This window comes from Teleopsis dalmanni, chromosome 1, assembly GCF_002237135.1.
Source record: "Teleopsis dalmanni isolate 2A chromosome 1, ASM223713v2, whole genome shotgun sequence".
In the NCBI taxonomy this organism is placed as follows: domain Eukaryota; kingdom Metazoa; phylum Arthropoda; class Insecta; order Diptera; family Diopsidae; genus Teleopsis; species Teleopsis dalmanni.
The window spans coordinates 73,061,281-73,205,459 of NC_051846.1; the positions used below are offsets into that span (position 1 = coordinate 73,061,281).

At 28.9% G+C, this 144,179-nt stretch overlaps 2 protein-coding genes across 2 annotated transcripts; both read left to right on the top strand.

The window, feature by feature from the left end:
• Positions 1-20,343: 20,343 nt before the first annotated feature.
• Positions 20,344-105,558, top strand: LOC119666443 (uncharacterized protein DDB_G0271670). Its single transcript, XM_038075723.1, has 5 exons — positions 20,344-20,574; positions 91,145-91,243; positions 97,172-97,402; positions 97,648-97,710; positions 104,108-105,558. Exons 2-5 carry the CDS (start codon positions 91,238-91,240, stop codon positions 105,311-105,313), a joined length of 1,506 nt encoding a protein of 501 aa, XP_037931651.1. The 5' UTR covers positions 20,344-20,574; positions 91,145-91,237; the 3' UTR covers positions 105,314-105,558.
• Positions 105,559-128,843: 23,285 nt separating this feature from the next.
• Positions 128,844-131,770, top strand: LOC119666434. Its single transcript, XM_038075715.1, has 3 exons — positions 128,844-129,140; positions 129,212-129,367; positions 131,383-131,770. The coding sequence occupies exons 1-3, from the start codon at positions 128,955-128,957 to the stop codon at positions 131,581-131,583; spliced, it is 543 nt and encodes a 180-aa protein (XP_037931643.1). The 5' UTR covers positions 128,844-128,954; the 3' UTR covers positions 131,584-131,770.
• Positions 131,771-144,179: the final 12,409 nt, after the last annotated feature.

Here is a 144,179-nt window from a genome sequence, read left to right on the forward strand (position 1 = left end):
ATCTCATTTTCATTTTTTACTTTTGAAGATATTTTAAAAATAAAAATAAATATTTTCTTAATAAATTTTATGTTAAATTAGTGGAGACAAAGTCGTTTACACAGTGTGAACATTGTGTAATAATTAGATAAATGACATCAATCAGTCAGAAATTAATCACAGTTTAACGATAACAAATTATAAATATCAAATGTCACAGAAGCAACAAATTTCATATTACAATCACATTTATGTCATTGCTGCTGTTGTTGTAATTTATACGAATTAAAGGAAAAATGATATGGCTTAGATATAAAACTCATATACCTATATTGAAATGAATGCATGTGTGAGCTTGTCTATGGAAAAAGCTGACTACAAGGCACTGATTTGATGAAGTTTCAATTTACACATCAACACCTTCGCATCAGTCCTTGCCTATTATTTTAAGCCATTTCATTTCGTTTTTTTAACTTTTTCTTCTTTTGTTTATATTTTTTGTACTTTATGTGAACATATGATAAATGAACCAATGAATGAACATATGAATGAACGTGCCCTATACGCGACAACAACAAAGGATTCATACAAATTCGTTTAACATTTATCTTGTTTTTTCATATTTCACGATGAAGCAAGCAAACAATCCCTGTAAACAAAAATATTCTCTAAGCCGGCACTTGCAGTCCAAATTATATATGGACTATGAAATAATTGAAAAAAAAAAATACGAATGTTTTCTAAGACGACTTATAATGAATACTTGGCAATACTCGTTGTATGATAAGCCAAATTTCAATAAAATAACTAAAATTTTTGTTGTTGTCTTTTCACTTCAATTCGAACCCTTGTTATTTTTAAATAGTTCTTTTCATCATAAAACACGTCACTTTCGACAAAAAAATTAACATTGCAAAAAAAATATTTTAAATTCGTCATCATTTACGAAGTATCGTAGATGTTAATCGCGATCAAGATTAAATCGGCATTCACACGACATTTTGTAAATGTCGTGTAAATCTGGTAAATTTATATACTTATCTACTGAAGAGAAAATTACAGAAAGGGAAATATACATTTGCATTAAAATAAAGTCTTAAAAAGGATGTTAAATCAAAAGGAGCACAAGGAGAAATACGAAATTATCATTTTGAAACCAAATTCAGTTAATTGCTTTTGGCAATGTCAACAACTCAATCTAGGTCGACATTAATCACGATCATTTTTCTGATCATAGAATGTAATTAGCTTTATAAGAAAAACTTACGAGTAAAAGAAAATATAATTTCATAAAAACAAAGTGATGAAAATGCTGCCACAAGGAAGAAAAATAAAATATTATTTATAAAACTAATTGCATAAATTGCTTTTGTCATTATTAACAAATAAATCTGAATCAGTACTAATTATAGATTAAGCCAAGCCATATGAATGGAGTTTTTTGTTTGTTTTGAAAATAAGTACATAATAACTAATGGTTATGGATAATATAACTAGTTAAAAGTGAACTAACGAGTAATTTGATTTATTTTACTTTCGAGCATTGCTACAGTTTTCGTAAAAAGTTCGAAAAAAGCGATAGTTAATGGCATTTTCGATTGGTAAATCTGGATTCAATCTAGATTTACTCTTGGTATGTAAAACTTGATGCCCTATCGCGCATTTTTAGAGTGATCTAACCTTTTTATAGTTAAGTTAGTAGTCATTTATATATTTCACAAGCCGAGTCAAATCACACTTTGTCAAGTCATATAAAACAGCTGTTAATTTGAAGGTGATCTTGCTACTTTTACAAAATATCTAGATTGTTATAATTTAATCTCGAGTGTTATAAATTTCACTCGAGATTTAGCAATTGAAAGTAAAAATTGCACTAAGAGTGAATCTCGATTGAAAAAGTTGTCCCAAATTTACCAATCGAAAATGGCATAAGAAGTTGGTTTTGTGAACAGGGATGTCCTTTATATGTTTCATTGCAAGAATATATGTTAGTTGTTAGTTTCTGTGTGTGTATGTGTAAATTTCAAAATTGATATATTTTCGTTTTCTGTTCCTCAGGTTGATTTGTAGATTTCTGCATAAGTCACAACATTTCATTAGGAAGTTAGCTTCTTTTGCGATTTATTGTGCATTATTTTTTTTTTTTGTATTTTATTATTGTACGTTGTTCTGGTGTTTCATTTTCTGTATGTACTGTTTGTCCACTCTGTTTGTATATTTCATTATTATTATTTATACACAAATCTATTAGAATCTTTTAATTAATTCAAGACATTAATTAAATGTCTTGAAAGAAATTGCAGCAGCTTTTAGTACACTGAGCTCAGCAGTGATACAGCAAAAAAATTGAAATTATAGCTTAAAAATATATATATAAATATAAAAATATATAAATATTAAACTTATATACATAAAAAATATGTATGTTATACATAAATATATTTTTTAATAACTAAATAAAAACAAAAAATCAGTATGTTTACGAATTGAAACTCGTATTAGTAACAAAGTTAAAAATAATTTTTATTTTTATCAATTTCTTTTATAATAAATAAGTTTTATAAATGAAAACCACAAACAAAATATCAGCTGTTAATCGAAAGATATGTTTAATAGCACATCTTTCTTTTCGTCTTTTGAAAGATAAATACTTTCCGGATTTAATTCATATTTGATATTAGTCTTGACACTTAAGTTACGAAAGTGACTTCGCCCCATTATGCTGTCGATGATTGTTTTCAAGGACGGATATGTTGTTAACATCTTAAAATAAAGCAATGATTTCATAAATTTCCTCAAAAATGCTCCGTAGACAGTAAAGCAGACGATCTAGAAAGTTACGGCACAACTTTATTTCTAAAAATAAAATAGCCATCGACCTATCGTTGACATCTCTGACGATATAATATATCGTCATATAACCAAAAATCGTCCAGATCATGTTTAGTCATAAAAATAAATTGTTGTTAATGGCTTCGTTTCGGTCATCATTAATAATGATATTATTAATTTTTACATTTTTGATCAACTACCATTTAATTATCCCAACATTCCATTAACGGTATTAAATAGTGAATTTCTCAGGCTGCGTCGGTAACTGTTAGATTGAATCGCCTTTGAGCTTTATATATTTCTTACTAATGCAGTAGTAACCCTTATAACCCCACGGTGTAGTACTCTGTAAACATTTTTACTAAACATTTATTTTAGATACAATATGGTGTCATCGAATATGGTGTCAACAGTTTAGTCTAAATTCAGGAAACTAAACACTATATAAAATGCAGATCAATTAACCTGCAAAAACACTTTATTAGAAATCGTTTGGTCACAAAATACTAAATATTTAAGTTTACAAATGGGAACGAGAAAGGTGACAGTTTAGCCCTCTCTGGTGCTTCTCTGGATGTGTCTCTGGTGGCACTGGTTTATATAACCCTAAAGAACATTAAGAGAAGTACCTACTTCTCCTTTTTTTAACTTGCAGATAACAGATGGAAAACATTTAAGTCATGTGTAACTTCCACGTTAACATGACCCAGCTTTAATTAAATTAGATCCTTGGAACTCCTCAAAAGAGAGCAGGTGAACGCTGTAAGGCAAACTGCGCATTCCTCATAATCAGCATTGCAGAAGTTATGCAAACCCGCAGAAAAAAAACCACAACACATTTTCTCTATGAATGCCCGGCTTTGACATCCAGAAGAAATAGGTTATTAGGAAGATACTTCTTTGTCAGTTTATCGGACTGTTCATCGGTGAAGACGAGAAACCTATTAAATTATCTAAATTCGACGGGATGCGTTTAGTCTCTACTCTTCTATACTAGGGGTTCTTGCGAGAAATATGATAGCAAAACGGCGAAAAACCGCTAATTGAAGTACATGGAAGTTATCTTATGGCCTGCCACTGCAACCAACCAACCAAGTTTACACATTTAGTATAATCTGTCTCAGTGGCGTAATATTATAAAAAGTATCTTTGAAGAAGGATCACGCATAAATAAACTTTTATATGATATTCGAGCGCGTTAATTTTATAAAAATTATATTTTGAAAGTTGTCCCTCTGTAAATAAGCCTCTATCAACTATTTGAGTGCCATTATACGAGTATTGTAAAAAGTATTTTGTAAGAGAAGACTGTGTTTAAATAGGCCTTAATATTCATTTTTTTAAACAAAAGTTAAAATACGTACTAAAGATTTTTATCTAACCTTCCTGACATTGTTGTTGTTGTTGTTGTTGTTGTTTTTACCTTTGAAAAGCTCGATTCATAAAAATTATTCACTTTAATTAAAAGATATTTTATTTCTTTTCTAAACTATATATGAAATACAATAAGTTATCATGATTTAAAATGCACCCCATAATTTTGAAGGCAGTATTTTTGTTGCTGAGCTAATTTCTTATGCATGGCATAATTAGTTTATGGCAAAATCTTCCACACTAAAGACAAGCTTTGTGCAGAAATTAAAAATTGAAATTTACGTTGAAATGCTTTCAAAGAATTTATTATAGTAATTTTGTGCTTATTATTCAATTATCTGCACAAATAACATGCAAACCTAAATCCGAACCTGTCAAGGTTATGAATGTCCTTCGAATACGGCAGTGAGTAAGCAGTAAAGTGCGAGGAACAAGGAGCTCCGCAAAATAAAAACATAAAAAGCATTAAAAATGAAGGAAAAACAAATTATAACAAGCGAGAGAATACAGGAATGTGAACAAAGGCAGTATGAACTTACCGATACCAAACTAAGTTTGTGACCTTTATCACGTACTCCCCAAAATCCTCATGCACTTCTTAATAATCCTTAAACTCTTACTCTCCATAAACTCTTACCAACTTCCAGTTCAACTTCAAGTGCAAGGAAATGTTGTATTGTAATTTTCACTCAAGGACTTTGTGAGATGTAAAAAATATGAAAAACATTTTACTCATTTGTTTTACATATTTTTTGTTTATTTTAAATATTTTTTATAGAAAATAATAAAATTTGAAGGTACAGTTTTTATTACTTTTATTTTCTTACTGCATTTTTATATCCTCTATAAGAAAATTAATTTAATATTTAATTTTAAGATGATCCGACCGACCTCCCTGCTTAACTAGTGAATCGCAAATTATGTTACTTCATGATCGTAGCAGTAATTATTAATTACTTAAGATATATTTAATTAATATTTAATTTTAAAATAATCTGAATTTGATTGATATAAATGTTGAGATTATAGCAGTAATAATTAATTACTTAAAAAATAAAGACTTTATTACTGTGTATGCGTATTTCAAAAAAAATTATAATTCAAAATAATTAAATATTTTCATTAACTCAGAAAGAAATTTTTAAGTTTTGAATATATATCCGCTAGCTAGCCTAATCAACGGTATGTTATCGTAACGTGATATTTATTTTGTGCATAGACGAGGTTTAAAAATGCCTAACGCATCTTCACTATGTCGTCACAATAGTGGTATGCCTGATTCACAATCCCCTCCGTGTGCCAGACCGTTTCTACCACAGAACTTTACCCTGACAAGGCAGAGTACCTTTTTGGTTATCCATTAACAATTTTTTTTTGTTATTTGTTCCCTCGCTTTGCTTTTTCCCTTTATTTGATTTATTATTTGTTTCCTCCCTTTGACTTCTTAGAATTACGACATGAAAGTCATTATCCTTGGTTGTAATCTGATAGTACCATCTCTTTTTAAATCGTTTGTCACTTGATCCTTCTACCGAAAATGCAGGTGTCTGCAATCGCTAAATTTTAATATCATTAACTATATCAGTGTCACAGTATACCTATACACCTCTTCATCTCATCGTTTTTGGATACTTCTAACCAATTTTTTCTAACCAATAACCAATATTTCTTTTTTATGCTCCTAATGTCTTCACTTCACTTAATGTCTTCACTTCACTGTTAGTTATTGTACAAGTTTCTGCATGATACATCAGGGTAGGCACGAAAAGAAATTTAAAGAGATGTGATTTCATTTCTTCATCTCGATTTCTAGGCTGATGTTTTATTTAGTGTTTCCACTGGTAGATAAACACATAAACACAGTTTTCCACATCTTGAAACTTATTGTTTTTAAAAATGATATGAGCCATGACTTGACTTCATATGTATACATTAATTTAAAAGCTGTAAACGCTTAACTGGAGTTTTTATTAGGAGACAATTCCAGAGCATATCTATATGAGCTGTTTTTATAATTCTGTTATTTTTAACCCATAGAACATATTAATCTTTATTTTATATCTGCTAACAATAGTTTTGCTGTGCATTATTGTTAATATATTTGATTCTAAGGTGTTTCTATTGCAGTTAAGTAAGTAATCTAATTTAGCATAAATATTTCTACTCTAATCATTAATTTACTCTAATACTCTAATTTTTAACGGAAAATAGTTATTGCCCTATGAATACATAGTTTGCTATGGATTTGAAGGTACAGGTTTGCTAAAATGATCTTCTATATATGTTCTCTATTAATTTTAAAAACACTTAAATTAATTTTTCTACATTTTACAATGATTACTTTTATTGAGTTTTAAATGATACATTTAGTACTCAATAGCGAATACTTAAAATTTACTGTGCAATCGATTAACATAAGTAAAAATGTAAAAACTTTCAATTTAAAACAGCAAATAGCAATTCTTAATTTTAAATTAATAATCTCAATTTATATAATTCCCTTTATTTCCAAATTTTTCATAAATATAGTTTCCGCTTAAGGTTATGTATTGCCAACTCATCACTACTCAAGAGCTGGAAGAGCCCACACATACTAACCGGAAACTTTTATCAGTGTATTCTTAATAATTCTGTAACTTGGAGAAGCCACACTTTATTTCTGAATTAATTTTTTAACTTAATTGTTGTTTTATTAATTCAGATAAAATAGCTCCAAATAACAAAAATTTTGACAGAACATCAGCAAACTATGTATCTTATCGAAGGTTGTTGTTGTCAACAGATGGCTTCACTACATATACATTTCGTATAATTATTATTATTATTAAATAATAATAAATGATAATATATAATAATAAATAATAGGCTATTAAAGCACTCCGACTTAAAAGTTCCATTGTGTACCTAAAGGCCCAACTAGGACAATTTTAGATTATTTATAAATCTTGTGATTGCTGTGGGCTTAATTTTAGCTATTTGATTTGAGACTATGATCCCGCTTCCAATGAAGTCAAGTCTACGTCTTCCCGCCTACAGCCTACAGTGTCCTGTAAGAAGTTCAGTATTTTAATATCGTTTCTGCTGAGGCGAAGCATTAACTTTGACGTGTTCAGGATCAATGAATCTTTTTGACTGTTGCATGCCTGTTTGGACTCTCCAGTGTTCAAGAAGATGTTGTTTTTTCACATAATAAGCGTTCACATAATAAGCTATTTGTGAAGCTATTTGTTACCCCGCAGAAGGGCTTAGGACTAATGAAAGGAGTACATGCACCCTTCTTTGCTAAATTGTCTGCTATTTCATTGCCCTTATGCCCTTCGTGTCCCGGTACCCACATAAGGGTAACATAGTTCCTCGATGCTAGGGTATTGAGAAGTTGAAAGTATTCCCAGACCAACTTTGATTAGAATAAGGATTTTGCTAAAGATTTTAGAGCTGCTTGGCTGTCTGAAAGAATACATATTTTGGTACCTCGGGTGGTCCTACGTACATTCTACCTACATTCTCTTGCACGTAGCTCTAAGGCATGAACCTCTGCCTGAAAAATGGAAGCAATTTTTCCCATTCCGATTAATTTGCGGAATTTCGGTCTCATAACACCTGCCCTTGCACTGCCATCTTCCATTTTAGACCCATCAGTATACCATAATTGAGAGTCCTATTTTAAGTTAATTTCATTGTTTCTCCAAGTTCATCCCTCACTAATGACCACTTCGAATTGACCTTGAGAAAGCTAATTTTCTATTCATCTTATCAAAGACCTTAAGGCACGGAGAATTCCAGACTTCATTTCATATAATAGCTTATTCTTTTAAAACATTTACAGACTCTTTTTGGTAGTACGTAATACAACAGCTTTTATATACAATTGTAAATATTTTAACACAAGATATCCCTTCCTAGTCCTTTGTGTAAAGAATAGATAAATGGCAAGTAAGAATTTTCATACTTGAAGAGATAATTTCACTTTATTTCACATTTATTTTTTATTTTATATTTATTTATTTTGTACAATAATAAAGATCTTTGGAAAGTTGATTAAAAGTCAATAACACTTTTTAAACTTATTAGAGATTTTGTTACGTTTTATATAGTTTTTAAAACAGTTTGTTATTATTCGTTTATCTTATTAGCTTTAATGAACCTTTTGCACTACACAAATAACAAATCTAATAAATAAATTTGTATATGCTCTACACTGCAAAAAAAAAACGTTTAAAGTATTTAAGTTGCACTGAGAACATTCCACAACCCTACGAAGGTGAAGCACCTGAAACTGTTAGTTTGTTACTACTTACTCCTGTCGTTCCGAAATGAGTCAACATATTAGGGTAGGATGAAATAACGTGACTACGATAAGAAATGACATGGTAACATGAGAGCGTAGCACCAGAAGAAGGGAAGCGTTCAAACTGGATGAACGTGAAGTAATTCAAAAGTGCAACGTTGCTCTTTTTTCGCTTAACTTGCAATTAAAGTGTCAAGCTCAGGTGGGCACGTGCGTTTGCATTAATATGACTACACATCCAAACTCACAGGAGTTTGGGTGAAAATATGTCTCACCAGGTGTGCACATGGATATATAACACTTGAAGTTCACAAGTGTTCTCTAAACTTTCATTTTTATTTATGTTCGTAATAGATTTACATGCAAATCGTTTACTTGTTACGTATTTCACTCGCTAGTTATGGGTTTTCCCCAACTAACGTTAATTTTATTCTTCGCAATATTTTAAGCATTAAATTAAGTGAAAGCGCACACGACGTATGAGTAACATTAGAAAATGTCACGTGCATTAAATGAAATTCTAAAATTACTATTGAATTGAGTCTTAACTCAATAATTATGTATAGAATTTTATTAAATTTATTTTTATACCACAACTGTTCTATTATTCAAGCATTGAATATATTTGTAGATAAATTTGAAGCATAAAATTTTATCTCTTTTAAGATTATTATTGATACTACTATTCATTTCTATTTTTAACTTATTTAAAAATTGTCATATACAGTCTTTTAACAATCGAATTTCAAATTTGCTTCTGTACTCAACATATTGTAAAAAGAATATTTTTGCATTTAATTCCAGAAAAGTGATTTCATTGAAGGTATAAAGATGTAGCTTATCTAAGTACACGCTTCAACGAACTATAAATACGAGTACCAAATAATAGATAGCTTACAGAATTAATCTATAAATACTGTTAATATTATTAAACCTCAGTATTGAGTTTTTTTCTACAGTAAGTCATTTACTGACGAAAATTTATGCCTTAAAATAAATTATCTTACTAACTATATTAGATAATATTAATATTAACACTCTAGAAGTCTCTTACATGTCTGTCCTCCTGTATTGTACACATGCTTGAACAGTTACCAACATTGATTTGAATAATTTACGAGTATTTGAGACACCTATAAGTTCAAAGTTGTGAAACAGTTGTTTATTTGGGAATCAGTGTAAACACTTAATATGATGGCAACCTATAGATTCAACGAAGAATCACTCTACCTACAGATGTTACTTCGGACTACGTAGGCAATTAAGAAACAAGACCCACTCAGGTCAAACAAAAATCACGCTCTACAAGTCTCTGACATGCTTGTACTGCGGTATTGCGCACACACTTGAACAACAATAATAACGACAATGCTTTAGGAGCATTTGAAGGAAAAATTCTTTGGAAGAACTATAGTTTCTTGCGCTTTGGCAACGAGTATCGATTTACATGGAATGATGAACTGTACGAGCTATACCACGACTTAATAGTTAAATGCATAAATATTCAGCGGGTCTGTTCTTTTAGTTATGTTGTGTGTATGGAATAAAATGTTTTGTCTAGAAAGGAGTTTGCTTCGGTACTAGGTGATGAAAACCGCGGTAGAGAACATCCAGGTGACCAGGTGACTAACAATATTAAGGCAATCAGTAATACCAACTATTGACAGAAAGGCATTGATCGGATTGGTTAATAAAAACTACTTGACATGGCTAAAGATACTTCACACTTCAAATAACTAACAAAGTAAATAAGTATGTTAAAGTACAATTATTTTGAAAAGACTATCTTCTACTAGATAGTAATACTCTGCGGTGAAGGGTAAAGCCTCGGCTGTGCCGAACAGTTGAGGTTACCCAAACTTATGCATGAAGAATGATCAGCAAATGTCAGCAGAGTTTAGTAGGTACGCCGCGCATCATACCAAGGTGAAAGTTATATCTTCGACACATTTCTTCATTGGTATCGGCAGAAATTTCTAATGAAATTCCAATGGAGCGTTTGTTGACGCATTGTATTTATACACGTGTTTTTCAATATCGTAATATTACGCTATCATGACATAGAATATTACGTTAAATAACATAGGGATATTGACATATCTACTATCTGCATAATATAAATGTAGTTTGGTTTATTTTTAAAAATGTTTAGAAAGAATGTAATATTTGTATATTCTAATTCCTTTTAATTTTGGTTTTACATTAATAACATTTCACTTACTTGTAATTAAATCTATTTTAATAATAGTGTGGAAAATTTTATTATAAAAATGTTTTTAACTTCATCCAATGTCCACATAATTTGTAGAATATATATAATGCAATTTAAATAATTATCATGAGAAATGATATACCTTGTAAAACAAATGATTACGACAAAACACAATAAAAAAAGAACCAAAAAAATTATTAGTAAATATATATATATATATTATTATATATTTGTGGTCTGTCTTTTCTAACTTAGGAGTAAAAATTTGTGTTGAGGGAATGGCAAAAATCAAGAAAAATGGACGTTGTATGTTAATAAACACGTGAGTTGAGTTTTTGTTGTTGCTCAGGGTCATTCCAAGCATAAAAGAATATAATAGCAAAAAATGTAAACAAAACATATAAAATAAATATCATAGTAAAATAAAGACAACAAAAAAAAGGTAATAAAACATCACAATAACAAAAAGAAAGAAAGGAGAGAAGGGTTCTACATTACTTGTTACATTTTTGGAAAAGCGCATGACAGACTCAGTACGGTGAAAGCAGGAGAGAAAAAGAGAGAGTGGGAAAAGAAAATATAGGGAATTTTTTCAAATATTTAAAAACAAATTTATTAATAAAAATATAATAACAGCAACAATAAAAATATTTTAAATATTTTATATATATTTTGTTCATAATTATTATTATTTATTTCCAATTTTATTTATTTTAATTGTAATTTATTAAATTATTTTCCTCCCTACGTTCCACTAATGGCACACTTTCCTTATTATTTTCAAAAAGCTCTCAATGTTTGTTCCTAACCTTCCTTACGTGATATCCTGTAAAAGCTTTCGTTTGCGAGCCATGGCATTAAAACGTGCCGTACTCGTGCCCTGCAAGGCAAAGTACGAACGAATGCTTCAGCTACCGAAACGCTTGTACCGAACCAACCACAACAGTTTGTTGCTTAAGCTCGTGCATTGCGGTCCTCTTTTCGTTTCGTCTTCAGTGAATTTTATATGCGTGCCATCAACCAACAGTCAACAGTGTTGTCAAGTCTTTCAAAAGTGTGGAGTTGGTGAAGAAAACTCCATTACAAATTTTATTAGTTACAAGCAAAAACAAAACAGAACAACAACAACAACAAAAAATATCAAAAAATCGAAGTGAAGTCAAAGTGAAATTATTTAATTTTCTTTTGGTGTTTGACCATATTTCGGTTCCAAAAAATTTAATTTAAAACATAAATAATACATTTAAAAAAAATTGTGAAAATATAATACTACAAAAAAATATTTGTCAGTTTTAGTATAAATTTTATATATAATAAATATATATTATTTGTTGAGAACGATCAAGTACAAAAATATATCAATTACTTTTTAAAACTCCCAATTTTCTTTAAAATTAAAAATATAAAATTAAAAAAGATATAAATAAATACTTAATTTGGTCAGAGGAATTGTTATTTACTTTATAAATAAAATAGTTTTCAAAAATAGAATATAGACATGAATACAGTTTTTTTATAAATAAGTAATATCACAATTTTATAAATTCTTTGATAAAAATTAATTACATCACAAAAACAAAATAATTTTATTTGTTGATTCAATAAAATTTAAAATATATTCTACCTTACGACAGACGAAGGTATAGTTATTATTATTATTAAATAAATGAAGAAAAAAAATTCACAAATATATTTTCATATAATAGTTAATAAAAAAAAATTTTTATTAGGTACTGAATATAATAGATATTATTAACTATTATAATAATATATTTACTATTAAATAAATATATATATATATTAAATTATATATTAATATAAAATTACTATTTTACATTTAAAAAAAATTAAGTAAAATTCAATAATATAAAATAAAATAAAGTACAATAAAATTGAACAATATTCGATACAAAAAATTAAATAAAATATAGTTAAATAAAATAAAATAAAATAAAATAAAATAAAATAAAATAAAATAAAATAAAATAAAATAAAATATAGTTATATAAAATAAAATAAATTAAAATAAAATAAAATAATATAAAATACAATAAAATAAAATAATAAAATAAAATAAAATAAAATAAAATAAAATAAAATAAAATAAAATAAAATAAAATAAAATAGAATAAAATAAAATGTAATAAAAAAAACATAAAATTCAATAAAATTGAACTATATTTGAAAAATATTGAATAAAACTCAATAAAATTGAAAAAAATCAATAAAGGTGAAGAAAATTCAATAAAATTAAATAAAATTAAAGAAAATAAATAACATAAAATAAAATTAAATTAACTTAAAGAAATATTAATATAATCAAACCAAATAAAATACAATAAAATATATAAAAATATGATAAAATAAAATAAAATTAAATTTAATAAAGTAAATTAAACCAAAATTATATAAAATTAATTTAAATAAAATAAAAAAAAAACAAATGAAATAAAAAAAAACAAATGAAATAAAAAAAAACAAATGAAATAAAAAAAAAATAAATAAATAAATAAAGTCATGAACTTTGATCACTTTTATGTTATGATTCAAATAAGTAAAAATTAAAGAAATTAAAAGACATAAAAATTTTTGAACTTATTTACCGACCTGTTTATTAAAATAATTTGTTACATATTTTTTAATCTGGTTGTAGGTCTCTTCTTATTAAATATTTTAACGTTTAATATTTTTAATTATACTCTATATTTCGACTCACCTTGAGTCATCATCAGAATTATGATCTACTATAAATTAATATTATTAAAACTACATATACGTCATCCTCTTTGTTCTTTCGTCTATATTTCAATATAATGTACTTATTTAACAATAAGGGACCTACAGTCAGATTAAAAAATAATTTTAAAATAAAAAATATGTTAATTTTTTTTTAAAATTAAGTTTCTAAACAGTACTACATTTATTTGAAATAAAAATCAATATTTCACTGTTATGCATAGTATTTTAAATCTTTTGTATATATAATATATGTGCAACATTTTAATAAAACATTTTTTACATCAAAAATATTTATACAGATATTTTTGATTAATTACTTAATACGTTTCTCTGCTATGTTTATAATTTTTAAATTTTCTTGGTGGTCTTAGCTGGCACTTTTATACTTTTGTAACAGTGTGCAATCAATACTTAGTTTTACTTTATTTAATATATTTATTTAAGCTAAGTTAATCATTGCATAAGAGTAAAGAAAGTGAAGAAGTTGACTTCGATATGAATTAAATTTAGTAGGGTAGCTTCCATGCAGTGTGACAATATATGAGTTATTAAATCTAATTATTATTAATATTTATTTTAATAATATAATGAGTATTTACTGTTTTGTGAACAAATATTTAATTAAATATATAAAAATGTTAATAATGAATTTATGGAAATATTGGAAACCATGTGAACCCCTACTGATAATATGAATTGATTCAAAGCAGTCCCTTACCTGCTGTCAAAATATCAACTAATCAATCTCACAGTTACTGAGCTAATAGATAAAAAATAAGCATAGAAATTTTATTTTAATCAAAACAAATAAAGTCATAAAATAGTTGACACTGGTTGATTGCATCATCTAGCATCCATATGAGATAATCACAAAAAATGAGTTCATATTTATCAATACGCAATATACTGCATGGTAAAATCAAAATTTTAAATAATAAGTGTAAAAATTCAGTATATATATATTAAATGTATAGGGTTATCCATTTTGTAAAAAGAATTATTAATAAAATATACTTTTGATTACGATTTTAGTCAAATTTTCATTTCAATATATTATTCGAACCTTACTTTTAGGTGTGATATATAACGTTATCCAAATGTCCCACTCCTTTATAGAACTTCCTACAGTACTGGTTTTTTTAAATCGTAATTTTCATTGGTTTATCGGTTTATAGCTCGAGAATAATATCAGGGTTGTTCATTTTCAAACTTTTCAGAGTTTGAGGATTGTATGCAGCAATACGATCTTCTGTACAACCCTACAAATACAAATTTAATAATGACACATTGCCTCATTTTGGTGGATTTTCACTTCACCAAAATGTAAAGTTATACAACCAGAAAATTTCACGACTTGTGCCATATACCGATTAAAACCATATCATATCTCTAATTTCACGACACAAAAAATGATGGTTTATAGTACATCTTCTTTATTATCAAAAAAAAGTAGTTATTGTTCTAAATTCCACACCGTACAGTGATTTTTCGATAGGTACTTGTATATTTTCACTACCCCAGATGTTTGTTGATACTAAGCAAAAATTAAGTCTCATCAGTGAAAAAAATGATGCAAAAGTCGTTATCTTTTTTGTAGTATGTTTTCACAATTTAATCACATTTATACATTTGTTGGGTATCAAATAATATATATTGTAAAACATCGAAACTTCAACTAACCATAAAATATCTCTTAGATAACAATTTGACTTGACACTTACAACTGAAACAATAATACCAAATCGCAACCACTATTTGATAACCATGTATTATGCAAATAGGAAGAGTATTGAAAACAAAAGAGAAGAATAAAAGTTATTTAAATTTCCTTGAAAAATACTTTCGTCGACGGCACTTTTATTCCACAATTTTAACTCTTCTGCTAGCATTCTTATGATTGCAATTATTGATTATATTCTTTTTATATTCTTTTTTTACCGTTTTCACTTATTTGGCTGTTTATTACTTATACATTTTAGTTGAGTTGAGCAACACAAGTACATTGTTACATTTTGCAATCACACAAATTTAAAAAGGATGAACCAAAATAAAACCAAATTTTGAATCATCAACGATTTTACCTAGTGAAGTAACATATAGTCATTTGTTTGTATCTAAAATATTCATTAAGGTTTTTAGTGTGGAATTTTAAAGTATCCCTTGCAAAGAGATTATTGAAAATTGAAATTTCATAAGCTGATTATTAATTTATGTAAAGTGTATATCAATAAGCCTGTGAGCCTACTTGATACTAAGAACATTTTAAATTTCGAAACAATTGCTTTAGTAAATATTTGTTTTAATATTTTATTAGTATTAATAGTTCTATATTTATTCGATTAAAAAGTAATTCCAATTTATATCGAATATACTTTACACCCTTCTACCTTAAAATATTAGATGTTCTCGTAGCGCCACATCTGAATTAGTGAAATACTTTAGTTAATAAAATTAGAAGTAAATATGTTCTACTACAAATTAATTGCTGTATATGGCATTACATTTCCAATAGGCTCATTTGAAATTAATCAGCTTATCAAAGAACATCCTTGCATTATTGCTTGTAGGAAATAAATGGCTAATTAAAAGTCATAAACAAAGTAAATATTTAAAAATGAGTAGAGTATTATTTAATGAAAAGGTATTTAAATTAATTAAAAGCCGTTGAAGCAAACTGTACACATAAGTAATGAAATTTTTTAAGAATCATATATATTACATATTATTAACTTATATTCTGTAAAGAAACTAACTATAAATTTTCTAGCACAACAAAATTAATTCTTATGCATTTAAACGAGTTGATTTTGCAAACTTTTTTCTTTCAGTTAATATAACAGAATCATATGTTATATATGTTTTGAATATGAAACCTTGACGTCAACATTTTAAATTGAAATAAATTTTTTCTACTTCATTTCATTCAATAAACAAAACTATCTCTTTTTAAAACTTTCTATCCTGTTCCTCAAAAAGAACACAGAGTCGAAAAAAAGCGTTAAATCGTTTGGAATGACCTATGTTTGAAATCTTTAGTTATGTAGTCTATTAGAGTCCATTTCATTCTGATTGTAACGATATTGGATCTCTTGAAGTAGTTTAAATATTACTTCTTTTTTCAAGAGGAAATAAAAGTTGTTTAAAGTCAAATGCATTAAATTTGACATTATAGCTATTTAAGACAATATAGAGCTAATCATCTCAGTTGTACAAATATTTTATACTAATAAATAAAAGAAAAATAAAAAAATTTGTAGATAAGCTCACAGATTAATAAGCAAATATTCACATATCGCAGCCTGATTTGTTTTGAAAGAAGTTCGAGCTATAACCGAAAAATTTTCCAACGAAAATAAACGAATATTTTTGTTTCCTCCTTACATACTTCCGCAACATACTTTCCTTAATCGCAATTCCAGTTCTATAACATGTTTATAAAGTTCATTCCATTTCAGATTGAAAATAATTTAAATTTCAGACATAGTAGCTACGAAAGTATGAGTTGGTATATGGACTAAGTTAGGTTAGGTAGAAGTGGTGGCCTTGTACACCAACACCCACTTGAGCTCAAATAATGACCAGTTGTGATTCCATGGATTATAGCTCAAATAATATCTATTTTTAAATTATTAGAAGGTTTTTCGGTTATTAGGACACTCAATTTATCCAGTATTATTACATGTTATTGGTATTTTAAAAAATAGTTGTATTGGCTTTCCTGACTGAGAGCACAGTATTCTTATATTTCAACATTTTTGAAGCTTTCTCAGTTCCACTATTTTGATTATTCTTTGGAGTATTGTAGTAAATAATAAACAACGATAAATATCTGACTGACAAATACTTTAATAAATGTTAATTTTTAATAATTGATTTTATCGTTATATATTAAATTTTTATTTAAATTAAGATGTGTAATTGTGTGTTGATTTTTGTATTATATGCTTTATAAAACACTTTACGAACAAGTTTTGGTACTTCTACTATATATATTTGTACTGAATGGTAGTAATAGTAATAGAATTTAAATTTGAATTTATTTTAACATAAATTTTATACAATTTTGAACCACTTAATGTATGAAAAATATGTGCTGCTATAGAAAAATTTCTTCAGTTCTTAATAAATACAAACTAACTACAAATTGCTGAAGAAAGATGTGATACATATAAACCGATCCTTATTCACACGGTGTTGGCAACCCTTTTTTCATTGCAATGGATTTCCTATAAATTTAGTAAGTGATAATATCTAATCAGTCCATACATGGCTACAAAAATTAGTGTTAATAATAAGTGATAATATGTAACCAATCTATACGTGGCAAAAAAAAAATCTTCCTAATTAAACTCAAGTACTGGCAAAGTGCCCACATAAAATGAAAGATATATAAGAAAATAGATATGCGCTATAAATTTCCATTTCCATTTTATTATATTTAGATATTTATCCGATATTTTTCCGTAACCATTAGATGTGTCATTAACTAATTTAAATGTCATCTGGTATAGAATAAAGCAGGTTTCTTAATTTTTTTAGTTTATGTTTCACTATATATAATGATATATTTCATTATTATACTATCTTTATTATACTTGGGTTTAATTATGATTATACCAAAATTTTTATTATAAAAATACACTGTAATTATAGTCTGGAATAAAGTTTATAATTGTCTTCATCATCTTCAATTTCGATGAAATTTAGTTGATAGGCTCATTTTCTAAAATAAAAATGTCCGTATATTGGGAAAAAATGCTTGGGTTTTTCTCTGTACGATATAGAGATTAGTGGGGTTTTGAGAGTTGTTGTTTTGAACCGATTTTTAAATGACCAATTCTCAATTTTGTTGTTAATGGAGACTTTAAATTTATTACACCTTAAATATTAAATAATCAAATATTTTAGAAATGGTTCAAACACTTAAAATTGTTTATATTTGATTACTATTGTAAACTGTTAATTTGAAAAAAGAAATTTTTAAAATAATATAACGATAATTTTCTCTTATTTTCGATTAAGGTTCCTCGGAAAATTTTATTTTAAAACTTAAACTTTTTTAATGGCGGATTTAAATATGCTCAAATGCTATTTTTAAAATATTACACAAAAATGTAATATTTTTATAATATTTTATTTTATTTAATAATTTATTATTAAATTTTATTTAAAATTAAAATTTTTAGAATATGTTATTTATAGTTGTTACTTTGAGAAAGAAACAACTTAAAATATTTTTCCGCAATGCATCTATTTTCTCTTTTAAAAAAGTGTGCTCATAAAAAATTTCATCGAAATCGTAAGTGTTGAGGCGAAAAGCCGTTCCGTTTGTATAAGAATCATCAATATACAAGTACTATATATATTAAATAAATAAATTTTTAAAGCATATATTGTATTTTTAAATGCTTTAAATGCACTTTTCACATTTTGTAATTAGCACACTCCTAAAAAGTTAAATCAACGTTTTACATTTTTTGTTGTCTAATATAGTTTTTTATTAATTCGTATCCTTGTAATTATAAAAAACCTAAATAAAATAGATACTGTACAGTTCTGAAATTAGAAAAAAATATTATCTAGCATGCAAATTAAGAAAATAGTCGACATTAAATTGCAACAAGGAAAAAGTAAAATAGAAAAAAATACTTAAAATAACAAAAAACGAAAACAATTGATAAACAAAAAGATACTTCAGTGTCCAACTTAGCTCGACTTAAGTCAAGGCTGCATAAAAAGCACAACAAAAACAAGTAAAACATTAGCAACTAAAATGTAATCTAGGCAAATTTATAAAAGAGCTCATAGAACAAAAGGACCAAAACAATACATAACTAAAAAAAAGAGTAAAGAAGGTACTCAAATGACGTCACTAAACATATTAAATGAGACTGACTATGCAGCAACACAAAAGAGGTATAAAGTTAAAAATGCATAAAAACATTGCATAGTTTAGGGCTAGTGACACAGGAAATGCATTAACGAGCACTATACAGCACTTGACAGCAGCAAGCAGTGTAGATTGCAGCTAGAACGATTTAAGGCATGCACCAAAGGATGTCCTATTTAATTAGAATACCTTGATGATTTTGTATGACATTTCGTTTCGTTGCATGCCAGGCTTGAAACAAACGCTATGATGGCGAATATTTGTGACAAATTAAAAATGGGGAAATCACATGAATAAGTTTTAAAGAAAATAATAAGAAAAACAATTTTTTTAAAGGCTAACTTTTTCATAACGTGCAATTATGTAGATATACTTCTATATAAGTATATACTCATTTATAATTGTGTCTTATATAAAATGAAAGTTTTTACATAAAGCAGTATATATAATATAAAACACATACATATAAAAAAAAAGGGTTTCATTTTCTTTAGCTGTATTGGTGCTGATATTAAACGTATTTAAAATATTGTAGCCTTACTGTGCTGTTTGTATTACTGAATACTTTCTATCTTTCTTCAAGGATTTCAGTATGCACGAATATAGTAAGGTGAGGAAGTAAGGAAGCGTTAAGTGGCATGTAGATAGAAATTTTAAAACAAATATGTAAATATGTTAAAAGATACTTAAGCTAGAAGCAAACTAAACAGATAAAAAGAAACATGAAAGAGCAGTGCAATACAGTAAGTAAGCTGCTTTTGTTGCCTTAAATTTTATCTAAATTGCTTAAATAAGCTTATTATTTGTTAAGAGTGATAACACTTAAGGAGAAGTGTTGCTTTAAACAAAGCAAACATAAAATGTTAATAAATCGGTTATTTACATATTATTAAATAAATAAACAATATAAAAAATTAATAAAAATATATTTACTTTGAATCAATAATCAAAATATTATAATATATATATTATAAAAAAGAAACTTAACTATTTGATTTATAGTGCAATTTTTATGTAAGTTGGCGGCGTCGTGCTGGTTATACTGATGATGTACGCATCACTGCATAAATATTGAATAAAAACAATTTATCAGTAAGTAAAGCTACAAATCCAAATAATACGAAATAATACATAAATATATAAATAAACAATACTACAGAGAACAAAAAATTTAACTTGACAAGCGGATTAAGTTCACAAAGATAAGGCACACAAGTATTCAAATATCAAGGATACATTACAGGATAAAAATGATAAATGGTGAGTGAAACTATCACATTTAATTTTGTAAATTTTTTTGTTATTTTGGTAATTAATATTAAATGATTATAATAATTAAAGTTTTGAAAATGGGAAACAATTTAAAATGAAATAAATTGTAATTAAAATAAATCAATTATAATTAAAATAATGTTTGTTGAACATTCTTACTATTATATTCAATCATGTGTACGAAAGAGTACTGAAGTGTGTAGGTCACAGCTTAAAACATCCAGAAAGATTTAGAGAAAACGGCACTTAAATGAAACCCGCAAGGTATACGAAGATAATGTCACGCATCTATCGAGTGGTAGGTTTTTCGAAGTTCCAGAGTAGAGTAAACTTTTAGTGCAAAATCGTCACTGTCACTGCTTTTTGCTTCTCTAATTAAATCCTCTTGTTAAAAAACTTAATGGTACATTGAAAGCTATGATGTCTATTGGCATTATATTGTGAAGAAATGCCGCAGAAGAAGACGGGGAAGGTTTTTGTTTTGTATACTACGCAGTAGGATTTGGACACAACATTCCGGCGACAGTCAGTTTGACGGTGCATAAAGCATTCCACATTCGACCCAACAAAAAAAAAAAAAATTGTTCTATAAATGCTTTTAAAAGTAGTTTTCATATAGGTTTGCTTGATCATATTGCATAAAAATTGCATAAAAAATATCTTCAATGCAGACGAAGTCTATATTTTTTATTCATCAGTTAAAAATTTGTCTTGCCTTACCTTTGAATAGTAAAGATTGTAAATCTTTACTTACTGAAATCTGATAATGAAGTACTAGGTGTTATAAAAAGTATCCACTGTTTTCAGTACGTATTTGAACAAACATTTTTTTTAATTGTAAACTAATTTGAATAAACTTTATACTGGCCATTGTTATTTATGATCTTTTACCTTTTTTCAATGCTGATGGAAATTTTGTTCAGCGATTTGAATATTTCTCCGCAGTCACTTTTTAAGTGACTGGCCGACCAAAACGAAATGCATATTTGGCATCCAAATATCCGAAGCGGAATCGAGCAAACCACTTCCGAGTCCGGTGTTTACTCATAGCATCCTCGCCCTAAACCGCACAAACTTTTCGGCATGTTTTTGCAGATTTTTTTATCTTTTCTGTAGTAATAAAGCTTCACATAGCGTTTTTCTTTAAATATTTTACTTATTTTTTAATCAATAAAAATTGTTACACAACTGACGTTACAGAAAACGTAGCGCTAAATGTCAATTTTCAAACACATGTTTGTTTGATACAATCGGATTAGTGTTGGCAGATATATGGGTACCAACACCTTCAAGTGACAAAAAATAGCAGATACTTTTTGTATCATCTAAATCATTCAATCAGTGTATTATCTACATACATACATTACTCTCTGATTGAATTTTAATAACATATTTTTTTTTCCTAGAAGCTCTAGTGACAGCTCCTGTTAATTATAAGTACGGAAGACCATTTAATTGTTCACCATATCAAAGAAAAAAACTTATATTTAACAAGATGACTACATCATCTGCACTTTATAGAATTAGGACAATTTAAAGAAAAAGAGATTCAGTCTTCTTGTAGATAACGAATAAAATTACAAGTATATAACTTCTCTATTCAGTCTTCATTTCAGTTATTTATACTAATTAAAAATTTTCCATATGATGATTAGTATTCCATTTTTTTACTATCAAGCATTTGATGGTATCAAATGTGTATTATGATATTTTCGATTAATGAATAGCATTTACAAATTAGTATCTATAGATCTTTCTAATCTACATGAATATTGAACTCCATGCCATTAAAACCGCTTAAATTATAGTATTCTTTCACACTAACTTTTCATTTACTTAAAAACAAAATGATTGTACTGATAAATTAAAAAACCTGCGATCATGTTTAACCCAATATTCTAGTTTTGTTGTCCTAATACCACTTTAGTTTTCCATTAAATTATTTACATATAACAACATTACAAAATTTGAAAAGAAAAACCTACACTTGTCAATAAATTAATAAATACCATATTTATTTGATGTGATTATTTGATATAAATTAAAATATATATCATCTACATTTGATAAAAAAATAATACTAATTACTTGAGAAAAGTCTTATACTGCTTAAAGAGTATTTGAGTAAGAACAAATTATTATCGATTCTACCGTTTATTGTAAATTCTTTATTTGAAGAATATATTATCCCTATTACCGATCTATAATTACGGTAATAGTTTTGCTAGGACATATATAGTTTTGATTCCTATTTTCATTGACATTGAAGTTGAATTTGTTTGTCGCAAATTGAATTTTATTACGGGAACATTCAAGGATGTTAAAAACATCAGTGGTAATGACGTTTATATACTAAACAACATTTTTTTATTAAAAAAAGTACATTAGTATTCCTACTACATTATTATTGCTGCATTTTTTTTATTAAAATTGAATACAAATATTAAGATTATTGTCACATTTTCCTTTTTATCAAATTTTTTTTCTTACTATTAAATATGAGCCCATTACTATAGAGATATTTCTGAACCTCTAGTTCAGCAAAGTTTAATGACTAATTCTTCCAACTAGATGGCATTTTTCATAACAAACCGCTTTAGCTTTAATAAGGAAATCCACAGCTGTCTTCCACTTAATTATTATATTATTATGTTCAAAGTACAGAGTGCAGAATAAGATACGAGATAAGAATGCGATAATTATCTTAAGATAAAAGGATAATAATAATAAGATCAGAGTACAGAATAAGATAAGATATAAGAATAATATAATTATCTTAAAATAAAAGAATAATAAATATTAGATCAAAGTACATAAAAGAGCATATGTTTATTAGTTTCCTCTTCCATTTTTTCATCACCGTAGCTTCTACAGAAGTCTTTAAATATAATACCATTGATTCCTTACACATCCAGTTTATGTACAATAATACTAATTTTTAAGCCTTGTTGGCTTATTAAACATTTTTCAGTGATAGGGTTTTCTTTACTTCGTATTGAATAAATCCTCTTCTGATATTTTTATGTATCACTTTGTTCAAATAAGTTTTGTGTGTGGACAAGTTATTCCTCGAATCCAGTATTTATCTATATCATTTAGAAACATTTCTTTGATTATAGGTTTACAGATGGCTAAAGAACTACCAATTTGTGTTTTTTATGTTTAAGTTTTCTTTAAAAAAATTGAAGAGTCAATGGTTTTTTGACTTTTTCGTACCATATTGTTGTGTCACTCCCTGCTTCTAGATTATATATGTGTCGAATCTATTTCATACTATAGTAATCTGAGTTTAAAATCAATGAGTGTAACGCCTTCTTAGCTGCTTGATAGCCAGAGTAAATGTTTTCAATTATGGTTGTGACAATATAATGTATCCTGAATAGCAGGATCTATCGTTACAAGAACACTAAAGATATTGGAAAGCAGTTATTGCTATTTTTTTTTAATAAATTACACATACAATTCGGTTATTAAATTTTGAATTTTCTTAATGAGCATTTTATTTACGATATTATTAATAAAAAAGTTTATTTTAAATAAAAATAAATAATTCGTTTATAATTATTTAAATGTTTATAATAATATTTTTGTAACTAATTCAATGTTTTGGTTTAATTCCTTTTTTCAATTATGTATTATACAAATTTAACATATTTTTTTTAAATATATTCATATTGAACCGAAAATTGGTTAACAAAAATTAAAATTTAAAAGCTTCGGTAAACAATTTTGGTTTTACACAAACCTAATTATTATTCCTATCATATGCTCCAAAGTAATTAAAATTAAGTTTCAATTAATGGGATTATGGACAAATTGTACTGCAAAATTATCAATAAAATTACAATTTCGGTTATGAAAATTCCTAACACAAATGTTGGTTTAATTTAAAGTTCAGTAATTGAATTTATTGAATTTATTATTGAAAACTAAATGAAATGAAAGTGTACAGTGAAGTGTAAATGTGTTTTATATAAATTAAGTTTAAAATAATGAAAAACTTAAATATTTATTACTGTTTAATGAAACACTAAACTTTTTTGTTCAAAAATTGATTTTTAAATATTTATTCTTAGGTATTCTTAGATTTATTTAGATATTCTTATTCTTATATTTCCTAGATAGCAATGAAATGCCCGATCCTGTCAAATGACAGTTGCCCATATTTTTCACCTTTTGTTCCACTTATTAAAATATAAAATTTTTTATGGGATTTTATTAGCATAATTAATACATTTTTATATAGTTAGATTCCTTTTGTTCTTTTTCTTCTACCAAAGCAAATTGCATTCTATGGTCAGTCTTCTGATATTCTTATCCGACTCACCAAGTATTTGTTGATATAGAATTTTAATCTTAAATTAAAATATCTTTTTAGTTTTTTCCTATAATTTAGTTAATCTGTAAATATTCATTAATTACGTTTTTTAGTTCGCATTGTGTAACTTTATGGATTTGTGATCCTGACTTTGTGAGTTTCTGATCCGTAAACATATAGCTTTGACAAGTTTTTAATAAATTTTCAATTGTCATTTATCTGGAAAGAAATTTTCTGTTTCTAATCGTTTTTCGTTACCTTTTATTTGACTTTGTTGATTTCTAATTGGTTCACGAAGATTTGACTAGTTTTTGGTGTACTTCCACGTCATTTTATTGGATGAGGTGAAAGGGTGAAAAGCATGGTACAGATCCTCGAAAACGGTAGTAGCATATCTAGAACATATTATTACACTGACACTACAATTGTCTAAATTGAATAAAGTAATTACTGAAAATCGTTTCTATTGGCATATGAGACAAGTTTTGGTAATGACTATAGTCACCACGACTAATATATATAAATTATTATAAATTTACTGAACCTTATTCTTCAGACTGGCTTTCACTAAATATTTTTTATTTCTGAAGTTGTAAATTTCAAAATATTAAATGAATAAATAGATGCTGAAAGAAAAAAATGCCAAATTCTTATATGCGTCAGACACCTCATAGTTTCTACTAGGAATTAGGAATGCCTATTAAATTTTCGTTCTTCTAAAATAATCGAGGTTTAATAGAATATATACTACATCTCCTTCCTTTCATAATTAACATTTACAGCGGTCAGTGAATGCAAAGTATTATCACATAGTCAATAAATTTGTTAACTAAATATTGCCATTTTCTTAGCTATTGTCCTACCTCACATACAAGACAGACGTGTCTTTTGCTTATAATGTATATATGAAACTAATTAAAATATGTGAATATCAAATGAATAGATATCGAATTAGTGAATTTTTGAATCTAAGAGCAAGTACTGCAGCCTAAACGAAACTTTTGTGTGACTCCATTTTTCATATTTCTGCTGGAAGAAATAGTATAGTTTTTACAATGTTATATCATTTTCCTTATTTTATCTATTTTGAAAGACAAATTTTTTACTCCGGATACTAAGCGTTGCAAATGAATCAAATGATAAATTTTAACACGAAGATATAAACACCAATATGTGGCTACAGCAATTACAGTACATAATATGGTATACTTCATAATGCTATTTATATGAGTAAATATTAGACAAAGAGATAAAAACTCTTTTCATATTATTTCTATTAATTGAATTTTTGGCTGATCATACAGTTGTTTCGAGTATTGCTAAATACCCATCATCAGTGGTTTGGAGTATTAGACTAAATAGAGACAAAGATTTTTGTGAGTTTCTTTCCTTGCATTCATATCTTTAAATGTAACTATAATATGCAGTTGTTCTTTATTTTATAAAATTATGAATTACAAGCAAACGAATTAAAATCAAATGAGTGAATACTTGTGTTAAAAATCCTGTATTACGAGTGATCAACTGGATAAGTTGAGTTGAACTGAATAAGCAATTGAAATGAACAAGTAAAATGAATCGATAAAAAATTTTAATCTTGACATTTCTTATAAACTGATTAAATAAATTTTATTCTTTGCCAATGGTTACTTTAAGTACCCAAAATGGATCGTGCAATAGATTTTTTATTTACCGCTTTAAAATTAAATTTTAAAATTAAAATTTAATTTTAAATTTGTTTATTAACGATATATTGAATTATTAAAATAAATAGATAATAACAAACCAACAAAACCGACATAAACCTAAAAAAATTAACCAACAAGAAAATAAACACAACTGAAATAAATGTTCTTGATTAATTCACATTTATTTTACCTAACTAAAATGAACGCCGCATTTGAGGCCAAACCTAAAAATAAATGACCTCAATCCTAATTAAAAGTAAAATCCATTTTCATTAGGATTAGTATTTGCATTAAGTGTACGATTTTGTCCGCATATTCTTTGTTTATTTGGTTTTTATTTGTTTGTCAACTGGTTGGTGGGTTTCATTATTTGTGGTCTGCGTAGAAACGAATACCTACATATTTGTATTCAAAATGTAAATGAGTTCACTTTGCAAAGCTGCTAATTTGCGTTAAACTAAACTGTCATTTTAAAATAATGAAACGAAAATATGTGTAAGTGCGAGAATAGAAGCAAAAACGACTGTAAATCGACAAACAATAGAACAAAAGAAATTCATAACTACGGTAAAAAGGCGATATTTTAAAGTATGAAACATAAAACATTCAAAATTGTAAACCAACAGGATGAAGTAATTCAAGTGCAAAAAATGTTAAAATTTACATAAATTAAAAATAAAAATCTTAAGAAGCTTAGAAAATTTATTTAAAGACTTTAGTTCAAAACTCCGGCAATGTAACAGAAGCAGAAGCAATGTAATGGCTCACTTCCGCTGCCTAGTCATTGATTTGTGCTTTTTGCTATACAAATTTCCACTGAAATACTTAACGTTTTTTGTTAACTTCTTAACATTTCAGTTGAAATGCATTAATCTTTCAAAATTTTAGAGAAAAACAGTTTAAATACATTTTAAAATATTAAGAGAAGTCACTCATACGCCACGAGGTGCAACATTTCAAAAAGCTTTCTATATTTTTTTTTAAACATTTTTTATTGCAATTTCTTTTATATTTAAATATTTTATAATATTATGAACAATAAGCATAAAAACGGAACAAAAAATGAATAAATAAAAGTAAAGCATGTCAATCTTTTTTTGTATTTTGACACAGCACTTGAAGCAAAAGAATAATAGCAGGCAGCACTTCAAAATCATGTGCAGAGCAAAATATTTTTACAACTTCGTTGCCTGCTTTTAGGGTAAAAAGGAAAGCGAAGTACTTCAACGAACTAAGATGAAAGCAACACTATATGGGATTTTATTTCTTTGCCGATTTTATTTTTACATAAATTTTTATATTTATTCTTGTACTTATGAGCATATTTTTGTAGAAGTCATTTTTTCTTGATTTGAGTGCCACTAAAATATGCCACAGTTATTGTTTTTTTATTGGAGTTTTTGTTGTGCAAGTTATTGATTAAGATGTTAGCACATAAAGAAATCATTTACAGGTCTAAAGGCATGGAATGGACACAAGCATCTGACAAGAAAAGAAATTTATATAAAGAAATAAAAATTTTTTTTATATATTTTTTAGTCGTAAAACTAAAAAAAATTGAAATACATAAATCATCATGTTTCAGTTGAAATTTATGTTCTTCTTTTATTTCAGTAATTACTTTAAATATTTACAAAACGTAAAAAAATATTAAAAAAATTGTTTCAATTTGAAAAACAACATTTTATAACAGTTATGTTAAATAAATTTATATAACTTTGGTTTATGCAATAATTCTAAATTTAATATAGTAAAAGCAATTTTTGTTTACGAATAAACCAGAAAAACTAACAAAACTAGAAGTTTAAATAACGCGAATTAAATTTACTTTTGCCTCACTCGATTCCACTGTTCAAATATAACCTGATTCACTTGCTGGCACTTGGTATCAGACGGACTGTACAGACAATCAAGTCAGTAAATGTAACAAAAGCGTACAAATGCTGTGTATTTGACAGTAAATGTAAATATTATATGTTTGAGAGTTCAATTGATTTAAAATAAAATTTTGAATATAAAAATTTCTTTACTATTTCCTCCTATCCAATGGTAGGTTTCATTATGTACGTGTCACATATAAATTTTAGTTAAATAGAGTCATTTAATATACTTTTATACGTAATTCAAATTTTTCCTTTAATCAGATCTTAATAACTTGAATTCATAATAAACTAATATTTGTAGTCATAGTTTTTTTTTATAAAACTCTTATTAAAGCACCCTATATTATTTGGTCAGTTAAAAAGATTCGTCTATTCAATACAACATTCGGTTCAATAGATTTATTCACGGAGAATCAATCGGGTTACACATTTTCTCAATTAAAAAAATGTTAGAAATTAGTTAAATTGATCAAATTTACTTTTATTATTTGATATAGTTTAGTGATTCGTTTTAGTGATTCTATGGCTCTAAGTTTACAAGTTGGTTGAATATATAAATCGGACTTCACGTGAGGTATTCTTTTGTGGAATTTTACAACTCTTAAAGAGTAGTATAGATGTACAAATATAGAGGAATTTAGCCGCAAATCGTTTGTGAAGACTACACCATCAGAAGAATTTAAGAAAGAGATGGGAGAGCATTAATTGAAAGCTATTATTCAATTATTACAAAAATCAATTATAAGTATTAGTATTTGTATTTGATAGGTTCGAACATTAACTGTTCGTGATAGTGTATCTATTGTTGAACTATTGTATCCCGATGTATTCGTAATTAGTAAAGATTTTTTTTTCGCTTCAGTTGTATCAAGAATATTCTTAATATTTTTCAGATCGATGTTTAGACGGTCTGATTCACTGATCAATTTTTTTTTTGTAATTCTTCTCCTATAGTATATAAAAATATGACAATCTTCAATAATATGTAACAATATTTTTGTGTCTACCATACGTAGTCTGCATTCTTCGGCTGTTGAAAGTCTATACCGCACTTTATGTTTAAAAAACAGTGACCAGTTATCACTTCAGACATTGTTTGCAAATCCGAGCTATTCATATTTAGGAGATATTTGCACTTCTTTTCTAACTAGTTCGCTGTACTAACCTTTCCTTCCAACTCTCAGTTAGATGTCTTGTTTTCCTGTTAAAGTCAAATTTGATTAGAATAATGAAATAATTTTAGTTGACTTTAAATATTTGCTCTGGCCTATATGGATGCCTAAACGCAGCTGCCTTTTCAAATTGTTTAACACTTAATTGCTTTTAATGCCATTGTATGCAGGTATTCAATGTAAGATAACTTGATTTTTAACTATTGAGTTTTGTAAGATATTTAGTGACTCCCAAACCAGTACAGAATTTGTTAGATTGAGCCTACAACTTTAATTATTGCCTGACTGTTTAACGTGAGGAGTATTATCTTGCGTTTTAATTTTTGTGATAATATATATTTAATGCAGATATTTATGGCATAGATTTCGATTTGAATGCCTTAGCCATTATACCAAGGGTAACGGATATTTATTTCTCGAGGTTAAAGTGTTTCGAGCTCAATCTCTGTTAAGTTTTCGACCGATCTGTGTACTAGACTAGATCGTTAATAGTAGTAGTGATTTTGTATTTAACCACCATACTCTGTTTGGTATAATATAATCAATTAATACTATGATTATTGTTATTGATTATATATTATTAATTGTTATCAAATACTTTTCATCATTCGTTAGTCATAGAATTTCCGGGAGTTTTGCGTGAAACAATTATGGCAGGCTTTTTCTTATTAGGAAAAACCACATATATAGCTTTCTGGCTATCTTCTACGTTCATTCCAATAATATTCTTTAAAATTTATATCAATAAAAGTGATACTATTTGACCACAGTAAATTTATGATCACATACATTGAATTCTATTTTTAATACCGCGATTATGCAAATTTATTTTTCTTTAACAAGTGACTTAATCATTTTCTTAATAATAGTATGATAGAATAATAATGATAATACAGTCCAACAAAACTAATTCATAATAATCTGACATTTACTTAATTTCATAACTACTAATATTAGCTTAACCATCGCTTTTTATGGTACCTTGCTTTACTGTCCCTAAGATCTTTTTTCGGAACCACTTATTCCATTTTTTAGAATTCTTAAAAATGTTATAGTTTTCTAAAAGTTTGTTTGCATTTTTATTAAATCATTTTCAAGTTCGTATATTTTAACTCCCATTCTCAAATTAATATTTTATTTTTTTGCTACGAAGATAGGGTACCATTGTATAAGATGATAAATGCAGTGATATTAATTTAATTACTAAACTAAAAGCAAAAACATAGAAATAATGCATTACTCTAATTACTCTAAATACTCTAATTACTAAAAAAGTGCATTAAATTTCAAATAATTACAAAAAAAAAGTTGTCGCATTTAAGAACTTCGAAGCAAGGAATTTTTTTATTTACTGCAGTGCAATGTTAATAAATGAAGGCGGAAGCTAACGTCGTAAGACAGCAATAAAAAATAATGACGTGAACAACGGCAATGACAAGGACATTGAGTAGTGAACAACTAGAACCATTCACACAAATACAAACACACTCATACACCAGCACACAAACACATAAACACATACGCCACATATAAGTGGAATAAATTACCGAACTGTTGCTTTTGACAAATGAGATTTTGTCCTTTTTTGTTTAGTTTCATGGCAAAATACAATGAAAAACACGAAACACAATCCGGATGAGAATTTAAGGCAAATAAATTCAAAAAAATATTGTATAAAACGACAACAACAACAACGACAATAGCAACAGTAACAGTAACCAAAATACAATAATAAAATTCTGTAAATTTATCTGAAGGACCTACAAATGTGTTCGAATCAGAAAGCAAAATTGATTGCAGACAATCTTGGGAAAAGTATTTTAGAATATTTACAAAACAAAATGTTTTAAATTTCTCAGGAGATTTATTTGTTTAGCATTGAAATGGGGTTCTTTTCTCAGTTCCTTTGAAAAGGATATTTTTAGCACTTCTCCATATAGGCGTTAAGCAGGCAGGATATTTTTCTAAATTTTACAAATTTTTATTCAGATATTTGTAAACCTAAGTATTATTTGGTTTATTTTTAAATTGATATTTATAGATTAACATGGCTCAGTATTTGAAGAGGTGTATTTTATAATAAAATAAATAAAATAAAGGAAAATAAGATTCTGATATTTCAGCTAAACAAGGCACTTTTGAATTTGATTATAAATTATTGCAGTTTTTTGTTTACTCAACATAAACTAATAACCGTTTATTCCCACATTAAATTACATTTAAACCGCAATATGTTAAAATGATTCAATCGCACTAAAGATTGTGTTGTGTCGGAGAAAGATCTATATCTAGTATAAATACATTAAATACTATATCTAGGAATGCCTTATTTTTTACATTTGCTGCTTTAGGTTTGTCTCACAAATTTTTGACTACACTAATGAAATTGTACTCAAATACCAGCAGTCTCGTAAGTATCGGTAATATCATGTCTTCTTCGTTTAAAGTCACACAAGGTGTAAAAAAGGATGAATGCTCATATATCTCTATTTAAGTTATCTCTATACTTAAATGATCTGCATGACTGTTTAACGGGTGGAGTACCTATCAATTCAACACATAAAAAAGTGCTTTTGTATGCTGCTGATGTGTTTCTACTTGCGGACTCATCTGATGTATTGTTAAGTATGAAAAATGGTCTGTTTAACTATTGTTCACAAAGAGATCTTATCGCGAATCTATATAAATCTAATATAATGATTTTTAGAAAATATCCTAGATTAAGCAATACGTTGTCGTGGAAGTTCGCTGAAAGCTAGGTAAAAATAGTCAATGAGTATAAATATCTTGGGATATTAATTACTTATAATCTCTCCTACAACAAACATTTGACCACTAAGTTTTCATTACGTAAAATGACAATAATCTCTACGTAGTAAAGCACTTGCCTTATCATAAAATAACTTTCGAAAATAAATCAAAAATTGTCTATACAGCACTACGTTTAATCGTATTCTACGGTGCTAAACTTTGGTGTTGCAAACATAGAAAAACTCTAGATTTTCTATAAAAAAGATTATATTTCACTTCAGTGTAAACACATTTAGCATAGTAAGAAGTATTCTTAATCTTCCCTTCACAAGTCTTCCTCGAATACTAGTTGAATTTACGTTTGACAAAGACATATAATCGGCCAAAGATTGGGAAAATATGTGTTTAGAACTGTGTTTTTCAGTAACCACTATTCCGAGTTTGGATCTTAAATTATTACACAATAATATTATAACTTTATACAAACGAAATAAATAAAAATTCTTTGTCGCGAATGCAATTTTTTGTAAGTGCTGTACGAATTCCTTTGAATCAATAGTAAATAATATAATAATATAATAAATAAAATGAGTTTAGCTAGTTAATCCAATGGTCTGCGCTATTGCTGAACTACTCCAAACAGTGTTTATCCGATCGCATCACTCCTAACATAGAACATTTTTGGTTGTAAATTTTGTTGCTAACCACAAACATGCTATCATTAAAGCTTTAACGAAAAATGGGGTTATTTTATAGATTACAAAAACTGGAGAGATACTGCTTTCAAATGTGATGTACACAGTACCACAAACGCCTAATTGGAATCCTCAAAGTGGATCGACATAAAGAGTAAGCAGCAAACATACAAAGAGCATTTGAACAAGTTTTTAAATTGTTGTCGATTAGTCAAGGGAGTAATACATCTCTCTACATCTCATCTTTATTAACTATTCAAGTTTTCAAATTATTACTCTGCGATATGAAGTCCCCCTGTAGTAAATAAATTTGGCTATTGGAGCACTGATTATTTTGTCAAGCCACACTAACAGACATAAAGAAGTAAGCTTTAACAAGATATTAAATTTGTGTCTTGAGAAAATACTTCTAATCGTTGTATCGAAAGTGGTTTTGAAATTGACAAAAAAAATAGTTGCAGTTTTCTAGCGAATGTCATAAACTGTGATTATCTATTCAATAGTGAATTTACCAGATCTAAGCCACTCTAAGAAGATACATTGAATTGTTTAATAATTGGATCCACTCTTTCATACAATACTTTTGAGAAAATTTGAATCATCTATGTGATTTTTGTCACATAGATGTAGTTACCATAACCAAAATACATTAATAAAATCCAGTAGACTGTTCAATTATTGAACCCAATCTTTCGCACAGTACTATTGAGATAATTATTCATATTATTTTTATAACACTTATGATGCGATAGTTGAGGCAATAGCTCGCCTTTATATAGTTTACTATAAACTTTTCACATAAACATAATATTCATCATATTACCCCTAGTTGTATTAACAAATAATTAGGCTTTTAATCCTAATGAACATCCTGAATTCTTTTACTTGATTTTACACATTATATGTTACAACGTAGCTGTTAGATATGTCAACATTCATTACAAAGAAATGACAGATTTGTGTTCTGATAGATAAATTTTGTTAAGTGGTTCCTCAACCTGCAATATAACTTAATATAGCTTTGTAAATATTTCCAACCCTGAGATATCTTTACATTGATTACATACAATTTTACATACAATTCAAATCCTCTTATAGAAATAGATGTAATCTTAATTTTAATGCAATAATTTTGAACATCTTTTCTTATTAAAAGAAAATTACTCTATTTATAAATGCAAATCTTTTAACGTTCAACAGCGTTATTCAAAATTCATTAATCCAATTTGGAAATTTTAAATTGAATTTTTAAACCAATTAAACTTGTGAGCTCTGACACAAGCTACCCCAACAGGAGCTCCTTGCTAAACAGAATAATAAAAGTTTTCCAGCTGAACAGCTATCAGCTCCCACCCACTTGTTGTTGCACTTGTGCAAAGTTGCGTGCAAAGTTAACATTTTTCTGAAATTTTAGGAAAGTGTAAACAGTAACTTTGCTTTCATATTATAATGATTTTTTTTAATAAAAATTTTGTAGTGATTTAACACCATACGCTGATGTGCTTTACTTGATTTCCTTTGAAAACCTGAAAAATCTTTCTTAATAAACGCAAACATATGACACGTAACATGAAATTATTGAAGCATATTTTTGTGCGTTCGCATAGGATGCGATTGTAATTTGATCCTGCGATTTGAGGAAGTTTACAGAATATTGCAAATTTTGTACTTTGTCAGGTTCAGGAAGATTTCATTTTATAAGAAAGTACTTGTGGGTGTGTGTGTGCGGATGTGTATATAAATATACGTGTGTGTGTTAAGTTTTACTTATTCCATTGTAATTCAGACTTTTTGTGTGGAGAAAATTACTTGAGTTTTGGTATTAATAATTAATTAATGCTGTTATCAAAGTTGCCTTTCCTTTCATAATGTGGAATAATAACAATAACAAGTACGCAAAGGAAACAATTTTTACTGTAATGGCTTCATTAGTGCCGAATGTTTCTGTTACTGTTTGTTACTGTAGTCGTTGTTGTTGCTGTTGCTGTTATTGTTGTCCTTATCGTTTTCGATTTCGATTTTGTTGGTTTTGTTGTTGAAGTGTACTCAGTAGTGCTACTCCACTCGAATTTAGTTAACAAGTTTGTTCGGGTAAAGGCAATGTTGTACGTAGGAGCGCTCTTTTATGGTCCTCTGGGTTTCATACAAATGAAAACGAAATATCTGCAGAAACTTTTAATATTGCTTTTTAAGTGCCAGCAGAGTTCATGAAATGCAATATTGTAACAATATTTGTGATTATTTGTGAATATATGAAATGTTTTCATTTGTTTTTATTTTCTGCTTTCATTAATTTTTCGTGCACCTATTAAGCAACTAAATCCAATTTCTTTTTTGCATAAGAGATAAGAAATAATATTTCATATAAAAAATTAAAATGAAATGAGATATATATGTAATGTCTCTATCAACAGAGGTGTTATTTCATTGCTATATTTCTACTACATATTCAGTAAATTAATTTTGTTTTCGTAAACAAATAATTAATTGAAAATTTTAAAATAAAATAAAATAAAATAAAATAAAATAAAATATAACCGCGGTGAAGAAGATATTTTTACAATTCAGTATTATTATTATTAGGGGATGTGACACTGCGACTATTGTGCCGGTCTATTCTGAGCCCCCTTCTGAGTTTAGAGTAGATCTCTAAGCCCTGTTGCATCAATAAAAAGTAGTATAGAAGCTACGTTACAAAGTTTTATTGCCTCTTCCGTAAGAATATATGTTTCCCAGAGCCTATTTCATATGTGCATTAGCGTAGGGCATTCTAACAGTACATGTGTGGTCATCTCCTCATTCTCTTCACAGCATCTACAGTGTCCATCCGTAAGTATACCCAGTTTTGTAAGGTGGTATTGTAGTTTATAGTGCCCTGTTTAGATTCAGAAAATAACAAATGAAAAGTTGTGCATAGAGTTTTTCTTCAAGAATTTTTAAGCATTACGAGACATTTGTCTTACTCTTTTTAGTTCTGCTAGCAATCGTTTTGCTCATTTATATCATTTTTAGTGCTGCTAACATGTAACATACCTTGAAATACACGAATAAAATATTATTGTCATATAAAAATAGTTCTAACAGTAACATAGACACAGTAAATCTTTTCTCACAACAAATATCAGAGGAACACTGATTGAAGGACCCTTTGGGCAATGGCATGAGTGCAATTGTATGAGTTTATAAGAAGAATCTATATTTTACTTCTGCTCTAACAATCGACTTACTCGTCCAATATTATGAACAGAGTTTGAAATTTCTTTATTCCATATGTTACACTTCACATTTTTTCCCAATATTTTGAGTCTGGAACTCTACGAATTAGTATCATAAGTTATACATCTGATATCTTGTTTAATATTACACATTTTTATATTTTGTTTCTTATATATATTAAATAAAAAAGTATTTATTAAAAGAATTTGTTTATGCTCTTTTTTTCCTCTTCTTTTCTTCTGATTCATGGGTCTAACGTTTCTGATGCAATTTGTTAATGCCATTTTTTTAATCATTTTTAGTGCAATTAACTTGCACTTTTTTGTTATTAATATGAGCCAGTCTTAGCATAGAATGCTTGCAATACCTTTCAGCCATAGATCTTTCGGGACTTATGGGTGAAATTTATAATCACACTATTTCTAAAAGATGGTTTTAGTGCGTACAAGTTTCAGATTGTGGGTTCGTTTTTACCTACTGAAGGGAATTGCTTGCAAGGCTGAACTGAACACTTCGCAATTAAAATCAATGAATGAACTGAATTTAGTTTAACAAATTATATACAATGCGACATTTTAAAAGCAGTTAACTGGAATAAACGATGTTGAGGATTTTTTATTAAAAGAAATAAAAAAATTTTTTAATTACTACAGAATTTAACATAAAAATTATTTTTGTTTAAACCCTTTACAGGGATCAGTGTATCATAATATTTGTACCAAAATATTATGATATATGCAGCGATATTTGTTTGTCTATCTGTATATATGTTAATCTAGATTAGTCCTTTTAAAGTTTAATACTTTGTATTCAAAATTGCTTCAAGATTTGTGTACATCCAGACAGACAAATTCCATGTCATACAAAGTAAATGCAAGATAGCTGCTGAAAATGAATTTATATTTAGAAATACGAATTCGGTATACATTTACATTACTTATAAATTTGAAATTGTAACTGAAATAATATTTTGTAAACAGTAAATAAACTCAATGGTCCCAAGAGGCCATCACTTCGAAAGAGTGAATCTTTCGGATCAGAGTTATAACCGAACGTGCTTCCAACTTTATATAAAGAGTATTACAGAGAGCTTAATCAAAACCAAAATCGCATTTTTATTTTATTATTTTAAAAACATATTTTTAAATGTACATTTTATGTTTCAGGCTTTTCAAACACATAAAAAAATAACATGGAAATCAAATAAAAACCACAGCAATAAAAGTAAAATAAATTTAAAATAAAATTTAATTAAAATTTTATACAATTATGTAAACTGAAGTCATGTCGATTGCAATTATCCACCTATGAAATGAAATGAATATAAATAAGTTGATGCAGATACAATTTTATTTTGCACGTTTTTTCCCTGTCAAACAATACCTCAATTCGATCAATTCGGCATTCACTGATGTGCACATCACTGATATGTCTGACCTATGTGATTTTATTACCATAAAATGGGTTAATTTATATATAAATACAACTTTTTCCAGACACTTTATTTTGTACTGATTTATATGTATTTGAAAAAACAACATTTATTGTAAAAATTAATTTGCAGGGATATGACACCAAAAAAAAAAAATTTAAAAATATTTAAAAAGTTAAATTTATATGATCTATATAATATTACAATGAGGATGCCCAATTAAAATATCTACATATATTCAATAAACAGTTTTCTAATTTTCGAATTCAACACAAAAAATTGTCACTTAATTTGAATTTATTTTATAATCTAAAACTGTGCTTTCACATAGAACTATCCCAGTGTTTCAGGCAATCCGCTATATTTATGCCGTAGGCTGTATGAGGTGTGATAACCTTTACTTCAGCGAATTTTCTTTTATGGCATGAACCTACTCGAAACGTTTTTCTCAGAGTGATAAGTTTATTTATTGGAACAATAAAAGTAACAAAAAACTATGTGAGTGATCGATCAAATTTATTACCAAAAACTCTTGTACAAATATGACTTTGGGCCATCACAAGCATCCATACGTTTGAATATTGTATCCTTCTTAGGAGAGAGCGAAGTTTATCTAACAACTCTGCTATTCTTTGATGCACAGAACTCTTAACTAAAGGAAATCAATGAATACAATTATTTTACCCGTGAAACTTTGGCTTTTAGCCACTGCCAACGCGATACTTTTTAAAAAGGGACTATTTAAACCTCAATTGGTCAGAGCAGCCGAAGCTATGACCCCTAACCCCGTGCGACTACCCGACCGGACTTAAACCTCCGGTCGGGTACGGCAAGTGAAGTTGACTCAGTACCATTTAGGTATACACCAAACTGTATCGAGTGGTGCCTATTGTACGCGTATTTCAGTCGCCTATTACGACAAGCCTACCTACTTTAGAAATATTCTAAGATCTTTCCCGCGCAAATCACATAACATACAAACGTATAATAGCAAGAACACAACTTACTTATGCTGACATAAGTCTAATGGGTAACAGATCCAGCTCAACACTCGCATAGAAACATAGTATATTGATACTAACGTATGGAAATTAAATTCAGGCGGCGTTTTTTGATTATTTTACACAGAATGCATAAATAAACCTTAAAGGAAATTTATTAACAGTATTTATACACTACGTAATAAAATATATATGATTTAACTAAAATATATTTTATATTTATACCAGAGTACTTTTCAATAATTGTAAAAGTCATAAACTAATCTGAAGTGGTGCCTTGGAACAATTATTAGAACATTATTTATTAAATAAAATCTATTAGATCAGATCATTAAGTTCAACATAAAGAGTTACCATTATTAAATGTATATATGTGTTATACTTAGTAAAAATAAAAAATTTTAGTATATGTTTTTTATTATGTTGAAGCTATTTGAGCCAGTGCACTTGAGCATTTTTACTCTTTCTTAACTCAAGGTATTTTTAAAACCCCTCTTTACTCCTTAACTGGATTGTTTATCACTTCATCAGACTAAGCAATAATTGACCTCAGATCTGCATACCTTTTTGATGGGAGCAATCTTGAGGTCCCTGAGGATTGCATTCGTCCTAATGTTCCATGGTACTTTGAAAAGTTTTTTCAGAGCCTGCCTATGTGCAATTTCTAGCTGGCGAATAGTAGTGTTTGAAGCTTTGCTAAACGCTATACATCCATATACCGCCATTGTACTTATTAAGCATTTGTGAGCACCAACCAACATGAGCATCTTTTTGAGATTTTGTTAAACGATGGGGGATCCAACGAGAATAAACCTTTCTCACGGCTAAATTATGGTGCAATATTTTATACATGCTGTTAGAACTAGGAACTAACGCCTAGGGTTCCCTCAATCTCACAGTATGTCACTTTTATGTCGTTTTGCGACATAGACTACTGCTTTTATGCATTAGCAGTAGTCTTTTTTTGGAAATATTTCCTAAGTATAATTGTTAGTTGATTAATTAAATAGATAATATTAATTACTTGTAATAGCAATTTGTCTGAAGTGATATTTACTATAATGTCAAATATCATTTTTTATTTAGTTTTCATATTCATTTTAAGCATTATCTGGTAACTAGTCTGTTTAGACCAAAGGGGTCATAAATTTATGGTAAATCCATGATTTTAAGACTATTGTGGTAAATTTACAATGCTTAACCCCAGTATTCACAGAATTAAGCTATATCGGCAATTAGTGTACCAGATAAAGTTGCTTTAAAAATCAAGATCCATCACAAATCGTGGTAAAGTAAAATCGTAACTACGGTACAAGTTTTCAATCGTTTGATGAAATATTTATGAAACACAACATTTTGATTAATGTGATACTGTGATGTCGACACAATATTACAATTTTCGAAATGCTTAGTGAAAATTAATTTTAGTCTAAAAACTTCATTATAACTTATTTTAATTTGTAAATTAAGTATTTCCAACAGATTTTTAATACAGAGTAGAAGATTTGTATCTAAGAAATTTTAAAGGTTGATTATTATAACTCTAAAGTTTTTTAGCTTTAGTGGATTTCAGGAATATGAATTATTATTTTCCACTCCATTTCAAATTATTTTAAATCAATAACATTTACAGTTTTACAGTTTTTTCTCTACATTCAACTTTAAAAATATGCACTACTTTCCAAATATTTTATCTGTTCTATTAAAGTCAACATCATTGACATTTATTAAAAAAATTTCATTTTTTCGTTATGTCATTATTGCATTGGAAAAGTCTCTTAATTTTCTTAATTTAATTAAGGGAATTTTCCTTAATTTCGTTCTAATCTTAAAACTGAATTTTGTATGGAAAAAGAACTTAATTTCGCTGAAATGAACATGAAATTAAGGTGTGTCTAAACATAGTATTACTCCGTATTTCGAAAAAAACTACTTTTACTCCAAATCCTATAGTAATAACAATTTAAAGTATATCGGTTATTTTTTATTTAATATTGGAAATATGCTATTTTACATTATTTGACGATGTGTTTCGTTTGAATTAAATTTTAATCAATTTTTCAAGCTCTGCATACGTATTCAATAATTCAAAATTATTTTATTAGTTTTCAACACAAAAAATGCATATCTAATATTGACAATGAGAAGAGCAGTAGAAAATAGTTAAAGCCGCTTGTAGATATTACTATTTTACGGCACTTAACCTCCACTCAAGTTGCTGCAAAGCTGCTTTCACTTCGGCTAGTTTGGCGCAAAATTGCTTTTATCCGCATTATATATTATTCAGAAAGTATTTCAAAATTTTAAGTTCATAATACACGTTGTGCATAAATCTTTCAACGTGTGGAACATAGTCAAACACTTTATATCAACGTAAATAAATTGATCCACTGGGCTTAGTGCATAAAACAAGGGATACAAAGCGAAAGTACACATCGCAACACTAGGAGTTGGCTTAACAATAAAACAATGGAATGGAATCCTGCAAATAAAGTTAGCAGCCGAGTGGATGTGCTCTCAGCTCGCAACTCTAATGCGGGTAAGTAAAAGCACTCAAACTAACACGTGCAGACACAAACACAGGCGCTCGCATAGTTACATTAATGCATAATAATATAATGTAAACGCGTAGCTGCCTGCATAAGCACGAAACTGAAAATGTTTTTTCGAAGCACAAACAAAGGATTTCATGCTGCATACGTTGCACTGTACAAGCAACGTAGGATGCAGATATGAATAACGTTACGTTATAGAACGTTACGTTATAGAATGGAAATGCATTTATGCCACAAGAAGTTTAGCCGCCGTAATTGGAAAAACAAATGATGAAAGTAGCATACTTTAAGGGGCTGTTGTGTGTACATTAAAAACTTTAAACATTAAATATGAACATACGAGTAATTTTAAGATTATTCATTCGTTAACATTTTCCTAAAAATGTTATTTAAAGTTTAATTTTTTAAATCCATATCAACACTGTTTATATTAAAACTTAAATATATTTACTGAATTCTTTTCAGCTACATTTAAACATTTTTTTAAGGCAAAATCCAACGCATACACGTATCTAATATGAGAAAATTAACTTTGAATTTGCTGAAATTGAAAAAATCGAAAATTGTCTTTATGATAACGAAATGAAACCAAGTTCTCAAAACATTTAAGATTACACTATTATACAAAAATGAAATCTTGTTTTCTCTTTTTTGATTTTTCGTTGATTTTAGTTTAATTTGGATTTGCTAAGTTCAAACTTGCAACCCGTTTTTATTTCTAGACATCTGCGTCGCTGGTAATGACAGGTTAAAGTTTAAAAATTGCTACTAAAAGAAAAATTATTTTAAGAGGTAATTTCGTGTTTTCTGCAAATTTGATACGAATCAATTGCTAAACATTTTTGACTTAGACATTCTTTGCCGAACTCCTTTTCGCTCAAAAAGAGGTTTTCCGTAAAATCAGCCTCAACAAAAGTCATTTATTGACTTATACGACATTTGAAAAATTCCTCTATTTGACAGGAAAGAAGGGGAATTTGGGAAGGTATATCTAATGGGAATTTTCGTATTTCTTGAAATAAAAATTTTTTATTAGCCCTTAAAAGGCTTAATTTTTGAATTTTAACCCGTTATTACTGGAGACCCAAATGTTTAAGAAAAAAAACGAAAAATTTTAGCTCAGTAACCGCAAATTAATCTAACACCAATGAAAACACTAAAAAAAAGAATTTAGCATTACAAATTGTAAACAATTCAAATTTAGGTTAATCAACAAGTAAAAATACGAATAAAGTTAAATATCTGGTTATGTTTTTTATACCAAGTTGATTTTTAAAATGCAGAGAGTGTAAAAATTAAAGTACAATTTGTAACTATGCATATATTAAGGCCTTTATGGGTTGGAAAAATGAATATTAAAAACAAAATATCACAAAAATGATCATATCAAGTATTTTGATTCCATAGCAAACTGAAGAATACCAGAATATTATTTTGAAAAGTTTTTTAGGTGCATGGTACTACGATATACTTAAAAATATAAACTTATTCTCAATAAATATTTTATATGAGTATTTTATGTAAATAAACTAATTTCATTTGCATATAATCTTAATAAATATATTATAATGCATAAAATTTGTTGTGATTGCTTTGAAATTTAGAAACTATTCAGCTGACTGAGTCTGACAATCAGACTAAATCGATACGAACTTGATATGGTGAACAAGAGTATGAACAGAACTGTGCAAATTACATTACAAATTGAATCACAATTACAGAGTAATTATTATAATTGGTAAATGAGCTACTAGATTTCAAATGTAATTATAATTAAAAACTTCAATTACTAATTACAGTATATTTATAATTTGTAATTGACTCCGTAAATTACAAGAACAATTATAATTGAAACACCCAATTACGAATTACGAATAATTTGCAAAAATAATTGATAAAAAAAAGAAGCATCGGGACTTCTGACCGACTAAAAACGATTAGAAACGATTGTTGGATTTTATATCTTCGGTTTTAAGTCATCTTTGCATTTAGTTTGGTCTCTCATTCATAGTCTTTTGTTGGGTTGATTGTTTCTTCTTTGTGCATTTGGTGTGTAGAAGTCTTTCATTAGCACATCAACACAGATTGTAGCATGAATGGGTATACATTTTTTTTTGTTTGGCTGATTGTACATTACTTTATACGCAACTGGTAAATTTTTAAAGGAAATTTGGGAAGATCGTTGGTTCCTGCATTGAATAAAGATATGCAATTTTATAATCAGTATATGTGTGTAAAATTTGTGTGCAATTAATATAATTTTATCTGTAATGAGATTATGCCTACATTTATGGTTTAAGAATTATTTTTATTGCTGAATACATTTAATAATTATAATAATATAAATGAGTAGTAATATGTAGTTCAAGAACAAAGTTTTTGGATTAGTATTATGCTGTTCAAATAGCTGAATTTAGGGTTATATTATATTTAAAAAACGTATATTTGGTTTTGTAATTGAAATAATAAATTACATAGCAAAGAGTGCTCACAATGTATGATTTATCTTTCTCTCTATATATATATGTAAATATATTTATATTTCTGAATACAAATAATATTTTTAATAACTAATTTCAATTAATAGTGATAATTTGCATGTGTATATAAAATTCTTAAAATTATATATTTTAATATTTTATAACAATATAATAACAATACCAAATATAGTTCAAAAATTTCAATTTCAATTTAATACAAATGCACTCTTTACAAATATTTAAGAAAAAAATTATCAGAGAAATTTGATAATTTTACCTCTGCGCTTTTGTTTAATAACTTAAAACAGATTTTTGAAAATATATATTATATATATTAAAAAATATTAAAATTTATTTATTTACTTTTTTCTTATACTTTTGGTTTGTGCATTTTTAAATGAATTATTAGAAATATTAATTTACTGAACATCTTTGATTTTGTACATCTAAAGCTCTGATATTCACATATTTCAAAATACAAACATATATGCCTGCAACAACGATTATTTGTATTTGAACTGTGGCTTCCTCTTATTATATTCATAATTTGTATGTTCAAAAAAATTCACAATTTCTTACAATTAATTAAATTCTAACTTTTTAAAAATAATCTTTGAAAAACTTTAACTCAAAAAAAAATTTACAATTTTTATTAACATTTCTTTTTTAAATTAATATAAATTTATGTTTGTTTTCTTTAACGTTAGCATTCGAAAATGCTCATCCGAAATCGCATGTCGTCTGGATATATTATCGATGACAGCGAAAGACAAAATTCACTCCACAGGTACTGAAGACGACAGTGGTGTATTTGCTTTTTTAAACGCGTTAAACGCAGTTGCTTCATAAAAGCGGAGCAATTCCTTTTCACATCGTGAAGTGGAAGGCTTCTGGAAAGATGCTAAAAAATAGAGTATTTATTTATGTACTGCTGTGTATACATTAAATTTTGTTTAAGGAAGATTGCTTACAGGAATTGGTGCGCTGGTTGCCAAAATTGAAAAATGAATGCAGGCGATGTTTTAGAATTCTATATTCTTGCAGTTTTCTTGCTCGCCAGGATTTGCTTCTTCGATGTACTCCACAACCATTTTAAAAAACTGATCTCGGGACCACGAAGTCAAATCCTCAAAGAGTCAGCCAAGAAAAGCTTGCAGGAAGGATGGAAAATAGACGCTACAATCGCCTCATCTATTTCATTTGACAGTAAAAAACATTTGTGGTATCTGTCAATTAGTGCTTCCTTTAACGATTTTAGAACTTTTCTTAAAACGTTATCTCGTTCCTCATCAGTAACTTTTCAAGCATTATATGAGACCGTTACTAGAGTAGGAATGAAACTCCCGTAGTATATTTCATCCTCGCATTATAGATAGTCCAAGGCGTGTGCAAATTTTATAAACAAACGATATCCTCATTTACAAATTCGTTGAACTTAAATTGTCCACATCAATTATTTTTAGTATAGCATCATATGCTGATTTCCACCATGTAATTTGAGGGTAATTCAACGATATATCCAACACCTTCTGTATTATTTTAAAAGAGCTTGGCGTACCAGCTTTCGTCCACAAGTTATTGCATTTAGAAAAAGCCTGTGGGAGAAACAAAATTATTTATTATTATACATATTATACATACTATACATAAAGTCGCCGACTTTACAAAACACTAGTAGTCCCGTATGCGTTCTAGGAATGTGCACTATGTGGTATTTTCGACAATGCGTATAGCTATTAATCCGAACTTGTTGTTTTCATTCAACAGTCGACAGATTTCTTTATTGAAGATGCCAACAGACTGTCAACATGTTACGTAGCCATCTATTGTTTGACTACCAGGTTAAAAACCACGACTCGGTACCCAGATTATTTCCTCGAACGTTATATGAGGTCGTTAATATTTTACGTAATTCTGGTGCGCAAATTTTCAAAACTACTGACGTGTATATTATTTTTCTCTACGATTATTGCCGTTGAGTGTTTTGATACGCATCGACATCATTATGTGGAGATGTTTGCTTTTAATCTTATTTTCGCCGATTTCTTATTTAGTATAATTTTTATTGGTTACCTACTCATTCTACTTTAGTTTAAATTGGTCATGTTCATGACATTGAAATAACAATACGATATCATCCGCTTATTAAAGATTTTCAAGGGGATATTCAAGATATATATAATATATATATGTATATAATATATAAATTCATGTATCTGTATGTTATACATACAATTTATATTACATGGACTCAATTTTCTATGTATATTTATGAAGTTTCATATTATGTTTATTTTAATTAACAATTTTAAAAGCAAATTTCTGAACAACGAATACATGTTCATAATTAAAATGAAATAAATTTGAATATTAATATTCATTCTTTTTGAACAGAAATCTCATAATATTGTTTTGTTTTATTTAAGTATTCACAGACTGGAAAGAATTTTATCTATGCTTCTAAAAGCAAAAGTAATTAAAAGGAAATTAAACTGAACTGCTGCTGTTCTTCTTTTGCTCATTAAATAATTTACAATTTCATCAATTAAAATCTTGTTTAATTTAATAGCTGCTGAGGTTTACTGTATTAATTATACTTATATAGATTTCAATAATAATTGATTTGCATGACATTAAGAGTAATAAATTCAAATAAGCAAAAATTGTATAATAATTAATCTGTTAAGTTGGTTTTAGACTTAATAAGTTAATGCCATTACAAAGTATGAAAATTAAATTAAAAGAATTATAGAATAATTGTATTTAAAATGTCTTATTTTAATTTTTACAATCTAGTAGCTACATATCCTTAATACAGCGTGCAATAAGTACGTGAATTATAATATGAAAAAAACATCAATCATTTAAAGAGTGAAATAATATTATGGCAGTAATTGTTAAGCCAGCTGATGTAATCACACTAAACAGCGGCGAGTTTCTTAAATGATTAATTTCGAAAACTTTTTATACAGTATATTTAAGGCTGTGAATTTTTCACACAAAGAATTATATATCATGTTCATATCGCTTGAAATAAGATATGTAATTCTAAAGTTCATATTTTAAAACAGTCAATTGAAGCTCTTCTACTTTTACTTAAATTTTGCGGATGCAATAAATAAACCAATAAATTAATACACATACTAATTATAACTATTAAATCTACAAATCAAATCCAAACTTCTTTCATACATTGCTCACTTTATATAGTTATTCCTTATTTAGTAAATAGAATTTAGTGCTTCAATATAGTATATATTGACTTTTACAGGTTCATTAATTTTGAATGTTTAACTTATTTTAAATAATTATTGTTTACTTATTTGTCAAACAAAGAATTTAAGATAATTCTATAAGACGTCAATAAATTTTATATATAAGTTTTTATTATTTTTACTAACTCTTTTTATAGATTCTGTTTTAAACAATTCACCATCTTGTGACTAAATGTACTGATATCTAACTTTTAAAGTTTGCTTGCAGAATTGCATTATGATATCAACTAGTTTGTCTTCAAGTTAGTATTAGTCAATAATGCAACTCGGAGAAAACATATTCTCTTGAAATAGTCTTGCTATAGTTGTTAGAAAGAGTAAAAATGTACTCAAGACCTGCTTGACCATGGCCCAGCATAGTCGATTACAAGACCTCATCTTAAAGAGGGTATTGACTTTCATTAAACGATAAAAACGCGTATATACTCTTTGAGTTTTATATAGCAAAACAATAGGTCAATAGGTCTATTATTATATCTATTGTTTGTATATAGATGTGTTTGTGTTATGAATAAACTTTTTCTATTCCTAAACAAATGTGCTATAAAAATTCCATAAAAAGCTCTCAATAACTCTCAATTGGAGTACTTACAAGAAAAAAATTTTTATTTATTCTACAAAACATATTTGATGAACAACTACTATACCACCCGCTATTACCAAAAATAATGCTTCATGCTTTTATATGGATTGAATTACAATGCCTACTTAAATTATATACAATATGCAATTAACCAAAAACCTTGTTTTAATGAATTTTTAAAAGCTCTCTATGAATGCTCTTTAAGGAAGGTAAACGCAAATTAAAGAGTATATGAACTTTCATTAAAGGCTGAAAATAGCTACGAAACCTTAGAATAGGGATAGGGATAGTAGGGACAATACGTAGGGATAGCATAACCATTATAAAATAACCAAATTTATTAAAAATTACACCGCAAAATGTGGGCATGGTTAACATATGCCTCTAAACTAATTTTTACGTTTTATTCTTTTTAATCTCAGTGTACACCTATGACTTCTTTACGACTGTAATTTTATTCTAAATGGTTAAAACGTTTACCGGTTAAAAATATTAAGGTATCTAGCGTCCCCATTATCATTATCTTCTTATCTTATTTTTGGGCAACTATTCTGTGTCGTTATTATCGCTGTAAAAATTTGCCTTAATAAATATTGTCTTCTCATTTTGTTTAAAGAAAGCAAAGAAAATGGTGAAGATAAAAATAGCGTGGACGATCATCAATACTGAATGATAAAAGACAAGTCAAAGAAATTAAAGATTTGGTGTATAAAATCATTGATTAATAGTAAGAGACTTCGCTAATACTTTTAGTATATCATTTGGAAGAGTCTAAACAATTTTGAAAGATTTTCTGTACCTGAGAGATAAAGCAAGACTGAAAAGATCACACCAAAGTCATTAAGAAATAAAAGTTGTGTTGACAGTTTTCTTCAAAAAATTCGTTTTGACGACACAGTTTCGAAATAATGGATGACTAAAAAATGAAATTTCTCCTCGCTTATAGTTCATTCGAAAAACCGATTGTAAAAACTGTTTTCGGGGCTGGAAAAATGTTAACATAACTGTATTATATCGACTGTAGTACCAAAGATGGTTAAATAAATTTATAAACAAAAATTTAGACAAAATAACCGATTAAATTTCTATGTAACTTAAGTAACCCACAAAATGTTTAAGAACTTATATTTTAAATAAATTTTTAATTTTTTTACTTCAAATTACTGTCCACAATTACATTCAATTAAATTTTTAAATGTAAAATTTTTGTGTTGACATTGAGAAAAAGGAAAGATACAAGACCTCCGACAGTTAGAATTGAGTTTTGGTCACAGGTCATGTTGTCTTTCGTAACTCATTGCATTTATCTGTCATTCCGGTAAAAACAAAAAAGTCATTTTACAAGTTCATATTTTCTACTTTTTTGCTTTGTAAATATTTCCAAAAAGCAAATTAAAAAATGTCAAACTACTGACGAATATTAAATGACAAGGCAGAAGTTCCAAGCCAAAACCAAAATTCAAATTAATTTAAAAACCCTGCAACAGGCAAACAAAACCGCAAAATTGAAACGATGAAGAATTTTTAACAAAATGTGCATTTCAGTAATTAAATGCGACGGCACATGCCAAGTAATTCTTCCATACTAGCGCTCTTACATATGTAAATGGCTTATGTAAGTGCATCTAGAAATTAGCATAAGAACACATTTGTTCAACACTTCGTCTATTATTGTGGATGTGGGGGGAACTTTTTAAAATATACATGAACAATTAACTTTTCTGCTGGCGGCTGTGTTCTGTTGCGGATGTTGGAAGAATCACAATGGCATGAAAGGATTTAATGAGGAATTACATTAAATGTAGGAAACAAAAAGACGTAATTTGCATTAATTAACTCTTTTAATTATTTCACCAACAACTGTAACAATACGACTCATTGCACTAATTCAACAAATTAATTATGTTCTCACTGTATTTGCTGACTTCTAATGAGAAAAAAACACCTCAAAAAATGTATATTTACTTTTATTACAATTGTTAAGGGATGTAACATTGCGACCATCGGGTCCCTTGTGTCCCCTTCTGGGTTTACAGTAGGTCTTTAAGCCGTATTCGTTAGACAATTGGACAAAAAAATGGCGTATCAAGCCGAATACTGCTAAATCTGTTCATGTGGATTTAAAAATAAAAAAAATACAGTACTTTACTATTTCGATTTAAGGTACTCAAATACCATATGCCAACACTGCAAAATATCTTCGCACAACGTTGGACGCAAAACTTCGATGGAAGGAATACATAAAAAGAAACGAGACTGCCTTGATATGAAGTTGCGAAAAATGGAATGGCTGATTGGCCGCAAATCCACACTGTCTATGCAAAACAAGATTCTCCTATACAATCAAATTTTAAAACCTGTATGGTCGTATGGCGCTGAACTATGGGATACAGCTACCCAAGTAACGTCGAAATAATCCAACATTTCTAGAACAAGTTTTTACGGAATATTTTAAAAGCGTCATGGCACATTAGGAACAGCGATATACACCGCGATCTAAAATTGTCCACATTCGCTGAAGAAATAAAAAAGAAAGCAACAAGTCACTGAGATCGCAACAACATGTAAACACAAAACATCATAACCTCGTATGGACAACCAAGACGACTAAAACGGCAAACGCTGACATGGTATCGAATTTGAATATAGAGTAATGTTTTTAGAAAATTGCTTATTTACGTATTTATATTATTGATCAAATACAAACTACTCATTGTTTATGATGTAAAAAGTCGTAGCAATAAACAAAAAAAAATGAACAAAAAAAATTCGTATTGCGTCCATAAAAAGTAGTATAGAATCTATTTTGCAGATTTTATTGCCTCTTCCGTAAGTATATATATTCCCAGAAGGTTATTCCGTATGTGCATTAGCAGAGGGCATTCCAACAGCACATGTGTGGCCGACTCCTCATTCTCTTCGCAGAATCTACAGTTTGAATCCATATGTGTACCCAGTCTCGTAGTTTACAGCGCCCTGTTAGAATTCCTGTGATGATTCTTAGTTTTTCTTTTGATAGGTTCATACAATACTGGTATCTCTTATTCTTATAGGTACCAATAAGTGATTTGATTTGAATTAATCCTGGTATATTATCCCAGTAATCCTTTTTATACTGGTTCTCCTTTATTTTTACGTGAGAAAGGAGCATACTTTGTTTACTTTTAGGCGCAAATAAAATTTTAATTTTTATATATTGTTAAATAAAATATTTCTTTATTAAAAAACACTTTGTCAAAAGTAAATGTTTTACCAAAAATTAAGTTTAGACTATAAAGTCAGTATGAAAACTTTCGAATGCCAATTAATATTATTCAGTGTATTTCAGTTTGTTATGCCAAACTTCCCCCTACTCTGCATATTTTTGTTTAATATTTGACTCGCTTAAGCATTTTGCATATCAAATGAGTGCAGTGTGCATAAGCGACAGAATCACGTATCCAAACGTTGAGCAAAATTATTTCTTCCAAAACTTTTGAAGCACAGATTATTTCTGATTTAATTTTATTAAACATGGAAGAACGTTTTTTAAATCATCATTTACTTTATTATAAAACTTTTTAACAAACTAAAAATTAAATTTAAGCTATTCGATTGCATACTTTTCGCAGCCACACTTTCGAACTATTTAAAATTAAATTTTTTAAAAAAAAATATAATTAAATACAATTTTTGAAATCTAAAATGGTTATAATTGTGATCATATTTAAAAAAAAATCCATTGATTTCCTTTTTTAATTTAAAATATTTATCACTTATATTATATAGGGTATTTCCTTTATATTTCCTGTATATTTAAAATCGAATTTCTTTTTTGAAGAAACAAACATTTCTATTTTTATGGTATGTATTGAGTCACTAAATATAATAGTCAATTTTGAAAAAAAAATTTCTATGTGTTAATAATATTTCTTTTGAATATCTAAAAATCTCTATCCACAAATATAAAAATATTCATAACAATTGTTCATTCAAATTGCTTGAATCATATATTATACCCTTACATAGTCTTCAATTTGATGTCTTTTTGATTTACATACTTTATATATATTCCGAAGTCATAGCAGTTCAAAATTAATTTTATTAGAAAATTTTTGATATCTCCTGCGGAAAATATTTTTCTCAAAATTTTAGCAACATTTTTTTTTTCCTATAACAATACTATGTTAAACCATTCTGGAAAAAAGCTTTTACTTCTATTATGCACCGTTTCATTATTTATTACCCTTTGAAGCGAACTAACTGCTGCTTTCCCTGTCAAAAATTTAAATGATCCACCATATAGAAGTTGGGTTAAATGTTCTAGACAGGCCGATTTTACCGCCTCACTGATCATCTTAAGTGTTATAAATTTTTCATTTTTTTAACGAATGATTACACATCACCCAAATTAACATCATTAAGTGGATTAATTACCGCTTATAAGAAGCCGATTACTCATTTATTAACGATAACACTTTACGGCATGATACCTGCCTTCACAGATTTTACACATTAATATAAGCACTGTCATTATCACAATGATATGTAATGTCAAAAAGTCATACATTTTTTTTTATCGAAATATAAACTTAATAAATGTTAACTTTAATTATCGAATATGACGTGTCTTATGACGAACAGAAACTATTTATAAGTAAGAAGGGTTTGAACCGTATTGTAGAAACCACAACAAAAATTTTAATTAATTTATTGCAATTTGGCTAAACATACAACAATGTTTCGAATATTGCCGAATATTCATCATCTGTGTTCCTAGGAAATATTCAAATTTGTATTTAATTAGTTTATAGTCCTTATATAATTTGACGGCATGCAAGTGCCAGGCTTAGAGCTCGCAACTTTCCATGACTAATCGAGTTATGCCACAACTCACCAAAACTGCACAAACTTTCAATGATCAAGTTCCATGTTTTTTTGTCACTTTATTTGTAAGTAACACTTACCAAAACAAATGCCGTGCTTTGTAAACTATAACTAGCTTTTAAATCAGAGGTTTATTTGGAAACGCAAGTTCAACGAATTTAAAGTTACTTTTATAGTTGCCTATAGTCATTTCCAAACTATTCTTTTGTGGAGACATCTGTTGTGCATATTTATACTTACTATACCATATGTTAAGCGCCTTTCTTGGATGCAATTTTACAAAGAAGCTATGCAAATGCTATAGTTTCTTAAATTTCGAGATCTTTAGAATATCTTGGTTATCTGTATACAATACCCAACTCTCGTTGCTGTCTTTCAAAATCCTCATTTCTATTTAGCAATATGCTACCAATCGTTTTGGTGATCTGCTATCGAATGGTGTCAGCAGTGTCCTGTTAAATCGCCTTTGATATATTCGGATAAATTTTAAAAAAAAGTTTGTCAATCAAATATAAAATTTTTGATTTGTTGATTATATTATTTAATTTAAATTAATTAATATAAATCCGCCGTGATACTAGAAAAGTGAATCCGCCGTTTGAAGATTTGACGAACTCGAAAATATTTTGAGAGAACAACATTAAAGCAAATATTCGTCACTAAATTTATTGAATTGTTGTTAAAAAAGTCATTTGGCTATATTCTTAATGAAGCATTTACGATATAGCACTACTCAGTTTTTAATTGTTACTATAAACTTGAGGAAATATATAATGAATCCTTTCTGCGCTAACCTCTTCATATAGTTTTTAGAAGATAAAATTAAGATTCCATTTTGTATTAGAACCAACTCACAGACAAAATACATATTTAGTTTATTTTTTAATTACAAATATCATGATGAGATTTAATTTTTCACAAAATAAAATTTAAAAAAAAAATTTTAAATAATTTTGTATAAATACATTCTACTTATATTGATAGTTTCCCATTCCAAAAGGGAAACTATCACTTGTAAAATAATCGACCATAAAAGATATTCGTTCTACATATTTTCCTATATCTGTGGCAACTACGTACATTCTTGCTTAAACGCACTTAACTGCTTTTTTATAAAGTCGTAAAAGAGCAAAAGAGCATTTTTGCGGTTCGTTAGGAGTCGTAAAGTAAAATACTTAGAAAATTTATGAAGAAAATAAGTGCAATAATAATAGTAGATAAATTTTTAAGAGAATGAAAATGAAATAAGACAGGTATATATATCTGTTAATTATTAAAAATATATCAAAACAAAATAAATTTAAAATTTACTGTTTACCACAAATAAGAACAAGTTATTAATCATAGGAATTTTGAGATAAATTTTAGATGAAAATAGCCTGATTTAAAATACTTAATTTATCAAATATTTTGTAGTAATAATTAATGACAAAATTTTAATATTTCAGCACTACATATATAATTAATTACTTCATTGACTTTAATGTAATATTTGTTAAGAATAGAATGAAACATTGCTTAGTAATAAATGGAACATTCTGACACGATAGATTTTCTTTATTCAATTTCAACATATAATAAAATGAATAGAAAGACAGCGTCATATAAACACTAGACGTCATATAAATAAATACTAGATACTAGAGTAGACCAGCAGAACCAAAGGAATAAACAAAATTTTGAATACTGAACACTCTTTCCACATAACTAGGTTTAATGGCAAACTGAATAAATGAACATTTTAGTTATTTTATAATACCTTATATTTCTTAAATAGAAGAGTTAGACCATTAACCATCTTAAATCCTTCATTCTTTGGAGTTTAGATACAAAAAATATTACTAAATTATTAAATTTAGGCACAATAAAAAAGTTTCAGTATAGTCGTAAAAGTGTGGAAATCAAAATTGTGATTTGACTGTCTGCATAACATGCCTTAAGTTACTTCAAATAAACAGTAATAAAAAATAATGCTGTCGTATATGATTATAACCTTTAAGTACATTAAGTGTTTTGTATGAGTTAATTTAATCAAAAGGACTTATCGCTTTGTCTTTTACATAAACTTTTCTTCTTTGAAGTATTTATTTTATTAATATACCTATAATCTACAAATACCTCAAATAGTATTTTGAAATTTCTGTTGTTTTTATTTATGCAGTAATGTTAGATCTTAGCTTGGCTTTATCTGTTCTACACTTGAACATTTAATAAAATTAAATCAAAATTAACACTTAAAAATAACTATAATTAAGTATTTCAATTATTCGATAGCTGATTTATGATTTTCTTCTAACATAACACAACAAGTGAATCTACTGATGTACTTTCTCAGCAAATTAACAAAATATTCAAGTTCGAACATAGAAGTGAAGTATAGTTTTGGGTAATTTGACTAATAAACACTGACTCTGAGGTTCAAATTTGGTAGGGCACGAGTTCAACCCTTGGTACTTGCAGTCTCAAAAAAATTATTTACGAGCAATTAAATAAAAAAAAAATTATTCCAAGATCACTGGTAATGAGTAATACTCGAAACAGTGAATTAAATAAAAAAAAAGAAGGGTATTTGGCAATACCCGAAAGAGCTGTATGGTCAGCTAAAAATTCAAATAATTAAAATTAATAAAATTTTGTTGTTGCAATTCATTACTATCCGAAAAACCTCTTTATTGAAAATAATAATTTTCTTTCGTCATTACTGACGTTAAAAATCAAATCTAATATAAAAATTTATGAGTTTTTATTCTTGTTGAGGTTTATTTTTTATATTTTTAAAATTTACTAGCTTTTTTTCTCCTTTATGCAGAATATAATTTATATAGTATTATTTTAAGAAAATGTTGTTAAATTATTTAAATTCTTAAAACAACCATCACGCACCTAACAATTTTATTCTATATTTTTAAAAAATTCCATAAACAACATAAAGAGTTTCTCAAGTCCCTTTGTTTTTTTTTAACTATCATTATTTTATTTAAATATTTTTTACATATATTTTTACATATTTTATGTCCACTCCCCAAACTATTTAATGTTTTTATCACTGGTTTCTAAAGGGTTAAAGCTCGTTTGGTTGCCTGTCAACACGTAATAAATTATTGTGGGTTTGACATTTGAAAATGGCGCTTAGAGACATCAAGAATGTTTATGTGAAAGGTTTTACAGTACAATTTCTGAAATTCTTTATCAGAAATAGACTAAAAAGAGCAATGGCAGTTAAGAACAATCTAAAATTAAAAATTATAATATTGGAAGGATATAAACATTTGCAGACATTAATTTTTTTGTGATAAATTTGAGGAATTTTGACCAATATAACCTTAAAGATAATAGGTAATTTTTTAAACCTTTTTTTACTGCCTTTATTAAACTATTTAAACAGATAAGTCAACATATTACAGTTGAATAAATTTCACAAAAATGCGATTATTTATCTTTAGTTCAATAAATTAATCAAAAAGACACAAGAATTAAAAGGGATACTAAAAAGACGAAGGTTTAATTGATAGAGAAATGAATAATCATGAACAATTGCTTTACCAATGGAATGATTCTGATGTCTTACTAATTTTAAATACTTTTTGACATAACTCAAGCAATAATATTGTATCCTCATCAGAATTCTTATTCCAGCATATTCAGATACAAAAGCACTCAATTTTTTTCGTAATACTTCTATTTTTGAATTGTTTTTTATTACGAAATTAATGTCCTGTGACATGAAATCTTTTTCGAATAGAAAAGAGGTGGCAATAGTGTGAAAAATTTTAAATCCAAAAGATTTTTACATCAAGTTATTTATTGGGCTGACCATAAAGCTGTCTCGGATATCACCAAATAACCACCAGTGCGCTTTGGAAAAATCTGTTTTTAACAGTCCGTATATAATTATTAGACTGCTAATGTCAAAAATTGAATCCTATCAATCGTGGACTCACATGTCTACATACAAAGCCGATTTAAACTTAATTTGTATCTTATTAGTTTTTGTTGTGGTTGTTGCTGTACTATTAATTAGACCTAACGCATAAATCATAGCTTTATAAATAAACGTAATAATTATACATTGTTAGTTTTTCCAACTTATTTCGAAAATTAATACAAAATTCATAGTCATTAAGTAAGTAAATACATTTCTATGTAATAATATTCTTTGAAAGATTTCTATTAATGTAGTTTTTGCTAGTCGTTCGAATACTAGTTGTGCATCTTTAGGTCCACGTGATACAGGTTGACCATCGTTAAAATAAGCACTGATATACGGCCACAAAGTACTTTTAAAAATTTTTTCAAAGCTCGTCTATCGATCTTTATGACTATCCAAACCAGATCAAGCATTTATACTTCACTTTTTATAGATATTTCAATGTCGAATCTTCTGATATATGACTTATGGCTTATATATGACAATATGACTTTTCCGTCAAGTAAACTTAATCATATTGATTGCTTAGTAATTCCTCAAAAAGAGGTTTTTTTCTTGTTAGAAAAGGAATTCTTCAGCGCCGTTTTACTTTGTTCATAATATCAATAAAATCTAGCTCTTTTTAAAATTTATAAGACTTCACATTGAGCTCGGTTTTTGTATTTATTATTTTTAGTACTTACAGTAAACTTTTGTTCTTCCTTACGAGCGCAATTCATTCAATTATAGCCTTAATTTTCTGCACTGCTAATGTAGTAGTCGCGGTTTCATGCAACAAAAAGCAAACCGTTTTGCAACACTACTTGCTTTGCTTATAACGTATTATTATTCCATATGAAACATTGAAGTATTTGAGGGTTTTAAGAAAACATACTAGAAGTATTCTCTGCAATTACAGCTATCCATCACAGACAAAATTATTTCTAAGAAACTGTGATATAAATGATTTCAATGCTTGTAAACAATAAAATCAGCTACCTTTTCAAGAAATATGTGCTAAGTGTTGCCACCAGTTCGAAAGACACAAAAGCTTTAATTTGATTGTTACTCTATATTGCTATGTTAACATTACTTAGTTATTTTAATTTTTGTAATTCATTTATAAAGTAAATACCCATTGCTGCCTCTATGTATCTTGAAGCATTTTTTATGTCTAATTTTTACGCAAGTAACACCATTAAAAATATTATAACCTTTTAATCATACAAATTACTATTACCTTGTCCTTCAAAGAAAAATTGAGAAAAAACATTTTCAACTGTAAAAAATCATATTCCCTTTTTTCGTAATACTAGTTTCATCTATAGGACCCTATACCGCTCTCTAAAGGATAACAAAAGTAATACGAATAAATTTTCAGCCCAATTAGTCGTGCTAATTTTGGGTTTATAAAGAGCAAACGTAGTAAAATTACATTTTAATTTATTTAGATAACAGCAGCACAAAAATTAAGGCAAAATTCTTTAATTTTAATCCTTTAATTTTCAAAAAAAAAAAAAAAGAGAATACATCCAATATAACTTAAAAGCAAATATTATTTATAAAAACATTTCCCGTAGCACTCGAAAGACTTTTATGGGTCGTTTAACAAATTCCCTTTTGTAGCTCATTTACGACGTTTGTACGCATATTAATTACCTGTTTAACTTAATTAATTATATAACAATTTTTACCGCTCCCCTTTAATTATCTAACAACATAGACGAACACGTGCTGCTAAGTCAGTTTTACGAAATAATGCAATTAATTAATTTTTTATAGCCTTACATTTTGTATTCATTTTGTGTGTATTTCAGTTTTAAAACTAAAGTACTCTTCTCTTGCAGTCTGAATAAAATAATGCCTGATGAAGGGTCATCATGGCGTTACAACGACGTCGCGGGTCGACGCCGCGCCAAGTGCACACCGTGGAGGAATTTTTAATTTTGCCACGTTTAAATTAGCTGCAAAATATCGCGTTTATTTACCCAGCGCTGGTAGCGCAGCTGTTGAAGTTCTACACTTCTGCCTCCATTGGTTTTATAAGTGCAGATTCTGATGGCCTAGAAAATTAAATACTTTAAAATATTTAAAACGTGCTGCAGTAGTTTCTCGAGTATTTTGCATAAATTATTTTCTCTTAAGGTGCGGTAAGGAAATGGTAGGCAAAATGTAGCAATTTAATGCACGTTCCAATTCGGTTTCCGTTTCCGGTTTCATTGCGGATTTCTTTAATAGCCAATATAGCTGCCGCAACTACATAAAACGGCTGAAATATACCTCAAGAGGATAGACAAAGTTCAAAGTGGGTGAGTTGATGTGTTGGAAAAAGTTGTCCACCTAAAAATGTTGCCTGCTTCTAGGCGCACCATTTTTTATTTTTTTTTTTTTAAGTTTTGTGGGTTTGAAATTTCATTCAATCTGTTTGGATTTTTTATTTTTTTGAATCTTTTTCATCCATTTTTCCGTATTTTCATTACATTTAATGTCTGACGTTTTGTGGATTTGTAGATGCATTTCAAAAGATTTGGAATTTTTCAAGATTTGCCAAAAAAGGAATATAAAAATTAAATTCTTTTGGTTTCTCCTCACAACGTGGTTTCACTTCACTTGTTATGGCCCGCAATAGAGCCCCCGTTACAGTGAAATATTTAAATCGTTGCTTGTTGCCTTCCGTTTCATTGGCTCTATGCCAACCTACTTTGTGGGTAAAGAGCAAAGGAATTCCAGTTTATAATACTAATTAATGCCGTAGTCATTTAAGAAGCTAAACAAACACGAACATCTTTAAACTGCAAACAAGTGAACAACTTTTTGTAATGTTTAATGTTTTAAATTAAATGAAACAAAAATATTTGTTCAGTGTTAATTGATAAATGGTGTTAAATGTTTAAAAAAAAATTAATTGCTTCTGAGGAAATTAATTTCTATAATAAATTTTCAAGTCTGCAGAGATTTTCGCCTTTAATATATAACAATTAAGAGACATTGTAATATAAAGTAATTTATATTGATATAATAAAAAAGTATTATTCGATTGTTAGTGGAGCATCATCTATTCGATAGTAGTAAAATAAATGCGTTGACTCCATTTGAATATTTCACGTTTCATAAAACAATGTCAAAATTTTATTTCAACCTGTGAATTCCTTCATTTTTGAAGTCCCTGTGTCATTGTTTATTCTAACAATATAAATGATTGATTTCTCAAGCACCCTCATTTAACAGATTTTAGAAGAACAATCATGTCGAAAAGAACATTTGCGGCACACATTGCTTTTTTTATGTAATCACAAGTAAAAGGTAGTTGAAGTCATTGTTTGCTGATAGATACATACGGTTAACACTCTCCATCGATTAGAACAGGTGAGATATTCTTTCGATAATTTAAAAATGGTGATTTCTATGTAAAAAAACACAGAGTTCTGGTAAATTGAGCGATTGCAGAAGTTATTAGACCTAACTAAGACTGAACAACAATTGACAAATCCATTATATGTGTCACCAGAAATAATCAGCAGATGTTTACGAGCAATGGGAAAGATCAATAAACTGGAGAATAAAATCATAAACCAACTGTCGTATAATTCAGTTATTTAATTACAGTTTTTTTTACTGCTAAATTTTAATACTATTGTTTTATAGAGGCATTATTTGTTGCATGATTTTATATAATTCTTTCTTATGTATACAACCTAATTTAAGAACGGAATACGGAATATCGCATATTGATTGATCAGATAAAACAAGACTCTTCTTTGCGTATGAGTAACAAAATTAATATTATATTATATATTGTAGTATATAATATATTTGTATATTTGTTTGGTCCTATTTAAAGAACACACTTCTTCAAAACCCTAATTCAAAACCCTGAAAATATTGCTCTCTATTTATTGTTTTTTCTTTTTTTTATTTCCTAAATCAAGTTATTATATTTTGAAATTTCCTGATTTTGAAAGGTGTTAATTGAAGACACAGCAAGAATGACAATCTAAATGGAAGGAAAGCGTATAGTTAGGTAAACAAAATCGAATTGCAATTACGAAACTGAAATATATACGCCGGGAAAACGTTTAATGTAATAAAAAAGTGACGGGAAATCATAAAAACTAATAGAGATATTGCGACACCCAAATAATCGCATCGTTCTGATGATTAAATAGTTATGATAAATTGTAAGAACACGACGAAAAAATAATATGCTATATATAAAAAACTAATCTTAAATTCAATTCTATAAAATACCATTATAAATTTATCATCATTGATTAGCAAAGCTCCTATTCAATATAAGTCGTTTTTTTTCATTCAGAGTTGCAAAAATATACTCGCAACTAATGAAAGTAAATATGTGAAGCAATAACAATGCTCTTTAAATCTTCAGATATAGGCTTTACTCGCAAAAAATTTTTTTATGTTTCAGTGCGGCCAAATACAAAAATCAGTCTATTGTGAATGTTCGCTGGAAATATAGTGCAAAATTTCATAATTCGTCAAAATAATAGAAGCAGAAATAATAACAAATTGGAATACATCAAAACAATAAGATAAAAAATGCTTATTATTACCCTTCTATTATTCATTTTTTTTTTCTTTTATTTAAATTAATTAATTTTTAGTGTTTACAATATTTAAATTTCATGTTGTACACAAACAATATATAATATATTCTAAAAATGATGCCAATTTGTTTCAACCAGACTTAATGCTGTTTTTTTACAACTCTGAAAGAAAAAAATATGGCTATAGTATACTTTCGCTAAGATGAGAGAACAAGTATTCAAAGCTCGTGATTATTTCGGTAGATCATTGCTGAAAATCAATGAAGATTCGCCACACTGGAAATCAACTGTTCATTCTTTTTAACATCTTGACATTAAAAAATGAAAATATATAACTGTACTGATATATGAAATTTTTTACTAGTAATATACGTAAGTAATTTTACACTGAATATCTTAATCATTTCAAATGATTTTATGTATCATTCACTTTCTAGTGCCCACCTTTAACGAAGTAGTTCTTATATTGTTTAATTTATATTTAATAGTTCGAGCAGTAAAAAGTCTACCATGATTATTTATTTAAGTAGCATTCCCGAAGCACTTTTAACAATATGATAAAGTAACTCAATAAATGCCGCAGACGGACTACGAATGGCATAACCTTTCTCCAATGAAAAGCGTAAACAAATTTGAACCATGTGACCAGTTCATTTGGTAAACAACAAATAGACATGCAAAGAACTCTTTTCCTTCAGTTAATTAAACAAATAATACTCAACAGTTGGACATTTTCACTCTGTACAAATATAAGGAGAAAAGGTCAACAAATAGGTTTTGTTGAGTTGTAAACGTAGGTGTGTTACTGGTTGGGTTAAAATACAATGCTATTATATTTATGTTACCCGTAGAGGGAGCTAGGCCACTTTATAATACTTGTACATAACGATTTGTAAATTAAATTATGTAAAATACTGTTTATTTACTGAAATAAATGGATGTATTATATGCCATATTATAACACATTAAAATATCAACGTGAAATATCATTTTAAAGTTTTTAAGTAAACAATTCAATTAACTGTGAAATTGCTTTATTTTTTTAAGTATAATCGCATTTATTATTTAATATGCGAATTACTGAAAAATTACTGAGAAAAAAAAACAGTATAAGCATTTACCTTTGAAGTTTTCATTATTTATTTTCATTTAATTCCCAATTCGTTTATTTATTTTGGTTTGTGTGTTGCGCATTGCGCTTTGAGGCATTTTATTTAATTTTTATTAAATTCAATTTAATACAAATTCGATTTTATTTTATTTGCACGACACTAGTTTCTATTTGAATTCATTAGCAGAAGAGAACCGAACCAATTTTCCGCATATTCCGCCACCTCATTTTCAAAACGCCACACAAAAACCAAATCCAATTAAAGCATTTGTGCGCCATTTCGAAATCAAGCCACAAAGGTTGGACGTCCATTTTATTGAATAATTTTTTATGTTTGTTTTTATGTGAAATCCAACTGAGCTTATCTCCTCGGAAATATTCACACGGACTCCTGTTCCATCGCCCGCCGCTAGATTTTGTGCTTGATTGCTACTCTTTTGTTCTGTTTATTCGATTTGAACATGAATGGACGTAACTTCACGACGTACATTCAATATTGGTATGGCCTCATATTTGGTAATTAACACGTCTATTTACTTTCTCATTTCTCCTTTTTCCTTAAAGAACTCATTGTGGTGGCAATTATAGATTTGCTTTCCATTTGTTGTATGTTGTAGGTCAAGTTAAATGGCAAATGGCCATAAAATCTAAGTGCCAACATTACTTAAGTAAAGTATATCACATGTAGGTTACATAGTACATATACATATATATATACCAATATATAATCGTATATACCTTTTGACTCACTTGTTTGCATTGTTCATTTACAGTTTATTAACAATAATTGAAATGGTACCACTCACATAGATACATACAAACACACAAATATTCTTAACCAATTGGTGTGGAAAATGGTGAACATTAAAAATAATTGCTCTTGCTGTGATTTTATTTGAACGGTTTTCTTTTTCCTTATTAAGAAGGAATACATATTTCAAAAAATTGTCAGAAGTAGAATACATAATTCTACGATTTAAATTTATTCATTCAAATGACAATTCAAAAACAACTGACAAGTAACTACACGTGCCGGCTTATTCCGTACTAAATCATTGCCATAATAAATTCAAATCGATTAAAGGCCACCGGAAGTAACACAATGACAATAGTTAAATAAAAAAGTATAAAAACTACAAAGGACGTAGAATTAAAAAAGTGCTTAGTAATAATACAATATAAATATATATGTTTATTTATATTTTAATAAAAGACTAAGAACTAGAGAATGTTTATTGTACCCTAACAGTCGAATAAGGCAGTAATTTAAGCACAAAATTTTAGAAAGGATATAAAAATCAGTGCATATATATTTTATTTTATTTTATTTTACATATAACCTTCAGTTCACTTATTCTGTCATTGATTTCAAGAAGTGGCGGGGGAGTTGTTTATGCTGATGACAAGATATCCTATTCCGTCGAAATAACGCATAAGCTCGTTTGGCTATAACATAAATGGATTTAAGATTAAAAACAATAGTTTAAAGCAATTTTAAACACATTAAAGATCCATACCTATGTTATCTGCGAGATTTTTCAATTCGAAGACAATTGCATACTCCACTAAAACATTATTGAGATAGTATGTGCATCTTCATTTATTTTGATATTTCAAACAACAGGACAATAGATCCAAGCATGTGGTATTATAATTTAATGATATCTGGAAACTCAAAGAAATTGTGAATTCTTTGTAAAAAAGTTCTGGTTTTAACATTGATTTTTGGTCATAAAAAAATCTACCAATTGTTACATGATTGTCATCTGTTCTATGCATATTTTAAACATTAAATTCTTAGTATGTCAAATATAAATTTTTGTAATTTTTTTGTATTTATATATTGGTAGATTTATCAGCGAATTTTTAAAAATGAAAAAAATTGAATATAGTCATCAATTCGTATTTATTGAAAAAAAATGTTTATAAGCAATGAAAATTTATATAGAAATTAATGTATTAATATTAATATTAATTATTATATTAATATTATTATTAATATTAAGTAAGCCTACATATTCAAAAAAAAATAGTTTATTAATAAGTAAGATTATTTGAAAGCATTATGCAAGCCTGAATCCAAACGACATAAATAAGGAATGTCCAAAAACTGCATCAAACCAAAAATCGTCAGGAAAATATAATACAAGATTTTTTGAAGATTGTCACTTGACCGAAAAGATATAGTTAAAACATTTTACATTACATTTAGCTGTGTTAGCAATATTTACCATCAAGCTTTGGATCACAAAATATCGTATACACAGGATTACCACAATTGTTTTTAATACTACAAAGCATATTCAAATGCGACTTTGTCAGTAACATTTAGAGCGTTTTGTATCTCGTTTCATCAGCATCTTTAAAATTTTGGCTTACTAATATAATATTGAATCATAACAAACGTCTGAGTGGCGTGTATTTGGCTCTTTGATTCCGAGGCGACTTCGTGTCCAGAAATATTTTCACTTTAATTTTTTTAATAGATTTTGTTGAAGAACAAACTTATATTAGTATTGTAACATTGTGGATCAGAAAAAATTGAATTCAAATTTACAATTTCCGGAAATCTGGAAACATTAATTTATGCAAAACGATCAGGTTTCTAAAACAAAAACAAAAAAACAATGCCTTCTCATGAAGACACTGAAAGTATTCACACGGTATGAAAAATCGTCACTAAAATCAGCGAATAACATTATGAATAGTTGCAAATACCTATCTTTTTGCTAGAATTACCGCTCAATGACTTTTAGCTCTTCCCACACTTAAAACAAATTTTAAATAAAATGCATTTCCATGGACGATTCATCAGAGAATCGTTGAAAAGTGTATATAAGAATCGTTTATCTATATTTATATAGATAAATGTACTGCTTTCACGGAAAAATCTCTGCTATTTAAAAAATTAAATTGCTTTTTTAAATTTCATTTAAAAAAAACAAAAGGGAGATTATATTTAAAAATAAAGTTTTCTATATAGGTATTACTTATCTCATTTTTGTTCTGCAAATTTATTGAATAACCGAATATACAGATTGTTACCTAACTAAATGTCATTAAAGCAACAACTTCTTGGAACCTTACGATTTTCCTTAATAGCGAGAGGGTATTTTAAATATTAAGTAACAGTATTTCAAGAAGAGCATACTCTAAAAAAAATTTCAGTCAAAATACATATTATCTCCAAAATATTTTATATTTATAGCTGTAATTCATACTAATATTTAGTTTTAGCAATGAGCAGAAATATGCATTTTTCCAAAATATATTTGAGTAGTATTATCTGAAACTGAAAGGACGATTATGACAAAAGTATTTAGAGCAGTGCAAGAAAACGGAAAATATCGCATAAGATATGGTATACCTATTGATAAACTCGATGAACTGATGGAAGGTGACACAATAATCAAACACATAAAAAATAAACGCTTGAGAAGTGGATAGGGCACGTTTTGCGGATGCTGGTAGAAAGAATAGTAGCCAAAATCTTCGAGAGTGCAGTTAGAATAACTGGATGAAAAGGAAGACAGCGAAAAAGATGAAGTGACAGTGTTCACCCTGATTTGAGAGATATGAATGTCATCAACTGGAAGATAAAAACCAAAAATAAAAAAGATTGTAGTAATGTCCTACCTAAAACAAGCTATAGTTCTATATGGACTGTATAGCTGTGGACGGTAATGATGATGTATCTGACCTACAAATGTTCCGACAGGGAACATGAAGGTAATTCTGAACACGGCAAGGTAATTCTGCTCCATGACAATGCACCTGCACACAAAGCAAAACGGGTTCAGGATGCAATCAAAACACTTGGCTGGGAGCTGCTACCCCACCCGCCGTATTCACCAGACTTGGCTCCTTCCGACTACTTCCGACTATTTGTTTTCATCGTTGGGGCACGCATTAGCTGAGCAGCACTTTGATTCCTACGAGGAGGTCGAAAATTGGGTGTCTGGTTTGTTTGCTTTAAAAGACGAACAATTTTTTTGGCATGGTATCCACAAATTGCCAGAAAGGTGGTCAAAATGTGTAGAAAGCAATGGCCAATACTTTGAATAAAATGTTTTTTACTTTCCTATTAATAATTAGTGTTTTATTTTCACCAAAAAACGCTCATTTCATACCGGTACACCTAATATGTATATCAAAGCCAAGCCAATTTTTATAAATATTTTCATGTATTTATTCAGAAAATATTGGGCTGCTACCTATCTTTGAACGGAAGGTCAACGTTAATAAATATTCCTTTACTTCAGAACAAAGGATAGCATATCTAAGCGTTTTCAAACCTAACATAAATAAGTTAACCCACCATACACAACATCTGTTTAAGCTTCTATATTTAAAGTATATATAAAATATACATATTTAAAGTAAATAGGTTTAAAGCTGTACAAAATTTTTCACAACTCAAAACTTTTCAGTTATTTTTAATTTCGTCATATTTTGCTTATTATTTGATTTTTTTAAATAAATAATGTAAAAATGAAATTACAAATTAAAGCGAAACAAATGAAACAAAATAAAAAAAAAAATAATAAAAATTAAGAAACAAAAATTAATTAACATATTTTTTTGCATTAAAATGCTTGTAAAATCAATTAGTTCCATTAACTTTCTTTTTTTATTTAGTGCCTTGCATCAGTTAGAATATGAAAGAAGCCTCATTAAAAATGGCAACCCCATCTTAACTCATCTTTTAACCGCCATTAACCTTTGCAAAGTTTCGTTCGATAACTTAAAAACCTTTTGGTCTACCTTATGGCGTTATTTGCGATTTTTTTCACTTACCTCGGATATTTTTACCTTTCAGCATTACAGCTAATACCATCCTCCACTTTTCTTCGTCAACTTTTCAGCTCATTCAACCCGTGAGCAGAATACAAATTGAGTTGCTCTTGGTGTTGGCTTGTCATTTAGTTGCCAACCACCAACAACAAATGCAATAGTAGCACACAAAAAGCACAAAAGTTACACGATAAAAAGTTACAAAAAAATTGACTCATTGAAGTTAAGTGACTACCGGCCGCCCGACAAACCGATCGACCGACCGACCCAAATGCGTGCAACTAAAAAATATAAAATAAATTTTTCCACTGCACAGAAAGTGGCACAATATGCTTTTGTTGGCAAGGCACAAAACAGCGCCACAGACGCAGTGGCGGAGGCAGTGACGGAGGCAGTGGCAGTGGCAGTATTTCTTGCGGCTGGCAACAACCCAGCTTACTTACGCAAAATGGTGTCCACATGCTTTGCTATTTGGTGTCGCAGTCGGAGTCGGTGTCGCTTAATGGAGTCGCTGAGTATTTTCGGTTAACGAATTCATTTCCCTGCCCGCCGTCGAGCTGTTTTCTGAAATTTTGCTGATTTCCGGCACATTTCCCTTGTATGCTTTGCAAAATTTCTAGTGTCACGTTTCAACCATTAAATGTGGCAGTATTTTTATACTCGGATATGCATAAACTTATATTTGTATTGGTGCAAAATTGAAATTACACATTTTAAAGGATTTAGAAATTTTATGCGGTGCATAAAAATATCATATTTTTATTTTTATCAATAATGTAAAAGCTTTTAAAATTATTTTTCCAAACTATTTACAATGTTGTGCACTTTGCTTAATAGCAAAAAATAAAAGAAAATCGTAATTGTTTGCTCTCCGACTAAAAAATTTTCATTTTCATTTTAATCCAACTTAATTTGATATTATTTGCCTTATGTTTGCTACTCTCTGTTCAAAAAAGTTTTTCAAATTAAATTTAAATTTTCATTTATTACACTTTTTCATTCTCACAAAAATAAAAATAATTATCTCGTTTAATTACCCAAACAATTAAATAATTGTAGTGAATAATTATAGTTAACCGCAGTCGGAATAAATTTTTTTGTAAGTCATTTTTTTCGTAATTTTTGAAAATTTATTTAACTTAAAAAAAAAAAATTGATCATAACTTTTTTATTTTTTAAGTTAAGTATTTTAAAAAAATAACATATATGACCAAGCGTAATCCTACGCACATATCAACCAGGGTGCAACCATAAAGCTGCCGGCTTAAGTGTGAAATGAATTCAAATGACGTTTGACTTTCAAATTGCAGTATATAACAAACTGGATATAAACCCTGTCGTATAAGCGCCAATGCAAATGCATATATATAAATTGACATGGCACTACGGATGAAGTTAAGAGAGCATGTGAAGTGATCTGAGGTGATAATAATAGGCCCAAGAAAACGTGGAAGCGAACATTAGAGAAAGAAACCTAAGCAAGCGAAAAAACCTTTGGAGAAATTAAAACCCTGGCAAGAAATCGTGACAACTGGAAAAAGTTCGTTATGGCCTAATGTTCCTCTGGTAACGCAATGGAATGAAGAAAGAGATGAGATGATAATCAAAATAATATTTTAAAAGCTTGGGACAGTGAGCCCATGAGAAAATGAGTTCCTACACATCTGATAGATCGGTTGCAGAAATTAAAACTAAACTTCCAATTTGATGATCTTTGTTTTGAGTCATAAAACCTGCGAAATTTTGTTTGAATAACCTCTTTTTGTTTATCAGTATTTATAAAGAGAATTCCTAAAGTGTGGTCCTATTTTGATCCACTTTCTGGCTAAACTTATGCAAGAAACATAGTAATTTTTTCTTATTTTTTTTAATTTTTTGTGATAAGGTGCTTAATGCACAGTCAAATCGATCGTCTTCGGAATGGTGTGCCCAACTCCCTAACATATAAATATGTAGTATACTGACTGAAACACTGCCTCTTCGTAGAGACTCATTTCCCCCGGAACCGCTTTCATATTACCGTTTCGTTTTATCCATCTTGCTTGCTTAGTAAGTTACTTAAGTAACTTCAAGATTTTGTTGTTTTCATTGACTTAAATTACTTATTGCACGTGAAAAAGCTTTTATGTCAAAAATTTCTAAAAGAGCTTCTGTAAGTGAAGCTTAGGAATTCCTATAAAGGAATTCATCTCAGTGCGTATGAAGATATATTTCTATTGGAACTTGTTAGAGTGTAGTTTATCTAACCCTTTCACTTTCACTTTAGTACCTGTCGAGCTATATTACTAATTGAACTTGTGAGAGTGTGGCCTATCTAGCCCAATTTGTCATACTAAATTTCTTTGAAGGCTTTAATTGGACATGCATAAGCCGAAAGATGGATTTTGGATATTCTCTGGGGCCAACGGTTGACCAAGATTATATGTAGACATTGGTATATAAAATTTGGAATTTTGTATTGGATCAAAATGGTACTCTCTCCCATGTTTTACTTCCACAAAATAGAATCACATTTATACTGGTATTAATTATTTAATTATTATTAATATTCGAAGTTTTGTAGGGATTGATATATGTTATAGCTGCAGTTCCATATAAAAACATCTCTAGCCTTATTAATTCTATTTGTTTTAATTATTTTATGTGAATCTTTCAAAGTTTGTTGTTGACTTCACTTATTTTAGCTCCTCAACTTTTGATCGAATGAAAGTAGCAAATCTAAACCCTCATCCGCTGCTTACAATCTTACTTTTTCTCTTACTATTTTCCTTAGTCCTCGTTAACTCTCGCATTTATGAAATAAAGAGTCGCTTTTATTTTTTTTAAGCTTTATTGATATTAAAGAAATTTCGTGCATAAAAGATATAAAAATCAAGTCTGTTTTATATCTATAAACTATGAAACTATAAAAAATTATAAAATTTATTCCACCAAAAATTATAAAATTTAATTTTGAATGAGCAAAAACATATTTGTATATGAATAAAATTCCTAAAATGTTTCAAAATTATTCAAAGATTTTATTGATTCAAATTTAATAATAATAAATTTTTGGATAGCCTAAAACGTTTTCCACTATTCATCAAATTCAGCATAGATTTTTTCTTTTTTTTTCTAAATTATGCAAATACCATTTTTCCACTTCAATGACTGTTATATTATCCGAAAGCTTTATAAAACAATTTTAAAAAAAATTTGGAAATTGAGCTTCATTTTGTTTTTGTGGAATTTTTTCACGCACGTTTGTGTTTTAATATTGCAGATAAATTTCGTTAATAGCCTTGAAGGAATGGTAATTTCGTCCATTTTGTTGACCAACGACATTAATAAAATATTCTTAAATATGCACAGTATTAGCACATTTGTTTACACATCAATTAACAGGTCAGTGAAGTTTGGAACATGCTTTTAAAATTGAATAAAATATTCATATCCATGCTACCCTCGTCCTTTTATAATGTTTAATTTTTGTTGTTGTGTTGCTTTCCATAAAATTTTATACAAAATTATTCAGTAAAAACAAAAGAGTTTTTGTTCTATTATTATCTAGTAGACCTTTGAGAAAAAGGTCTACGTTTAAAATCACAATCTAAATATTCTCTTTTATTGACTTCTAAACGAACTTTCAATATTTAAGTGAAGTGATCTGTAATGAAATTGTATAACCTAAAAATTTTAAGTTAAGATTTTTTTCGAAATAAATTTATTTAAAGAAATTACAACTACAAAATTGTATATTTTAATAATAGAGTTTTTAACTGATCATACAGTTATTTTGAGTGTTACCCGTCGATAGTTTAGTCTAAAAATATTTTTTGTATTTAATTATTCGTAAAGATTTTTTTGATGTCAGGTACCAAGGCTTTAACTTGAGTTCTACCCAATTTTAAGCATAGGTTTACATTTTAAGCAACTGAACCAACATTGTACTTGACTTGTATTATCTAAACTTCGAGTTGTTCTCAATGTTTACCAATAAATTCATTTCCTGTATTATATTAGAACATAATTGTTTCAATGGAACACAAGTTAACTAATTATAATTTTTTTGTCAGATTTAGTACAATTAACTTTTATAAACATTATTTTTATATATATTTCTTATTTCCTTCTTTGTTGTGTTTAGTTCCAATTTCAAAATAAATTATTCTTAAGGCATTGGAAAACCTAGTAATATTTTTTATATTATTATATTTTATGTTAAGTATATCATATTATACGAGTATGTTTCTATTATTCTATTCTTATAGTAATCCTAATTTTAATTTAAATTTAATTTTAACTTATATTATATTATTTTTTAATTTTTAAATAGATAGTTTTAAACCGCAATGAATAATAACAACAAAATTTTATTTTTAAATATATTGAATTTTTGACTAACTATGTAGTTGTTTAAAGTATTGACAAATATCTTGCATCAACATTCATTGGAAATCCTTCCTTAGTTTAATTATTTGAAATACAGTCAAACCTCTCTATAACGAAGTCGTTGGTGCCTACAAAAAACTTCGTTATAGAGACGTCTTCGTTATTGAGAGGTTGAATCAAATTGTATGTACGTATTTATTTTAAAAATATAACATGAATTAAATGTTTCTTCACATATATATACATAACACTAATATCATTAATTGTATATTGGTAAGCCTATAATTTTAGTTTGTTTAGACATTTTTACTTTTTCCTTATTAGGGAACTCTTCGAAATCTTCTAACAAGTTACTACCTTGCATACAAAGAAGGTTCTCATAAGTTACAACGTATTTGTTGAGTGTTTAACTTGCATTTGAATAAATTCGTTATTGTGAGGTTTTTTTGTATGTAAAAATTTGTTTGCGTACCTGAAAAAACTTCTTTATAGAGAGGAATTCGTTATAGAGAGGTTCCTTATAGAGAGCTTTGCTATAGAGAGGTTCAAATATATTAAAATCGCTGTGTCTTCAACAAAACTTCGTTATAGAGAGGAATTCGTTATAGGCAGGTTCGCTATAGAGAGGTTTGACTGTATTATTTAAAAAACAGTTTTTTTTCGTCATTTTTGAAATCGAAATTGACTTTAAAATATATTTTATTTCTTAAAATTTATAACAATTATAATAAAAATGTCAAAGAATTCTGTTAGAAAATAAATAAATTATAATGGTTCTAGTATAGTTAGAGTTTAGTGTGGGGCAGGGATAAGCCCCTCAGCCACAATAGAGTAAAGGTGCGCAATAGCACTAACTCAAATCACAACAACAACAACAACAACAACAACTAAAAAAGTATGCATAATGTTATTGAAAATGTGGATTATACCCATCCAGATATGAGTTATATGTAATCAGTTAGTCGATAGTTACAAGGATTCAGAACCTAAAACGGTTTAAAAAAAGTCTGAACTGAACAAAACAATAATTTGAGAATTGCACTTTCAATTATAGCAGGACAAGATAGCTTAAACCACCCCCTAAATAAACTCGAAATCATCTGCAACGAATATGTAAAGAGGACGACGAAACCACCAAGCATGTACTAGTAAGCAGCTCATACCCACTCATACCCAAACAATAGAAGATTATCAGTTATCAATATTATTATGTTAAAGTTAGTTAAGTCAGTGCACTTGAGCACTTTTACTCACCATTAACTGATATTTATTCATAGAAAGGATTTAGTAAGACATTTTTAGATCAAGTAGGCAATATATTAGATCTTAAGATCGTGATACATTATCCCCTCTTCATAATAATAATAATACAACTACGAACCGTGAAGTTTATGTTCGGACAATGACGTTTCATCTTTTGGCTACTCCACAAATCACAACAACAGCATTGATAGATTATTTTCTGTCATGTAAAATGGTAAAAACTCTACCAAGAGAAATAATTACCATGGAAGAATGAGTTTGTTACTATTTTGTTGCAATAAGATATAACAGTTGAACCAAATAATGAGATCGGCCTTTGGTCGAAAAAGACTTTAAAATTACTTTGAAAACTGTTGGATTTTTATTCTATAAACCCTGCTTCAAGTAATGCAATAGTTTTCGAATGCAATCATGCGTTACTATATGCAATATCAAAATTTGTTATAGTTATTTATCAAATTCAATTAAAAAAGTTATTGAATTAATTTTGCAAATATTTTTTTTATTTTTCATAAAAAAATAAAATGCCCAGAAAAACAAAGCGTTTTTAATATTTAATCCTCTACTTTATTTGTTCAATTTCTATTCATATTTGTGCTGATCTTTCGTGTTTTAATTTCTTTTCTGTACACTTAGAGAAGTAACTATTCTTATATATTTTTTTTATTTTGTTGAAATTATAAATTTCAAAAAGTTCTTAAAAACTTTTCAATCAGTGTGAAACCAAAACCAATTTTCACATCTTACTTCCAAACTATATGAAGGGAACATTTTCCGTAGCTTGTTTATAAACTAATTTGTAATGATTTTAAGTTAATTATCGACTTCAATATCAAAAGGAAATATTGTTTTGAAAATACTTAAATCACAAGGATTTTTGAATAAGACCAATAAAAAAAATTAATTTTTATTAACAAATGTACTTACCTTTTCTTAAATTCGCTCCATTGACTTCGGTAATAAAAAAGTTTTGCCTTTGCGTGTAAATTCAATTAATTTTGCAGTTGCTAGGCAAATAGAAAGGCTATAAGGCGGCAGGTGAATTCATTTAATAAATGAAGGAGGCGAGTTTGTTGCTAACTTTGGTTAAATAAAGTTTTCATAACTAAAAAGTTTTTCATATTGAGTTAAAAAGATTTAAGATTTGTTATTATTGTCGTAGTATTTCCTTTTACACTGCAATTCTTGTCTTCAGTAAATCAAAGTAATCAATAATCCACGGAATTATTTTAATTATAGAAAAACCGAAGCAGCTGTAATTAGAAAATAAAATATATAAGATATAAATAATATTTTTTTTATTTTATACTATGTTCAGACACACCTTAATTTCGCAAAAATCTTAATTTCATCTTCGTTTCAGCGAAATTAAGTTGTATTTTCCATACAAAATTCAGTTTTATGGTTAGAACGAAATTAAGGAAAATGGCCTTAACTTCGTTAAAACGAAGGCTGAAATTAAGGGACATTTCGAATGCAACTATGCGTAAGATAAATTTGAAGCAAAAGATAAAGTTGAGATAACGAAAAGGGGACATCTTTTTTTAAATAAATGTCAATGAAAATTGATTTTTATAAAACCAAGAAAATCGTTTGAAAGTAGTTCAAATTTTTAAATTTGAATATAGAGAAAAAACTGTAACTGTTATTACTTTAAAATAAAGTGGAAAATATTCACATACCTGAAATCCTCTAAAGCCAATAAAACTACTGAATGTCATCCTTTATAGTTATAATAATCAACTTATAAAATTTCCCAGATACAAATAGTGTTTGGAGCATATAATTTTTAACATCGATTTGTTAATAAAAAACATATAATTTTCCTTAATTTGGCAATATGAACAGTTTCGAAAATAACTTAATTTCATTTTAACGAAATTAAAGAAATTTGACTGTCTGAACATAGTATTAGATTTGAAAAAGTGATTTTACATTTTATATAATGTAAAATAATAATAAATAATAATTGAATAAAGTATTAGTGTTGCTGTAAAGCTAGACTTACTTTGTATAGTGACAAAGAAGCTTTATTAAATTTTTAGAAGGGTTTTCGAATAACAAAGAAAGAAATAAAGGACAAACACAAAAATTTATTTTTAATTTTATTGAAATTTTGGCTGACCATACAACGCTGTTTCGAGTATTGCCAAGTACTCTTCATCAGTGGTCTTTGGGAATAATCGAATTTTATTTAATTAGTTTATAGTCCGTATATAATTTGTTTGGACTGCAAGTGCCAGGCTTAGAACTCGTGCCTGTCAAATTAGAAACGATGACTAATCGTGTTTATCCACAAGAAGCCAAGGCTGCACAAACTTTCAATGCTCAAGTTCCAGGTTTTATTGTCACTTATTTTTATTTAATTAGTGACAACAACCAAAGCACTTGCAGTGCTTTAAATTAGAACGAGCTTATAAACTACAGCTTTATTTTTGGAAACACAAGTTCAACGAATTGAAAGTTTAACTTTTGGGTTTTGCCTATTTTGCAAATTGCAATAAAATTAAAAATAAATTTTTGTGTTTGTCCTTTATTTCTTTCTTTGTTATTCGAAAACCCTTCTAAAAATAAATAATAATAATGTGAAATAATAAATAACAAAGTCATATAGATATATGATAAAATATAATTAAAATATATGGTTCTAAAATTATTTGGCATTTTAAATATTATTTTACATTAATATCAAACTCCCACAGATAACTATTTGCTTTATATATAATATATTTTACTTAATTTGAATTAAAGCTAAATAAATGCTCCTAGCTATTTGATACATAACATCTATAGTCAAATTAATATTTTAAAATCCAACCAAAACAAAATAGAAAACGAGATATAAATTTTATTGAAATATAACAGATGTTTTATATGAAACAATTATATATTTTTCTCACTCCAGTTGTAGTAGCTCCTCATGGGAAAATATTTTATCATACATACATCATATATACTGTTATTTCTCTATAAAGTTATTAACTTAGTGAAGGTAGGTAGGTGGTCCCTTAAATTGAAAACAAAACTCAGTCAAACAATTAATTAGCCGCTTTTGTATGAATATAAAAATTAAAACTGAAATGGGCTGGTCTAGTGTCAACCGTGACCTTTAGAAAACTCGAAGCAAATGTTCTAAACTTTTCAAACTACTAAATTTTTAACGCTGTAAATTTATTATCACAAAATGTTTGTGGAAACCTACACACAGTTTATTTAAATGCCAATGCAATACTGCGCTGTAAGAGTACAAAAAAATATATAAAAAGAATTAAACAAAAAAAACTACACTTACAAAAATTCAACATTTTTCTATTTTACTGCCACTCAAAATATGTTTTAATTTAAAATTTTGTCACGTTATGAAGCAGCGTAACAGAATATCTTAGCCATGGCCATACTGGCACCCTATGCTTTACAACGTTCCCTATTATATATATGTATACACTGGTATATATATTAAGTATATAACTTTACACCCCCCTAACGATTGTCAGTTATTTCAAGGACAGCAAATGTTATTAAAGACGTTAGCGTACCAAACGAAAAAAACTTATGACATTTTTTACATATTCAAAGACTCAAATGAATTGCTTAAAGTAGAACAAAATTGTAATTGAAAACGTTAGAAAATAACAAAGCAAAATAGAACTTAAATTAGGAAAATCAAAGTAAACTAGAATTCTTTAGTTTTCACAATAGATATGACTAAGAAACTATTTACTTTAACTGTTATAAAGACAATAAACTTTAGTTTAGAGTCGTATTTACAACGCACACTTAAGTTATGTTTAATGTAGTATGAGTTTTTACAATAATCGCTCTTTAAGAGTAGCAAATATATACTCGCAACATACGAAAGAAAAAATGTTACCCAACGACAATGTCCTTAAAATTTTCAGAGTTAGATTTTACTCGCCAAAGTTCTTACGTCTTAAGTTTTAGTGCAGCCAAAGTCAAACATCAATCTATTGTGAATGTTCACTGCAAATAAGTTGCAAAAGTCCAATCATCCGATAAAATCATATAAGCATTTCATTTACTAATAAATTCAAATACATAAGTAAATAAATTAATTTAAATAAAACAAACAAATTGAATAATAGGATGACAATGGTAAACCTTTTGATCGTATATATTTAATAAGATCAAAATGCTTACCATTGGACTTCTATTATTAAATTTGTTTGTTTTACTTAAATTAATTAATTTTTAGTGTTCACAATTTTTATGTTTTTTATTGTATACAACACAACAAAAAACATATGTCAAAAACAAGCATTTGAAATACATATTTAAAGCTGTTTTCTTACAACTCTAAAAGAAAAAATTACGGCTAATGCAAAAACTAATGAGACGATTGTACCTACAAAAAATATGGCAACACTGGAAAATATAACCCATATAGTTATTGCTTAAATATAAATTTGTAAACTAATGTGGTTTATTAGGCACATCAATTAATTGCTGATGATGTCATATAGGGTATTACTTTATTTTAAAATTTAGGATAACTCATTTCACACTATCTGATTGCTTAGTAATCTAGTAATGGCTAAGAGTTCACTATTAAGAACTATATAAAAGTAAATGATGTACTGGCTCACGATGGAACAAAGTACTGCAACCATTGCTACCCTTTTGTGCTGCTAATTGCATCTTACTAATACTAAGAATTATATGGCCACTAAAAATTAATTATAAATGTCACTTTAGTATCAAATTGATGGCTAAGAGTTCACTATTAAGAACTATATAAAAGTAAATGATGTACTGGCTTACGGAAAGTAACAACAAAAATTCTTTTTTGTATTATTTTAATTTATTAAATTTTCGGCTGATCATACAACCATTTCGAATTTTGCCAAATATTCATCATCAGTGGTCTTTGAATTATTTCTGATATTTAAAAAATCATAAATAATTATTTCTTAAAAAACTACAAGAATTGAACTGACCCAAAACGTACTTGACTTGTATGTTCGAACTTGGAGGTTTTGGTGAATTTGCTATGAAAGTTCATTAACAAATTCATTTGCTGTGTTATATAGAACGAAATCATATACCACTGACGATTGGTATTTGACTATACAGCTGTATAGTCAGCCGAAATTCCATTTAATTAAAATAATAACAAAGAATTGTTATAGTTCAATACTATATATATTGTTGTTATACCTATATATATATATATAAATATATATTAGTAGTTCACTACTTTTCGAAACGTTTCTATTAAATACAATAATTTCTATTTCTATTAGGTAAAGTAATCACTATCGTCATATCCAAACCAATTTCGTACAGTAGACGTCCGTTGGAAACTATATTATTTTAGTTTCACTATAAAATAGAACTCCGGGCGTATGAGTTACAATATTTAAAGTTTAATTAAATCAATCTTGTACGTTTTTATTCTAATGACTTTGTATAAAATGGATTTAAAAATCATTCTTAGATTAAGAATAATTATGAATGAATAAATTATGTATGAATGAAGTATGAATTATACATCATTTCCTCAAAAACACTATAGAATTCTAAAACTAAATTTTTTATTACTTTTACTCTTTAAAAACGAATAATCAAATAAAATATTTCAGCGCGTCTAGTAACTACCGACCTCTTTCCGTATACCGTATTCAATTTTAATTTAATTAATTTTGGTATAAGTAAGTTTCTAAGTAAGTTTCTTCTTAACAATTTAGCAACTTTGAAGTATTCCTTCAAACTTTGAAATTGTAGGCCGAGATTTTTGAATGAAGCAAGCAAAATAATAATTGTAAAAAACTGCACTTTAACTTGATAAGTTTAATAGAAGGACCTAATATATAAAAATTTAATGTATGTATACAAAATATTTAATATTATATCTAATATTAGGAAAAAATAATAAGAAAAATTTATAAAGAATTTATATATATATATTTAATTATTTAAACGGCAAATTTTTTACAAAAGTTTTATAGAATCATTTGTTGTTTTTTACCTTGTAGTTAAAGTGCTGTTAACTGTTACTAATTTTATTGATTAATTTTATTAATTAGTATCATTAATTATTAATTCATTCATATCATAAATAAATTTAAAAATTTATCTTGATTGATATTGAGAAAAAAATTGATAGAAGTTAAGAATAAATCAGATATTACAATTTGGAACACATACATATATTCTAATTAGCTTTGTATTTAAAAATTATTTGAAATATTAAATTAATCATGGAATGGAATAGAAAATAACAGGAGTCTGCACCTTTAATGGTTTAGTGCATTATAATCTTCCAAACCAAACCAAACAAAAGGTACAAAAGGGCTTTTCAAAAGGTCAAAACCTTTCTCTCTTTTTGAATTTTCGAATATTACATGGGAGTAAGAGCTGACGGCATAGTACTCGGTGTCTGGCTTAAACCAAAGTTTAATAACTGCTCTTTAGATATTATTTTTATATTTTGTATATATAAATTATATGTTAAATTATAAACAAATTTTAAGAGATGTTACAAGTTTATGTGAATTAAAGTAAATACTGCTATTTAGAACTCATTATAGATAATTTAGTCTGTCGTAATAGAAAAAAAATTCAAATTTATACAAATAAGCCTCATCACAAAAGGGAAATTAATAATTTATTAATAAAGAATGAATTTACGTTTTAAAATATATATAGAACATTAATTAAAAAATTTTCAATAAATCAAACTTTATTTTGTCTTCTTTAAAGTAAGCTACATCAAGTAAAATGCAATCACGTCAGCGCTTAACATAATCCTCCAATCATTTTTCGAAACCTGATTTAGATACTGCCTTCAACTTCTTCCGCGAATGTTCTTCTATCACTGTAATCGGCTAAAAATGGTTTTTCCGCAGTCTCCGAGACAGATTAAACTTCCATAGAGTCATCTTAGATGAATATGACGGTTGATCACATTCGTTAATTTTTGTTAAAGAAATCTGGAAAACGATAATATTTTGTTTTTTATTTATAAAAAACACATTTTTTCAGTTCAAGGTAGAAGTGATTTCACTTCCTTTAACAGAATATAATCACATCGCTTTTTGAAAATTATATCGCACATTCGATCAGCCATAGCTCGAATGACGTAATGGATCATTGGCATTTGCGATTGTATATGTCAAAGTTTCAATCGCTATTCAGCCGAATCCATCTAGTGTTCTTGGCAAGGACGGATAACACTAGTTTCAAAAAATCGATTGTAGTACGAGCTGCATAAGATCGTGCGCCATTTTGTGGAAACTAGACGGTTTGCATACCATTTTTAGAACCAATCGAATTAAAAAAATAAATTATCATTGCATAGAATAACGTAAACCTAATATTTGCAGTAACCTTTCAACACTAGCGTAATATTATCATCGGATCGCTTTGTTCGCTTTTTTTTTGGACATCTGGCAGTATATTTTGTGGAAATCCATGATTGTGTTCTTTGATGTTGCTCTTTTTACTCTCTTTTTTTCTCCATACATATTGGATTTTCACTAAGAAGTTATTTTAAATGTACAGCTAAACAATTTCAGCGCGTTTGATTGATATATAATGTTCCATGGAGCAGTAAAACTGACATTTTAAATACGAACTATCATTTGTCATTCTCATCTCCATGTCAAATTAAAAGTGTTGCGAGATGGGTCCACCTAATATGATAAATACCTGTAAACAACGTATGGCATCCATTTACAAGCTAACACAAGTTATCTTAAAAAAATGCAAAAGTATCCCAATAAAATTATATGAAGACTTCATTAAAACGTATGGCATATGGATGATAACCACAACTAACCAACTATTACCAAAATTCACATTTTTTATGGATGCCAAGGTGGCTTCAACACTTAGGCTGTATTGTATGCTTCCATACAAAGTATGGAAAAACTTACAAAATGTGCTAAAATTAAAACAAAAACTATGCACAATATGTCTATGCCGGTCGCAGTCCATTCTTACCTCTTATAATAATACGTAGTAAAAATAATCTATTATTATAGCACCTCTCTGCTCTATGCATTATATAGCTTTAATTTCTAAAAGGAATAAATAGAAACAACACAACTAATTTATAACAGAGTTTTTAAACTTGTGATATACGTAATATAAGTTCCATTTTAATTTTTAGGAAAATTCTATTTACACAACATCAGAGACAATATTTTTTACGTGCGTTTCTCAAGCATTAAATACCGGGCACTATATAAAATGAATGTTTGTGATCATGTTAAATTCATATTTAAAATTTCAATAAAACTAAAAATTAAAGTTAAATTTAAATTGTTTCATTTTCATATCTGACTGCTTTAAGCAAATTTAATTAAATTAAAAATGCACATCGTATATGTACAAGAAGACATGAGATTTAAGGAAATAATTTCTCTAATAACTTGAAGTTATAATAGCTTTATATATGTATAAAAAATTTTCTTTACTTTATTTTCCCTATTCATATTATCACATATCGCAATACAAAAAAAAACATGTTCTACCTTCTACGAATTACATTTAAAATATGTATATTTTATATTTGAGTTAACATATTTTAGATATAGCAAAAATTTTAAGTCATCACGTTCTGTAACTACCATTTCCATCCAAAAATCATACCCACATCTTTGAAAATGTCAAAAATTTGTATCCCTTTTTCAAAAAGCTGACATATTTTCATTTCCTTAACTTATTTATTGTTAACCATTTAAGTGAACTTTTTACACTTTATTAGCTTTTACAGCGTTTGTACAAGTTAAGTAGCTGAAATGTATCGAATTTATTATGCATCCCTCATAAAAAATGACAATAAATTGCGAAATTGTCCATAAAGCTGGAAACCTTTTAATATTGCAATAAAAATGGACGAATAACAGTTAATTTCTATTCACGCCTGTCAACACGTTCAATAAGAGCCATTGCCGCAGCCTTGACAATGAATAAAAGCTAAAATCGATGGACTATTGCCGTAGCCAACGTTCACAAATTCTTGTCCTTTATATAAAAACCGTAACCGAAAAAAACAACAAAAAAAACCACAACAAATTATACTAAAATAAATCTATTCAAGAAAATATAGCAAAAAATTTTTATATAAATAACAAGTCTTAAATTAACAGCAGTAAAGTATGTGAGTACGAGTATGTACTCATGTATGGCCAAGCCAAAGCAAGCCAAGCAACAGCAACCGTAATAAAAGTGCATCAAGGATATTACGTCTATTCCTTGCGATTATATCGTGGCCACTTTGAAGGCGAACCACCACAAAGAATGACGAACAGAGAACTTCAAGCGTCAGTTCTATACGACAGCGAACCCCTGTCGTAGAAGAAGTACTTCCACCGTAAATGTTGCACTGAGACGATGTGCAGAAATGGCTGTCCTTGCTAGAGCCATGTTTTTGATATGCTCGATAAGCGCGATTAAAGTACTTTGTAATACGCGCGGTTACGTCCCCATTCACAAATATAAAAGAAAATATAGAATATTTTTAAATAGAACTTAATGCAAGTAAAAATTAGTAATTTTATGTGAAAGTGAATGACGCAAGTCCATAATTTAAAATCATAAATTACCCAAAATTTCATCACGATTTTTAAACAATTTAATTCTGAATTATTGCGGTCTCTATTCAAAATGAATACTGAAAATATTTTGACAGTAACGAGTACGAAGAATACCAACGAATAATTTAATTAAGTTCATTATAAAACTATTTGAGTATTCTTGAATTTCTCATCAAATTTAATTTACTTCATTTGAAAATGTGAAGCCACACACCAAAATTGCATTACAAATAAATAATAAATATTTCGAAAGCTGCACATCCTTTTCATTAAAATTCAAATGAATACCCGTTAAATATAAAATATGATATTTGATATTCACTCAAAGCACACATTTTAAATTAAGACAGATTTGAAAGTACAAATAATGAGAATAATTAAATTATTTTATTTAAAGTTTTTGGAAAAACAAAATTCGGGTACCTTAATATATGTAATATATTCAGTCAAGAAGTCATAATAAATTAAGTTCAAATTAAAATCAATGAAAAAAGTCACAAGGAACTCCTTTTCCAAACAGCACCAGCTGTACTATTTTATATAAAATTAAAAAGATTGATGTGTTAAAAACCGTATTATGTGAATATATTTAGATAACATCGAATTTGCCGAAAAAAAAGGTACGAGCTTTAATACCAAAATACAATAATTAATTAATCAGTTGATATGTATCCTCATAAATTATTATTAATAGCGCCATCCACAGGAAACCTTCTGTCTATGTTATTAAAAATTTATTATTAATTATGAAATAAATATGGAATATAAACATAGCAAATATTCTATTTATTAAAATAGAAAAGAGCATATAATAAAGTGAATCTAAGATTGGCATAAATTTCGACAGCTTATACTTGTAAGAATAAGTATAGCGTAATCCATTCTTATTATAATCTAATACATGGATTGGATTAAAATATAGAGTTATCCATTCTTATGATAATCCAATACATGGTTTGGATTGATGACATGATTCAGTGACGTATCCAATATTTTGCTAAGGTAGGTATATAATAAAAAAATATGCTTTGTCAATGATTTTTTGCAGTTCACTAAATTAATTATGTAGCAAAAATAATGAGTAGCAGTTTTATTAATGTGCATAACAGTATCTATATAAATATGTTTAACATAAAAGTAATATTCTTATCAGAAAAAGAAAACTAACTCCTCCATCATTTTAGTTTATTATAGTTAGCTTTAAAAACAGACAAATTACTTTAAGGTTTTTAATGTTTCATTATAGAGAATTCTAGTTAATATTGGATTGCAATAAAAAAAAGTATTATCAGTTAAATATAATTTTGATAATATTTATATTATTGTGAAATAAAACACCATTCAAATATCCTACACCACTGGATCCTTTCGGTGTCTTATCGGCTCATAACTGGCAATAGCTTGATATTCATTAAGATGCTTTAAAACGTTAAGAGTTTAAAAATTGCTCGCTTAGATACAATCCTTTGCATAACCCGACAAAACTAAATTCCAGACATAACAAATCGCATCATTTTATTGGTAAAATCCCATCAGCAAAATGTTCAGAAAATTTCTTACTCTGCAAAGTTAAACTGGACGTGTTATAATATTTGTCACTATTTTCTATAGAAATCACATATCATCTACATTCATTGATCATTTGTGACATAATTACGTCAATCTTCAAAAAAATACGGGTGTATCAAAGTTGCAGATCAAATGTCTCACAAACAGTGTCTTTTTATGTATAGTTCCTTAACAGTTAGTTCCAGATATGACAAAATTGTTGAAATATCCAGCAAACGAGAAATATACCTCCACACTAAGAAAAAATCAATGCGAAGCATAGGCATCATTTTAACAATAAGTTTTCACAATATAATAATCAATGGCTATTAAGTGATTCATAAAGTAAAATGGCAAATCCTAAACTAAGCGTGATGCACAATGTCTTTAATGACAATTATATTTGAGTTATAATGTAAAAGATATAAATCGGTACTACTGAAGGTATACTCTTATATAATCAGACTACCTTTGAGGTAATATTCTGTTTTTAATATTTCTTTTTAGAGTAGAAAACTATTTTTAACTTCAAAGAAGTAACTACAATCGGTTGTTAAAATCCAAATTTTCCAAAAGTTACAAGTCTAGAGTTATGGGTGTTATTCTGTGTAAAATATATCCAGAATTATTAAATGAAACAAAAAATTCATCAATCAAACATATTTTGTTTTGTTGCGTATAAAATATGCCTTATTGACAAGTATGGTATGCCTATCCAATTTTCCAAACATTTTTCATAGCCCGATTAATGTACGGTTTTAATATCCTTTTGAGAATTTTTCTTTTTGGTCGCATCTGACTCAAACTGCGAAATGTTGCTTTAAGCTTTTTAAATAGTTACGTGGGGCCATGTCAGATAAATACAGTGCTTTTTCGATACATTCATTGATTTTTTTTTGCAAAAAACTGCAATGCAATGGTTGCTTTATTAATATGAATGAGTTAAACTACTATAAATTTGGGTGCTTTCGGCATATATTTTCGGGCAAACTCCTTATAATACTAAATATCATTCCTTATTCAATATTTGTCTCACTAGAAAAAATTCTGCTATCTGTCTCACTAGAAAAAATCTCTATAAAAAAAGTTACTCCAGATTTACGAATCGAAAACGGCGTTAGAGTGTTTACATTAGCGATTTTTGTAAGATATAATTATATATAATAAGATAATGGTAGATAATAATACTTTTATTACATATATTAATTTTACTTTGAAGAAGTTTGTTTAAATTTTTTCTCCCTCTGAAACCACAATTTCGTAGACTACTACTTGTTTGCAAGCCTACTTTTGAATCATGCCTAGTTGTCAGTATATCACGAAAATTGGGGCACTTGTAATTTGAAATATCATATTCTCGGCAATATGTCTGCAAACACCATTTTGAGTAAAATTGTGTTCTTTCGGCATCTGTCGCATAGTGATGCATTTTATGTCTTAAATATTAGTTATGAATTTTTGAACCAATCTTCTAAGCTTAAGTAAATGATCTTTCTCAGAAAAAGAAAATAAAGTCTTGCTGAAATTTAAAACAAAAGGGTGACCGTGATTTATTTGGTCATATTGATTTATTTGATTTCGAAATAAGTCAGGTCAGCCACTTTATCAATAGAAGTTTTTCTATTGTACCCACAAATATTGTCTTCAATAACAGACGCTAATTGCTAATTGCACTTAGTCACATACTGAAAAATGACAAAAAAAAATACTACACTTTACTATACAAATACTACTCTAAGTTCAATACTACTTTTTACTGACGCAACAGGTCTCAGAGATCTACTCTAAACGCAAAAGGGGAATGTGGCAAGACGGTCGCAGTGCCACATTCCCTAACAATAATAATAATACTATTCTAAATTCAACTAGAAACAATGTTGTCTGCTTAACCCTCCAATCAGTTGGCCTTTTGATAAAATACTTCACGGTAAGAGGTGATGTTTAGAGGTTTAAAGTCCCTTACTGACTTAAAGGTTTTGATGATTTGACTTCTCGTTAAAACACAAAAAAAACATCTCTTTCCATTGATAGTCATTCTATACACGCAACGTTAGGGCTATATAAAATCCTCTTAACTTGGTTTGATGGTTTGATTGGTTTTTTTTCTTAATTTTGTTTACTTTAAACTGAAGTCTGAGCATTTACAAACACTTTAAAAAGTATTTTAGCAAATTTATTTCAGTTATATTTTTGTCAAATTTTGTTGCCATCGATTTAATTGAAACGTTTGGATGAGTTTCACTTTTTGTGTTTCCACACAAATTTCCTAAAACCCATCAATCTCGCTTTAATGATGCTAACGAAATTGGGAAAATTTTATTTATTTTACTTTTCGCGCTCAACATTACAGATTACAGTGATAAACATGAATTTCCTTTGAATGTTGCCACCAGTTTGTGGCAATGTGAACACTTTGATTTATCACCAATGCTTATGTCGGCGAAATGCCAAAGCACTTAAAATGATAAAATTTTCGAAACAAATAAGAAAAATAAATCAAAAATTCATGTTATTCAATAAAGAAATAGAGTAGCAGCAAAAAATTAAGTTCAGCATGTATCTGTAACATGTTGCTTCCATGGAACGTAACGCTTCATGACATTGGAACCGAATTGGTGCCGCAGGATATATGAGATATGATCTACAATTGGGAAAGCCGTTTACGTATTTGTTTTGCGTGTTTGTGTAATTTGAATGTAAGTTGGGTGCTTGCATCAATCAATTTACAATTTTCAAACATAAATATTTGCAGATACTTGAAAAAATGTACTGTTCAGATACAACAAGTACACATACGCCCGCTGGTATGCAGCAGTACCAACGTGTTTGTGGTAGATCTAACTACTGGTCTGATGTGTTTAATGAGCGGATACCGCAATTCCTCTGCTTTTACCATTTCCAGCTCATAACACACAATTTGTGTAATGAGTTTTGTGGTTAATTTGCTTGTGGCCAAAGAAATGCTGCAATGGAACTGCATTAGCAACAAAACGTTGAAGTCTTACACAAGCTCAAATGAAGATAAATGATCCTTGCAACAGAAGTATAGTATGTACTAAGATGAAGTAAATTTTTAAAAATTAATTAATAACTGACATTTTTCACATTCGATATGTTGAAAGTAAATAAAAGTGCTTCTAAAGGTCAATACGTATACACAGTAATAATTTCACATTAGGAAAGTACACATTAAAAGGTTGTCAAGGCATGCATCTTTCTTAGTTTAAGATACTTTACAGTTTTTCTAATTGCAAAAGTTTGCTTAACACATACTAAGCACATTGAATGTGAAATGTCCTTCGATTTTCAAAATGTAATTAATGCTTTTTTAAAATTTATGTAAGCATAAATGCATACAAAGCAATAAGCAATGCGGATATAACATAGTAAAATTATTATAAAGAAGCAAAATTTTAAACAATGGCCAAGATGTTGTACGGATATATTTCACTTAAAACAATACCATAAATAAGTGCTGAAATAAATAACAAAAACACTTGTGAAATATGAGACTTGATTCAACTTCTCGAAATGCAACAAAAATATTGCAACAAAGTTTACAAAACCAACGAAGCGAACTAAGAAAAATTATGACAAAAACTATAATTTTCCGGCGGAAGTTGGGTTTTGCATAACATGGAGCCCAGCGGATTTACGCAGATTATACGCAAAGTTTGCCAGCTGTGAGCTTTCGCCCTATAGAGCAACTATTTACACTCAAGTTAATTTTTTTATCGTAATGTTGTGATGCAAACTTACATATGAAAAGTCAACTTAATAAATTGACAAAATACGATTTTTTCCAAGACTAACTTTTTAGCCTTTTACTTCACAAAAATTGTATATTTGTGTATTCTTGAAATTAAAAAAAGAAATTTGCTAAATGAAAATTATATAATTATAAAATGTGGAGTTATGCACAATATTTTTATGTTATAAACATTTATTAAGTTGTATATAAAGTTAAATCACTTTAACTTTATAGTTCAGTATTTGGTGTTATTAACAACCATGATCTAATAACTTATCTCAATTTAATTAAAAAATTTTTAGCATTAGATATTTTAAACATCTCATAAAAACATTATAGGCTAATTTTAAGTATACATCATATTGTCTAATCACTGCCTTACACATGATACCATAATATTAATCTATAATGGAGAACTTTCGAATAGTAGTGAACTACAACAACAAAAATTAATTTTATATTATTTTAATTAATTAAATTTTTTGCTGACCATACAACTGTTTCGAGTATTGTTTTTTATATTAATATTTTTAGCCATAAATCAAACTAAGAAATTTTTCTCAAAATAGTCAATTATACTTAAATAACACATCACTCAATATCGTGTTATATGGACTCCACTCCATCGAAAAGAACCATTTCTTATTGGTTTACTGAATTTAAACGTGGTCGTACAGACACCGATGTTGGTGAACGTTCTGGTCGTCCAATTGACGTGGTTACTCCAGAAAACATCAAAAAAGTCCAGAAATCGGTTATATCTGATCGTAAATTGAAATTGCATGAGATAGCGCAGACCGTAAAGATATCAGAAGGCAATGTGTTTACAATTATGCATAAACATTTGGCCATGAGAAAGTGGGTGTCGCGTTTACTTACAGTCGATCAAAAACAACAATGTGTTAATGATTCAGAGCAGTGTCGATATGTGACAATGGATGATCATCATCTGAGTGGATTGCAGCCGGTGAACCACGTCCGAAGCGTCCAAAGGCACAACAGTCAGCTGGGAAGGTTATGGCTTCAGTATTTCGGGATGCATATGATATAATCTTCATTGACTATCTCGAAAAGGGAAAAAATATCAATAGTAACTACTACACGGCATTAGTGGATTGTTTAAAAGCAGAAATTATGAAAAAAACGACCGCATATGGCGAAGAAAAAAATTTTGTTTCATCAAGACAATGCACCATGTCATAAGTCAATAAAAACGATAGCAAAATTGCACGCATTACACTTCGAATCTGGCTATTCGCTGATATCAAAAAATGCTCGCCTGTAAGAAATTCATCTCAAATGAAGAAGTAATTGCTGAAACTGAAGCCTATTTTGAGGTAAAAGACAAGTCTTTCTACAAGCACGGTATCGAGAAGTTATAGAAGCGTTGGAATGATTGTATTGCCCTTGAAGGAGATTATATTGATGAGTAAAATCGATTCTTGGCAGAAAAAATTTGTTTTTCTTAGTTAGTCACAAGACTTATTGAGAGATGTGTTACGTTGTCAAAACGTCGTGCTCCAAAAATAGGATTTGTAGCCTAATTAATAATTTCGTTGATAAGATCACTGCACGGATTTTTATAGTGAAAACGTTATCATTCAAATTCCTATTAAAATAAATGCATTTAATATTCGATTTTAGAAAAAAGAAACTTTTTTTACCCTTTGACAGTTTATCAGCCCCCTTAATTGAATTCAAACATTATATAATATATTATTTTTGCCTCTAGTCCAATAATATTTCATAGAAATATCATAAAAACCATGCTTGATTCTGCGTGCATTTCATAAAAAATATATAAAGAAATACATACGTATACAAACAAGAAAAAAAAAACCAATATATATATGTATTCGTATTCCCATACACACATAAAGAAATAGATAAGCAAACGCATATATGAACTTTTGAAAATAAGTATGCTATCTTTAATCTACACATATATGTTCCGGATTATCAAAATGTGTGGTATGTCCAGAGATTTTGATTTTTACCAATCTATGTAAGTATGTATATTAAAATTGAGTTGGTTTTTATTTCCACCAAATGAATTCATAATCCACTGAATTGCTCTGCATGATATTCATACTACATAATCTCAATATAAAGAACCCAAACATAGGGTTTTACATTCTCACATTACACATTACAAAAAAATTATTGAAATCAAATATTCTTCTAAACCTCTGAATCAATTTGTATAATATTTATACTAGGTTGATTGATAACTATTAAGTAGTGATAATTGATGAAACATGCGTCCATTACTTCACGCCTGAGAGAAAACAACAAGCCAGAATAAGAGTACAGTCCGAGGGTAATGCTCCCGCACGACCATGATCTCAACAATCGTTTGAAAAAGTAACCAAAACCATGGCAAAATTAAATGCCATTGCTTCCTTCCAGTGACTACTATCTGTTTCCAAATTGCAAAGATGGCTTTAGGGAAAAAGATTTGCATCAAATTATGTGGAATGGAATGGAAAACTGAGTTATATTGTAGAGGACCTGATGGATCGTATTATTTAAGAGGTATCAAAATGTTAAAAAATCGTTAAACTCGGTGTCCCCGGCCAAAAGGGAACAAATATATATTGAAGCATAAAATATAATTACTTATGATTAAAATAAAATACTTAGGCCAGGTATTTACAATCCAGCTAGTACCAGGTAATTTTCACACAAAGGGGCGAAATATATAGTAATTTCTTCGTAAACAAAAGTTTTTTAAATATTTTGAAATCTACTATATTTTTTGTGAGAGTTACTATTTTTTTAAATGTTCGTATATTGAATACACTCTAAAACACTTGTCAGATCAAACATAGGTAAAATTCTTTTTTTTTTGGGAACTCCCACGTTTAGTGATGCCACATGAAAAATGGATCCGCTGTTTACAAGTTATAAACTATTTAATTAAATTTTTAATTTTATTAGATAATTCAGAGTACCATCGCACAATTTGTCACTTTAAGTTGAAGCTTTAATTATAATTTTGCATACCATTAATTCATCTGTCCATTGAACAAAATTTGCTGTCAAAAAACTGATGTCAAATGTTAATAAAATAATATTTGATATCAGTTAAATGTAACCCATACAATATTTTTTTTCCTGAACTAAGGCATCACCTCTTGAACTTAAAGTGTTTAGAAACGAAACATCCTGTCTATGTATGAATATAATTTTAAAAAAAAATTTCTATTTCTGTTAAAAATACAGAAATCTGTATCTGTTTAATACTACAATCAAAAATGCTTAGCAAGATTAGCACTGAGTTCAGATGTGATATTATTATATTTCATATTATGGCTTAACGATTCCTGCAACCAAAAATTGAAGAATGAATATGTCCTTTTCGTCCACATACTTCGTTTCCATATTTAGTTTAAATGTATATGTAGAGTTCAGAATAAATATGTCCGGAAAGGACTGCTTAAAGTTCAAAGTGGATTATTGCAGCACAGAAATATTGTGCAATCCCTTATTGTTATGATATGCATTATGCATCATTGCAATGACGAAGAATGCATGAAATGAATATGAATGATGATGATGATTTTACAAAATCATCAATGCACATTAAATATGCAAATTTAATTTCATTTTAATAAGAGTTAAGCTCGGAAGGACAAAAAGATAACATATTTAAATGAAATTGTAATGAAATTGGAAACTCGTTACTGAAATTACTTAACATTTGTTTTATTTAAAATAATTAAATTTAATTTATTAAATATATGTGTTTTTCTTTACTTGTGCAATTGCAGATTTTTTGTTTTGGCAACTGTTCAATTGAAATCCTTGCAGCAATAAGAGACTGGGAATGAAAAACCAAAATAAAAGGAACTTAATTTTAAAATATGCAGGTAAATAAAATCATTATTTATTATTACAAAAAAAATACAGAATAAGTTTTTGTTTTTACAAACGAAAGGCAATTATAAAATTTTATTAATGCTTCAATAAGTAAAAATTAAATATTAAAAATCTACCAAAAGCTTTCCAAACAACAATTAAAGCTAAGAGTTTTGCTTTAATACAAAATTTTGTTGCTAAATTGTGTATAGCGTGCCACCCAAGAGTTTTCCGAGAAAAACCTTTTTGTTTGATTTCTTCTAAATGAAAATCAAATCAACAACAAAATAAACAAATTTATTATTTATACCAGACAAATACGGAATGAAAACAATTACAACAATTTAGGCAGAGTTTGTTGCCAACAATTGTTGCTCCTGCTGTCAATTTTTGGCAAACTCTGTGGAGCCATTAAAACCAAATTGTTGTTTCTTGCTGAAATATATGTTTTTCTTTTAGTTAAGTATTTATACAATTCGAACGCAAGTAAGCCAAAGTAAACAAATAAGTTACGAAAAACTCAGATACAAAAAGCACGAAGCGCAATAAAACAATCCAGAACATCTGCTCCGACTGGTGCCAAATGGTGTTGTTGACTGTCAAGTGGCTGACATCGATGCGATATACGAGGATGCAACTTCTGTGGTATTGATTACAACGTACATATATTGCTGGATTATAGGTGTAACCGCTTCATGCTACAGCTGAGGACGGATAATAAATATTATTTCAAATTGAAGGCTTCTCGATTGCTTGTATTATTATGAAGTGTTGATATGCTATTATTTAAATTCAGTTCGAAAATAATTTATTATTTTTATTCATGATACTCGCAATTAATGTAACAAAAAATGGTTAATTTACTTAAATTATTAAGTTTTTCATTAATTTAAGTTAATTAGACGGATTCGAATAGCAAAGAAAAGACAAGAACAAAGATTTAGTTAATTTATTAAAATTTTGCTGATCATACAACGCTGTTTCGAGTATTGCCACGTAATCATCATCAGTGGTCTTAGGAAATATACCGATTTTCTTTTTAATTAGTTTATAGTCCGTATATAATTTGTTTAGACAGTAAGTGCCAGGTTTAGAATTTCTGCCTGTCAAATTTGTAAAATTGCACCCAAAAAAAGCACTTTACATATAGTAAGTAAAAATATCCATAACAGATGTCTCTACAAAAGAAAAACTTTACAACAAAAATAGGCAACTTCAAAGATTAACTTTCAATTCATTGAATTTGTGTTTCCAAATAAAGATGTGATTTATAAGCTCGTTCTAATTTAAGCACGACAATTGCTTTGGTTAATACCACTAATTAAAATAAAACAAGTGACAAAAAACCTGGAACTAGAGCACTGAAAGTTTGTGCAGCCTTGGCTACTTGTAAAAAAAACCCGATTAGTCATCGTTTCTAATTTGATAGACACGAGTTCTAAGCCTGGCAATTGCAGTCCAAACAAATTATATACGGACTATAAACTAATTAAAAAAAAATTCGAATATTTCCTAAGAACACTGATGATGAGTATTTGGCGATCCTCGAAATAGCATTGTATGGTCAGCCAAATTTCAATAAATTAACTAAATTTTTGTTCTTGTCTTCTTTTTGCTATTTAAATCCGTCCAACTTTTAAATTGTTTCTTTTCGTTATAAAGACGCGTCACTCTTGACAAGAAAAATTAACATTCAAAGATTAATTATATTTAATAGTATTTTAACATAAAATAATATTAAACAATTAAATAAACAATTGTATTTTATTTTATAAAACCTATATGCAAATTTTTTAAAATCTGCATACATCTTTACTATTTTATTAATTTTTTTTTGTCTGCATTTCGATTTTAAATCTTGAAAAAAGTTTAATTAGTTCTTAAGTCTATAATTACATTGTAAATTTAACACTGATATTAAAACATTAATATCCGTATTCATTATTTATATAAATTTAAATTTGTCGTTATTTTAATAATAGATAATCCGCAAAAAAATTTTTAATTAATTTTTTAATTTTATTTTAATTTTTTTTATGTTTTTTTTAATTTTTTTTTTAATTTTTTTTTTAATTTTTTTTTTAATTTTTTTATTTTAATTTTTTTCTTAATTTTTTTTTCATTTTTTTTCATTTTTTTTTTTCATTTTTATTTTAATTTTTTATTTAATAGAATCTAAGCATAGTTTTATTTTTATAATTAAACTGTTGAAACTGGAAATGGTTGCTTATATGAGCTGACATAAGTCCTTTGTTGATATATCTTACGTCCAAAAACCATATCCATTATTTTTAAGTAAATAAGTTGCAAAAGTCGGCGTATGTGCAGCATTGATCTGAACTGAATGAACTCTCATAAAACTCAAAAAGTTATTAAAACAAAGAAAAGTTATAAATTAAATTAATTAATATTTAAGAAAGGAAATTTATATATAATTTACCATCTATAACTGTTACAGAAACTGTAGTGAACGGATATTAAAAATGTTCCTATATATATGTAAGAAAATTAAATCTTCTTTTCCATGAGAAAATATTATTAAACAAAAATTTGTATTATTTTTTATTCTTTATGTAAATATTTACATATAAAGTCGTTTTTTCTTGATTGTTTTAAATGTCTTAAAAGTATTTAAACAATATTTTAAGTTGATGCTGTTTTATTTGATTAGGTGTATCGTTCAGTTTCATTATAAATATTATTTCCTTAATTAAATAAAATAAAAAATATTTTTATAGAAAATATATATAAATTTTTATCTGAACCATAAATTTTAATTTCTTTAAAACAAAAAGTCAATAAATGTAATTACGAGATTTACATACCAAAATAACAAAAAAAGACTTTAGGATAGTTTTTAAAATCCTAATTTAAAATTTTTTATTTCGATTCATTATAAAAATATACATCGGTTCGGTTCCGGTTTTAACTTCGCTAAGTGAAATACTATTCCGATGTTCCGATAAGAAAAGCTATTCAATCAATGAAAAATAACAAAGCAACTAGCTCGGATGTAGTATTATCTGAAATTTAAAAACTAGTAGACAAAGTAAATATGATGCTTTAAATTAAACTATTTAATCTTGTGTTTGACATTAAACACCACCCTAAGCAGTGGTATAAATTTTCTAAACTAATAAAATATTGTCGTAAATATATATATACATTTCAACCTAATGTCGCAAGAACCCAAAAAATTTTTTAAAATTCTATACGCTAGAGTATGACGAAGTAATGGACAATTTGACTTGAAAGAAGCACTTCAAACGCGAGAGGCCTTGGTATGTTCGTTATTGACTATGAAAAAGCTTTCAAAACTATTAAACATGATATGCTTATTCTACAAACAATTCTTCTATCTTTTGTCATCCGTGTTATTCAATAAAAATTCGGAAAAAAACTTTTAATATTTGATAAAGAACATAATGAAGGTGTCAAAGTGTATAGTCTATTATGTAAAAATATGAAATATGCAGGCAACACCACTCTCATATGGAGAGTAGAATTCGGCCCATATATCAACACTAATAAAACTAAATATATGATTATAAATTGAAAAAACATTTGTTTTAAAACTAACTCAATGATCAACACCACTTCTAAAAAAGGCTACAAAAATACCTTGGATGCTGTATCCATATATATTGTGTTTTTTCCAAAGAAATAAAATACCATAAGAGGCAGAACTCAATACTTCTCTCAAATATAAAAAGCTTTTCAAAAATAAAATTTCACTTTCTAAAATGATATGTTTGGTCAATACTACGCTATGTAATGAAAATCTAAACTTTAAAAATAGCGCATATGAACAAGCAAAATCGTTTGAATTATGGTTGTTTGGAAAAATATAAAAAATACCATGATCGGATCATGTTGCCTATAATAAAGTACGAAAAACAATACATTGCGGTTGGAAATTATTATTAACGACAGTATAAAAAAGAAAATCAGTGTACTTACAAATTCCAAATATAAGTCAATACAATTAATCATACAAAAAAATCGAAGAATTCAAAAGTTTTTAATATCACCAGAAAGCTATCCAACGATAACAACAACAGAAATGTGCCCTTATAGGATAACAACGGAAACGTTGTGACTATGGAAGAAGGACAATTAAAGATATGGAGCGACCATTTTAATAAGACTTTTAATGTGCCGCAAATTGGTCAACCTAGGCGACCTCTGTGTGATATAAATACTGAGCCTTCAACTAAACAAGAAATTGCATCAGTGATAAGTAAAACCGCTGACGTACACAAGATTCCAGCAGAATGCCTCAAAGCTAATGTTAATTGTACTACGGATATTGTATATCCCCTTTTTAGAGATCCCTTTATGCAATATTTATCGACTTAGAGAAAGCATATGATTCAATTAAGTAAGGCTGTATATGGCTAGCCTTACGAACAATGGGAGTGCCACAAAAGATTATAAATATTATAAAAAAAAGCTACGAGCAATCAAAATGCAAAGTGCTACATAATGGCAAGTTAAGTGACTCTTTTCACTCTACTACAAATATCAAACAAGGCTGAATCCTCTCGCCACTGTTATTTATCGTAGTTCTAGACTGGGTGCTTCAAATTTTTGGGACGCAAAATAGAGGCATCAACTAGAGGCTTAACCATAGCCTTGAAAATTTAGAATACGCAGATGACATCGTGCTACTCTTGCATACCTACCAGCATACTCAGTCAAACTTACACAGCTGTATAATGAATACATGAAAGTTGACTTGAAGATAAATATAAGAGTAACTGATTCTTTGCGCAGTGTGAATGACGCGAACTTACCTGGGAAGTATAGTTCTAAAACTGAAAAGTTAAAAACAATCCGCTGGAAAGCTTAGTTTTAAAGTTGAATTCCATATACCATAGTGATAAAAATATCATTTTTATCAATGATTCACATAACAGTAACAAGAATTATATCAACAGATATTTAGCAAAACTTAATTAAGTTTAGCATTGGAAGACCCTTTTTTATTTAAGAGTCTAAAATTATATTAAAGACTAATTATGTGAATCAAATAAGTCATTATCAACTTGTTGCCTTAAAGTGCTTTTTCGTATATCAATTTATTATACCATAGATGTCTATACTTTTAAATATTTTTTTTATTACCATATGTGTTTCAATTTACTCTAAAGGTTCAAAACAATACAAAATATTTCCAATTTTTTTAAATTATATTTTCAATTTCTTCACTTTACTGTGCAAATATCTTTCGGCTATTTGTAAATATAATAAATTTTGCAATAAATGAGCTTCAAATTAACCTTACGGCTAGAATAGCTGCCAAAAAAATAAGATTTTTGAAAAATTTCTTTGCACTTACAAGTATTTCAAAGATACTTAATTATTTCTTGGCAAAAAAATTCAAAGAAACCGCACCAACTCTTAAAAATATGTACTCTAGTGTATTTTTATATATTTTTATTTTTCATATTACTCACTTCTCCTCTCTGACGTTCACTAAAGAACGAAGTTTAACAGCAATTTTATGCTTGAACAACTGTTGCTTCACAGTTTTAGAAAGGAAAGCAGCTAGGATTTAAGCAATGGAAGAGCAAACTTTATCTTAACATTTGAAGTGAAAACCTTAAATGGATGTCGATTAAAGAGAGAAAAAAAATTAGGAAAAACTTAAAAACATAAAAACTTTGAAGAAAAAGTTTTTATCAAAAAAATTTACACTTGAATATTTTTTTATTATATAAACTTTGTATATTAACTTTTATCCGTACAAGGATAACAAATTTTTGCTATAATAAACAGAAGAGAAGAGAAAAGTAAAGCAATGAAATATCAACGCATATTCTAATTTCATTTATACTACTCGTATATATTTAACATTTGAGGCAATAAAATAATATTTTTAAAATTTGCCTGTTCATCTTTCATAATTTTTTATTTATATTTTTTCTTTACTGCAGAAACAAGAAAAAAGACGCGAATTGCGTCTAAAAAGATTTTGGCGTTCGCCGAAAACCACATCATCCGAGGACTCCACAGGATACGAGAGCCCAACACGCACCAAACCAACAAATGATGCACAGCGCTTCAATCATTTGCATTACCACAGTTTGGCGCAGAGTGCACCTTCCGATCACACAAGCAACAAGCCAACATGTTCATTGCCATTGCTGCAAGTCTGGCCCAGTCAGGTAGGAAATATCCTTAGGAACGCATCGTCAAATGTTAAATGTGTTAATGTGTGCCTTTTGCGTTTAAGTATTGTTTCGAATAATTGTGTTCGTATTGTTATTGTTTCATTTGAATATTTTGAATATTGTATTGTTTTTGTTGTGAAATATAATTTGCATTAATTTAATTTAATTTAATTTATTGTTCTTTTCTTTTATTTGTTGTCTTAAATCTTTTGTTCTGGTTTAATTGGTGAAATGTTAAGCCGATTTTGCGACAGGAGGGCTTTGTTCAATTGCGTCGAAACAGCGGCCCCGAAGGCCAACGGGTATGCGTGTGTAAAATAATTATTTAACGTACTAAACCCCCTCCCGCCTTTTAATAATTAATTCTGCATGTTTCAATATTTTATTCACTTTATCAAATATCGATTCTGTATGTAAGAATAATAAAATTTTAAAATGTAAAATATTTAATATAAAATTTTTTTATAACATTTTTTATAAACGTTATCTTCGCTTTAAATTTTTTTTAAATATTAGTAAAATAAAAAATGCTTAAATAGTAAGCATATATATTAAAATTTTGCACCAACAAGAAATCCATTAATTTAGAGGAATAATTGTACAAATCCTCTAAGATTAAGTAACTTTATCCCATTATTATTATTATTGATATGGCACTACGACCGTCGGGTCTATTGTGTCGCCTTCTGTGTTTAGAGTATGTCTTCAAGCCCTGTTAGTTCGATAAAGAGTAGTATAGAACATACTGTACAGAGTTTAATTGCATCTTTCGTAAGGGTATACATTCCCAGAAGTCTATTTCGTATATGTTTTAAAGCAGGGCATTCTAATAGCACATCTGTGGCTGACTCTTCATTATTTTCGCAGAATCTACAGTTTGTATCCGTATATATGCCCAATAAGGAGGTATTTCAGTTTAATTTTTTTAGGAAACTTAATAATTGAGAAGTATGTTATTTATATTTTGTACCTATTTTTTATTACTCCCAGTCTCGTAAGGTGGTACTTCATTTTAATTCCATTTATAATTTTATATTATATAATTTTATAAAATTCCCATTTAAGTTAATAATTGAGAAGTATATTATATATATATATTGTACCTACTTTTAATTACTCCATTTGCTAAGATATGATACTTAACAATTTTCTGATAAGTATGTCATTACATACTAAAGATTCTCTTGATCGGAGACACACTCATCCAAAAGAGATTAAGTTGTTGTAAAAAATGATTTTCATTTTAGAAAATTTGTCCAACCAAGAGGCGAACCTGTTCAAGTTGAGTGTGTGTTAAGAACATTTTAACTGTACGATTTAAGATATGGGTTTAGACATGTATCTTGCACTGTTAAAAAATTAGTCTTAAACTAAAAAAAATTAAAAAGACATCAATAACACTTATGTAAATTAACTTTTTTATTTAACAATTAATAAGTAAACAATTTAAATCAAAACGAAATGCAATATCCGGTTTTCCGATTTCTCAGGCACACCGATTTGACAATAGATGTTATTAAATATCAATATTCTCAGTATATGTATATTATTTTGATAAATTGAGGAACTATCGAGTACCAATAACAGATAAGAAATAGATTTCACATCTTTCATTATGATTGTATAAATGACTGAGACACATTAATGACATTGTGAGATAGAATTAAAAAAAGATGCTTAAATTATCTTTATAAAAGATAAAGATTACTGGCGGTTGTGTTTGTGCATCATTAATTTTCTAGGGCTCAACTATATAGGTATGCCTTCACTTATTATTATGGGTACTTTTACATCTAATATATATCTATTCTCTATCATCAGTGGAGAAAGACATATTGTCCTTATAATATATCACTATGGCTTGTATGAATACTGCTAAGGCTAGTTTAAATTAAAATTCACTATATAAGATATCCGGCGCACATGTAATATCCATTTCCACAATGTATATATATATATACACATAAAACTATTGTCCCACGTTCTTACATCAACACTAACTTATCGTCATTGATACGGTTAGGTGAACAATAATTCTGAGATAGATTGTAACAGTGTATATAACATACGCTGCACCAATAGTAGCCCCTTTATGTAGTGTATATCTGAGTTAGACATGAAATATACGTGGCACTTTCATATCGATTTTATACACATAATTAACTACACAACTTGTCAGGGAAGCGGAAGAAATTAAACATAGTTATGTATTGTGAATTTGATATTTACATTTATTTAATATTACAACATAGTTTATATATTTAAGTTCGCATATTTGAATACACAGTTTTGGTTGTGAAGATGGAATAAATATAGCAGGTTAATGAATTATGAATTTAATTTAATATTTAAATTTAGTGTAGTGGTTATCCGTCTTAAATAACTATCTAGGCCATGAGCAAGGAATCGAGGTATTTTTCCATAGTCATATGAGTTATCCCATTTGATACCCATTGATGTATATAGTTGCTTATACAAATAGATTTGCTCTCCCATTTTCAGCTACGTTATATAAGTTAAGTCCACACGACCCGCAAACTTCTGATGCTTATATATTGATGTATCGGGGTCGTTCTTGGCATCCTCCATTATCATGCGTGGGCACCCCCTTCCGATACATACGAAGCCCACACCGCATGATACACAAGTGGTCATTAGTATTCTATGTTTTGTGGACAAGTTCTTAATGGGCTGAATGTTGGTTGCGTAAGGACTGGAATAATGTATCAGAGCGTGAGAAGGTAGGAACCCCCCTGCGGCACGTAACAAGGCTGAGAACTTCTCATAGCTGTACACAATATTACGTAGATACTTTTGGGGCTCAGAACTGTCCGACAGCAATTTTGGATAGGGCGCACTATCCTCTGATGAATATTATTGAATATATTCTGTTGGGAAAGCATGCTAATATAATGAGTAGGGTTAGATGTTGCTGGTCTGCTGGCTTGTGTAACTCAATACCAAGGTATGTAATTCTCTGCTTACGTAGTCATATAAATACCTATTAGCCAATATCTGACTCATATATAGATCGTGGCGTAGATATGGATCACTGGTTCTATGGAGTACCCTCTGCAGATAATACAAAATTGTGCTCTTTTTAGCTGCTGCACTTACATGAGATATGTGATAAATCATACGCTGTGAACTGGAGGATTTCTGATACAATGATATACAGAATTTGTTTGCTGCATGTATGATATTATAGTCAAGGTATGAGAGTGCAGGTAGGTTATCATACCTCTCATTTATGGCCTCCATTTTGTATGTTACCTCATACCCAGTCCATTTCTAAAACACAACCATGAAGTTATCTAAGAAAGCTCTAGACAAATATAGAAGTATGTCGTCGACATATTTCCACATACGCCATTAACTAAGAATATTGCTTTATAATGAATTTCTAGTTTGGAGTCCAAATGACATAAATTGCGGTTAGCTGACCGCAATTTCCTCCTTGAGGAATCCCTTCCACCTGTTGCTACCACTCAAAGTTAAAAAAGAAGTAATTCACCTTTCTTAAAATATAATCAAAAATGTGCTTCAACATGGATATCTCTATCGGACATCTTTCTCGAAACCATCACTGTCTCATTATGTTTTGTAAAGTTTTCCATAAAGGGGAAATTTGTGTACGTGGATACACATCTCTCACGTCTATAGATTATCATTTATCTTTTCTTAGGTTATAGATCCAACAAATGTCTTGTTAAATCGTCCATATTCTTTAGGTTGTGCTTGGACATCCGTTCACCAAGTGTTGTTTTAAGAAAATATTGCCACAGTTTGTGAAGTGGCCTTGTGTACCATGACACAGGACTGCAAATAGGCCTTATCGGATTATCGGTCTTGTGCACTTTCAAATTACCATATAAATAGGGTAATTCAGGTATTCCTGTTCATTTCGCTCATAGTTCCTTATATATCTTGTAGGGAAATAGTTGTACATGTCTCTTGTAAAGATTGAATAAATGGTACGGTCTGTATACATTGTTCTCCTGATGCTTCACCATTACATCAGGAATTTTGTGTAATGAATTTCCAGCTCAGTTCTGCAATATAATCCTAGGTCGATATGATTCTCTTTATAAGCCTCAGCATAGTTTTTCAATATCACCACATAATCCTGTCTATTAGATGGCTGCAAAGGCGAATAAAGAAGCCCAAAACTGAGCGATTTCTCTAATTTTATGGGCACTCTCATTCCATTCATATTCAAGAAGCCTCATAGTGTGGCCTTAGTATTCATCTAATCCCTAGGCAATTTTCCACCATAGACACCAAATTAAAATGTATCGCCGGCATTAGTTAAATATACTTCTAGATTAGACAAAGGCCTGGATGGCATACTCTCCTCTATTACAGCTCTTGTCTCTCTTATGGGATGTACATCAGGTGAATGTGTAGATGTTACCACTTTCCTAGGGTATTGATTAGCGGAAGAGGTGGGAGATCCATTCCCTTTTGCGTTACAATCTTGACGACTTATGCTCCGAATCTCAGATTTTAGAGTTTTGTTCAGTGTTAACAATACTAGCCCACCCACAATTTTTCTTTCTCTTTGCATGGCACCTCCCAAGGCAGTATCCAAGGTTTTAACAAAATCCTCATCACTCGAACCACTCTCCATTGTTTAGATGTAAAACGAGTTTCTATAATAAAAAAATATAATATTAATATGGTAGTATGTAGGATTAACCTTTAAAAGAACGATGACGATGCGTATATGCTATACTCGGATAAATGTGCTCTCAACATAACCAACACACTTCAAGAGCATGTGAACCTCATCCGTGAGTATTTCCAGAAATAAAAAATAAAAATCAATTATGAAAAAACTAAGGCTCTGTTTATTACACGTAAGTGAAAACAGAAACCGTCGAGAGTGGGTATGGGAGATATGTGAATAAACTGGGAGGATAGCATTAAATATCTCGGCTTCACGTTGTATAAACGATTCACATTGTTTAAACATGTTCAACAGAAAAAAAATAGCTGGGCCAAAATTCTTCATCACCTCCAATCGCTATTCAAAAATAAAAATCTCAATGCTAAGAACAAGAACCTGATATACAACCGAATAACATTACTATTCGTCAGCTAGAAATTCCACAAAGCCAGGCTCTGAGAACACTTTTCAAAGTACCTTGGTACATTAGGACGAATGACATACTCAGAGATCTCAAGATATATAGTGATGGATATGTCTTAGATCCATTAATTATTTACATAAAACAGGAAAATATAATTTTATTGATGATTCAAATTTCAATAACAGTTTCTACAAAGTAATAAATAAACTGCCTCTTTATTTCTTTAAGTGTCAGCTATCTGCATGGTCTTTATTTTGTGGATATTCAAAATAATTTTTGGAAGGTATTTAATGTTTTTTGAAGTTTTCAATGACAAATAGTTTATTTCGATACAGTAGAATCAACTATATACTTTTCAAGACGTTGCTGAATCAACGCAGCATTTTTCACACTAAAAAATTATTGATATTTCAACACATAAAATTCGAATTTTTTCAAGTTTTTAAAACTAACAAAAATAACACCTTATTTCTAAATAATAATATTCCTACATAAATAGCACATTATTGAATTACAAACAATTCTCGAATTTAAAGTACTTGTACGAGTCCGATTTCTTCGATAAATTTTAGTTAAGTGCCTACTGAGTGTCATTTTTTATTCGGTGTTGAAGTACCAGGAAAATTTCTAGCACGTCTATTGCGGTCTCATAATCTTCCCTAAAAACTGACAAGTTTCATTACAACAAGTTCGCAGTTTTGTAATATAATAATTCAACCTAGAGAGGTCTGACAAGATTCTAGTAACGTTTCTTATAGGTAGTGCAATTATAATTATTTGAAAATTTTTTAATTAATTAAAAATTATTGTTATTTTTCGCTATACAATAGCAATAAATAATTAAGTATTTTTTAAACAAATTATAATATTAATTATATATAGAGAAATACTTATTTAAGACAGGTAAAAATAATAACTTTTATTTAAAAAGTTTTAAATTAAATTTCTCTATTGCAGTAAATATTATTTAGACTATGATATTTATTAAGTATTTTTCAATCAAAATCTATTATTATAATAGATATATTTTTATAATGGATATCTTGTTTGTGCAACAACTGCAAATATAAAATTATCAATCCGAAAATATTTATTTTGGCCGCCATGAAGTATATTTTATTCTATGCAAATAATATTCGTAAACTTTTATGTGCATATTCTTAAAATATATATTTATGTAACATGCAATATAAAGTGCGTTTGCTAAAATTAATAATTTTTTTATTATATTTTTTTATATTTAACATACACATTTTTAACTATATATCTCACACATCATAAAACTCATTTCTTCCTTTGTAAAAACAACCCGCAAAGCTTTTTAACCATAGTTTGTTCTGTATATATAGCTTACTTAGTATTGCTTATAAAATTTTTTAATAAAATTATTATCACTCATATCTTGTACCAATATACTAGTATAATAATAAACACATATTTTACTCACATTTTAAAATTTGTAATAAAAAACACAATTCACTTGCTTCCTTAAAATTTACCTCTAATGTTCTTTCTGTGCACTTTACTCCTCTTACACTACATCTAAAATTAACCAAATCAATAATTACTACCACTTTGTCAATGTAAATGTATGTAATCATTACAGGATTCCCCCCGGGGCGAAGCCGATGGTCAGTCATTCATTTTCCCTGCCATTAATGAAACAAGCACAAGTAGTAGTAGCGGTGGTGGGGGCAGCAGCACAGGTGATAGCGCAGGTGGTAGTAGTACTGCAACAAGTGCCACAACAACCACAAGCAGTTCTGGTGCCACAGGCAACAATAGTAACAATGCACTGAATAGCAATAATAGAAACAAAAGCCTAGGTAACCATCTAACACTAAACACAGGTGAACGTCGTAATTCACTCTACTGTGATACACTACATGCAGGTGACTCAGGTATTGATTCAGTGCAAGCCTCGCCATCGCCAAATGCACTACCTCCACCTCCAGGTACTTCGCTACTTATTGGTAACATAACAGGTGGCTCTTGCAATGTATCGCCTGCCACCACTCCAACGCATGGTTCACCAAATCTCTCCTTGGGTTGTGGACGTATGGGTGCACGGGCCAGCATAAGTGTAGGCGCTCCAAATTACCGAAGAAAATCAAGCGCTTTACTGCATCCAGATCATGCACGTCTATTTGCGCTACGCATGAAACATGCAGCAGCATTGGAACGTGCACAAACTTCACCAGATCAAACATCCATTGAAGATACGACTGAATTCCATGACAATGGCCTCGCTACAAATTTACGTTTATGTTCGGCATCATCATCGACAACATCGTCACTAACATCGGTCGCCGCGGTTAGTCTTGGCGGCGGTATCGGTGTTGCGTGTTCTTCTTCATCCTCTGCTGCCGCAGCAGCTGCACTGGCTGCTGCTGCCGGAGCGGGGACACAGCAACGCGTCTCCGATCCATGGTTGTTGCCTCAATCTGATCGAGAGCAAGACTCCAGACATCATGGGCGACGCCGTTCCTCAACAGCAACGGCACGTTTGTCGCTCTTCGATGCATTGGATTTGGAGTATGCGCTACTGCGTGCAGCGGCGCGTGGTTCTGTTGGACCATATTCGTTAAGTGAATCCATACATAAACTAACATTTACACAATCATTAGCGTTTCCGGCACTCGCGCGTGGTCTGGCCACAAAACGTAGACGTTCCGCTACTTATACGAGTTCGCGGCCGCTCAATCCAAATGAATCCGGTTTGAATACCTGCGCTAAAGTCATCACCGCCGTCATTTTAGTTGGTATATCCTTTATGGTATTTTTTGTGGTATACAAATTTGTGCGGACGTGAGGTTTACTCCTGGCTCCGACAGATTTTCCCGTCACATATCAAAATGCATATCCACTCACAACGGGAAACGCTAATGCCACTAAGCAACTGTCGGGGCTCAGGAGAGTCTTGGGTCTTAAAGAACGAAATTAAAAACAAAAAATAATTAAATAAAAATCAAAGTGAAAAAAGAAATCGGAAGTAGGTGCAATAAAGAAAATGCACAGAGAAGCGCAAAATGTGAGAATTGTGATAAAAAAAAAAATAAAAATAAAATTCATATAATTCGAACAAAATAATGTAAATTAGAAAAATAATATACAATTTTTTAAAACTGCTGAATTTGTATTAATAACTTTTTTTTTGCGTTCAATTTTATTAATAAAAATATTGCTAAACATTAATAAGTTTTTAAACAAAAATATGTATATTAAAAATATAAGTGAAAAATGTGAAATCAGGTTTTCATTATTATTATTATAAAATTACATAAATAGCGGATACTTTTAAGTCTCTACTTATTGTTATAGTATGTATGATTATCCGGCTTATGAAATGGCATTGCCACATGTCAGCAAACAATGCTGCATCCCCTCGAACTCCCTACTATATTGCATTCGCTATTTCTAGTTTCCAACTCAAACTATGCAAAATAATCTGCATTCAATGTTTAACTTGCCAAAAACATTGCACTGCATTGGAATTTCCTTAGTTGGAAATTCTTTAGAAATTCAAGAGAATGAAGTTCAATCACGAGGATTGCACAACATATCAAATATAATAAAAAATTCAAATAAGAAACGGCAGCTGCTTAACAATACAAGATATCCTGCAATGAGTTCAAACATGTGTACAAGGTCTCATGTATCCTACATCCAAGTCTTAACAAAAGTTACTAAGGTTGATTCAAATTTCATATCAGTGTTAACACTTTGCGCCTTGCATCCTTATATGAACATTAAATTTTCCTTGAATTACTTTCATTAAAATATTCTTTCGAATAAGTTGCTTGCACCTAAGCGCACCCTGTATCTTTGGCTTATACATATGTATCCTAGATAACTCTTTGCAATAATAGCAAACAATGTAGCGAACAGGAGTATATTTCATACATATTGTATTATATTATAAGCTTCGAAGGAATTCCTTTATCTATTTGCTTTGTTAACGTTTATTGTTAGTAAAACTTTTTTCCTCTTAACTCTACAATATTGTATTTCTACTAAAAGTGCCTATTTGACTTACAATCTGAACTTTACCTAAGCTTCGAATTTAAATTTAATGCTAAAATAAAACTAATAATAAAAACGTATAATATACGTATATTGAAAGATAAGAAAAACTTAATAAAATTTCTATGCTGACTTCTTATGTATAAGTTTTTATAAAAGAATATTACATATAATAAAATACCTACATATACAAATATAAAAATAAATATAAGCTAAGAAATTATAAAGTAGCTTTTATATATAACAAATAATAAGTATATAGAGTACGCCATATATTAGATGATAATATATTAGAAATCAACTAAAAAAACAATAAAATGCTGACAGGTTGATTATTAATAAGCTTAATAATATTATATAAAAACAATATCTACTTTCATAAATAAATAAATAAAATAAATTTCAAATAATTGTGCACCGCAGATTTTTTTTGTATAATAAATAAAATATGAATAAAAAGCGAATTTTTTGCAAATTTATTTGGATTCATATTATTTATAGTTTCATTGGAATTGATACTTTTTATTCAACATTGGTTTAATTTTTTAAACCAGTATATCTCTCATTCATAAGATCTATTTGGAGACAAACAATTTTCTTTTTAATCCCTTTTTTCAAAATAAAAAAAGTGGAATAAGACATAGATATGTCTCTTATTACATAAATAAAATGAAATACGTTTCATATAAGTACGGAATTATATATTTAATCAAATAAATAATCTTTATATGATTGATTTTTATCTCCGGAAAATCGGGAATAAACGCTGAGAGTTAAATTAGATGAATATTATTCATTCTCAAAAAATAACAAGTGTTTTTAATTTTTCTATAAAGAATCTTAATCTTCAATGTATATTCTACGAGTATTCCTGTCAAAGTAACTTTCTCTTGATATAATACACTGATACCACCATCCCAGACATAGCCAAGGTAGGCAATGTCTACCATAAAATTGTGTCCAAATTAATTTGTGATAGTGAAAAGAGGGCTTATTGGAACAAACAATTTCTCGCTTTTAAATAGATCTATAATGAAGGAATAAGGATGTCCATTATCAGATAGTTGTGTGCAACAATTGAAATTAGATTCCCGATGTAAACATAATTTTTTTCCTTATAAGTTTTTATAAAAAAAAATTCATCAAATTTACCCCTCTCTCTTAACCTGCTAGCTGTGTCCATGAACACCATAGTTTGAAACGCGTGTTTAGATGCTTATGGTCTTGATCTACAATTACGCCCTTATCTATTTTTGAAGAATTCTGTCTTTTGAATGTCGTTTTGAATATGAGAAATAAAAAAAAATCGTGGAGGATTACTCGCATACCATAATTAGTTTTTAATTTTATTGCTAATATTTTACTAAGCAAGTATTGCATGAACTTCAGATATTTGTTTAGTTTAGTCTAGGCAAAAAGAGTGATATATGTTAGGGTCCCTTACATATTCCAACATTTATTCAATTTAAAATATTTTTCCACTTTTCATCGCTTAAAAAATCTAAAAGATGCAAGCAATCTCTGGAGTCTTTTTAAATGCTTTGTAGTACTAATAGATTTTTTGAAAAACATATTTTATTTTCTCTAATTTTCAGTTAATTTCCTAATGAGGTACATTCGATATGCAAAATTTATTAATAATAATTCACAATAATTCTATTGTAAATAAGCAACTTGTTTGGTAGATCGTGTTCATTTTTAGTTTAGATATTAAGTGCAATATTCCAATTTACGGATATAGATTTATTAAAAGAAAAACTTTTTTGAGCCTTCGTCCACTGCAATTATAAATAATTTTATTTGCATATTATTCGCTTGAATGACTGTCTTGGCGAAACAAAGCTCCATCATTTGTCCATCATTTGTAAACTAAAAAGTTTTGCGCTAATTAAAAGTTCAATTTATTTAGTTACATTGCACAGGGCAATTACTTTACAGCCTATTTCCAAATCAGAAACATACCTAAAAATCAATTTTGGCTGAAAGTAGTCTACCTCCTTAACGATCTTTTAAATTTTAAATCGTCTGTTTTGATTATTTTGATGTTTCCAGAGTATTAGTGGTAGATCTTTATTTCAACAACTATTTGAAATCTGCAATAAAAAATTAACCTTGTTTTGCCATTTTAAATAGAGTGAACTTTAGAAATAGTTATGTGATTCCGGTTTCAGGTCAGGATCATCTAGTTTTTAGTGGAAGATCATCTAATATCATTTAAGTTGATGACTGTTTAGAGCCATCCTAAATGGTAATCTGTAAGTAAAGTAGTATGCTTGAAGTCAATTAAAGTGTCCACTTCATTAGCAAACTTTTTGTATACTATTTGTATACTATGAACATCCAACACCATTTGAAGCATTTTTCAGATGTTTTCTTCAGTAATAACAGTTTTAGCTATCCATTTTAGTAATCAGTAACTAAACTAGTATGACAGTTTCATGTGATAAGATAGAGTGTTTGTACATTTTATTTTTTTTTTCAGATTTGAATTAAAACAAGGTATTTGTTTGACTACATTTTTCAAATCGGCCAATTAAAAAAATGTTCTAAATAATTTCGACAATAAAAGCATCAGATTTTTTTAGGAGTGCATTCTAAACCAATGTTCGTGGAACATAATACTAACATCATTCTTTAAAATTAAGACAAATACCTTCAAAGATGTTAAACGGTATATTTCGCATACAACAAGTTATATATATATATATATATATATATATATATATTTATAAATGATCTGAAGTCTGCTAATCAACCTTTTAGAAACATGTCTCTAATAATATAATTTCAAGTTTTGTAGAAATGGTGCACAATTTTATTATTATTTTTTTTTTTTGAAATTGTAATAATAAACTTTAAATAATACTTGTATCTAATTATAGTTAGCCTGCCTCAATATAACAATATTCTCACTAAACTAAGAAGGTAGTCTAGATTTGTTGTTAAGGTTTAAATTTCACAAACGCTGAGTATAATGTGAACAATAATTTTAAGGCAAATAACAAACAAAAACTATTTAAAAAAAAAGCTATGAAAATTCAACAAATGGGAATTATGTTACCATAAAAGGTACAATAGTTGATAGCTAAATATAAATAATTATATTACAAAATAAATAAAAATATTATAAAAATTATAAGAATATTTTAAAATATTTGTTTACTTTCTAGTTGTAAATGCTTCTGTCATAATTTTATAAAAATTATATTGGCAAAGAAACGACAAACGAAAAAATATTCTAAATGTTCTTTAAATGCCTTCAACCCAATTTTCTCCTTAAACATTTTTTATAATTAATAAATTAATTGGTATTTTATTAAAAATAAGAGCTGATATAATATTTTTATTATAAATCATATTATTAAAAAGTTATATTTAATAAAAAAATATTTTTTCAAATTTAATACGAAAAAGAAGCATTATTTGATTATTAATTAAATTATTAATTAATTAAAGAATTAATTAAGTTAGCATAAGTTTCTACATGCAAACAAAAAAAAATCAATAATTAAATAACCAAACTCTATGGGCACTCAAAAAAGTGTTTGAATAAGATTCATTAATATTTAAGCAATAAAACTAATAAAACTTTGAATGTAAACAATTAAATTAAATTTGATATGAAGATTGATGATATGGAAATTTCAAAACAGAAAAATATTTCTGCTATAAAATATATGTAAAACATTACTTTAATAAAATTCATACAATATTTATGTAAAATAAAGTGTAAAATTCAATTTATAATCCATATTTTTATTTTTCCAAATATTTACAATTTAGTAGAATATAATCATTCGTTTTGTAAATGGGGTCTCTTTATAGATAATATAATACGAGTATATACTTCTATTAAGACGACTGCAAAAAACACTGTTATTAATCAATTGATTTTTGCTGACTTACCATATAAAAAACTAAAAATTCGGCTATGAAACTACTGAAGAAGATCCTAATAAATTTTAAGAGCCTATTTACAATATACGCTTTAGGCTTTATCCATTTACTTATGAGACTGTTTACACTGTTCCTTTTTATAAGTGATTTTCCAAAAAAATGCTGCGCTTCATGAGCGTTTAATTGCGTTTAAAAGTACAGTCGAAACCGGTTATAACAACATTGAAGGGACCTATTCAATTCGGTCGTTATAACCGATAGTCGTTTTAAGTGGTAATATAGAATTAACTAATAAAAAGTACGGTAATGTTTATAGTAATCTGTATATTCCATATACTATTTATATTAACATATTATCACTGTATGGTACTGAATTGAATACAGAGTAAGACTGAACTCTATACTAGTGGTGCATTAACTACAACACTATCCATTGCAACACAACACTATCAATAGAAAATTTATTGTGACTTTCCAACCAGAAAAACCTAGCTATCGGAAAGGCCCTTATTAAGAGAGAATCGGTCCGTTTTTACTGACAGTTTAAAAATAGATAGTAATGTAGGCAGTGAAGTTTTATCGGAAGCACTGAAAAAATCTATTTCTTATGGGTTTTCCGATCATTGCAATATTTTACAAGTACAGATAATCACCATTAGGAAGAAAAAATAGTCAAACCGGGCAGTTTTTGACTGTTACACATTTCCGGTGATAAGAATGTTTTTGATAATAGCAAAATAATCATTCGGAACGCCTAAAAAATCTGAGCATATCATTGACATTATGAGGTTTCCATGCTGAGCAATTTAATAAAATATGGGCAGCCACAACAATATTTAAAGATTTGATTGCAAGTTGGCAGTTCTATCTAGAAAAAATCTAACACTCTCATTGAGATGCCCCGCAAAGACATCAGTCTTGTGGCAGATTTGTTGATGTATCATAGCCTTTTAGAGAACCATTTTAGATGCAATTTCCCATTTTATCATACCTGTCACAATTGTGGGTAGGATAATGAAAATGCCTCACATCTACCCAGCGCATTAGAGATGCCGTTTAACTAATTTAGTGGTTTTCTTTTTAAGGGATCTTGTTCAGCTCTATATCTATACTCTAAAGAGTATTTTTAGTTCTGCCAATGGGTCAATATGGTGTTTAAACCTTTGAACTTTTTTGGTAACACAATGGCCCAATAGATATAAGTGGTTTCTTATGATCACTGGTATAACCTAACCTAATATGTAATATCAAATCTCTTTTACTTTTTGATTTGTTTACTATTGTAAAATAAATTTACTGCGAGTTGATTTGGATGAATTGCAAGTCATTCAAAGTATTTTACCCACTTTGAGATCTTTTTGGAGTTCATAGTTTGTGATGTGCCATAGTTTGTGATAGCATTAGTTTTTTGTTGTAGTACTTATGATTAAAAGCTTTTCACTGCAACTTTAATATTTATTTTACTTTTTGTTTTCAATAGTAAATATATGAAATATTTAGTTACTTAAGCTAACATTTCTGCCACTTGAGTATTTTTTATTAATTTTGGAGCACTGCTTTTTGATGCTTTCTACACTTGATGAGTTCTGCAGATTGAAATTACGTGTTCGTAGAAAAGCAAAAGAAATTTTAACTTTATTATGGTATTTATAAATAACACATCATTTTTTTACTGTACTCTGTTTCGTTTTGGGATCAACAATAAAATACCAGTGTAAATATAAAATAGAAAATATCGAAAAATAACAAAAGAAATGTTGTGCATGTTTGTTTTCATCACCATCAAACCAATAAACCAGCATGAATAAAATTTCAATCCACTAAATGCAGTAACCTATGCGAAAACTGTTATACAAACTATAATCCTCAATTATACTCAAGTGTAGTATGGATCAATGAGATACTTGAACTGAAATAAATTAAGTTTGTTAGTCAGATTTTATATGTAGTGTGACTGCATATAAAAACTACATTATAAATATATGACAACTATTGTATTGGATAAACTTAAGGTTTTTTTCAATGAGATATTTTTATATACAGTTCTAAGCCTTAAATCATTTAAAAGTTTTTTATTTGCAAATTGAATTATCATATAATTATAATTTAATTAAATTTTCTACACTACACGTCGCAAGCATTTTTTATCATTCAGTTCAGTTTATTTTCTTAGCGGGTTTAGTTAATTGCAATCTATTAAATCCAATAAGCATTTGCACTCTGCGTTTTAATTTAAAATGTGGAAGATTAAAGCCTTCTTTTGTTGTTGTTGTTACTTGTGCTACCAGCAAAACCACTCAATTCAACTGAACCTATTGAGAAAACTAGAAATGCTTACACTAATACATATACATAAAACAAATATGAACGCCTTAATTATGTGCTGCTCTTCATACGCACTCACACAATCATTCACATACAATTATGCTAAGCTTAGGCACACACACACACATACACACGCGTCAATATTTTCAAATCCATTGCCGTTGAGTGAACATTAAAAAAGCATAATATGACTTGCAGCTTTCTTTTCAGCTTACCGAACCCGCATTAAAACTGCTTTAATGGGCAAATATGTATGCATAAATACAGGGTACACATACTCTCTGCACAAGCACACTTTATGTTATGTAGAACGCGTTAACAATTATTTTAAACTGCAAGCTTAAGCTTGAACATTGTACTATTAATACGTTAGAAAATTAAATAATATAGTTTTCATAGAAATTTTAAGCTTCTACTACATACATATTACTAAACCACCTATTATACGTACGTAATGTACAAGTGTGTGGAATATATCCATATATTTACATATCCATCTATATATATAGATGAAAGAAGATTTAATTTAACATATACATACAACCAAACTTATTAGTTTGTTGAATGTATATGTATGTATAAATTCCCACACATGACATTAAACCTCAGCACATTACACAAGCGCATTACACAATGTGTGTGTGGGTTGTTATAATTGTTGTTTTTGTTTTTATGTTATCAGTGCATAATTAAACACAAAACCACATCAACCGTGCATTGACACAAATACAGGTAAACAGGTAAGCAGGTAAGCAAGAACAAGCAGACAAACGCATATATTAAGATCGCTATAAGCGCACACAGACAAATTAAAGCTTTTTTGTGCAAAATTAAGATGAGTTGATGAATGTCAAAAAGCGCGCCAAAAAAAGCAAAACCAGTATAAATGCGTTGAGTTGCTGTGACTAGTGACGACTAGGCGTATGAGTGTCCTTATGCGAGAGTGTGAATGTATGTGTGTTAATATGAACATAATCCGTTTTTATGCTTAGGGGCATTCATTCCACGATGTGTACAAATTGTATCAAATTACGTTAAGTCAAAAGTCACAGAGTGTGTGTAGAGTGTGCATAGTGTGCAGAGTGTGTAGATTGTGTGGATTGTGTAAAATGTGTAAAATGTGACTTTACAAAGTTTTATGCGATTTTTTTTTTGATTAAGTTTTGTTTTTATTATGTTCATTAGACTTTATTCGAGCACTCGTGTGAACAAGTGGACACCATAAACTTATAAAAATAGCACATAAATTATTTAAAACATACATAATAATTTATATAATATAATATTTATAGCACTTGTCGAATGGAATAAATAAATTCACTTTCCTCTTCTTCATTTAATTGCTTTAAAAGGTGACATACATGATTATCTAAAGTTTCTTTTTCATTTGATTGCTTGAAAAGGTTTCCATAAAGAAACCTTAGATGAGTTTAATGAACGGATCAGTTTTTTTGGATCCAATGTCCTTAATGTAAATATAAAAGACATTACCGACCTAATGGATTTCAGAATAGAACACTTTTCTAAATTTCCTTAAATCAGCGCGATAATAATAAGTTTACTTTTAATAGCTTAAATGAGCTGCTTCTCCTGCATGATGAGGTAATAATAATACTTCTAATAGCTTAAATGACCCGCTTCTCCTGCAAGATGAGGTAATAGTAACGAACTCTCAGAACTATCAGTTTAGTCACTTTTCACTGCCACTTAGTAACGAACTGCTACTTATATCTACTTATATATATAGGTAACTAAGAGCCACTAAGAGCAACTATACAAACCAACGTTCATCCCATTTCACTTAAAAAAATCAGCTCAATTCTTGTCGTGCCAAATCCAATTTGTCGCACAACCAACACGTGAAACCCCCGAATAGTTACGTAGCACCCGCTGTGTAATAAATTAACAGTTCGCACAGCGAGTTCTATCACTAGGACTTTAAGTTTCGGTTGTGAACAGGGTTTGGCACCGGTTATGTAAAATCAGCCGTTAGTAAAGAACGTATGGTAGGCTTAAAAATGGGAACGATCAAAGTACTATGGCATATAGAATATCTGAATCTTTTATAGAAAAGATACCTTCATTATTCAACTATCAGAAGTCATCAATAAATGCAAGACTGATGTCACCGCCATTCAGGAAATACGAACACTATGCTTTAGAGAAGCAAACTGTGATATCTACTGTCACAGCTATGCAACTAGGCGTTAGTTTGAATGCGGTTTTGTGGTTACCAAGAGTGTTTTCTATGCTAGATTCGAGGAAATTTATGACAGCATTCCTGTCTGCAAATTTAAAATTGTTTTCGGAAATTTTTTACGTAAACGTTAAAAAAGGAATTTTTTGGTCCAACGACCGAAAAGTTCATCCTCTATGAATCACCTCTAACAACAATCACAGACTGATAAATTTCCTGCGACGCGAAACATGATAATATGCCGAACCAAATTTCCCTACTCAGATGTTCATAAGACAATGGAGCTCTCTGTTGATCAAACAATAATATTCTAAGTAAAGCACCATTTAAATTAAAATGAATCAGTAATGTACCGCTTTAACTATCTAAAATAAATTAAAAGAAATAACTCTCAACGAAAAGTATTATTCTAACTTTTGTACAAATTGCTAAAATTTCTTTAATAAAAAATGACAAATTTGCTCAACGAACCATTGCAACAACCAGTCTATTTGATGGATTTTTCTATTTCTGACGTCCCGCTCTCTTTAATGATCTCTTTAATGGCAGTCGGTGAGATCAATTTTACAGAATCTCCAGAAAATCGCTAAACACATTGAATCTATAAATTAGGGGATCAATGGAATGAGTATATTGAAATTGAGAAAATTTATATGAAAAATGTGTTTTTCATATAATTTTACACATTTCCGTTCTGTGAACTTATTGAGTAATTTAATCTATAACACCATTTTATTCTTTTTTTTTAATGTCAATCTTATATGTAAGCTCGTACTAAGTTAAAAGTATGGCAAGTGCTAGTGTCACTTAAAAAGTAAAAAATTACAGAAAACCTGTAACTTGAGCAATGAAAATATATGCAGCCTTAGCCACTTGTAGAAAAAAACAATTAGCCATCATTTTTATATTAGTCAGGTAATATAGGTTGACAGTTATATACGAACTATAAACTAATTAAATAAAAATTCGAATATAACATAATTAATCAAATTTTTGTTGTTACTTCTTTAATACTGTTCGAACCCTTCCTTTTTCTATTTAAAATATTCTTATGTACATATATACTTATTTTGCTTTAACAAAAACTAACTAGCAAGAACTCATCTACAGAATTGGAAAAAATATATAACAATCCTTACAATCCTTACAGGTAGGATAGTCATTTTCTTCTTTGCATTACAAATCAGTTCAAATCACAAAGCGCAGAAAGTTGTCCGCTTATCCGATTATTTGTTCATTTCATTTCATTTGGATGAAAAGAAGGAAGCCAAAGAAATTTGCGATTAATTTTAATGACGTCTTTTATGCTAAATTTACACATAAAAGCCTTTTAAAAGTTCTTATCCAAACACTAAAATATAATAAAAGATAATAAAAAAAATATGAAAAACCAATCTAAAAATTTTAGTTCATGAAACGGAAAATTTCATAATGGAAAATGGAAAATGAAAAATCAAAAACACAGTTTGAAAAAATATTGCAACTCAAGTGTCATTTTATTTCTGGATGATTTCATCAGATTTCAGTGCATTTAAATTGAGTTCGACTGAATTTTTTGTGAAACTTTCATTTTATTTTCAGTTTGGATGAAAAGATAAAATAAAATATTTTTGAAACAAACTTTTCACTTCATGGTTAGCGAATTTAAAATGCAAAATACCAGAGTGGACCCAATATGTAAATTGCGATAAACTCTCAATGATTGCCTTTGTGTGTCGTGTATTTTATTGTGAAAATATTGTGTATTGATTTTCTTTATGCCCTCAATTGCCACTCCGTGAAGTGGAGTTTGTAATCGGCAATATTATTTCCGCAATTTGAGCACACATATTTATTCGCAAATAGTTTATGCAGGCGGATCAAAATAATTGCTGCAGGATATTGGCAGGATATAATTGCATGCGAAAACCATATTTATTATTTGTGTTAAATGATTTTCATATTTCCATACACGAATATTGAGTTTAAGTACCAGAAGACGGTTCAGATTTAAATTTGTGGTTAAATTCCACTTAACGTGAAATCAAGTGGACTTATTTAGTTTCAGTTTTAGATTACAGATTTTCAAATCAACAACATATGTAATAAATAAGGTGCGAGATATTATTTTTTAATCTTATTAAATATAAACATTTGTAAAAACCAAACACAAACCTGACGTTGTGGTTTTCATAAAATTTTTGCTTGCATATATATATATAATGTTCACCCCTATTAGGATATTCTGGAGTACTGGATCGTTTCCAAATAGTTTTTAATGACAAGTGTATAAATTAACACGTAATCAGCCACACTTCTATGTTTAAATAAAAATATCCGATGAATTATGTTTAAAAGCTCTCAGGTGAGAGTGTTGTAAAAAGCTCCCTCACATATGAAAGAGTTCAGTTCAATTTTGGCTCTGTAGTGTAAAACATATATTTAATAAAGAAATAAATAATTGATAATTGGTAATAAAATAATTGGCGCCCAACGTATGGCTCGAATAAAAAAAGTTTAAGGGCAATAAATGTTAAATGTGGAAGTAATGCTGAACCAAAATTCAGCTCCAAACACACCGAAGTGAAAAAACACGTTTTGAGCAAATACTGCGTGCGGAAAAGCTTGTCTCAGCACGTTTTTTGTATTTTGTTAAACGCGATATTTAAATTATTAATAATTATAAAAGAAAACAACTAAGTCAATTTAAATTGAAAATGACTATAAATTAGTGGATTGATTTATTTTATAAAAATCCGAACAGAAATAAAAATTGTTGTACAGTGGGAACTGTCCACGAAGAAAGAAACATTTGCATTAACTTTACCTCTTTTTGCATTTTAAAACAACAAACAATTTTTTTATTACAAACAAAAAAGCATTGCAAACGTGCAGCTGAGAGGTGATTTAAAATAAAGACAAAAAATATTTAAAGTAATCAACATATAAACAATTTAAAAGAAAATAATTGAAGTGTGCTGGTGGTTTCAAAAGGTACACAGTTGTAATACGAACAAAACATAATATAACATTTGGAGGAACTCAGGGCGCGACCAGTCACTTTCGCGACAACAGGAGAATTTTTTTTATATTATTCTTAGATATTTAAGATATTTAAATTTACAATTGTATTGCTAGAATTAAATAAATTTTTTGAAATAATATTATTTTTGTATTATTATTGTTGCGATAGCCCTCCCTTGCAAACTCTTTATTAGAAGCCTATTACCAATAGCGGCTCTGCAATAGAAACTTATACATATACAGGAACGCCATAGAGTTGTTCATAGTGAAAAAATGAATGAAGACCAGCTGAAAGCCGTAATTGAGGCTGCCGTTAGTGGTGCTCTTGCCTCACAGAGGCAAATCTTTGAAAAACAATTAGATGAGTTAAGTAAACGTCTAAATAAAGTTACAGTAAATACCCCGGATGTAGAAATCTATGAGGAAACAAGAATAATCAGTGGTATAAAATGTGAAGAATCACTTGACATTGTCAAATCTCTGCCTGACTTTGAGGGCAGGCAAGAAACTTACGTGTCATGGCGACAAGCGGCTCACGTTGCTTATAAATTATTTCAAAACCATAATGGGAGCTCGAAACATTACCAGGCAGTTGCCATTATACGAAATAAAATAAAAGGATCGGCGGACATGGTTTTAGCATCCTTTAACACTGTTCTCAATTTTAAAGCTATAATAGCACGTCTTGACTTCACATACGCTGATAAGCGGCCTATTTACCTAATCGAACAGGAGCTGTCTACCCTACGTCAGGGTAACCTGACTCTTTTACAATTCTATGAACAAGTGGAACAAAAATTGACTTTGCTTACCAACAAAGTAATTATGACTTATGATGGAACCTTGGCAGCATCCTTAAATGAAAAATACAGAATGGATGCGTTGCGCATATTTATTTCAGGTACAAAAAGGGCCTTAAGCAACATTCTTTTCTCGGCACAGCCAACCAATTTACCCGCAGCATTAGCTCTGGCACAAGAAGTTGAGGCAAACCATGAGCGTTATAAATTCGCAACCAACTTCGCGAGGAGTCTGGAAGATGAAGCTCACAGAACTGAACAAAGGCTTCAAAATAATGAAAGAAGTATGGGCAGATATAGTCAGGTAAGCAATTACGTTAAAAGTAATCAAGTTGATAATCAAAACAAAAATCCATATTTTGTAAGACAAAATGCTGAAAAAAGACAAGTTGAAAAAATGGACGTAGATCCAACCTCATCTAGGACGAGACACTGGAACAGTGCCAAAACTCAAAGGAGTAATTATAATACGTCAGAGAAATACAACAACACTATTTTCGGGGTTCAATATAAGGACCAAAATATGAAAAGAAGAAATGACTCTGAAAGATTAACAGGGCAAAAAATGCAGAGAGTGAATTTTATGCCACACGAAAGCACTTCTCAAACACAAGAAATGAGGAAATACGAGGAATTAGCCGAAGAATCACTAATAGAAATTGATGACGATGCTGATAGTTTTGACCATGTTAATTTTTTAGTGGAAACTCCCTGCTACCATTCATAGAGCGAAATATTGCAGGGAAAATTATAAAACTGCTGATTGACACCGGTGCGTCAAAGAATTACATTAAACCTCTTAAAGAGTTAAGATATACAAAACCAGTAAGCAACACTTTTATAGTAAAATCAATACATGGTTTTAATGAAATCAAAGATAAATGCTTCGTGAACCTGTTTAATATTAATAGCACCTTTTTTATATTACCCGATCTTACAAAATTTGATGGAATCATCGGCCTCGATTTGTTAACACAAATCGATGCAAAAATAGATTTTAAAAATAAAAATTTGAAGTATAATACGGGATCAGAACCGATCCAGTTTTTAAAATGTGCGAATGTAAATTTCACTCGAATTGAGGATATTAAAATTCCAGAAAAAGTTAACGAAAAATTTCAAAAATTATTAAAAAGTGAACAAACGGTATTTGCTGATCCTGACGAATTACTTCCGTTCAACACAAATATTGTAGCTACCATTCGAACTGAGTGTGACGACCCCATTTATTCGAAACTATATCCTTATCCTATGGGCGTAGCAGATTTTGTGAATAAAGAAGTGCGTGACTTGCTAAGAAATGGTATAATTAGACCATCTAGATCGCCATACAATAATCCAATATGGGTTGTTGACAAAAAGGGAGTTGATGAACATGGCAACACAAAAAAACGTCTTGTAATTGATTTCAGAAAATTAAATCAAAAAACGATAGACGATAAATATCCCATCCCTAACGTGATGGTGATACTCGCCAACTTAGGAAAAGCAAAATATTTTACAACTCTCGATTTAAAATCTGGCTTTCACCAAATAGTTTTGGCAGAAAGAGATCGCGAGAAAACTGCTTTTTCGGTCAACAGCGGAAAATACGAATTTTGTAGGCTACCATTTGGCTTGAAGAACACACCCAGCGTATTTCAAAGGGCTATTGATGACGTGCTTCGAGACCAAATTGGAAAGACATGTCACGTTTACGTCGACGACGTTATCGTATTCTCAAAAACAGAAGAAGATCACATTAAACACATAGCGTGGGTCTTGAGGAAGTTGAACGAAGCCAATATGAGGATTTCACGGGAGAAGTCCCATTCTTTAAGGAAAGCGTTGAGTACTTAGGTTTCACGGTAACTGGAGAGGGTATTCGAACAAGCCCAAGTAAAATAGAGGCAATTCGAAACTATACTGAGCCAACGACATTATTTAATGTCAGGTCATTTATGGGCTTAGCGAGCTATTACAGATGCTTTATAAGAAACTTCGCCTCAATAGCCAGGCCACTTACAGATATCTTTAAGGGCGAAAATGGTAGAGTTAGCACTCACCAATCGAAGAAAAAACAAATAGAGCTAAACAACAGTCAACGTCAAGCTTTCAACAAGCTCAAGAAAATCTTGATGTCGGAAGACGTCTTGCTCCAGCATCCAGATTATGGAAAACCATTCGACCTAACAACCGATGCGTTATCTTTAGGATTAGGCGCTGTACTATCACAAAGCGGGAAGCCGATAACTATGATATCGAGGACCTTGAAAGACAACGAAATGAATTTCGCTACCAATGAAAGAGAATTACTCGCAATTGTTTGGGCTCTAAAGAATCTCAGAAATTATCTATATGGTGTTAAAAATTTAAATATTTTTACTGATCATCAACCTCTGTCGTTTGCGGTTTCAGACCGAAACCCCAACGCGAAAATTAAGCGGTGGAAAGCGTTCATAGATGAACATAATGCCCAAATTCTTTATAAGCCAGGAAAAGAAAACTACGTAGCCGATGCGCTATCACGGCAGAACATTCATGCGCTTGAAAATATGCCTAATTCTGAAGCAGCCACCATCCACAGCGAATTATCAATGTCTTATGCAATTGAAGCGACTGATAAGCCAGTGAATTGTTTCAGAAACCAAATCGTCATTGAACGAGCAAATGTGACATCGACTCGTACTTTTATAATCTTCCGCGAAAAAACTAGACACTTGATCAATTTTTTCAATGAAGAAGAACTATTGGAGAGTGTTAGAGAAGCAATAAAACCTGACGTAGTAAATGCAATTTACTGTGAGCTACCAATTATTGCTTGTATCCAGAATGAGCTCGTCAAGGCGTTTCCGTCTACAAAATTTTGGTACTCCAAGCATTTCGTCATGGACATATACGATAAAAACGATCAACGGGACATAGTAACAATGGAACACAATAGGGCGCACAGGGCCGCACAGGAAAATGTTAAGCAGATCTTGCGCGAATATTTTTTCCCAAAAATGACAAAATTGGCCAACGAAATCGTTGCAAATTGCAAAACCTGCTCAAAGGGTAAATACAACAGACATCAAAAAAAACAACTAATCGGCGAAACCCCGATTCCATCATATGTTGGTCAAATTCTTCATGTAGATATATTTTCCACAGATGGAAAATATTTTCTCACATGTATAGATAAGTTTTCGAAGTTTGCTATAGTGCAACCCATTGCTTCACGAACAATTGTGGATGTGAAAATTCCAATTTTACAATTGATGAATATTTTTCCAAAAACAAAAACAATTTTTTGTGACAATGAAAAGTCACTAAATTCGGAAACCATCAGGTCTACATTGACAAATACCTTTAATGTGACGTTAGCTAACGCTCCTCCCTTACACAGTACGTCTAACGGCCAGGTAGAAAGGCTACACGGCACATTAATAGAAATTGCTAGGTGTCTGAAAATAGATAGGAAAATTGACGACACAGTCGAACTTATTATACAGGCAACCATAGCATACAATGGGTCAATTCACACCACAACCAAAAAGAAACCCATAGATATTTTTCATTCAGCTACACCTGAACTACAACAGGAAATAGAGAGCAAAATTAGAGAAGCCCAAGAAAACCAGCTAAAACAGCATAATAAAGCGAGGCAGAATAGAACCTTTCAAGTGGGCGAAACTGTTTTCGTCAAAACAAATAGAAGACTGGGAAACAAAATAACTCCATTGTGCGTCGAAGGAAAGGTGGAAGCAGACCTAGGATCATCTGTCCTCATAAAGGGAAGGGTGGTCCATAAGGACAACCTTAGGTAATATTCTGTAGTGGTTTGCAAGGGCGAAGCGAGCTGATGCATTCACAATACTAATGTTCTAAGAGTATTCTCTATTACACAATTGTATGATTTTAACTATTGTTAAACTATTGTTTATATTTAACTATTGTTATATTTAATATATTGTTATCTAACTATTGTTATATTTTTTAATAATAACATATTTTTGTTTTATATATTTTGTTAAATATTCCAATAATTGCTAACTTATTGTATTCAACGCAAAAAGAGACCGAGGACGACTCTTACTTAGCGAGGGAGGAGTTAACACGTAATCAGCCACACTTCTATGTTTAAATAAAAATATCCGATGAATTATGTTTAAAAGCTCTCAGGTGAGAGTGTTGTAAAAAGCTCCCTCACATATGAAAGAGTTCAGTTCAATTTTGGCTCTGTAGTGTAAAACATATATTTAATAAAGAAATAAATAATTGATAATTGGTAATAAAATAATTTATATTTTAGTATGACTTTTTGCAGAATTCCACAAAAAATGGATCTAGAAAAAATAGGTATGGAAAAATTAATCACAAAATTAGTGCTGCCATTTCACATCCTTAAAATATGCAATAATTTTTCAAAAGCTAAACCAAAAAAGTTATGGTCTGTAGCATGTATGTTCTTGCTATTAAAACCATATATCTTTCAAATATAAATCTTCAATTTCAAGTCAAAAAAGTGGCTATCATATGGCAGTAGCGATCAGACGTAATAGCCGTTAGGCACCACTTGGTTTTATTTGTTGAATAAGTGCTAGTAAGTGAGTTCCGCTTGTGACAGCCGATCGGACCTGTAAACTTGATACCCTGGAAGTTAAGACCTGTAGCTTCAGCTATCCTGATCAATAGCAGTAGGCCGCTTAAATACAATATCGTAATGACTATGGTTAAAACCCAAAAATATACGGGCAGAATGGCTATATTTATTAACTACAATTCGATGTAGAGTTGCATTTTCCAACCGGGTGCTGTGATCCGAAGAACGTAGAGAGAGTAGAGAGTTAGTTCGATATCACACCGCAACAAGGAGAAACTATATTTAAACGTATAGCTCTAATTTGTACCGGCTATGCGAAAAATCATTAATTTTAGAACAATCAGCGGTTGTTAAACGATGTACATGGAAAAACTGCAAACCTTAAGCGAAATCTATGAAGCCTTACATGAAAGTTTTATGTGATATATGGAACTCGGACATGCTGCCAAAACACGACAACAAAATCCATATCTCTTTATTATAGAAATATACTTAATTGATTAATTATGTATGATTATGAAATTAATTACATACCGATAAGTTTCTTGATTTTTATTATTTAACATTGAATACCATTTAATAATCAACTTTTTGCGCTTAATTTGTTATAAGTTATTAATGCTAGTACGATAGTTAAGTGGACAAAGCACATTTAGTCAAATTGTTAGCAACTCAAACTTGCAGCTGCTTTGATATTGACTCCTCAACAAACATTTAAAGCTTTCTCATAAATTCTCTTAAAAGTTCTGCTACACAAGAGTATTATTTAGCCTATATGGATATACGGAATCTAACTATTGAGAACCGCCTATTGTTCAAGCACTGTGGTTACCTGGTTCTGCGGTATTAAGAATGTAGACCTTCGTTCACAATAATGTACCTTCAAAAACATAACTTTCCAGAAAGATTTTCATATATTACTGGTGAGGAAAGAAATTCAAAACTACTCCTAAAAATACATTATACGTCTCGCCGTTCACTTAAATGTTTTAGCATAGAATTTGTTAGTGATCGAAGATTTGCCTCGTTCTGAACGTCCATCAACATCAAATACCGAAGAAAACGTGGCAAAAATCAAGAAAATTGTGCTGGAAGATCGTCGTATGACTGAAAGGGAGATTGCTCATGACTTAAACATCTCAAATGAATCCGTTCATCACATTCTACATGATATATTGGGCATGAGACGTGTTCCAGTTATAACTTGTACCGAAACACCTTGATTTTTTGCAAAAAGAATACCGAAAGAACGTGTGTGAAGAAATGATTTTTGAGCATGGAAACTCTCTACATTTATGAAACGCATCATAACAGGTGATGAAACATGGGTTTATGAGTATGATGTAGAAACCAGTCAACAATCGAGCGAATGGCACTTCGAAAACGAGCCAGAACCCAAAAAACCGCGCAAAAATTAAAAAATTCGCCCGAAAAATTAAAGTTATGATCACTGTTTTTTTCAACTATCGCGGTGTTGTTCATTACGACTTTTTGCCAGAGGATCATAGCATAAATAAAGAATATTACCTCGGCGGTATGCGGCATTTGCGTGAGTGCATTCGTAAGAAAAGACCAGATTTATGGAAAGTCAAAAATTGGATTCTTCACCACGACAATGCTCCATCGCACACGGTTCTTGTTATACGCGATTTTTTGACCAAACACGGCACCACTGTCATCGCTCACGCACCATATTCGCCAGATCTGGCGGTGTGCGACTTTTTCATGTTCCCGAAACTAAATTGTCCCTTCGTGGTAAGCGTTTTGAGTCTATTGAATCGGTAAAAGAGAATTCACTGAAGGAACTAAAAGCCATACCTGCACGGGCCTACGAAAAGTGTATGAAAGATCGCTTCAGAAGGAGCATATTTTGAAGGAGATAAAATAAATTTGGAATAAAATTTAAATTTGTGTGTTTTATTTACAAAATCCGGGTACTTTTTGAGCCGGTATACTATAATAACCAATTAATATTGTCTATTGTTTTAAGGTAAAAGTGAAGGTGAAGGAACAATGATAAGGAGCACTTTTTATTTATAATTCTGTAGCGTAAAAGTTTCTAGTAATAAAAACGATTTAATAAAAAATTTAAAGCATACATAATGTACAAATTTCATAATTCAATAAAAAAAAATATATCTTAAAAGCAACAACTTTAACTTAAATACCAATAAGTACATCCATTTAAGTATATTGGCAATAAAGTCATTACACCAAACACCAGAATAGTTTAACTACAACTTTTAATATAAGTAATGATGATTATTATCGCCATCCATGTGTAAGCGGTTAGATATTAAACAAAAACCACCTCTTAGGAATGAATGGAGATGATTTCCACAGCTTTGAGAAAACTTTATTCCAGTAATCAGGGAAGAGAGATGAGTTTAGATATACTTAATACCTAGTGAACTAGGTTCATCTAAGCCAGAATCGCTTTTCAGCTTTATGGCTAAGATCAAAGTGTAGTACCACATGAAATCAGATAAAACCATTTATATATGTAACATCAATAAAATTAGTTATATAGCTCTGGGAAATTAGTGATAATGGATTGTATGGTATAAGATACATTTTTAAACAATTTCCAATAAATATCTTTTAATCAATAAATTAATAGAGTTATTCAACAGAACAGCTTTTTGTAAATAACAAACTTCCCTGTTCAAATGTATCTAATGCAATTCTTATACCTGGATGAAGTTAAATAAGAGCACAAACCGACATGAGGTCATTGAATTACTACTTCTACATGTTGTCCTGTCGTTGAAATTGAATTTAGTTTAAGGCAGAATTCAACAGTCGTACGAGTAGAAATGTAGAAATGTAATTCAACTGCTACATGCGGACATTAAATATTCAGAAAAAAAGAAAGAAATGCAGAGATAAAAAGTAATTTTTTCAGATAAGTTCAAAATGCTTCCGGCTTCAAGTTGTTTATTAAATACGGAATATTTCAATTCGACTTTCCAATATATTAAAAATGAATACTTATTTGTATATATATATTTATATATGTGTATGTATGTATATGGAGGTATGTAAATAAACACTGAACATTCGCATATAGTTTCGTTTCATACTAATCTGAACTGTAAAAGCACACAAAAGTATCTCCACACCATGTAAATGTGTAGCAATGTCCTACATTCAGCAGACGTGAGTAAGGATGAGAAACAGGACACGTTAGGTTTTGTTTCAATACAATTTTTTATTTCAGTTTTTTATGTACAAGAAAATAGGTATTTTTGTTTGGGTTTAATGTTATGACCTGCTTTAGTTTCTCTTCTGTTTGTTTTGTGTTGTATTTTTATCTTATTGTTTCATATTATTATTTTGTTATTGGTATCAGGATGCACATTAGTATCCTGTCTGTCAGCAATTTTGTGATATTTTTCATTTCATTTTTTATTCACTTTTTGATTACATTCCGTATGTTTTGCCTTAATTTACACTTTATATCAACAATGAACGCTACTATGAAAAATGTTATTAAAAATAACTTCAAAAACCTACCTAGACAAATGTCTAGTAAAAACTTTTTCAATTCAACTGAATTTTAAGTTATTTAAGTTTCAGTTTTAGAAATGATATCTAAAAGCATTGTATATAAACGCTTGTCACAAAACCCAACTACCATTAGAATCTGTTAACTTAAACGACCATTGTTAATGTAACCTGAAAAAGCCTGTATTCAGGAACCATGAATTACAAGACCATTATATGAAAAGATATAAATTTAAAGACGATTATATGAGAAGGGATAAAAACTAAGGATAAAGTTAGTGAGACGATACAACACTCCTGAGTCTAACAAAGATTAGAGTTAATTTTCTCGCTTCTATTATTACATGTTATTACTAAAAACTCTTGTAGAAGTTATCAGAATAAGAGCATGAAGGAAACTGATAAACATTTATTGCATTACTGATTAATTCTCTCTAGACAAAGCATTAACTAATTAAGAATGAGGAATTAAAGAAGTTGGAGAAGCTGGACACGGGCGGCATAATAAAACTGTCTAAATTTATCATGGAAATTTTATCATGAGATAAGGATAACCAAGAAGAAGGATGTGGATTTATGCGCTGTGGCGCAGGGGGAAGTTGGAATAATAATTGAAAAGTAACCCTTTTATGAAGATACCCTACCATAAATAGAACTAAAATTCATGTTTATATTGGGATGTAAAAATTGATAACCGATCTTATAACGTGTAATGCTGCTGTTAGAGCAAACATTTAAAGTAGATACCATATGTACGTAACAAATAACTATTTACCGTGACAATATCATAATCTTAATTGGACAAATACAATTTTGCTGCACGTGGAAAATGTTTTTCACTCCTAAAGATTTGGGACTGTGACATGTTGAGTACTCTGTTCCGACTTGGCCTCAAGATAGACACTGCCGTGGTAGGTCCAACGATTTTCCTTCATCAATACTTGACATCAATATTGGTTCCATTACTTTGTTCAGTTAGAGGTTTGGAGTTAAAACTTTATTGCGATACAAAAATGCTCTCGAGTAAGTCACTGATTTGGTATAGTGAGCGATTGCTTCCATCTATACATAACCTCAATGAGCGAACCATAATAAAAAGAAACTAAATAAATACTGCAAGAACTGAAGAATATATATAACACATATACAAATACCATATATCAAATTGTACCTAATTATATGGACTAGCAGAGAATAATTTCCAAAATATATGTTATATGGGAGAAATGTGTTTTTAAAATGAAGGGATGCGTAAGTCAATTATTATTTTTATTTTTACTTTTATTTTAAATATCCAATTTTTTCGACCATTTTTTTAAGATTTAGGTATATTTAACATATTTAATAAATTATGATTAATATGTTGGATAGTGACCAATTTCAAGCGACGTTGCTCAATGAAAATCATCAGTGCCGTTAGCCACGTGTACACCTATTTACCATCTTTATTGGAAATTTCTTTTCCCTTGTCCCACAAGAGTAATTAGAAGTCTGGTGAGATCGACATGACAGCGTAGTGTTCGCTATTAACCACTTATTTCTACGAAAAATAATCAATTATGCAGCATGCATTGTGACCCTTTACTCCTCATAGGATCTACGGGAACTGTATATCCACCGCATGCATTCCACAAAATTGTGATCATAATCTTTCTGGTTAAATGTACGACACGTCTTCCTTAAGTACTTGATCATAAAAAAAATCGATTTTTTTGACTGATTTATCGTTTTAGGTGTAAAGTAATGGATTCGCAGTGAAAAATCAACGCATAAATTCAACTGGATTATGTCAACATTTCTTCAGATATTGCTTCTCTGTGAGGTACTGCAACAGCTAATACTTCCTGCCAGTATAATTTAATTTCAGGAATGGAAAATAAATGTGTTATTAACAATTCACTCCGAAGTTACTGGTTTTTAAAAAACAGAATTTTTTTCTTTTTAAATTTTTGAATCTAGAAAATTTTGTTAGTAGAAATATTTAAAAAAAATTTTTTCAGAAAAATTACTGTGAGACTTTGAACCATTGAAATATATATTTTAAACAAATTTTTGCAGTTTTAACATAAAATTTTATGTACCTTAAATTATTTTTGTCAATCTTGTTTACTTGTCGGAGTGAAAGTATTTAACCAAAATGGATACTCCATCGTTCTTTGAAAAACAACTTTGCGATTTTGTGAAAAATCGTTTTGATATAACCATGGATGACTGTGGATACGATACTACTACTGTTTTATCGGTTCTAAATGAATTTTTCCGTTCAAGAATGGTTTTTCACACCATTTATTTTATGGCGGCTGTTTTTGGACTACACGGGATAGTAAGTGTTAAAATTGGATAGAATTTATAGACTATATAGAATTAAACTGACATATGTATATTCATTCTCAGCTGGAATGTTTAAAAACACTTTCAGCAGTGTACAGAACTGGACCAGTCCGTTTACATAAATCTTTTTCAGTAGACTTAATCCTTTATTGTTGTAATTTTTTTAAAGCTCTAATTGTATATATGCTATGGATGCTACTAACTTATGGCTTGCTTTGGGTGAGTTTAGTTGTATATATAATAATTGAATCTGAATTTAATTAATATAATAATTAATTTAATGTAATGAATTTAATTATTATGAATTTTTACAATTTTCATAAACTTTAAAGTAATTGTACATACGTATATGTTTTTGTTTATTTTAATATAAATATAAATGAAATAATTTTTAGAAGCAGAAATGATCTGTTTTATAGATATATAATTACAAAGGGTTTCAATAGAAAATGTAATAGGAATTATTTGACTGACTGTATAAAAAATATTATCTGGGGCAAAATCTATAACGTTCGAAATTAATTTATAACACTCTAAATATTTTGCTAGAGTAACAAGATTAGCATGAAAATAACAGCTGTTTTATATAATAGATAGACAAAGTATGATTTGATTAGAAATATGTATTTGTACAATATATAAATTTCTGCTAACACTACTACAAAAATGTTAGATTATTCTAAACATGTTCGATTGGGCAACAAAATTTGATTGATCGATAATAAATCTAAACACACAGAGAAAGAGGCAGAGAGTGAGAAACACACAGAGAAAGACGCAGAGAGGGAGACACACAGAGAAGTTAGAGAGTGAGACAGAGAGAGAGGGAAGGAGAGAGAGAGATAGAGAGAGGGAGAGAGAGAGAGAGAGAGAGAGAGAGAGAGACAGAAAGAGATAGACACAGAAAGAGGTAGACACAGAAAGAGATAGACACAGAAAGAGATAGACACAGAAAGAGATAGACACAGAAAGAGATAGACACAGAAAGAGATAGACACAGAAAGAGATAGACACAGAAAGAGATAGACACAGAAAGAGATAGACACAGAAAGAGATAGACACAGAAAGAGATAGACACAGAAAGAGATAGACACAGAAAGAGATAGACACAGAAAGAGATAGGCACAGAAAGAGATAGACACAGAAAGAGATAGACACAGAAAGAGATAGACACAGAAAGAGATAGACACAGAAAGAGATAGACACAGAAAGAGATAGACACAGAAAGAGATAGACACAGAAAGAGATAGACACAGAAAGAGATAGACACAGAAAGAGATAGACACAGAAAGAGATAGACACAGAAAGAGATAGACACAGAAAGAGATAGACACAGAAAGAGATAGACACAGAAAGAGATAGACACAGAAAGAGATAGACACAGAAAGAGATAGACACAGAAAGAGATAGACACAGAAAGAGATAGACACAGAAAGAGATAGACACAGAAAGAGATAGACACAGAAAGAGATAGACACAGAAAGAGATAGACACAGAAAGAGATAGACACAGAAAGAGATAGACACAGAAAGAGATAGACACAGAAAGAGATAGACACAGAAAGAGATAGACACAGAAAGAGATAGACACAGAAAGAGATAGACACAGAAAGAGATAGACACAGAAAGAGATAGACACAGAAAGAGATAGACACAGAAAGAGATAGACACAGAAAGAGATAGACACAGAAAGAGATAGACACAGAAAGAGATAGACACAGAAAGAGATAGACACAGAAAGAGATAGACACAGAAAGAGATAGACAAAGACAGAGAGAGGGAGGGAGGGAGAGATAGTTATTCGAACATTGTACTTCCTAAAAATTTTGAAAGACTGCCATCCACATTTTTTGGATAATAAGTAATCCTTAAATTATGGGTATTTAAATTTAATTATTTGTATATCTTTAGATTTAATTTGTATGTACTTCAGATTTAATCTCTGGCACTTTGGTGCAGTTTGGCATGCTCAGTTAATAAACGAGAGAAGTCATTACTAGTATTAATTATAGTAAATCAATGAAATATTTTTAATACACACTAGTGTATATTGTACAATATTAAAAACAACTATTTTCAATCGTTTTTTAGTCAGCCAAAAATTGAAATGAAATAAAAATTTTATTGGCGCTCTAATATTATTTTCCTCTTTTTCGTCATCATCATTTAAAAGATAACCGCTTTAAATAATTAAATTTTATTTAATATTTTAATAATATGAAATATTTATTACAGGTTAAACTGGCTGCACTACAGCCATGGATTGGAGTCCACACAATGGTGCTCATAAACTATGCAGTGACTTTTATAAGCAATTTGGGCCTTGGCACAAGAAGTAAGAAGTACAAGTTAATGATGAAACTCTTCTACCAGATCTGCTTCGTTCGCTTAGTACGTACTTACTACATATACACTCTGGCAGGATCAAGATATTAGAATAAAAATGTACAAATCTTACATGACATACGCTATTTTCGCTTCAGTTCTTCAAAAGACAACTTGACTTACATCCAAAAATTCATTAAAATTCATTAAATAAAAAATTTTATAATGTAAAATTTTTGGATGCTCAAATATATTTGTTGTGAGAACTTCATTGGATTACCAATAATTTATTGTGAAAACATAAATAAATTAAATATTTGTTATGATTGCCTTTTTTCTTTTGTTCTTATTGCCTACAGCAAAAATGAAAATTTATTGTTAAGAAATACTTTTTCAAAGAATCCATATAACCATCACAGTAACAAAATTAGGAAGATAACAGAAAAGTATCTTTTTGCCTTTAACTACGAATTTTAAGAATCAAAGAAAAATGCTTTGATTACCTTTAAAATAAAAATTCAATACCCTTCCATGCGAGTTTAGGAGCAGTGCAGATTGAAAAATGAGTATTTTATAATAAAATTATTTGGAAATAAATTATATAATTTTTATGTGGAAAGAAATATATAAAAAAATATATAAAAATATATAAAAAAATATAATAAAAAAATATATATAAAAATATATAAAAAAATATATAAAAAAATATATAAAAAATATATAGAGTTTTTTCGAACAGTAGTAAACTACAACAACAAAATTCATTTTATATTATTTTAATTAAGTGAATTTTTTGCTAACAATACAGCTGTTTCGAGTATTGCCAAATAAATAATTCTTGTATTCAATTGTTCGTAAATATTTTTTTTGAAACTGCAAGTACAAATATATTAAAATATTAGCTGACCCGACAGATGTTGTCCTGTATGATATACTAAGCGATTAGGATATCAAACAAAGTAAGAAATGAAAGACAAATAATTACGAAACAATTCGTAGTAATCAATAATGTTTGTTTAATTTCATCTTAATGCGAGTTGATGAACAATATTTTTAGTTAATTCTTGAGGAGTATAAATGAATAAACTTGACGGTTTTCCAACGCGAGAACACGCCACATATAATTGGTCATGTGAAAAGACCTGATTTTTTAGATCTATCCCATAAATCGACATTATTTGACCTTGTGACTTATTAATAGTCATGACAAATGCCAAGCGAATTGCAAATTGCAGATATCTGAGTGGAATAGGTGAGTCTGAAGGGATCATTGGAATTCGTGGCAGGAGAAAAGCTTCACCTTCAAATTTGCCATTAAAAATTGTAACTTCAAGTATATTCCGGGCTGCAGTTTTTAGGGAACCCAAAAATGCGTCCCATATTTGTCTTTTCTACTTAATTTATATATTTTTTATGTATTTTTATACATATTTGTTTATATATTTTTATATTATATATATATTATATTATATTTATATTTTATATTTTATATTTTTATATTTTTTTTATATATATTTTTATATATCTTTATATAATATATAAAAATTTCTATAAATATCTTTATATATAAAAAAATTATTATTTTTTTTTATGACTAATCTCGTGCCGTTGCATAGCTTAGGTGCATTTAAATTATAGATGCGCTAATTTTTAATTTTAAGTTATGTGGTGGCATTCCTGGTAAATCCAGCGAATTCAAAAATTTAACAGGATAGTTGAAGGATTCATTTTAGAGACTAAACTTTTTAAACAAATCAAAGTAAGCATGAATAAATTTTAAATGTCTAATATAAATGTATATGGATACCAAAAAATTGTGTAATAATTGAAAAAACATTATCCAGTGAACCAAATTGTGAATCTAAACCATCCTTGAACCCACTTGAACACACACAAAAAATTTCATCAAACTCGGTTCAGCCGTTTAGGAAGAGTTCACTGTCAACACACGTACAGAAGAATTATATATATAAAGATATATAAAAATATATAAAAAAAAAACATAAAAATATAAAATATAAATATAATATAATATATATATAATATAATATATATATAATATAAAAATATATATAAAAATATATATAAAAATATATATAAAAATATATATAAAAATATATATAAAAATATATAAAAAATATATAAATTAAGTAGAAGAGATACATATGGGACGCATTTTTGGGTTCCCTAAAAACTGCAGCCCGGAAACAAGCCTATCAAATAACTGATATCCTTATAGGGCATCCCAATGAGATTTCTGAATTTTTTCAATAAAAGTAGGCCAATTTGCATACATATTTCTACATATCATTGAATCTTCCCATCTTATATTAAATTTCTCAATACAGAAAGACTTCAACAAACGCCATTTGCCTCATGGATTGCATAGAACAAATAAAGAATAACCTAAGAATTATTAGAGAATTATTAACCGCTCACTGTAGATTGAGTAATCACTTAAGAAAGTTAGGAATCCAATCCAACACAAACTACAGATACTGTAGAGAAGAGAGAGAAACCGCATACCATGTGCTAGGGGAGATGCACAAGCGGAAGAAACACTTTGAAAGGTATTTCATGGGGATTGAAAACTAGGACAGATAAGCCCTATATTGTCTTTCATTAAAAAAATCGGACTTGGAGAAATACTCTAATCTGACTAAGGGGTACAATAGATCTTTTAGGCCGCAGTGTACTATCCTTTTTCCATAATAATACTACTAATAATATTTAATAATAATAATAGGTTCTTTAAATTTATCATTAAATGGCTTTTAAATTGATGACTAAATTTTCTAATCTTATGCAATTATCTATTAAGAATTTTTATTATGCCAATGCTCAAGACAACTATTTATTTAACAAACAGATTTCCTTAACAGAATCTTAACAATTTGACAAATCCTTTCTGAACTTAATTTAGTTAACAATAACTAAAAATTGACCAATGTTTGCTTATATTAATTTATTAAATCGTCATCATTGAAATTTCTCATATTTACCTTGAAAATAAAGCTAAATTACAATAACGATATTTACTTTTATATATAATTTATATTGAACATTATTCTTTGAATAACTTATGATATTTTTGCAATATTAAAATACCTACTTTGGCATTGTGTACAAGTCGCTTGACCTTCACTGGCCAACATGAAAACCCGACGAACTTTAATGCAACCAATAAAACCATCGCTTTCAAGTTCAGAGTTTACGTTAAGCCAAATTCGAGGACGAAGGAATCTACCGACAGATTGCAATACATTTGTATTCGAGTGCCTATTTTATTAAATATTGAATAAAAGCGGCAATGAGATAAGCACAAAAGGAATTTATTTCATAATCATAATGAGAAATATATAAATAGAAAAGTTATTTAAATGAAGATGTAATAAAAATAAAGTCCTTCAAAATTAATTTTATTCGAAAAGTATTCATTTGGAACTGAAATTACAAGATTTTCACTATTGGAGCTTTACTATTGAAGCTTAAGTTATATGCTTGGAAAGAATATGTTAAAAGCTTATAGTTTTTTTGATTTTGATATTCGTGAAATCCGTTAAAAATATCTGAAATTGTTTTAAAATTATCATATTTCGATTAACACTGGTCGAAAACAATATCCAATATTTACATTAAAGGTCTAGTTATACAGACAGCCTTATGACGAATAGTCGCGGCAATACTCTTTTTGGTCATGACCAAACGGCAAAATATGCAGTGTATCATATCAGTATATTTTTGTTTTGAAAAAACGAAAATATAAACATGCTCAGTTTTTTTCAGTGATTTACAAAAATTAATACAAATGCTCATAATAACATCATCCCGGAAAATAAGTTGTCTGCAACCTTAAGTTTTTTGGGAACTGGAGAAATCTACAAGAGTTTGAAAACGTGAACTTACAGCCCCCTACACTGATGTAGTATACTCTTTGAGACCAAGGTTGACTCAAAACAAGGTTCTCCACAGGCCCCTGCCAAACATCTCTCAGGAAGAACAACGACTTCCCCGTACACCAACAAATGTCAATTGAAATCAGAGTATAGGCACCTGCTAAACAGTTACTTGTCACACATTAAAGCGGCTATTCGTAATATGTGCCCAAACTTTAGCCCATATGTTGTCTTGCCACACTGCACACATAAACCTCCGTCGAATCGGACTTTGAACCCACCTCATTTAACTGGCAAGGTTTCTCAGTCTGGTTGATTTCAATTTAAATCATATCCATCCCCAATCCACCCTTTCTTTTCTATTCCCCCTACCTTCAGCCATCACCTATCCACATTCTAACACATGTATATGTCATGTAAAACATTTAATGTTATCTGCTTTTAGGTCACAGCGGGTTACCACAACTGTTGCTAATATAAGGCTTACCTCATCATACTAGGTATATTGCATACTAAAAGTATGTTATATTCTTGGAAGAATAAATTAAAACACATCCATTTAAAAGTAAAGATTTTATTCTGTACATAATACGTATACAGAACTTATTTTAAAACCAAATTACTTTCTACAGAGTACACAACAATAAAAACTTAACTACTAATACAATACACACTGTCATCGATAGTTGTTTTAGTTGTTTTAGTAGCGTTACAAGTACTGAAAATAGAGACATTATTACTCTGGCATGTTGCATACTCTTTGCAATTCAGGATTACATGAGGAATACATGGGTTAAGATGTGGATGGATATTGTTGCTTTGAGAAGGAGGGAATTATTTGATAGTGAGACTATTTTTTGGTGATATTTTAGTTATCTTCTCGTGAAACTGGTAGACAGTAATCAGTTTTTTAAAACATTTTCTAATACATCAGTCAATTAGTCGTACGACTGATACACAGATGGCGCTGCCATTGTCAAATCCATCTGACTTTTACTACCAACCTTCAAAAGACTATGTGTAAAATTTCATGACATTTCCATTAGTCAGGAAAAAGTGACAGCCGTTTAAGTGTAGCTGCTTTTGCTATTTTCAAAACAATGGATTCAAAACAATTTCGTGTGTTAATTTATCATTGCATCTTGATGAAAAAAAAATACTGTACAAGCTCAGCTATGACTTCAAAAGTGTTATTCGGACTCTACTCCATCGAAAATATCCATTTGTTATTGGTTTACTGAATTTAAACGTGGTCGTACAGACACCGATGATGGTGAACGTTCTGGCCGTCCAATTGACGTGGTTACTCCAAAAAACATCAAAAAAGTCCAGAAATTGGTTATATCTGATCATAAATTGAATTTGCGTGAGATAGCTGAGACCGTAAAGATATCAGAAGGCAATGTGTTTACAATTATGCATGAACATTTGGCTCTGAGAAAGTTCTTTTCAAAGTGGGTGCCGCGCTCAAAAACTGACAGTCGCTCAAAAACAACAAAGTGTAGATGATTCAGATTTTTTTGCGTAAATATGTGACAATGGATGAAACATGGATCCATCACTTGACTCCGGAATAAAAACGATCATCATCTGAGTGGACTGCAGCCGGTGCACCACGTCCGAAGCGTCCAAAGGCACAACAGTCAGCTGGGAAGGTTATGGCTTCAGTATTTTGGGAAACACATGGTATTGACTATCTATCGAAACTATCTCGAAAGGGGAAAAACCATCAATAGTAACTACTGCACGGCATTACTGGATCGTTTGCAAGCAGAAATTGTGAAAAAACGACCGCATATGGCGAAGAAAAAAAATTTGTTTCACCAAGACAATGCACCATGTCACAAGTCAATAAAAACGATGGCAAAATTGCACGAATTACACTTCGAAATGCTTCCTCATCCACCGTATAGTCGAGATCTGGCCCCCAGCAACTACTGGCTATTCGGTGATATCAAAAAATGCTCGCCGGTAAGAAATTCATCTCAAATGAAAAAGTAATTGCTGGAACTGAAGCCTATTTTGAGGTAAAAGACAAATCCTTCTACAAGCACGGCATCGAGAAGTTATAGAAGCGTTGGAATGATTGTATTGTCCTTGAAGGAGATTATATTGATGAGTAAAATCGATTTTTGGCAGAAAAAATTTATTTTTCTTAGTTAGTCACACGACTTATTGAGTGATACGTTGATATGCGAAATCGTATGCAAATCTTATAACGAAGGAGTTTATTAACTGAAATTTGGCTCAGAACATATTACAACTAAGCGAAATATATGATGCTTTCGAGTATGGAAGAACTATTTTGGATCTAATTGGAATCTAAAATCAGCATTTCTTTTATATTTTTGGTATATAAAACATGAATGTAGCTTAATAATTTTTTTATTCCCTTTACATTATGTAAATAAAATTATTTGTTAGTATATCTTTCATTTTATACTACTTGGAATTGTATAATGTTATGCACTTAAAATAAATACAAAAAAGAAGCTTAATAACAGAAATTTAGAAATATATATATATAACCCAGTTGAGGGAAAACCCAGTATTCGGATATGGCTAAATTGTTTAATCTTTTCATTATGATCAAAAGTATATAAATTATATAGACAATTCTTGTGGTGCCCATGAGTTTTCATATAGCACAATCATTTCAACAAATTGAAAATACCCTTTCACACTATAAAGTAAATATATAATAACTTTTATTTTACAGTACATCAAAGTATAAGATATATAAGTATAAGTATATTTATTATATTATTTTTGCAATGAGTCATAAATGTTAAAAATACCACTAAATTCCCAAACTTTTAGTGAATAACTACCAAATACGATATTTTCTTATTTAAAGAAATAATCTTAGTTACAGTGTAAAATAATTTTATTAATAAGAGTTCATTTAGACATTTAATGTTGATATTAATAAGCCAATTCTGGCAGAATGCAGGGACGAAATTAACAAGAAAATGTCCTTTTATTTACGCTAATGAGAATTACCTTTGCATGTGCGTGATTAGATTTGAGATAAATGATAGATACAAATACAGATACCAGTACTCTAAGTACTTGTGTATTTGACCCAGAGAACTGAATATTTATTGTGCCTTTTTCCATTCGTAATTACTGGCAATTACTATTAATTATATTATTGTGGAGCCACACGTGCATATATTTATATTCATAAACAAATATATAATCACTTAAATAGAATATTTAAAAATATATGAGGGTTTTTCCTTTATCTTGAACAGAATCGTTAATATTTTATTATTTATTTACGAATAAATAAAATAGATTGTTTATTTACTTATGTTATATAAGAGAATGTTAATACAATATACATATAGTATATAGATAACAATTGGTATTAAGAAAAGTGATATATAAACCATTGCTACGCATTTGAATCAGCTATGAAATGTAGCAGAATTTAATAAAAATAATGTATTATCTATATATATGGATTATCAAAATTTGATAAATTTACTTATGGCAGCGATATAATTGTAGTGTTTATTACAATCCGCTTATTCTGTATACTTCTACAGCAATTTATTTGGTCTGACTTTCCTGTATGGTGAACTTTCATTGGCTTTACTTGAACACAATTATGGTATAGGCGGCACTTGACCATCAAAGCCATATTTCTCTGGACCTAGCTCCTGCTAAAACAATGAGTCAATCGTTTGCGATCGTTTATATCAAATTGAGATCTACTCTAAATAATATTAATATCATCTGTTTTAAGAACTAATGTATTAGCTTACATCCAATAAGATAAACTAAGATACAGGCAGAGAGGCAGCTCTCTTCGTTTAAAAGAATATCGGATATTCCCTGCGCATACCTAACATGGAACCCAAACATAATCACTACACAAGGTTTAATCGAATTCAGCGCTTAATACTTACGTATTTATAAATACATTAATCCTCTTTTAAAATATTTTTGTTAAATAAATTCTACATTTAACATAACAACTTTACTTATTGCCACAGTAAATATAAAATATAGTATAGACAATTTTAAAAAAGTAAAAAAAGTTAAAATAAAGTAAAGTAAAAATAGTTAAAAAAACGTGAAAATAATATAATAAAAATAAAAAATTTAGCTACTCAAAATTAAACAATTGTATACGCTAATCAAATGCTAGTTTTCTTGTAAATGCAGTTCCATTTAGGTTATTTTACATATATATGTTATATATGTATAGCAATATACTATGAATGAAATATGAAATTTGTACTCCAACTCCCAAGCTTTCTCTTCAATATGAGTGTAAACTAACCGTGCATTTCTAAAATTTGAAAGTCATTAGTGATAATCCTGCCTACAGGAAAGCAACCTCTCTTCCAACAACTTTAATACTGCAATTTAAACTAGATTAAGTGTATGAAGGCAGCTTTTCTTATTGCAACTTAAACAGAATATTTTCTAAAACTAAATAGATCAGCGAATACTTCACAAATTAAAACTATCTATGGACAAATGTTTAAAACTAATACTAGCTTTAGCAGACGACACACGGACCTCAGCATTACTACATATTCAGCTAATCAAAGAATTATTTTCTCGACTAAAATTTCATCTTTAACCTGGTTAGGAATAATAGTGTAACAGTGTCTTGGTTAGAGAAATTTTATATATACATATATCATATATGTCATATATGTCATATATGTCATATATATGTATCATATATGATATATGATAAATTGCATCAGTAGTTACAAACGGACTATTAAGAGTCTGGGAATTCATGAATCAAAACCAAAAACCTGAATTTTATTAAATTAAATGAGATATGAAGTAAGTATATTGTTTCACAAGGATAGTGTATCATTATATAGTTTATTATTAATAGTATATCACGCATAATTTAAAAAAACAACTCTAAAATAAATTATAATATTGAACGAAAAATAAATTTATGGTATGTATTCTTCTTATTACATGAGGAACTCCCGAATTTTCTAAAGATAAATATTGAAGATAGTTGAAAAAACGAACATTTTTCTTTATTAAACACTATTTAAAAATAATCATTTATATTTCAAGTAACTGACCAATGAGTATGTGTCATAAGTAATATATTAAGTTTTGTTCATATTATTAACTAATTTATAAATACATAACATAATAACAAGTCTCATTATTTTACTATAGTAAAACGAATGGGTTATCAGAAAGGTCTGCGAAAATTATCCTTAGGCTCCAAGAACGGCCGGGTCTACGTCTCAGAGCCACTCGTCTCCAGTGATAACCAAATACCGTTCGACACCTCCCAAAAGGACTTCACAAGCAGTTCCCAGCGGGTTACAACATCAACGACAACAATGAAAGTGCCCCTATGTTAGTATGGTAAAAAAATTATGTTGATCTATACATGTTGCTTAAAATCATTATGAACATGTAAAAATATTGAAAACATTCAAAAAGAAGTTTCTTAATTTGCTTACAATTAATTTCACCGACGTGTCGACACATGATAAAAACAATCAAGTTCCGATTTTAATAAAGCCCAGAAAAAGAGTGCATATAGCAATGTCTGCCATTGGAAACCATGCACATCCAAGAAGTACTATCAGAATACTGCCCTGTTGAAATAGCACTATCAAGTTCTAGCCCAGAAATCCGTATTAGTAATTTCTTTTATGCCCCTGCTGTAGAAAACCCTCAGACCACCACAACAACCAGATGAAATGACATACACAGGGACTTTAAAATTCCATCAGTCAAAAAAAAAATAAATAAAAACTTCTAAATCGAATATGGAACAACCTGCCTCCCACATATATGACTAAGCGTCCGCACTTTAAGAATGCAAAAACTTAATTAGAGGGTTGAATGAAATGTAGCCGATAATTTTCATTTGACTGAATTCAATATAAAGTATTTTCAATATATGTAAAATAATGAAATTGCTAAATGGTCTTATTTAAAATAATTGCAATTTGTTGCAAATAAACACAAAAATATGTAATATATCGTATAAATTATAATATTATTTAATATATTTTAATATTATTATATTATAATATACATTTAATATCACACATATAATATATTATTTAATATTAAATAAAGCTTTGAAAAAGGTTTGTATAACTTACCGAAAGCAGTTAAGTATCGAAGATTTTATACTCATGAAATACTAACTCCTCTTAATTGCATATGAAGAAAGACTGAGTGAGATTGAATGAAAACAATCCAAACAAGATGCCAATAACTCAAAATATGTAAATCAGCCTTCAAGCAGTAAAACAAACTTTTTAATAAAATCTGAAATTTAAAAAATTTTTAATATTTTTTATAAGCAATTTTTATACCAACCAACCACAATATCTGCATGGAAACTGTGCTCCGCATATACGTACTGAATACAGACAGCACTTTTCAGAGAATTTAGAGCAAAAATATTAAATAATTGAAATTACAAGGATTAACAATCCAACAGGCATCTACCAGTTCGCACCGCAAAATGTGCTACAGACAAAGCAAAGTTTATTAAAAAGGAATTCCTGCTGATGTGTCTGCTTTTGTCTGCTGCGTCATAAAAGTGCACGTATAAATGTCAGTAGTATAGCGAAGACTTTCATCATTGTTAGAATGAAGGAACAGTAAAACGTTCCTAGTGCTGCATTTACTTATCTGCTGTAGCTATAAAAGTATGCGGCTGTTATGTTAAGGAAGCTCGAATAATTTCTCTGCTCTAAATAAAATAGGTGTAGCGTAGGCTACGTAAGCTATGTATGTAAATGTGTCCAAGTGCTAGTTTGTTTGATTTTTATTTTACATTTAAATAACTACTCAGATTTAAGCATTTCATAGAAATCTTCTGTATTTTAAATGTTACTGTTTAGAGCGTTCGTATTTGATGATAGGGTAATTATTTGATATCTGCAATAACACGAAAACTTGGGAGTATTTACTTTATTAAATTAAAACTTATATACCTATATATATCTATATATATTCATATATACCTGTATATATCATATGTGATAACCTTGTTTAAATGCAAGAATTGAACACATCCCGCAGTTTTAAGCCAACCTCTTGTCAATTGTCGGAGTACAATTTCTTATCAGACACGTGTGTACCGCTAGTGACCTTTTCACATCACGTAATTACCGTTTTTTTATACATTTTGAGAATAATAAATATTATATTTTCTTTAAGTAATATATTAACTTCTTGCATTGACTGCTATAAGAAAAAAATAGTTTCCTTGCACCATCCACGATGTGACCAGCAATCACTTACCTCCGCCAATAAGACAACCAAAAACCACCATTTCCATATACTAAAACATATATATAAACAACGCACAAATAAATGTAAAAAAATATATATATTAATACAAAAATATAAATACCAGTTTTAAACATTTTAATTTTGTCACGTGGCAGACTTTATTAAAATGCAGAATGCAAAAATTCCCGTTAGTTTTTTGTTCGACCAACCAAAAACTCGACTCATTGCCCAAGAATTCGTACTGATGTTATTTGTTGCAATTTCTTAATTGTATTTTGATTCCTATTAATATTAAATTAATCAAGCGAATTAAAATACAATACCTTTTAAGGTGTTTCTTTCAAATTTTATAAATTTATTTTAAATAAAATGTCATAACGGAAATTTTGTATTTTAGCACGCGCAAATTGTGAACTGTTGTGGAACACACCACAATTCATTTATTAAGTTCATTTTTATGCACCACACCAGTGCTGCCAATACTTACAAAATTAACACTAGACTACAACTATTATTTAGGAAAAGCTTTAATAATTATTAAACTTCCACATATATATAAAATTAACATATTTTAGTTTTATTATTATTATTTAATTATTACTTTATTTATTATTAATTAATCACTAAATATTAAATGTATTTGTTAGAATAAAATAATATAATTATATATTAGTTTAATAATAGTTGCTTTCGGCAAGTTTTAACTTTCGCCACTACGTTCTCTGTCTAAACACCTAGCCATGAAATGGTCAAACATTTTAGCAACTGCAGAAATAAATGTTACCAACGCAATAAACGAACTATTGTGAACCTTTATTGAAAATTTCAACGAATATTCCAATCGTATGTCAAAAGTTCGTAAACAAAAATGCAAACGAAATTAAATAGTTTTACAAATTTTATAATTGTGGAAAATAGTTAAAGATTTGCAAAAATGTGAAAAATAAATATTTTAAAAATATGTACATTAATTTTTTTTTCTTTTACAGCTGCTTTGAAAGAGGACAAAATTATCTTTGTATAGCGTAAAAATATGTACAAATCGTTCGATTAACTTAACAAAATTATCTTTGTATAGCGTAAAAATATGTACAAATCGTTCGATTAACTTAGGATCAATGCTGCGATGAAGTAAGATATGTCATTTTCAAATACTAATATAAACTTTATTTGTTAATCAAAAATTATGAAATACAAAACACATAACTGTAAATAGTATATTTATTATTCTGAATATAATTAGTTTGTACATATGGTAATATAGAACAAATGTTCTTCAAAACATGGATAATAAAATTTTGTAAAAAAATTGTTACATTACAAAATTAATTATAACTTTAAAAGCAAAAATACCATTCAATTAAGCATATTACCTTAATTGAAAGAGGAGACTTCAAACTTATATTTATGTATTCATATTTATAACTTGTTTGAGTAATTTTCGAATTATAAAGTCTCAACCTTCAGAAATTAATTTTCTTTTAAAAAACACGGTTTTTCTATAAAAAAATATACACCAGACGTCAGAAAACAGTTAATATGGAAAAA

Coding starts and splice junctions, on each gene's coding strand:
- LOC119666434 (XM_038075715.1), top strand. CDS start 128,955: ATGGATACTCCATCGTTCTTTGAAAAACAACTTTGCGATTTTGTGAAA. Junction 129,141..129,211: donor TTTTTGGACTACACGGGATA/GTAAGTGTTAAA, acceptor ATTCATTCTCAG/CTGGAATGTTTAAAAACACT. Junction 129,368..131,382: donor TAACTTATGGCTTGCTTTGG/GTGAGTTTAGTT, acceptor TATTTATTACAG/GTTAAACTGGCTGCACTACA.
- LOC119666443 (XM_038075723.1), top strand. Junction 97,403..97,647: donor TGCAAGTCTGGCCCAGTCAG/GTAGGAAATATC, acceptor TGAAATGTTAAG/CCGATTTTGCGACAGGAGGG. Junction 97,711..104,107: donor GCGGCCCCGAAGGCCAACGG/GTATGCGTGTGT, acceptor TAATCATTACAG/GATTCCCCCCGGGGCGAAGC.